Source organism: Argopecten irradians, chromosome 12 (assembly GCF_041381155.1).
Source record: "Argopecten irradians isolate NY chromosome 12, Ai_NY, whole genome shotgun sequence".
NCBI lineage: Eukaryota > Metazoa > Mollusca > Bivalvia > Pectinida > Pectinidae > Argopecten > Argopecten irradians.
This window is the reverse complement of record NC_091145.1, coordinates 1,532,822-1,636,779: the sequence shown is the minus strand read 5'-3', so window position 1 is coordinate 1,636,779 and position 103,958 is coordinate 1,532,822. Positions and strand designations below refer to the sequence as shown.

Genomic DNA, 103,958 nt, shown 5'->3' with positions numbered 1-103,958 from the left:
TTTCAAATTATTTCCTAAATATCATTGAAATTCAATTTAGAGGCTCTGGAGGCAGCTCTCAAAAGGTTATCCGAACGTGACCCCTAGTGGGAATGTCGCTGGTAAGGATCTTGGTGTACCAGACATCTAGCTGTCATAATATCTAAGTCTGGTGTCGGGGCCACAGTATCTATCCGTCATAATATCTAAGTCTGGTGGTGGGGCCAGAGTATCTATCTGTCATAATATCTAAGTCTGGTGTCGGGGCCAGAGTATCTATCTGTCATAATATCTAAGTCTGGTGTCGGAGCCACAGTATCTATCTGTCATAATATCTAAGTCTGGTGTCGGGACCACAATATCTATCTGTCATAATATCTAAGTCTGGTGTCGGGGCCAGAGTATCTATCTGTCATAATGTCTAAGTCTGGTGTCAGAGCCACAGTATCTATCTGTCATAATATCTAAGTCTGGTGTCGGGGCCACAGTATCTATCCGTCTTAATATCTAAGTCTGGTATCGGGACCACAGTGTCTATCTGTCATAATATCTAAGTCTGGTGTCGGGACCACAGTATCTATCTGTTATAATATCTAAGTCTGGTGTCGGGACCACAGTATCTATCTGTCATAATATCTAAGTCTGGTGTCGGAGCCACAGTATCTATCTGTCATAATATCTAAGTCTGGTGTCGGGGCCACAGTATCTATCTGTCATAATATCTAAGTCTGGTGTCGGGGCCAGAGTATCTATCTGTCATAATATCTAAGTCTGGTGTCGGAGCCACAGTATCTATCTGTTATAATATCTAAGTCTGGTGTCGGAGCCACAGTATCTAGCTGTTATAATATCTAAGTGTGGTGTCGGAGCCACAGTATCTATCCGTCATAATATCTAAGTCTGGTGTCGGAGCCACAGTATCTATCTGTCATAATATCTAAGTCTGGTGTCGGGGCCACAGTATCTATCCGTCATAATATCTAAGTCTGGTGGTGGGGCCAGAGTATCTATCTGTCATGATATCTAAGTCTGGTGTCGGGACCACAGTATCTATCTGTTATAATATCTAAGTCTGGTGTCGGGGCCAGAGTATCTATCTGTCATAATATCTAAGTCTGGTGTCGGGGCCAGAGTATCTATCTGTCATAATATCTAAGTCTGGTGTCGGGGCCAGAGTATCTATCTGTCATAATATCTAAGTCAGGTGTCGGAGCCACAGTATCTAGCTGTTATAATATCTAAGTCTGGTGTCGGAGCCACAGTATCTATCTGTCATAATATCTAAGTCTGGTATCGGGACCACAGTATCTATCTGTCATAATATCTAAGTCTGGTGTCGGGGCCAGAGTATCTATCTGTCATAATTTCTAAGTCTGGTGTCGGGGCCAGAGTATCTATCTGTCATAATATCTAAGTCTGGTGTCGGGGCCAGAGTATCTATCTGTCATAATATCTAAGTCTGGTGTCGGGGCCAGAGTATCTATCTGTCATAATATCTAAGTCTGGTGTCGGGACCACAGTATCTATCTGTCATAATATCTAAGTCTGGTGTCGGGGCCACAGTATCTATCTGTCATAATATTTAAGTCTGGTGTCGGGACCACAGTATCTATCTGTCATAATTTCTAAGTCTGGTGTCGGGACCACAATATCTATCTGTTATAATATCTAAGTGTGGTGTCGGGACCACAGTATCTATCTGTTATAATCAGTATCTATCTGTCATAATTTCTAAGTCTGGTGTCGGGACCACAATATCTATCTGTTATAATATCTAAGTGTGGTGTCGGGACCACAGTATCTATCTGTTATAATATCTAAGTCTGGTGTCGGGACCACAGTATCTATCTGTTATAATATCTAAGTGTGGTGTCGGGACCACAGTATCTATCTGTCATAATATCTAAGTCTGGTGTCGGGACCACAGTATCTATCTGTCATGATATCTAAGTCTGGTGTCGGGACCACAGTATCTATCTGTCATGATATCTAAGTGTGGTGTCGGGACCACAGTATCTATCTGTCATAATATCTAAGTCTGGTGTCGGGACCACAGTATCTATCTGTCATGATATCTAAGTCTGGTGTCGGGACCACAGTATCTATCTGTCATGATATCTAAGTCTGGTGTCGGGACCACAGTATCTATCTGTCATAATATCTAAGTCTGGTGTCGGGGCCACAGTATCTATCCGTCATAATATCTAAGTCTGGTGGTGGGGCCAGAGTATCTATCTGTCATAATATCTAAGTCTGGTGTCGGGGCCAGAGTATCTATCTATCATAATATCTAAGTGTGGTGTCGGGGCCAGAGTATCTATCTATCATAATATCTAAGTGTGGTGTCGGGGCCAGAGTATCTATCTATCATAATATCTAAGTGTGGTGTCGGGGCCAGAGTATCTATCTATCATAATATCTAAGTCTGGTGTCGGGGCCAGAGTATCTATCTGTCATAATATCTAAGTCTGGTGTCGGGACCACAGTATCTATCTGTCATAATATCTAAGTCTGGTGTCGGGGCCAGAGTATCTATCTGTCATAATATCTAAGTCTGGTGGTGGGGCCAGAGTATCTATCTGTCATAATATCTAAGTCTGGTGTCGGGGCCAGAGTATCTATCTGTCATAATATCTAAGTGTGGTGTCGGAGCCACAGTATCTATCTGTTATAATATCTAAGTCTGGTGTCGGGACCACAGTATCTATCTGTCATGATATCTAAGTCTGGTGTCGGGACCACAGTGTCTATCTGTCATAATATCTAAGTCTGGTGTCGGGGCCACAGTATCTATCTGTCATAATATCTAAGTCTGGTGTCGGGACCACAATATCTATCTGTCATAATATCTAAGTCTGGTGTCGGGGCCAGAGTATCTATCTGTCATAATATCTAAGTCTGGTGTCGGGACCACAGTATCTATCTGTCATGATATCTAAGTCTGGTGTCGGGACCACAGTGTCTATCTGTCATAATATCTAAGTCTGGTGTCGGGGCCACAGTATCTATCTGTCATAATATCTAAGTCTGGTGTCGGGGCCACAGTATCTATCTGTCATAATATCTAAGTCTGGTGTCGGAGCCACAGTATCTATCTGTCATAATATCTAAGTCTGGTGTCGGGGCCAGAGTATCTATCTGTCATAATATCTAAGTCTGGTGTCGGGGCCAGAGTATCTATCTGTCATAATATCTAAGTCTGGTGTCGGGGCCAGAGTATCTATCTGTCATAATATCTAAGTCTGGTGTCGAGGCCAGAGTATCTATCTGTCATAATATCTAAGTCTGGTGTCGGGGCCACAGTATCTATCTGTTATAATATCTAAGTCTGGTGTTGGAGCCACAGTATCTATCTGTCATAATATCTAAGTCTGGTATCGGAGCCACCGTATCTATCTGTCATAATTTCTAAGTCCGGTGTCGGAGCCACAGTATCTATCTGTCATAATGTCTAAGTCTGGTGTCGGGGCCACAGTATCTATCTGTCATAATGTCTAAGTCTGGTGTCGGGGCCAGAGTATCTTGGGCTTTTTAAAAGGATATGCATTTTAATCAGATCGCTGTTTGTATTATGTTTGTCTTGATAAAGAGACAGACTGCTTTGGAACAATATTTTTTCCACACTGCCCTTCCCCTTTGTGAAGCTACATAACCTCAATCAAATTAAAATCACACTGAAAATATGAAAACTAGGTTTTTTTATTTGATTTCTTTTACAAATTAGTGTTTTATGGCTTACTATTTGCAATAATTTTATGAAAGGCTAATCCAAATTTGGTTCTATATATTTAAATGCCCATTTTTGGGGTTTTTTGTTTGTTTTTATGCGGCCTAAGTACTTATTGGGTTGAATGTCAGTACAACTCAGCCAATTTAGCCTTTGTATAGTAATAAGTCATCAGACAGAAAATTCTTATCAAAACAAGTTTTATTTTTATTTTTTATCCAATGTAAAAAAAAAGTCAAAATAAATTACAAACATTTACTGACAGTAAATGCAGTGTTTTTGAATTTGTGATATATTTCCCTATATCCAAATATATTGAAATGTTCCATGTCACGTTTCCAAAATAGATAGAAAATATTGTAGGCTGACTTAGGTACGCGTAAGCCAAAACTATACAAGTGCAGTCAGTTTTATGGGAAATTATCCATAATTGTAATTCTGTTTAAGACGCTCCACCGTTGACAAATGGTATTTTTTCACTATAAAAAACAGGAGCAGACGATTTGTATTTTTCTCCAGTTACAAAAGTTACGTACTTTACACCATTACCACCATTGAAAAGATTGAGCTTCTAATTTCACTTCAAGTTAAAAATATGAAAAATAATTAATTGCATCCCGAAAAAATTCCGTGACACTACTGATTGCGCATGCACAAAAGGCGAATTAAATTATTTTACATTATTTTTTTCTGTTAATTAGGCATATATATACACGATTAAACACCAATTATTGTTCAAATGATTACCAGGTAACATCATTTATGCTGTCGGCGGTGGGGCATCTTTAACTATTTGTGACATTTTTGGTACACAAAGTTACAGGTTACCTACCTTTACACATAAAAACTGTTCCGTGGTAACTATTGGTCCAATGTAAAAAAAATAAATATAAAAATCATAAACTTTTTATATAATAGAATCTATTCAGACATTGGTTGTAGATTGTCTATAATCTATACAGACACTGGTTATGTTTATGATCTATACAGACATTGGTTGTATCAAGGATTTATAAGTGAGAAGGATTCGTGACTGTCTCTTTACATTACTAAACACCACGCGAGATGCCTATGAACCGGGAATAAAAACCGTTTTTCTCAACAAATACTTGTCTTATCGAGTCAAACGAAACACCATTGTAAAGGTTATTAAATTTCACGACGTATATTACTTGCTTTAAAGACGGAATATTTAGAGGATATGTCTTAATTTTTTGTTAAAAAAGATCGACAGCTCATGAAATGACAGCCCCGCTTCAGAAAGTAAGACGGTAACCATCGCACCCGCAAGCTACATCAAAGGCTGCGCCGGCGGATATCAAAGGAAAATCAGTCGTCGCCCAACGTCACGGTCAGTGCACTAACACAAAAGCGCCTGCCTTGGACTTCCCCAAAACGCAGTGTGACTTATCCTTCTCATATACGTCCTTGGTTGTATATTGTCTATAATCTATACAGACATTGATTGTAGATTGTCTATAATCTATACAGACATTGCTAGTAGATTGTCTATAATCTATACAGACATTGGTTGTAGATTGTTAATGATCTATACAGACATTGGCTGTAGATTGTCTATAATTTATACAGACGTTGATTGTAGATCGTTTATGATCTATACAGACACTGGTTATAGATTGTCTATAATCTATACAGACATTGGTTGTAGATTGTCTATATTCTATACAGACATTGGTTGTAGATTGTCTATAATCTATACAGACATTGGTTATAGATTGTCTATAATGTATACAGACATTGGTTGTAGATCGTCTATAATCTATACAGACATTGGTTGTAAATTGTCTATAATCTATACAGACATTGGTAGTAAATTGTCTATAATCTATACAGACATTGGCTGTAGATTGTCTATAATGTATACAGACATTGGTTGCAGATTGTCTATAATCTATACAGACATTGTAGATTGTCTATAATCTATACAGACATTGGTTGCAGATTGTCTATAATCTATACAGACATTGGTTGTAGATTGTCTATAATCTATACAGACATTGGTTATAGATTGTCTATAATGTATACAGACATTGGTTGTAGATTGTCTATAATCTATACAGACATTGGTTGTAGATTGTCTATAATCTATACAGACATTGGTTGTAGATTGTCTATAATCTATACAGACATTGGTTGTAGATTGTCTATAATCTATACAGACATTGGTTATAGATTGTCTATAATGTATACAGACATTGGTTGTAGATCGTCTATAATCTATACAGACATTGGTTGTAAATTGTCTATAATCTATACAGACATTGGTTGTAGATTGTCTATAATCTATACAGACATTGGTTGTAGATTGTCTATAATCTATACAGACATTGGTTGTAGATTGTTTATGATCTATACAGACATTAGTTGTAGATTGTCTATAATATATACAAACATTGGTTGTAGATTGTCTATAATCTATACAGACGTTGGGTGTAGATTGTCTATAATTTATACAGACATTGGTTGTAGATTGTCTATAATCTATACAGACATTGGTTGTAGATTGTCTATAATCTATACAGACATTGGCTGTAGATTGTCTATAATTTATACAGACATTGGTTGTAGATTGTTTATGATCAATACAGACATTGGTTGTAAGATTGTCTATAATCTATACAGACATTGGTTGTAGATTGTCTATAATCTATACAGACATTGGTTATAGATTGTCTATAATGTATACAGACATTGGTTGTAGATCGTCTATAATCTATACAGACATTGGTTATAGATTGTCTATAATCTATACAGACATTGGTAGTAGATTGTCTATATTGTGTATAATCTATACAGACATTGGTTGTAGATTGTCTATAATGTATACAGACATTGGTTGTAGATCGTCTATAATCTATACAGACATTGGTTGTAAATTGTCTATAATCTATACAGACATTGGTAGTAAATTGTCTATAATCTATACAGACATTGGCTGTAGATTGTCTATAATGTATACAGACATTGGTTGCAGATTGTCTATAATCTATACAGACATTGTAGATTGTCTATAATCTATACAGACATTGGTTGCAGATTGTCTATAATCTATACAGACATTGGTTGCAGATTGTCTATAATTTATACAGACATTGGTAGTAGATTGTCTATAATCTATACAGACATTGGTAGTAGATTGTCTATAATATATACAAACATTGGCTGTAGATTGTCTATAATTTATACAGACATTGGTTGTAGATTGTCTATAATCTATACAGATATTGGTTGTAGATTGTCTATAATCTATACAGACATTAGTTGTAGATTGTCTATAATATATACAAACATTGGCTGTAGATTGTCTATAATTTATACAGACATTAGTAGTAGATTGTCTATAATTTATACAGACATTGGTTGTAGATTGTTTATGATCAATACAGACATTGGTTGTAAGATTGTCTATAATCTATACAGACATTGGTTGTAGATTGTCTATAATCTACACAGACACTGGTGATGTTTATGATCTATACAGACATTGGTTGTAGATTGTCTATAATCTATTCAGACATTGGCTGTAGATTGTCTATAATGTATACAGACATTGGTTGTAGATTGTCTATAATCTATACAGATATTGGTTGTAGATTTTCTATAATCTATACAGACATTGGCTGTAGATTATCTATAATGTATACAGACATTGGTTGTAAATTGTCTATAATCTATACAGACATTGGTAGTAGATTGTCTATAATTTATAAAAACATTGGTTGTAGATTGTCTATAATCTATACAGACATTGGTAGTAGATTGTCTATAATCTATACAGACGTTGGGTGTAGATTGTCTATAATTTATACAGACATTGGTTGTAGATTGTCTATAATCTATACAGACATTGGTAGTAGATTGTCTATAATCTATACAGATGTTGGGTGTAGATTGTCTATAATTTATACAGACATTGGTTGTAGATTGTCTATAATCTATACAGACACTGGTAGTAGATTGTCTATAATCTATACAGACATTGGTTGTATATTGTCTATAATCTATACAGACATTGGTTGTAGATTGTCTATAATCTATACAGACATTAGTAGTAGATTGTCTATAATTTATAAAAACATTGGTTGTAGATTGCATGGATCATTTTACAGGGTAATAATAGTCAGAATAAGTCATATGCTGTACTATAGATAAGGTTAAAACTGTTTAATACTATACATGTACATAAGTATGTAATCGCTTTTAAAAGTATTTAAAGGTATTGATAAAAATAATACATTGATGCAACCATAAAATTAAATCACTAAATGAATAATAATTAATACACAACATCTATCTTAGACATACACACTAAATTGATTCCATCAATAAATGATCTTATATCACAATGAATGTGCTGAAGTACATAGGGTTAGGTAGTGAATTTCTGATATTCACATACATGTCCTGTAAACATGGAATTTTACATGAAGGTTGTTTGATCATGAAAATCGTAAAGAACAAAATTTTTGATGAAAGGACTCCATCTAATGAATAATGACCTTTGTATATATACCTTACGGATATCTCCTTTACCTGGTACTTATTTGGTAATAAAGGCACTTATATTATACACAATATTTAAATCAAAACACACACACATTTCAAACACTGGTCTATAATATCTCCCTGAGATTGGTTACTAATTATCTTGATAACTTGTCCTTAATAACAAAGACAAGAAGTAAGACTGAAGGCTCTGTATGCATCATCAGACAATCAGGTAGTTTGGCCCTTTGTACATCAGAAGTATCAAGTAATGGTATATTGTATGGCTTGGAAGTTGAGTGTCATTCTTTTATATAAATCGTCAAAGAAGTCTCTGCAAGCCTGTGATTGGTCTTTTATTTCTCCTGAACTGTCTTCAGTTTAACTATGACATAGTCCAGGGGTGGATATCACAACAGTGATAGTAACCCTTGTAATATCAAGGATGCTAAAACAGCAGAAAATACTGTACATTGTTTGTAGATTTTGTTGAACACCTTTAATATCACTAATGACGATGATTGAATGTTATCCTTGGTGAGATAATGTATGATCGATCAGCAGTAACATCAGCTCTGTTTGGTCCGGAGTTCGCCCCTGAATTTTAGAATGGCCTTGGTCTTAGATCCTGGTCTGTCCAGGTTGATGGCATGACCACAGCGAGAAATGATGTCTACAGATTGACAGTTTGGTAGCTTTTCCTGCAGCACCTTGGCTCCTGACACATCAATCACCTAAAATTACAAGGATTGTAGTTTAAATTACATGCTGTATCATTTTAGAGGTTTTTTTAAATGATCAATAATCACACATCAATCTCTGCCCTATTATCCTACAGGACCAAAACTGCCCATAATGTATTTTATCACATAATCTGCCTGATATCCAGTCATATGGCTTGTGTAATAGTTTTGCATATGTCACTAGTGTAATATGACCTGGAGCAATTCTCATGGGCTGAAAATTCACTGTGAAGTGAAGAAAGAAACAATGTCAGGAAAAATGATATGACCTCAGGATTTCAACGACAACAGGAGAACATGGTGGCCTCTGCTGGATTTTCGGAATACATTTTGACGTGAAATTCTTAGAAATGAAACTTGTTGTAATAATGTGATAAAAAGTATCTTGAATATGTGTTCATTTCATATGAGATTCTATGAAACTCTTGTGATTTTAATTATTGCTCCCCGTGGCTTGCAAAAATGAGAACTTCTTCATTTTCATAAATACTTACATGAAATGAACACTAACTTAAGATCCTTTAAGTTTGAAATCATAAAAAATATAACTTATCAAAACCGGATGTGACTGGGACCAGCATATATGGCCGTAATAGCCAGGTTTCTGAATTATAAAGGTTTTAATAACTATAAATTAATAAGGAAAATATCATAATACAAGATTTTGAGGTCCCAAAACGATGTGGGTAAAGTACAATTTACTGTAGATTCGTCCCACCTCAGGTGATTATGTCATCATGAAACTCACATCAAATGATGGCGTCACAATCACAGGAAGATGGGACTAATCGATAGTAAATTGTACTTTACCCACGCCGTTTTGGGATCTCGAAACCTTCGTATTATGCCGGAATACAAAGGGATCTGGACTGAGGGATCAGACAAGGGCCGGTTTGGACTGAGGGATCAGACAAGGGCCGGTTTGGACTGAGGGATCAGACACGGGCCTGTTTGGACTGAGGGATCAGACAAGCGCTGGTTTGGACTTAGGGATCAGACAAGGGCCGTTTTGGACTTAGGGATCAGACAAGGGCCGGTTTGGACTGAGGGATCAGACAAGGGCCGGTTTGGACTGAGGGATCAGACACGGGCCTGTTTGGACTGAGGGATCAGACAAGCGCTGGTTTGGACTTAGGGATCAGACAAGGGCCGTTTTGGACTTAGGGATCAGACAAGGGCCAGTTTGGATTGAGGGATCAGACAAGGGCTGGTTTGGACTTAGGGATCAGACAAGGGCTGGTTTGGACTTAGGGATCAGACAAGGGCCGGTTTGGACTTAGGGATCAGACAAGGGCCGGTTTGGATTGAGGGATCAGACAAGGGCCGGTTTGGACTGAGGGATCAGACAAGGGCCGGTTTGGACTTAGGGATCAGACAAGGGCCAGTTTGGACTTAGGGATCAGACAAGGGCCGGTTTGGACTTAGGGATCAGACAAGGGCCGTTTTGGACTTAGGGATCAGACAAGGGCCAGTTTGGATTGAGGGATCAGACAAGGGCCGGTTTGGACTGAGGGATCAGACAAGGGCCGGTTTGGACTTAGGGATCAGACACGGGCCTGTTTGGACTGAGGGATCAGACAAGCGCTGGTTTGGACTTAGGGATCAGACAAGGGCCGTTTTGGACTTAGGGATCAGACAAGGGCCAGTTTGGATTGAGGGATCAGACAAGGGCTGGTTTGGACTTAGGGATCAGACAAGGGCTGGTTTGGACTTAGGGATCAGACAAGGGCCGGTTTGGACTTAGGGATCAGACAAGGGCCGGTTTGGATTGAGGGATCAGACAAGGGCCGGTTTGGACTGAGGGATCAGACAAGGGCCGGTTTGGACTTAGGGATCAGACAAGGGCCAGTTTGGACTTAGGGATCAGACAAGGGCCGGTTTGGACTTAGGGATCAGACAAGGGCCGTTTTGGACTTAGGGATCAGACAAGGGCCAGTTTGGATTGAGGGATCAGACAAGGGCCGGTTTGGACTGAGGGATCAGACAAGGGCCGGTTTGGACTTAGGGATCAGACACGGGCCTGTTTGGACTGAGGGATCAGACAAGCGCTGGTTTGGACTTAGGGATCAGACAAGGGCCGTTTTGGACTTAGGGATCAGACAAGGGCCAGTTTGGATTGAGGGATCAGACAAGGGCTGGTTTGGACTTAGGGATCAGACAAGGGCTGGTTTGGACTTAGGGATCAGACAAGGGCCGGTTTGGACTTAGGGATCAGACAAGGGCCGGTTTGGATTGAGGGATCAGACAAGGGCCGGTTTGGACTGAGGGATCAGACAAGGGCCGGTTTGGACTTAGGGATCAGACAAGGGCCAGTTTGGACTTAGGGATCAGACAAGGGCCAGTTTGGATTGAGGGATCAGACAAGGGCTGGTTTGGACTTAGGGATCAGACAAGGGCCGGTTTGGACTTAGGGATCAGACAAGGGCCGGTTTGGACTTAGGGATCAGACAAGGGCTGGTTTGGATTGAGGGATCAGACAAGGGCCGGTTTGGACTTAGGGATCAGACAAGGGCCGGTTTGGACTGAGGGATCAGACAAGGGCCGGTTTGGACTTAGGGATCAGACAAGGGCCAGTTTGGACTTAGGGATCAGACAAGGGCCAGTTTGGATTGAGGGATCAGACAAGGGCTGGTTTGGACTTAGGGATCAGACAAGGGCCGGTTTGGACTTAGGGATCAGACAAGGGCCGGTTTGGACTTAGGGATCAGACAAGGGCTGGTTTGGATTGAGGGATCAGACAAGGGCTGGTTTGGACAGAGGGATCAGACAAGGGTCAGTTTGGACTGAGGGATCAGACAAGGGCCAGTTTGGATTGAGGGATCAGACAAGGGCCAGTTTGGACTGAGGGATCAGACAAGGGCCAGTTTGGATTGAGGGATCAGACAAGGGCCAGTTTGGACTGAGGGATCAGACAAGGGCCGAGAAAATGAAATATGTGGTATACCTGATCCTGTTCGCCCCATATAAGCTGACTAGGCACTGTGATCTTGTGGGCCATGTTCTCCAGTATAAAGGCATGCTCCCAGCTGGCAAGAGACTTAAATACTGTTGAACGATAAAGTTAAGGATGGCTATCATATCTCACTGCAACATTCAGAAACTTTCAGTATTTTTTCTCAATTTTTTAGTAAAAACTTGACTGAATAATTATGTGACTTTTTTGTGTATGCACCACAGTGGAACATATAGAATTATTATTATGAAATAATTAATGTAATCATAGATATCACATATTTCAAAACCAATGTTATTCTAGCGCTAATAATGAGATAACTTACAGCGAAAGAAGTACCTGTGGTACGGTTTCCTCATCTCAATAGCACCCTGTAGAATCTGTAAATACAAACCAAACATAAAAACAACGGATCCAGTTCCTTTGTTTTATAGTCAGTACATCAGTATAACATAAAAACAACAGATCCAGTTCTTTTATAGTCAGTACATCAGTATAACACAGAGAAATACATCAAAAGTGAAGTTATCCCTTATTTATATCTTAACTTCAGCATACCACAGACAAGCTAGGACAATCGGTGACCCCGATACAAAAAGCTCACCAAATGTTTAATCAAGTGGTCAAATGATCAATATAAAAATGTTCTCAGATAATGAATACATACAATATACAAACACATTGCATAATAGTCTTTAAAATGTAGCCTAACATTTGTCTGCTTACCAAATATCTACGATATATGCATGTTATTTGGCAAATGATGTAAAATCTGCTGAAAACTATATTTTTGGAAATATCTGGTTTTAATAAAGTTTAATCTGTTTTGTTGAAGTAAACAGTACATCTAAATCATTATAATAAACAATATGTATTGGAATTTCATAGCTGAATAGCATTTCTGATTCCTCACTACAATCCTACTTATAAAAAATAAGAGACATGTATTAATAGCAGACCTACCTGGTTTGTAAAAAAAAAATTTGGCTTGTAAAACTGAGCGAAGTTCAACATATTCATCATTTCCTCCGGGGTTTTGGGTATAAACAGACAGTTTTTGAGGATGGTTTCATCGTCACCGGTCTCCATGATTTCTCGAATCTTTATAGACACTTCACTATCCTTTGGTGTCTTCACTGTAGAAAAATAATTTGAGTTGTTTTGTTATTAATAAATTAGAAATGTCTTTTATATAATCAAATTAAGTGGAAAAACAAATATGGTAAATTATTACAGTACTCCGTCAAATGATCACCAGTCGATAATACAGCCAACTTAAACCTCAGTATGGGTATAGTCTGTCCTACAGGACAGCTGCTATAGGATTCCCTCACTAAGTCCTTGGTATTGTACCAAACCTGTCATAATGCTTCTTTAAAATTTGTACTTACAATATGTTATTAACATCATTTAAATGAAGATTACTGTTTTAATTAATATATATTTTAGTAATCTAACCAAGAATTACATTAATGAGCATGCTTTAAGTCCCAATATCCGTATATATATATGTCTATTTTTTTTCTTGATTTAGAAAAATTTTGAAAAAAAAGGAATTTCGACTGTTTTCACATGAAATTGCTTAAAATTGACGTCAAAAGCCTAAATAATCTGTCAATAACAAAAGTTTTTCTTGAAAGAAGCTATGACAAGTTTAAGACAAGGACATAGTCATTCAGATCCCCCGCCAATGGAGATATCAAAGCTGAAGTAAGTGTGATTGTGGAGACTTATGTGTATGAAAAAAAACAGGAAAAAGGAAGTTGAGCTGAAGAAAGATGGAGTATAATTCAAGTAGAGTGGGGCTGCAATTGTTGAATCAGGTATACAGCCTTGACATTTATATTAGACTATATACACAAAGATGGGTGGAGTTTTGCAAAGTAACATTTACCATTTACCATGATATTTTCAGCAATGTTTTAATGGTAACGGAAAAAGTGCAAAAAATGAAAACCTAAAATTAGCAAAAGTTACTACTAGACCATAAAAAGAATGTGTCTATGAAATTTTGTGGAAATATCTCTGCTGGTTTTAGAGTTATGCTCCAGAAATGAACCTGCTACAAAAATATGACATTTTCAGCAATGTTTCTATGGTTACAGAAAAAAGCACAAAAAGTGAAAATCTAAAAATAGCAAAAGGCACTACTAGACCATAAGAACAATGTGTCTATGAAGTTTCATGGAAATATCTCTGCTGGTTTTAGAGTTGTGCTCCGGAAACAATTCTTACACAAAAATCTGCCATTTTCAGTAATGTTTCCATGGTTACAGAAAAAAGTACAAAAAGTGAAAACCTTAAAATAGCAAAAGGCACTACTAGACCATAAGACTGATGTGCCTATGGAGTTCCGTGCATATATCTCAACCGGTTTTCCAGTTATGCTGCGGAAACGAACCTGGTACAAAAAAGTGTGATATTTTCAGCAATGTTTCCATGGTTACGGAAAAAGAGCAAAAAATGAAAACCTAAAAATAGCAAAAGGCACTACTAGACCATAAGAACAATGTGTCTATGAAGTTTCATGGAAATATCTCTGCTGGTTTTAGAGTTGTGCTCCGGAAACGATTCTTACACAAAAATCTGCCATTTTCAGCAATGTTTCCATGGTTACAGAAAAAAGTACCAAAAGTGAAAACCTTAAAATAGCAAAAGGCACTACTAGACCATAAGACCAATGTGTCTATGAAGTTTCGTGGAAATATCTCTTCAGGTTTTAGAGTTATGCTCCGGAAACGAACCTGGTACAAAAATATGATATTTTCAGCAATGTTTCCATGGTTACAGAAAAGATGCAAAAAATGAAAACCTAAAAATAGCAAAAGGCACTACTAGACCATAAGACCAATGTGTGTATGAAGTTTCGTGGAAATATCTCTACTGGTTTTAGAGTGATGCTCCGGAAACCATTCGTACGGAAGGACAGACAGACGGACGGACGTACGGATGGACGGAACCCATTTTGTATATCCCTTGCCAACTTCGTTGGGCGGGGGATAATAATGATTCAAGTAACAAAACAATTGTTTATGCCTTATCAGTCAACAGTGTTGGGACCAACCCTATAAACTATTTCCCAAGGCCAGGGGACTTACTCACTGGACAGATCATTGTGATTCTCTAGTATACGACTTACTCACTAGACATATCATTGTGATTCTCTATACGACTTACTCACTGGACAGATCATCATGATTCTCTACACGACTTACTCACTGGACAGATAATTGTGATTCTCTATACGACTTACTCACTGGACAGATCATTGTGATTCTCTATACGACTTACTCACTGGACAGATCATTGTGATTCTCTATATGACTTACTCACTGGACAGATAATTGTGATTCTCTATATGACTTACTCAATGGACAGATCATCGTGATTCTCTATACTACTTACTCACTAGACAGATCATTGTGATTCTCTATACGACTTACTCACTGGACAGATCATTGTGATTCTCTATACGACTTACTCACTGGACAGATCATTGTGATTCTCTATATGACTTACTCACTGGACAGATCATCGTGATTCTCTATACGACTTACTCACTAGACAGATCATTGTGATTCTCTATATATGACTTACTCGCTGGACAGATCATTGTGATTCTCTATACGACTTACTCACTGGACAGATCATTGTGATTCTCTATACTACTTACTCACTGGACAGATCATTGTGATTCTCTATACGACTTACTCACTAGACAGATCATTGTGATTCTCTATACGACTTACTCACTGGACAGATCATTGTGATTCTCTATACGACTTACTCACTGGACAGATCATTGTGATTCTCTATACGACTTACTCACTGGACAGATCATTGTGATTCTCTATATGACTTACTCACTGGACAGATCATTGTGATTCTCTATACGACTTACTCACTAGACAGATCATTGTGATTATCTATACGACTTACTCACTGGACAGATCATTGTGATTCTCTATATGACTTACTCACTAGACAGATCATTGTGATTCTCTATATGACTTACTCACTGGACAGATCATTGTGATTCTCTATATGACTTACTCACTAGACAGACCATTGTGATTCTCTATACGACTTACTCACTAGACAGATCATTGTGATTCTCTACACGACTTACTCACTGGACAGATCATTGTGATTCTCTATACGACTTACTCACTGGACAGATCATTGTGATTCTCTATACGACTTACTCACTAGACAGACCATTGTGATTCTCTACACAACTTACTCACTGGACAGATCATTGTGATTCTCTATACGACTTACTCACTGGACAGATCATTGTGATTCTCTATACGAATTACTCACTAGACAGACCATTGTGATTCTCTATACGACTTACTCACTGGACAGATCATTGTGATTCTCTATACGACTTACTCACTGGACAGATTATTGTGATTCTCTATACGACTTACTCACTAGACAGATCATTGTGATTCTCTATACGACTTACTCACTGGACAGATCATTGTGATTCTCTATATGACTTACTCACTAGACAGATCATTGTGATTCTCTATACGACTTACTCACTGGACAGATCATTGTGATTCTCTATATGACTTACTCACTGGACAGATCATTGTGATTCTCTATACGACTTACTCACTGGACAGATCATTGTGATTCTCTACACGACTTACTCACTAGACAGACCATTGTGATTTTCTATATGACTTACTCACTAGACAGATCATTGTGATTCTCTATACGACTTACTCACTGGACAGATCATTGTGATTCTCTATACGACTTACTCACTGGACAGATCATTGTGATTCTCTATACGACTTACTCACTGGACAGATCATTGTGATTCTCTATATGACTTACTCACTAGACAGATCATTGTGTTTCTCTATATGACTTACTCACTGGACAGATCATTGTGATTCTCTATACGACTTACTCACTGGACAGATCATTGTGATTCTCTATACGACTTACTCACTGGACAGATCATTGTGTTTCTCTATATGACTTACTCACTAGACAGATCATTGTGATTCTCTATATGACTTACTCACTGGACAGATCATTGTGATTCTCTATACTACTTACTCACTGGACAGATCATTGTGATTCTCTATATGACTTACTCACTGGACAGATCATTGTGATTCTCTATACGACTTACTCACTAGACAGATCATTGTGATTCTCTATATGACTTACTCACTGGACAGATCATTGTGATTCTCTATACTACTTACTCACTAGACAGATCATTGTGATTCTCTATATGACTTACTCACTGGACAGATCATTGTGATTCTCTATACGACTTACTCACTAGACAGATCATTGTGATTCTCTATATGACTTACTCACTGGACAGATCATTGTGATTCTCTATATGACTTATTCACTGGACAGATCATTGTGATTCTCTATACGACTTACTCACTGGACAGATCATTGTGATTCTCTATACGACTTACTCACTGGACAGATCATTGTGATTCTCTATACTACTTACTCACTGGACAGATCATTGTGATTCTCTATACGACTTACTCACTGGACAGATCATTGTGATTCTCTATACGACTTACTCACTAGACAGATCATTGTGATTCTCTATACTACTTACTCACTGGACAGATCATTGTGATTCTCTATACGACTTACTCACTAGACAGATCATTGTGATTCTCTATATGACTTACTCACTGGACAGATCATTGTGATTCTCTATACGACTTACTCACTGGACAGATCATTGTGATTCTCTATACTACTTACTCACTGGACAGATCATTTTGATTCTCTATACGACTTACTCACTGGACAGATCATTGCGATTCTCTATACTACTTACTCACTGGACAGATCATTGTGATTCTCTATACGACTTACTCACTGGACAGATCATTGTGATTCTCTATATGACTTACTCACTGGACAGATCATTGTGATTCTCTATACGACTTACTCACTGGACAGATCATTGTGATTCTCTATATGACTTACTCACTGGACAGATCATTGTGATTCTCTATACGACTTACTCACTGGACAGATCATTGTGATTCTCTATATGACTTACTCACTGGACAGATCATTGTGATTCTCTATGTGACTTACTCACTGGACAGATCATTGTGATTCTCTATACGACTTACTCACTGGACAGATCATTGTGATTCTCTATACGACTTACTCACTGGACAGATCATTGTGATTCTCTATACGACTTACTCACTGGACAGATTATTGTGATTCTCTATACGACTTACTCGCTGGACAGATCATTGTGATTCTCTATACGACTTACTCACTGGACAGATCATTGTGATTCTCTATACGACTTACTCACTGGATAGATCATTGTGATTCTCTCACTGGACAGATCATTGTGATTCTCTATACGACTTACTCACTGAACAGATCATTGTGATTCTCTATATGACTTACTCACTGGACAGATCATTGTGATTCTCTATACGACTTACTCACTAGACAGATCATTGTGATTCTCTATACGACTTACTCGCTGGACAGATCATTGTGATTCTCTATACGACTTACTCACTGGACAGATCATTGTGATTCTCTATACTACTTACTCACTGGACAGATCATTGTGATTCTCTATATGACTTACTCACTGGACAGATCATTGTGATTCTCTATACTACTTACTCACTGGACAGATCATTGTGATTCTCTATACGACTTACTCACTGGACAGATCATTGTGATTCTCTATACTACTTACTCACTGGACAGATCATCGTGATTCTCTATACTACTTACTCACTGGACAGATCATTGTGATTCTCTCACTGGACAGATCATTGTGATTCTCTATATGACTTACTCGCTGGACAGATCATTGTGATTCTCTATATATATATATGACTTACTCACTGGAAAGATCATTGTGATTCTCTATACTACTTACTCACTGGACAGATCATCGTGATTCTCTATATGACTTACTCACTGGACAGATCATTGTGATTCTCTATACGACTTACTCACTAGACAGATCATTGTGATTCTCTATATGACTTACTCACTAGACAGATCATTGTGTTTCTCTATATGACTTACTCACTGGACAGATCATTGTGTTTCTCTATATGACTTACTCACTGGACAGATCCTTGTGATTCTCTATACTACTTACTCACTAGACAGATCATTGTGATTCTCTATAAGACTTACTCACTGGACAGATCATTGTGATTCTCTATACGACTTACTCACTGGACAGATCATCGTGATTCTCTATATGACTTACTCACTGGACAGATCATTGTGATTCTCTATACTACTTACTCACTGGACAGATCATTGTGATTCTCTATACGACTTACTCACTAGACAGATCATTGTGATTCTCTATACGACTTACTCACTGGACAGATCATTGTGATTCTCTATACGACTTACTCACTGGACAGATCATTGTGATTCTCTATACGACTTACTCACTGGACAGATCATTGTGATTCTCTATATGACTTACTCACTGGACAGATCATTGTGATTCTCTATATGACTTACTCACTGGACAGATCATCGTGATTCTCTATAGGACTTACTCACTGGACAGATCATTGTGATTCTCTATACGACTTACTCACTGGACAGATCATTGTGATTCTCTATACTACTTACTCACTGGACAGATCATTGTGATTCTCTATATGACTTACTCACTGGACAGATCATTGTGATTCTCTATACGACTTACTCGCTGGACAGATCATTGTGATTCTCTATACTACTTACTCACTGGACAGATCATTGTGATTCTCTACACGACTTACTCACTGGACAGATCATCGGATTCTCTATATGACTTACTCTCTGGACAGATCATTGTGATTCTCTATATGACTTACTCACTAGACAGATCATCGTGATTCTCTATATGACTTACTCACTGGACAGATCATTGTGATTCTCTATATGACTTACTGGCTGGACAGATCATTGTGATTCTCTATATGACTTACTCACTGGACAGATCATTGTGATTCTCTATACGACTTACTCGCTGGACAGATCATTGTGATTCTCTATATGACTTACTCACTGGACAGATCATTGTGATTCTCTATAAGACTTACTCACTAGACAGATCATTGTGATTCTCTATACGACTTACTCACTGGACAGATCATTGTGATTCTCTATACGACTTACTCACTGGACAGATCATTGTGATTCTCTATACGACTTACTCACTAGACAGATCATTGTGATTCTCTATACGACTTACTCACTAGACAGATCATTGTGATTCTCTATATGACTTACTCACTAGACAGATCATTGTGATTCTCTATACGACTTACTCACTGGACAGATCATTGTGATTCTCTATATGACTTACTCACTGGACAGATTATTGTGATTCTCTATACGACTTACTCACTGGACAGATCATTGTGATTCTCTATACGACTTACTCGCTGGACAGATCATTGTGATTCTCTATACGACTTACTCACTGGACAGATCATTGTGATTCTCTATACGACTTACTCACTGGACAGATCATTGTGATTCTCTATACAACTTACTCACTGGACAGATCATTGTGATTCTCTATACGACTTATTCGCTGGACAGATCATTGTGATTCTCTATAAGACTTACTCACTAGACAGATCATTGTGATTCTCTATACGACTTACTCACTAGACAGATCATTGTGATTCTCTATATGACTTACTCACTGGACAGATCATTGTGATTCTCTATAAGACTTACTCACTAGACAGATCATTGTGATTCTCTATACGACTTACTCACTGGACAGATCATTGTGATTCTCTATACGACTTACTCACTGGACAGATCATTGTGATTCTCTATACGACTTACTCACTAGACAGATCATTGTGATTCTCTATACGACTTACTCACTAGACAGATCATTGTGATTCTCTATATGACTTACTCACTGGACAGATCATTGTGATTCTCTATACGACTTACTCACTGGACAGATCATCGTGATTCTCTATACGACTTACTCACTGGACAGATCATTGTGATTCTCTATATGACTTACTCACTGGACAGATCATTGTGATTCTCTATACGACTTACTCACTGGACAGATCATCGTGATTCTCTATACGACTTACTCACTAGACAGATTATTGAGATTCTCTATATGACTTACTCACTAGACAGATCATTGTGATTCTCTATACGACTTACTCACTGGACAGATCATTGTGATTCTCTATACTACTTACTCACTGGACAGATCATTGTGATTCTCTATATGACTTACTCACTGGACAGATCATTGTGATTCTCTATATGACTTACTCACTGGACAGATCATTGTGATTCTCTATACGACTTACTCACTAGACAGATCATTGTGATTCTCTATATGACTTACTCACTGGACAGATCATTGTGATTCTCTATATGACTTACTCACTGGACAGATCATTGTGATTCTCTATATGACTTACTCACTAGACAGATCATTGTGATTCTCTATACGACTTACTGGCTGGACAGATCATTGTGATTCTCTATATGACTTACTCACTGGACAGATCATTGTGATTCTCTATATGACTTTCTCACTGGACAGATCATTGTGATTCTCTATATGACTTACTCCCTGACAGATCATTGTGATTCTCTATATGACTTACTCAATGGACAGATCATTGTGATTCTCTATATGACTTACTCACTGGACAGATCATTGTGATTCTCTATAAGACTTACTCACTAGACAGATCATTGTGATTCTATCTATTACTTACTCACTGGACAGATCATTGTGATTCTCTATAAGACTTACTCACTAGACAGATCATTGTGATTCTCTATAAGACTTACTCACTAGACAGATCATTGTGATTCTCTATATGACTTACTGGCTGGACAGATCATTGTGATTCTCTATATGACTTACACACTGGACAGATCATTGTGATTCTCTATATGACTTTCTCACTGGACAGATCATTGTGATTCTCTATACGACTTACTCGCTGGACAGATCATTATGATTCTCTATACGACTTACTCATTGGACAGATCATTGTGATTCTCTATATGACTTACTCACTGGACAGATAATTGTGATTCTCTATATGACTTACTCACTGGACAGATCATTGTGATTCTCTATAAGACTTACTCACTAGACAGATCATTGTGATTCTCTATATGACTTACTGGCTGGACAGATCATTGTGATTCTCTATACGACTTACTCGCTGGACAGATCATTGTGATTCTCTATATGACTTACTCACTGGACAGATCATTGTGATTCTCTATATGAAATACTCCCTTGACAGATCATTGTGATTCTATCTATTACTTACTTGCTGGACAGATCATTGTGATTCTCTCGATCTCCTCTGGGTACTGAGCAGCATAAAGACCAGCTATCGATCCACCCATAGACAACCCCACCAAGTGGAATGGCTCTTTGTTCAGTCCAATGGCCTCTACAAACTTGAAATATAAACATTATCTCCTGTTAAACTGTAGTATTTAATCATCACCACAACAAGTGGCACCTCTCAATTTCTCTAACTGAAAAACTTAATATCAGAAGTAAGCAGAAGATGGTTCCAACATGGGTGCAGGGAAATTAGTTACAAACAAGGAATTCTCGATCAGGCATGCTGTATCATTTTCGGTCTGGAGATATCTCTCTAGTTCATGGTATTTAATTATACTGACTGATATAATGAACCTACTGACAATGGAGATTGTCCAGTATTAATTCTCTGTAACATTGTATTCTGTATGGTACCCTAGTACATTGATATTCTGTATGGTACCCTAGTACATTGATATTCTGTATGGTACCCTAGTACATTGATATTCTGTATGGTACCCTAGTACATTGATATTCTGTATGGTACCCTAGTACATTGATATTCTGTATGGTACCCTAGTACATTGATATTCTGTATGGTACCCTAGTACATTGTATTCTGTATGGTACCCTAGTACATTGTATTCTGTATGGTACCCTAGTACATTGATATTCTGTATGGTACCCTAGTACATTGTATTCTGTATGGTACCCTAGTACATTGATATTCTGTATGGTACCCTAGTACATTGATATTCTGTATGGTACCCTAGTACATTGATATTCTGTATGGTACCCTAGTACATTGATATTCTGTATGGTACCCTAGTACATTGATATTCTGTATGGTACCCTAGTACATTGTATTCTGTATGGTACCCTAGTACATTGATATTCTGTATGGTACCCTAGTACATTGATATTCTGCATGGTACCCTAGTACATTGATATTCTGTATGGTACCCTAGTACATTGATATTCTGTATGGTACCCTAGTACATTGATATTCTGTATGGTACCCTAGTACATTGATATTCTGTATGGTACCCTAGTACATTGTATTCTGTATGGTACCCTAGTATATTGTATTCTGTATGGTACCCTAGTACATTGATATTCTGTATGGTACCCTAGTACATTGATATTCTGCATGGTACCCTAGTACATTGATATTCTGTATGGTACCCTAGTACATTGATATTCTGTATGGTACCCTAGTACATTGATATTCTGTATGGTACCCTAGTACATTGATATTCTGTATGGTACCCTAGTACATTGATATTCTGTATGGTACCCTAGTACATTGATTCTGTATGGTACCCTAGTACATTGATATTCTGCATAGAAGTACCTAGTAAACTCAGGGCTGTGGAAAATCTTTGAGATGCACTCATCTGTCGGACAAGTGCTCCTCTAAAATCTACTAGTCCAAATGGCATTTTCACTTGCCCTCAATATTTTCCAGATGATTAAGCACATGTGACTATGTATTCAGTTGATTGTCACCTTTACAATGAGCAATAAACGAGACGTACATTGTATAATATAATTTAAGGTCCAGGTCGTAATCAGTGTCAGAGTTTTTTACTTGTCCGATGGACAAGTGTGCTGTCAACATCCAGTTGTCTAACGGCCAATTGCAAATTCCACTTGTATGGGCGACTGGATGAGTACATTTCCAATACCCTGGAACCAGGACCACTTGTCCAGTAAATACCCTAGTATATTATTATTTTGTATCAACGTACTTGATGAACAAGGACCCCTTGTCCAGTAAATACCCTAGTATATTATTATTTTGTATCGACGTACTTGATGAACAAGGACCCCTTGTCCAGTAAATACCCTAGAACATTATTATTTTGTATAGACGTACCAGATGAACCATGACCACTTGTCCAGTAAATAACCTAGAACATTATCATTTTGTATAGACGTACCTGATGAACCATAACCACTTGTCCAGTAAATAACCTAGAACATTATTATTTTGTATAGACATACCTGATGAACCATGACCACTTGTCCAGTAAATACCCTAGTACACATTATTTTTCTGTATGTAAGTACCTGATGAACCATGACCACTTGTCCAGTAAATACCCTAGTACACATTATTTTTCTGTATGTAAGTACCTGATGAACCATGACCACTTGTCCAGTAAATACCCTAGTACACATTATTTTTCTGTATGTATGTACCTGATGAACCATGACCACTTGTCCAGTAAATACCCTAGTACACATTATTTTTCTGTATGTATGTACCTGATGAACCATGACCACTTGTCCAGTAAATACCCTAGTACACATTATTTTTCTGTATGTAAGTACCTGATGAACCATGACCACTTGTCCAGTAAATACCCTAGTACACATTATTTTTCTGTATGTATGTACCTGATGAACCATGACCACTTGTCCAGTAAATACCCTAGTACACATTATTTTTCTGTATGTATGTACCTGATGAACCATGACCACTTGTCCAGTAAATACCCTAGTACACATTATTTTTCTGTATGTACCTGATGAACCATGACCACTTGTCCAGTAAATACCCTAGTACACATTATTTTTCTGTATGTATGTACCTGATGAACCATGACCACTTGTCCAGTAAATACCCTAGTACACATTATTTTTCTGTATGTAAGTACCTGATGAACCATGACCACTTGTCCAGTAAATACCCTAGTACACATTATTTTTCTGTATGTATGTACCTGATGAACCATGACCACTTGTCCAGTAAATACCATAGCACACATTATTTTTCTGTATGTATGTACCTGATGAACCATGACCACTTGTCCAGTAAATACCCTAGTACACATTATTTTTCTGTATGTATGTACCTGATGAACCATGACCACTTGTCCAGTAAATACCCTAGTACACATTATTTTTCTGTATGTAAGTACCTGATGAACCATGACCACTTGTCCAGTAAATACCCTAGTACACATTATTTTTCTGTATGTATGTACCTGATGAACCATGACCACTTGTCCAGTAAATACCCTAGTACACACATTATTTTTCTGTATGTAAGTACCTGATGAACCATGACCACTTGTCCAGTAAATACCCTAGTACACATTATTTTTCTGTATGTAAGTACCTGATGAACCATGACCACTTGTCCAGTAAATACCCTAGTACACATTATTTTTCTGTATGTAAGTACCTGATGAACCATGACCACTTGTCCAGTAAATACCCTAGTACACATTATTTTTCTGTATGTAAGTACCTGATGAACCATGACCACTTGTCCAGTAAATACCCTAGTACACATTATTTTTCTGTATGTATGTACCTGATGAACCATGACCACTTGTCCAGTAAATACCCTAGTACACATTATTTTTCTGTATGTATGTACCTGATGAACCATGACCACTTGTCCAGTAAATACCCTAGTACACATTATTTTTCTGTATGTAAGTACCTGATGAACCATGACCACTTGTCCAGTAAATACCCTAGTACACATTATTTTTCTGTATGTAAGTACCTGATGAACCATGACCACTTGTCCAGTAAATACCCTAGTACACATTATTTTTCTGTATGTAAGTACCTGATGAACCATGACCACTTGTCCAGTAAATACCCTAGTACACATTATTTTTCTGTATGTATGTACCTGATGAACCATGACCACTTGTCCAGTAAATACCCTAGTACACATTATTTTTTTGTATGTATGTACCTGATGAACCATGACCACTTGTCCAGTAAATACCCTAGCACACATTATTTTTCTGTATGTATGTACCTGATGAACCATGACCACTTGTCCAGTAAATACCCTAGCACACATTATTTTTCTGTATGTATGTACCTGATGAACCATGACCACTTGTCCAGTAAATACCATAGCACACATTATTTTTCTGTATGTAAGTACCTGATGAACCATGACCACTTGTCCAGTAAATACCCTAGTACACATTATTTTTCTGTATGTAAGTACCTGATGAACCATGACCACTTGTCCAGTAAATACCCTAGTACACATTATTTTTCTGTATGTAAGTACCTGATGAACCATGACCACTTGTCCAGTAAATACCCTAGTACACATTATTTTTCTGTATGTAAGTACCTGATGAACCATGACCACTTGTCCAGTAAATACCCTAGTACACATTATTTTTCTGTATGTATGTACCTGATGAACCATGACCACTTGTCCAGTAAATACCCTAGCACACATTATTTTTCTGTATGTACCTGATGAACCATGACCACTTGTCCAGTAAATACCCTAGTACACATTATTTTTCTGTATGTATGTACCTGATGAACCATGACCACTTGTCCAGTAAATACCCTAGTACACATTATTTTTCTGTATGTAAGTACCTGATGAACCATGACCACTTGTCCAGTAAATACCCTAGTACACATTATTTTTCTGTATGTATGTACCTGATGAACCATGACCACTTGTCCAGTAAATACCCTAGTACACATTATTTTTCTGTATGTATGTACCTGATGAACCATGACCACTTGTCCAGTAAATACCCTAGTACACATTATTTTTCTGTATGTATGTACCTGATGAACCATGACCACTTGTCCAGTAAACGAGATATCTTCATCTTCTTTGGGAGTACTACTATCCCCATGTCCAGGTAGGTCTAAGGCAATCACATGGTAGTCTGAGAGATTCTAGTCGTAAAAAATAAAAATTATAATACAATTACAAAATAAAGATAGGTATTCAGCATTACATATAAATACCTATTTTTAGTGTCATACTATCTTTCCAGAAATAGGGGTTAAATTCAGTAACTTATATATAGTGTGAATCAGTCTTGCACTCTCTGGAAAAACAAGAGGTCCAGAGGGCCTATATGGCTCATCTAGTTTGTTATACAAAAAAATGTTCTGCATACAGGTTCAGTATTTATTTCCTCAATGATTTTACAGATTTACCTCTAACTTCCCTATTGCGCCACATATCCCTCCTGTTCCAAATTTATATAAACTGTTCCCTATTCTCCAAGAAAGTTTCTGGTCAATTTTATTATACAGTCCCATCCTCAATACTCCATGAGTTACTATTACTGGCGTTTATTCACCCCTGATACCATATGGTCAGAAACATGTTTTTAAGCCAAAACAAAATTGGAAATATTTACATTTTCACTTTGTTTGAGTATATGATATTACGATGACAATATCTCAGAAGTAAAACAATGAAAAATAGCTGAAAGTAAATATCTTTTGTTGCATTTATTGCTGAACCAATTAATTGATTATGAAATTTTTTAATTGATTGTTTAAAAATGACGTATTAATACCAGTAAAAGCAGATACAGTCCACTAAACCTGCCAATATTATTATTATTATATAGTTAAAAAAAAACTAATAATATAAGCAGCTTCAGCAGACAAATGCAGATACTAGTGTTGGGAATCAGTTGCAATTTTATTATCGATCATCAGTTTTGTGTAACCAATCGATGAACGATTAAAAATATTTTTCTTTTGGTCCACTGAAGACTGGGTACGTTTTCCAGGAAAATCGTACAAACTTTATTCTCCACATGTTGCCATGTTCTCAGGTCATTTATGTTTACACAAATAAAATCATACTCCTCTAAACATTTACATTACTACGTATGCGCTCTTCAATTCGTTTAGAAGTTGATATTTGAAATGCTATGAGCAATTGTTTAGACAAGTTTTCTACAACATTTCTTGCATGTTTTACTGATCGGTTAATTATACACTTTTGTTTATCATGATGTCCGACAATTCTGATGAAACTCGATTACATATTTCTTACTCGATTAATTGGTCAATCACCCCAAACCAACGATACTTGACGAACACGATTAATAGGAACACCACTAGCAGATACTGCTAACTGTACATGCTGGGACAGACAGGATACATACCTTCACTAGGGGCACCCACATAAACTTGTCAGCCGAGAAGCCATGCAGCAGAAGGATAGAGGACTTGTCTGACCGCCTCCTGCCCCTTTCTCCATAACATAGGGAGTGGTCACCAAGCTTTACATACTGAATTTTCATCCCACTAAGCAGTACTGCTAGTCTGAAAGAGACAGAAAATACTAGAGAAACTGGCAATGATTGTGACAAATCAAGTCCATTACGCTAGTAATCTTTGGTTTGTATCATTATTGTCAAAATGACTGAGAAATCATGAGACAGGTGCTATCAATTTATCTCCTAATGTATCATTTTAAGGAATTTACCTAATTTATTTATTCCACGACATTGATCGCTAGGACAATATAATAAAGTTTGGTGGTATAGCTGTATATATTTTAAAAATGCTAACCGGATTAAAATCTTCAATATGCTTATTTAAATTAAATTTAATTTATCAAAAAGTGTAAGAATAATGAAGATACGGATTTTGATCAGATTACAAAAAGTAAACTATATTATTGTAAAGTGAAACATGGCTACATATTTATAATGAACATCTGGAGATCAACGAAATTCCTAGATACATATATACAAAGAAGCATAGTTTATTATACACATACTGATATTACCATATAGGAACCTGGACAGGTAATGGAAAATACTGTGATGGTAATTCATAATTTGTTGTATGCATACATGTACAGATGTTTTACCAACTGTATTCATAATATCAAATAACAAATAAATTTGTAACTATCTAAAAGCAGCCAGTACTACTACTAAATATTATACAAACTTTACCTCATGTACATCTGTACAACAAGAACCGGTCGGCTAAGGTAGAGAATGAGAGAGGCTGCAGTGACTGTTACCGTGGTGACCAGTACAGGGAACAGCATTGTTGTTGTCATGACATCCAGGACTGGGACAGACATGACTCAGTATATAATTAGCTTATATATCTGTAAAAACAACACATAACAATCTTTAGTTAAGGCTTAAATCATTCTCTAAATTATGAAACAATTTCTTAAAAAGGCATAATTGTATACATTACAGACTCACTATAGCTACAGTACAAATGTGAATTAATAATAATCAATGTTTAAATATATACCATGTGTTAAATCCATAAAACATGACAATCATTTGTGTTTTGAAATATAAATACATGTAATACACACATAATGATAATGTTTTTGTGTACTTTATACAAGAATCTTTTAAACTCCAGTGTCAGCAGCCTTCTAGCCTATACTGATATCTCAAGATCTTAGGTTACTGGGTTACTGTGTAAATTGGTCTATAGGCACATAGTGCTATTATTGTTATCAAACTGATACTAAGATAATATATAGACTTTATATCGGTCAATGGTGCGGAACAGATAAGATAACCATCTATTTAATATTATATGTCAATTATTTGTTTTTTATATTGCATCACAAACATAAATACATGTAGATCAATGTAATATACCTATATATTTCTTTTAGATTAATTTGTAATTCCTATAGCGCTCTAGCTCTGTATATTATACTCACTACACATTGCATTAGTAGAAATCAGACAAAATTGTCACTGCTCTTTTCTATAAGGGAAAATAAATGTCTTTTAAATTTATACATGTAAAGTTTAATGCAACAAACCAATTTAAGCTACAAGAATGAGATCCATAGTCACTTTGATATGACAGGTGATTGACACATCCTTTTTTGTCAATAAAATGCTAATTATTATATCTTTAGCCCAAGGGTTTGTTCCCTATATATTGGCGTAACTTTTCATTCCATGAATCAAAATGACTTTTGTATGTTTAATAATGATGAATTTGACCTTGATAACCTTAGGACATAATATTTACATTTTCACAGCAGTCTCACTATGTAACCTTACCAAGCGCAGTTGGCATTCATATTATAGACTATTGAAAGACATTTAATGCTTGAATATAATTAACATACCCAGTTTGGATGATAATAAAACAAAACAACACTTTAAGAATTATTAGTATAATATTAATAAATACAATTATTTATGGAAGACAGATCATGGGTGGTTTTCATTTACTTCATTAATTACTTTAATGAATAGCCTGGAGCAGTCAGCCACATGTTTAAATTATTGTAGAACAATCAATATTCAATATGTTTAAATATTTTATAATAATTAATGTAAAATTTGTACATTTGATACTATGTACAATTATGTAAATTAAATACTATCAAACATCTGTTTTTGACATAAAATAAGTAATTTAAAGTGAACAGTCGGGCATGGATGGCTAAAGTCGGTAAAAATGGTGTGAATGTATCCAGTATAATTTCTTATGAAATGGAAAAATAAAATCTCTCGTCAAAATCTGTCTGCGTACGAAGAAATTAATTTAAAGTATGGAAATTCTAAAACGTCCTCCCGGCTCACTATGTCCGTGGTTACATTTCCACGCAGCCTCGCTTTCAATGCTTTCAACTTTTCTTTACTTTAATGGTTAGAACTGGGAAACTAAGCAGAACTTGACAGTCGTATTAATATGTGAGAACTTTTGGAAGGCCAATGAACGCATTTAGACTGGTTTTCTTTGCCCGACTATTCACTTTAATAGTATGTAATTACTGGTATTAACAGAGAAATATTTTAATTAATTTATATTTAATTATGAACCACAAGTTTACTATAATCCAATAATAGCATAAACATATTTTTAAAGTGTATTTCAAGAGTATTTTTCATTTTAAAATAAAAAGGGTGATGCTACAAATTATTGACAAAACATAAAACTCCTATATGATAAAGTAAAACTATTAAAACAATATAAATCTTCAATACATAAGTAAAGATATACACTCTCAATTGTGTATATTCATAGAAAACACGCACCATACATAGATAAGTACCAGTATAAACTCCATTGTGTATACCAGTAAGTAAACAAATGAGACATAAACATTAGATCATATTCAGACAAACCTAGGACAAGACTTACATATGTAATTAATTTAATTAGTACATGTATATTCTACCTTGGCTTTAGAAAATTGTTCCTTTCAGGAAAACAATTATACAAAAATATAAGAAACCAATAGACTTTATTCAACCTTATATAAACAATGAATTGGATTCCCATGGGATTATTGGTGTCATAAAATTTGTACCAAAATTCCTGATTTTGTGCAAAACCAAACAAAATTTAGGTTGTTATTTGTTTGCTTGAGGACAAAACTGATAAACAGTTTTTGAGTAGGCACTGATTTTATAGGTTCGGTCGGGTTACCGGAAACACAAATATTTGTTTGAATGGCCTTAGCCATATGCAGGGTTGTGTCCAACCTGATTAATTTAGTGTTATTTATAAAAATAAAAATAAAATATCCGAAAACTGTTACACAATCTATTACGTTATCATTGATTGTTTTGTGAAAATACAGATAAAGGTAGCATGTTACTCAGTCATAAACAAATCAATATATCGATCAGAAGATCAATCGAGTGTCCGATTTCCTTTACCACATTTCTTGTCTTCTGTTGTTGTGTATCATACACACTTTTCATATTTGTTTTTTCAATGGAAATAATACAGGAATCAATTTAACTTACAAATATATCCAATATCCAACAAGTTGGCTACTTCGTAGATTGAAAATTACTGGTTAAGGATGTCGAAACATCGATTGTTTCCTTTCCTGTGTTTATCCTGTTACGTGAAATTACAGCATTGTCAACTTCCTTCCAACCGGATATTGATTTCTGAACTCTAATATTGCCATCGGTACTGTTAATATTCCGGATTTTTTTTAGTAAAGTTTACAATCTATTTAGGGACACGTGCTTTTGTTTGAAATGGCACTCTTTTTTATTTTTATTTTATTTTGAAAAAAGAGTTATCTACAAACGGCAAAACAACATATTTTTATCGGGAATCACAATAATTTATGTTATTCATAAAATTCCGGAACTTATAGGTACTTACCTCAAATATTATACACATCATTTATATTTCCGCTTCAGGAGAAAAAGGTTTGTGAAGGTTTGTTATGTGCGTTTTTATGATTTTTTACAGTATGGAAGGCGATACACGAAATATCAGTCGTACAGAAACTACTTTGAAAAAATGTAGATCGTTTTGACTGGCAGTGATGTGCTGAAGTTTTAGGTCGTTTCGCCCTAAATTGGATTCGTTCGCACCAAGGGATGATCCTAATCGACCCAATTTTTCGCTCAATATTTTAACTAGAAAGGGTACAAACTTTACAAAGGCTTCATATTTGCTTTAATTAGACTTATCAAAATTTCTCAATAAATGATTAGCTTCAATATTAGCTTCGACAACTACGCCGCCTTTGGAAACCAAATAAGTAAACATTGTGATGAGGTTTTTTGTACAAAATCAAGTGCCTATCATAAAATACAATATTGCACTGTAATATACTGGAGTGATCCTACAGGGAATATGCGATTATCTATGGATGTCTGACAGAATAAGTGTGGATGTGGCAAAATACACATATAGTAACCTGAATAAGTAGGTTTTGTGTGGGGATCTTCAATTTTAATTAAAATACACATACATATAACGGTTAATTAATATTGAGTATTTTTAATAAGCAATGTGAAAAAAAAAATATCTTGCATACATTTTGAAATGAAAGAACAAGTCAAGTGCAGTTAAAAAAAACCAACATAGGTTTGATTATTATTTTTGATTGATTTAAATCCAACCCTTTGCATTATTATGGAATGAGGTACACTGGTAGACTATACTGTACAAATTAAGTTACAGAGGCTGTCACAGCATGTTATCAATTGAATTGAATGCTAGAAATGGACCCCCTGGGGTTAAGTGAGGAGAATAGGTAAGCTTCATGTTGTGACGCCTGACCGATCACCAGGGAGTTAGGTGTCACCATTCACCTCACACTTGATAATGGGGCCCCAGGGGCTCGGAGAGAGTACAAAAAAGGAGCCTGAACGGTGGTCATGACGATAGATCTAGACATGTCATATATAAGTTTGCCTAGAGTATACACTGTATTTTTAGCTCACCTGGTCCAAAGGATCAATGGTAGTATCCTTATGGGCTACTAACTGAAAATTGTACAAATGATGGGGCTGACCCCCCGAGGGCCTGAGGGGCGGGACCAAAAGGGGTCAATTTGGCTATTTCCATATAAACGACTTCTTCTCTGAAACCAAGCATGGGATAGCACCCATAATGCAATGGTAGCATCCTTATAGGGTGGGGATTCAAAATTGTACAAATGATGGGGCTGACCCCCCGGGGACCTGAGGGGCGGGGTCAAATGGGGTCAATTTGGCTATTTCCATATAAACGACTTCTTCTCTGCAACTAAGCATGAGATAGCACTCATAATGCAATTGTAGTATCGTTATAGGGTGGAGATTCAAAATTGTACAAATGATGGGGCTGACTCCCGGGGGGGCTGAGGGGCGGGGTCAAAAGGGGTCAATTTGGCTATTTCCATATAAACAACTTCTTCTCTGAAACTAAGTATGGTATAGCACCCATAATGCAATGGTAGCATCCTTATAGGGTGGGGATTCAAAATTGTGCAAATGATAGGGCTGACCCCCCGGGGGCCTGAGGGGCGGGGTCAAAAGGGGTCAATTTGGCTATTTCCATATAAATGACTTCTTCTCTGCAACTAAGCATGGTATAGCACCCATAATGCAATGGTAGCATCCTTGTAGGCTGGGGATTCCAAATTGAGCAAATGATAGAGCTGACCCCCGGGGGCCTGAGGGGCGGGGTCAAAAGTGGTCAATTTCCATATAAATGACTTTTTCTCTGCAACTTAACATGGGATTGCGCTCATAATGCAATGGTTACATCCTTATAGGGTTTGGATTCAAAATTTTGCAAATGATGGGGCTGACCCCCCCGGGAGCCTGAAGGGTGGGGTCAAAAGGGGTCAATTTAGCTATTTCCATATAAACGACTTCTTCTCTGCAACTAAGAATGGAAGAGCACTTATAATGCAATGGTAGCATCCTTATAGGGTTGGGATTTGAAATTGTACAAATGATAGGGCTGACCCCCGAGGCCTTAAACGGCAATAGATGCGAGGTCAAAAAGGTCAATTAGGCTACTATTTTCATATAAATTACTATGTATTGGATAGCATATTTGTATGGTATCAATAGCATCATTGTATGGTTGTGATTCAAAATTAAACTTTGGGAGTCAATTTTGCATATTTTTCTAATTGTCAGATTCTTGTAAAAGCCAAGTGAGCGATACAGGCCCTCTGGGCCTCTTGTAAATTTAAGGTTACTGTTCATTATGTGCATGTACCTGTAAAGGGGTTCTTGTACATGTGGTCACACCTGACTGGACGTAGTTTAAACGTAGTGCACTTCTATATTGCAGTAGGATGTAAGTTTACCTTGTACTCAACTGTATGTGTAAGTTTTGGTCAGATTTAAAATTAGTTAGAATAACGGGGATAGTTCTTTTATGCTTATTGCTTCTATAGTTAATACTTATACACAATTTCATGAAAACATGCATGCATATATATATACATACATCAATTCAACTACATATCTCATATGCAAATGCAACATAATATTATTGTCACAGAGTTGAGTAGTTATTTATAACCCAGTTTAATCCACGTTTTTGTAATATTTTTCGTATCAACTATTCTATATCATATCGAAGTCGATTATAAATTACCATCTTGAAAAACTGTATACCTGATTGATGAGGCAATACATTTTTAGCTCACCTGGTCCGAAGGACCAAGGTGAGCTTATGCCATACCGTGGCGTCCGGCGTCCGTCGTCCGTCGTCCGTCGTCCGTCGTCCGTCGTCCGTCCGTCCGTCCGTCCGTCCGTCAACAATCGACTTCTTCTCCATAACCGCTGGTCGGATTTCAACAAAATTTGGCTGGTAGCATCCTTATGGGCTACTAACTGAAAATTGTACAAATGATGGGGCTGACCCCCCAGGGGCCTGAGGGGCGGGGCCAAAAGGGGTCAATTTGGCTATTTCCATATAAACGACTTCTTCTCTGAAACCAAGCATGGGATAGCACCCATAATGCAATAGTAGCATCCTTATAGGGTGGGGATTCAAAATTGTACAAATGATGGGGCTGACCCCCAGAGGGCCTGAGGGGCGGGGTCAAATGGGGTCCATTTGGCTATTTCCATATAAACGACTTCTTCTCTAAAACTAAGCATGAGATAGCACTCATAATGCAATGGTAGTATCGTTATAGGGTAGGGATTAAAAATTGTACAAATGATGTGGCTGACCCCCCGGGGGCCTGAGGGGCGGGGTCAAAAGGGGTCAATTTGGCCATTTCCATATAAACGACTTCTTCTCTGAAATCAAGCATGGGATAGCACCCATAATGCAATGGTAGCATCCTTATAGGGTGGGGATTCAAAATTGTACAAATGATGGGGCTGACCCCCCGGGGGCCTGAGGGGCGGGGTCAAATGGGGTCAATTTGGCTATTTCCATATAAACGACTTCTTCTCTGAAACTAAGCATGAGATAGCACTCATAATGCAATGGTAGTATCTTTATAGGTTGGGGATTCAAAATTGTACAAATGATGTGGCTGACCCCCGGGGGACCTGAGGGGTGGGGTCAAAATGGGCCAATTTGGCTATTTCCATATAAACGACTTCTTCTCTGAAACTAAGCATGGTATAGCACCCATAATGCAATGGTAGCATCTTTATAGGGTGGGGATTCAAAATTGTGCAAATGATGGGGCTGACCCCCAGGGGGCCTGAGGGGCGGGGTCGAAAGTGGCCAATTTGGCTATTTCCATATAAACGACTTCTTCTCTGAAACTAAGCACGGTATAGCACCCATAATACAATGGTAGTATCCTTATAGTGTGGGAATTCAAAATTGTGCAAATGATAGGGCTGACCCCCCGGGGGCCTGAGGGGCGGGGTCAAAAGTGGTCAATTTCCATATAAATGACTTTTTCTCTGCAACTTAACATGGGATTACGCTCATAATGCAATGGTTACATCCTTATAGGGTTTGGATTCAAAATTTTGCAAATGATGGGGCTGACCCCCCGGGGGCCTGAAGGGTGGGGTCAAAAGGGGTCAATTTAGCTATTTCCATATAAACGACTTCTTCTCTGCAACTAAGAATGGAAGAGCACTTATAATGCAATGGTAGCATCCTTATAGGGTTGGGATTTGAAATTGTACAAATGATAGGGCTGACCCCCGGGGCCTTAGACGGCAATAGATGCGAGGTCAAAAGGTCAATTAGGCTACTATTTTCATATAAATTACTTTGTCTCTGAACCTATGTATTGGATAGCATATTTGTATGGTATCAATAGCATCATTGTATGGTTGTGATTCAAAATTAAACTTTGGGAGTCAATTTTGCTTATTTTTCTAATTGTCTGAGTCTTGTGATAATTACTAACAAAAAACCAGGTGAGCGATACAGGCCCTCTGGGCCTCTTGTTATTTCATTTCATTATCAATGTGACAACTATATGGATACATATGAATTTAAATACTTATATATTACTAGTCTGCTTATGTTTGGACAGGGCGGTGTTCAGTCTCATCATGTCTCTGTATGATGGATTAGATATTGACAACGACAAGGGTGGAAGTGAAACAAAATCTGATGTTGGTAAGTTGCTAAGCAGCCTTCGCTCAAATGATCATTAGATAATAATAAGAAAGACATGTTGTATAAGAAGCAAGTATATAGATCGCCTTGAAAATTTGACAATTTTTTTTGTCCATAGGTTGGAATTACTTCTTTGTCCCATAATATATTTATATGCATTTTAAGATTCAATATTACACATTCAGTGTTTCAGAACCAAGAATTTTCTTTGTTTTTCAGTATATTAAGTATATATATATATTATATGTTTTTAGATACTGTACAATATGTATCATGATCATTCAAACATTAATGTTGTTTATAATGATTTCATAAAGTTTAGTCTAAATATATTTTAATGTATCTTATGGAATAGGTTTTAGTCTAAATATATGTCAATTAACTTTATGGTGGTTGTTTTCAGCTGCATGGTCTTCCAGTTATAAGCTGCTGATGTCTCAGCTGCAGGCAAAGAAAGTGTCACTTGTGCAAACTAAGGTATGGCTCCATAGCTCAAATACTTCATTAGAATGCAAAAAGAAAAATCTGAAAAAACATCAAAGAATGACAAATGCCATTGCCATGAAATAGGATGCATCACATCATATCCTATACAATAGCTTCAGAACTTTAAAGTTATATATGTGCTGTATATGTAACTGGGGAAAATTTTTTACATTCTAGTTTTTCTTCAGTAATCTATTATAAACTACCGTATAAGTTTTGATGAATTAAGTTGTGAAATCATTCAAAGGCACAGAGAAACCTGTATGATACTTTGTGACATTTGCACCAACACAGAATTTATGCACTGTAATAGTTCTTGTTTTTAAGCTTTATGTATGTTAAATGAAAACATATGGGCAATTAAACATGTATATCTGAAGAAGTCACTTTATAATTTACTTATATCATTGTCATAATATGAAATGAATTGGTAGACTACAACCCAACTTCATGGTTTAACCGTGTGCATTCTTTTTACTATACCATAGATGTAAATGTAATACTGCCAAAATTCATTTTGAGCTCTTATTTGACTTTCTAAAGTCAAAACCTATACATTGTAAGTATTGCAATTCTCAAAATGTTGGTACATTTTGGAGGTGAATAAGATATTGGAAGCTCATGATCATCTTGATTTGTGAGTATGAAAATTATGGCACATATAACTTTAAGTATGGACCAAGATCTAAAAATATGCTTTTTTTAAAATGAATATTAAATATTCCAGATAGTGAACTACAAACCAGCTCATTGAGATTATTACCATTAATATACATGTATCATGATATGGACAAAAACCTTTTTACAGATTTACTGAACAATACATCTGACACAAAATTATATATTAAAACAACAACTTTAGCTTCCATTATTTATCAATGATATATGTTTGATTTTACTTGACAGCGTCAACGTCAGAACACCACCTTGGCACCAGTTGTAGACCTAAAGAGAAATGCTGATTCCTCTGAACTCCACTTTAATCTTCAGACCGGCAGGGTATATTGCTATTGATAAGTTTTGTATAATTGTATTTTCTTTAGCAGCACATGTAAGTGATAACAGCACATGTAAGTGATAACAGCACATGTAAGTGATAACAGCACATGTAAGTGATAACAGCACATGTAAGTGATAACAGCACATGTAAGTGATAACAGCACATGTAAGTGATAACAGCACGTTTAAGTGATAACAGCACGTTTAAGTGATAACAGCACATGTAAGTGATAACAGCACATGTAAGTGATAACAGCACATGTAAGTGATAACAGCACATGTAAGTGATAACAGCACGTTTAAGTGATAACAGCACATGTAAGTGATAACAGCACATGTAAGTGATAACAGCACATGTAAGTGATAACAGCACATGTAAGTGATAACAGCACATGTAAGTGATAACAGCACATGTAAGTGATAACAGCACATGTAAGTGATAACAGCACATGTAAGTGATAACAGCACATGTAAGTGATAACAGCACATGTACGTGATAACAGCACATGTAAGTGATGACAGCACATGTAAGTGATAACAGCACATGTAAGTGATAACAGCACATGTAAGTGATAACAGCACATGTAAGTGATAACAGCACATGTAAGTGATGACAGCACATGTAAGTGATGACAGCACATGTAAGTGATAACAGCACATGTACGTGATAACAGCACATGTAAGTGATAACAGCAGCACATGTAAGTGATAACAGCACATGTAAGTGATAACAGCACATGTAAGTGACAGCACATGTAAGTGATAACAGCACATGTAAGTGATAACAGCACATGTAAGTGATGACAGCACATGTAAGTGATGACAGCACATGTAAGTGATGACAGCACATGTAAGTGATAACAGCACATGTAAGTGATAACAGCACATGTACGTGATAACAGCACATGTAAGTGATAACAGCACATGTAAGTGATAACAGCACATGTAAGTGATGACAGCACATGTAAGTGATAACAGCACATGTAAGTGATAACAGCACGTTTAAGTGATAACAGCACGTTTAAGTGATAACAGCACATGTAAGTGATAACAGCACATGTAAGTGATGACAGCACATGTAAGTGATGACAGCACATGTAAGTTATGGATGTGATATGTTTAACAGCATAATGGTACACATATATGACAGAAAATATTAATAATCTCCATTTATTATTATTTTAAATGTACCCAGATAATTATACAGCGTAAAGGGAATATAATGATACTGGTAATGGTACATCCTCAATACTCCAGGGGTTACAATCACTTATGATCTCTACACCCCTGGACTATCTCATAGTAAAACTGAAGGCAGCTCAGGAGAATAAATCTGAACCAATCACAGGCCTGCAAAAAAATTCTTTGAAGACTACAGAGAGAGCAAAGCTCAATTAAAAGCCACACAGTCAACCGCAGTGTAATTGTTATACGGCTCTTTTGATGTAAATCAAAGGAATAAATTACCTGTTCTGTTGTTTCCAGTAACAGTTTTACTATGAAATAGTCCAGGGGTGTAGAGATCGTAAGTGATTGGAACTCCTGGAGTATCGAGGATGGTAATGTAATGCCAGTGAACATTTTAGATGTGACTTTTTGATGACTCATCAGACAAATTACCAGCAAACATAAGTACAAAAATGATATAAAAAGTGTACAGGTTGTCTTTGAAATGAAAGTGGATGATTCACGCTGATCATTATATTGCTTAGAGATCCTCCACCGCTGACAAATGGTATTTTTTCTCTATCCAAAACAAGAGCAGACAAATTAGTATTTTTCTTCAATTACAAAAGTTATTAACTTTACACAAGTACATTAAAAAGTTTGAGCTTATTTTATATTTTCGTGTTAATTAGACGCATATTATTAGTTATATAGTCAGTTACTGACCCCCTATAAAGGCATAGAGGGTCAGTAAGAATTATAGGGGGGAGGGCGTAGCCCGAGCCTCCTATACTTCTTACTGACCCTCTATGCCTTTATAGGGGGTCAGTAACTGACTATATAACGAATTTATCCCATCGTGGACCTTTGGTTTGTTTCATAAGTTCTTTGTATCATATTTGTTTTGTCAAGAATCTGTGTTTTGTCAAGAATCTGAAATCAAACTTGAATTATGCTAGCGAAGGATACAAACAATCGCCGATTTTAAAATAATTCAGAAGTGGCCTAGGCCTACATATTTATTTATGTATTTCTTTGCGAATTACATACTGCATATGGAACCTGCAGTATACGTACTGAATATCCTTAAAACAACAATATAATTTCGACATTCCTAGTGCACAATAAGTTAGGTCTACCTCAATACGACACCAAACTGGCTGTATATTGAAAGCATCACAAACAAAAGTGACATAAACATCCATCCAACATTTAAAGCGCAATCTCCTTGATCATCTGTGCATTCTCGCTGAGGTATTCACTTAAAAGTTATGCCGATAAATTGATCGTAGAGTGATGATTGATCTGTAGGTACGAACCCATCCATTTGTTTATAATCACAGTCTAGAAAACACTTGAATTGTTATGTTTGACTTTCGCCGCGTCTTTAACTTTCAAACTGGCATAGGGGAAGCAACTCGTATTTTTAAAAAGATGCATTTCATTTAATTTAAAGCATTAAAACGATTAAAGTTATTTTTACACAAAAATTAACAAGTAATATATAGTTTTATGGTAATGAAATGGTATATTTAGTTGGAGAGAATGTGTTTAAATTTTGAAGCGAGGGCGAGAGCCGCCATATTGCACCATAATAGAATTTACTGACCCCCTATAAAGTATTTGGGGGTCACCACGTGATGGCTCTCCGCCAATCATTTGGGGACATTTCTGTCCGAGGTGCGATAAAAACACGATTATACATCAGTTATTGTTCAAATGATGGGTATTGTTTATGCTCTGTTGGCGGTGGAGCATCTTTAATGTTGATTTCGGTACTTGTGAGTATACACCAAAATAAGGTGATCATTTGTGAGTATACAGCACAATGATACACATACCATGAAAACATTATACACGGCATCTATATTACATGGTAGTGATCTTATCAAAATTGGATGCAAAAACTACATGTAGCTGGTATGAATGGTTTTTAAATCAATTTTTCAGATTAAGTCTTATCTAATTTTATATAATCATTTTACCTAACTAATTCATTTGAAGATTATTTGGTATCTGTGTTTGATTGAAGCTTGAGAGCAGATCTGGAGGGGACAGTGGAGGAAGTAGTGGTCCATCTATAGCCATGGGAGGATCACCATTCCTACCTACTGACCCTGTACCCTCACTAACGGGGGTCAGTGATGAGTACAACCCTCTCAGACCCAACGATTACGAGGAATTCATAAAGAAGAGGAAAGAACAAAGGCAAAAGGAAAGAGAAGAAGAAAGGAGAAAAGATGGTGGTGATGAACAGGATAGAATTCCTCCAGAACCTAGATCAAGCAGGTAAGTTTATGTGGATAAAGATATGTTTGATAGGAGCTTCTAAGGCTGGTAGATTCTAAGTGGATCTCACAGGTAGACAAGGAGTTTGTGGGTTATTGTGGATCACACAGGTAGACAAGGAGTTTGTGGGTTATTGTGGATCACACAGGTAAACTAGGAGTTTGTGGGTTATTGTGGATCACACAGGTAGACAAGGAGTTTGTGGGTTATTGTGGATCACACAGGTAGACAAGGAGTTTGTGGGTTATTGTGGATCACACAGGTAAACTAGGAGTTTGTGGGTTATTGTGGATCACACAGGTAGACTAGGAGTTTGTGGGTTTTTTGTGGATCACACAGGTAAACTAGGAGTTTGTGGGTTAGTATGGATCACACAGGTAAACTAGGAGTTTGTGGGTTATTGTGGATCACACAGGTAAACAAGGAGTTTGTGGGTTATTGTGGATCACACAGGTAAACAAGGAGTTTGTGGGTTATTGTGGATCACACAGGTAGACAAGGAGTTTGTGGGTTATTGTGGATCACACAGGTAGACAAGGAGTTTGTGGGTTATTGTGGATCACACAGGTAGACAAGGAGTTTGTGGTTTATTGTGGATCACACAGGTAGACAAGGAGTTTGTGGGTTATTGTGGATCACACAGGTAGACAAGGAGGTTGTAGGTTATTGTGGATCACACAGGTAGACTAGGAGTTTGTGGGTTATTGTGGATCACACAGGTAAACTAGGAGTTTGTGGGTTATTGTGGATCACACAGGTAAACTAGGAGTTTGTAGGTTATTGTGGATCACACAGGTAAACTAGGAGTTTGTGGGTTATTGTGGATCACACAGGTAGACAAAGAGTTTGTAGGTTATTGTGGATCACACATGTAGAAAAGGAGTTTATGGGTTATTGTGGATCACACAGGTAAAAAGGAGTTTGTGGGTTATTGTGGATCACACAGGTAAACTAGGAGTTTGTGGGTTATTGTGAATCACACAGGTAAACTAGGAGTTTGTAGGTTATTGTGGATCACACAGGTAAACTAGGAGTTTGTGGGTTATTGTGGATCACACAGGTAGACAAGGAGTTTGTGGGTTATTGTGGATCACACAGGTAGACAAGGAGTTTGTGGATTATTGTGGATCACACAGGTAGACATGGAGTTTGTGGGTTATTGTGGATCACACAGGTAGTCAAGGAGGTTGTAGGTTATTGTGGATCACACAGGTAGACAAGGAGTTTGTGGGTTATTGTGGATCACACAGGTAGACAAGGAGTTTATTAGTTATTGTGGATCACACAGGTAGACAAGGAGTTTGTAGGTTATTGTGGATCACACAGGTAGACAAGGAGGTTGTAGGTTATTGTGGATCACACAGGTAGACTAGGAGTTTGTGGGTTATTGTGGATCACACAGGTAAACTAGGAGTTTGTGGGTTATTGTGGATCACACAGGTAAACTAGGAGTTTGTAGGTTATTGTGGATCACACAGGTAAACTAGGAGTTTGTGGGTTATTGTGGATCACACAGGTAGACAAAGAGTTTGTAGGTTATTGTGGATCACACAGGTAGACAAGGAGTTTGTGGGTTATTGTGGATCACACAGGTAAACTAGGAGTTTGTGGGTTATTGTGGATCACACAGGTAAACTAGGAGTTTGTAGGTTATTGTGGATCACACAGGTAAACTAGGAGTTTGTGGGTTATTGTGGATCACACAGGTAAACTAGGAGTTTGTGGGTTATTGTGGATCACACAGGTAGACTAGGAGTTTGTGGGTTATTGTGAATCACACAGGTAAACTAGGAGTTTGTGGGTTATTGTGGATCACGCAGGTAAACTAGGAGTTTGTAGGTTATTGTGGATCACACTGGTAAACTAGGAGTTTGTGGGTTATTGTGGATCACACAGGTAAACTAGGAGTTTGTGGGTTATTGTGGATCACACAGGTAAACTAGGAGTTTGTGGGTTATTGTGGATCACACAGGTAAACTAGGAGTTTGTGGGTTATTGTGGATCACACCAGGTAAACTAGGAGTTTGTGGGTTATTGTGGATCACACCAGTGGACTAGGAGTTTGTGGGTTATTGTAGATCACACAGGTAGACTAGGAGTTTGTGGTTTATTGTAGATCACACAGGTAAACAAGGAGTTTGTGGGTTAGTATGGATCACACAGGTAAACTAGGAGTTTGTGGGTTATTGTGGATCACACAGGTAGACTAGGAGTTTGTGGGTTATTGTGGATCACACAGGTAAACTAGGAGTTCGTGGGTTATTGTGGATCACACAGGTAGACTAGGAGTTGGGGGGTTATTGTGGATCACACAGGTAGACTAGGAGTTTGTGGGCTATTGTGGATCACACAGGTAAACTAGGAGTTTGTGGGTTATTGTGGATCACACAGTTAAACAAGGAGTTTGTGGGTTATTGTGGATCACACAGGTAGACAAGGAGTTTGTAGGTTATTGTGGATCACACAGTTAATCAAGGAGTTTGTGGGTTATCGTGGATCACACAGGTAAACTAGGAGTTTGTGGGTTATTTTGGATCACACAGTTAAACAAGGAGTTTGTGGGTTATTGTGGATCACACAGGTAGACAAGGAGTTTGTAGGTTATTGTGGATCACACAGATAAATAAACTAGGAGTTTGTGGGTTATTGTGGATCACACAGGTAAACTAGGAGTTTGTGGGTTATTGTAGATCACACAGGTAGACAAGGAGTTTGTGGGTTATTGTGGATCACACAGGTAGACAAGGAGTTTGTGGGTTATTGTGGATCACACAGTTAAACAAGGAGTTTGTGGGTTATTGTGGATCACACAGGTAGACAAGGAGTTTGTGGGTTATTGTGGATCACACAGGTAGACAAGGAGTTTGTGGGTTATCGTGGATCACACAGGTAGACAAGGAGTTTATTAGTTATTGTGGATCACACAGGTAGACAAGGAGTTTGTGGGTTATTGTGGATCACACATGTAGAAAAGGAGTTTATGGGTTTAATATTGTGGATCACACAGGTAGACAAGGAGTTTGTGGGTTATTGTGGATCACACAGGTAAACTAGGAGTTTGTGGGTTATTGTGGATCACACAGGTAAACTAGGAGTTTGTAGGTTATTGTGGATCACACAGGTAAACTAGGAGTTTGTAGGTTATTGTGGATCACACAGGTAAACTAGGAGTTTGTGGGTTATTGTGGATCACACAGGTAGACTAGGAGTTTGTGGGTTATTGTGGATCACACAGGTAAACTAGGAGTTTGTGGGTTATTGTGGATCACACCAGTTGACTAGGAGTTTGTGGGTTATTGTGGATCACACAGGTAAACTTGGAGTTTGTGGGTTATTGTGGATCACACAGGTAGACTAGGAGTTTGTAGGTTATTGTGGATCACACAGGTAAACTAGGAGTTTGTGGGTTATTGTGGATCACACAGGTAGACTAGGAGTTTGTAGGTTACTGTGGATCACACAGGTAAACTAGGAGTTTGTGGGTTATTGTGGATCACACAGGTAAACTTGGAGTTTGTGGGTTAGTATGGATCACACAGGTAAACTAGGAGTTTGTGGGTTATTGTGGATCACACAGTTAAACAAGGAGTTTGTGGGTTATTGTGGATCACACAGGTAGACAAGGAGTTTGTGGGTTATTGTGGATCACACAGGTAAACTAGGAGTTTGTGGGTTATTGTGGATCACACAGGTAAACTTGGAGTTTGTGGGTTAGTATGGATCACACAGGTAAACTAGGAGTTTGTGGGTTATTGTGGATCACACAGGTAGACTAGGAGTTTGTGGGTTATTGTGGATCACACAGGTAAACTAGGAGTTTGTGGGTTATTGTGGATCACACAGGTAAACTAGGAGTTTGTGGGTAATCGTGGATCACACAGGTAGACAAGGAGTTTGTGGGTTATTGTGGATCACACAGGTAGACTAGGAGTTTGTGGGTCATTGTGGATCACACAGGTAGACAAGGAGTTTGTGGGTTATTGTGGATCACACAGGTAGACTAGAAGTTTGTGGATTATTGTGGATCACACAGGTAGACAAGGAGGTTGCAGGTTATTGTGGATCACACAGGTAGACAAGGAGTTTGTGGGTTATTGTGGATCACACAGGTAAACTAGGAGTTTGTGGGTTATTGTGGATCACACAGGTAGACAAGGAGTTTGTGGGTTATTGTGGATCACACAGGTAATCTAGAAGTTTGTGGATTATTGTGGATCACACAGGTAGACTAGGAGTTTGTAGGTTATTGTGGATCACACAGGTAAACAAGGAGTTTGTGGGTTATTGTGGATCACACAGGTAGACAAGGAGTTTGTGGGTTATTGTGGATCACACAGGTAGACAAGGAGTTTGTGGGTTATTGTGGATCACACAGGTAGACTAGAAGTTTGTGGGTTATTGTGGATCACACAGGTAGACAAGGAGTTTGTGGGTTATTGTGGATCACAAGGTAGACAAGGAGTTTGTGGGTTATTGTGGATCACACAGGTAGACTAGGAGGTTGTAGGTTATTGTGGATCACACAGGTAATCTAGGAGTTTGTGGGTTATTGTGGATCACACAGGTAGACTAGGGGTTTGTTGGTTATTGTGGATCACACAGGTAGACAAGGAGTTTGTGGGTTATTGTGGATCACACAGGTAGACAAGGAGTTTGTGGGTTATTGTGGATCACACAGGCAGACGAGGAGTTTGTGGGTTATTGTGGATCACACAGGTAGACAAGGAGTTTGTGGGTTATTGTGGATCACACAGGTAGACAAGGAGTTTGTGGGTTATTGTGGATCACACAGGTAAACTAGGAGTTTGTAGGTTATTGTGGATCACACAGGTAAACTAGGAGTTTGTGGGTTATTGTGGATCACACAGGTAGACAAGGAGTTTGTGGGTTATTGTGGATCACACAGGTAGACAAGGAGTTGGTTATTGTGACGTAACAGTAATGTCAAGCTTGGCTGGTAGCTGATCTAGTAGGCTGGTAACTGATGCAGTAGACCAGATTTTAGGTGGCATGTAACGAAGGCACTGATTGGCTGAAGCATCAGCAGCCCGACTGATTGCCTCCTGACTGACAAGATTGCCGACAACATTGAGAAGTAGGCGGAGCCAGCGGATCTTCGATGTTCATACCTTATATTCGACTCTGTTGTACAATGTGTTTGATCACGTTGTGAACTATTTAATTTTTTTTCAATGTATACATTCAATCACTGTATTAAAAATTCGTAAATGTTTTGTTTCACTTATTAAGCGAATGTTTTGAGGATGTTTTGTTCTAAATTATTGGCCATTTCTCTCGACTTCGGGGAGTAGTCATAATGTAGCGTAACGTTATGTATCTACCATATGGTTGTACATTGTACCGATTTGGTTTCACACACCTTGCGGTAAAGTTATAATTAGTCAGAGGCAGGTGATTTCTTTTCCGTACAATTTCTGACAGACTTTTCCGCTACAACAGTAGCTCTTTCCCTACGTACTTCACTGATTAGCGCTGATTTAGAGTCTATACATGAGGTAATTAAAATGTATTTGTGTAACCTTTTTAAATTATGAAGCTCATGATGCCAATCATTTTATGTAGTAATCGACGACAGACATTTCCAACTTAGCTCTGCCCCTACATTGAAGCGACATCCAATGAGAGCCGTGCTTACACAGCTTTTTGAATGTCGTTGGCAAACTGACTAGCTACCATACAACCTGTCTAGCTACCAATCAAGCGAACCACCTACTAGACTGACCGTCACACGTACGCTTATTGTAACGGCGCTGTAAATGGGTAATCCCTACAGAGACTTGAGTTTGTGGTTTACAATGATCATAAGGCCAACAAGAAGCTTACCAGTCAAAGGGCTTTTTATACTGATTTTACAGACCTATATTTCTACCAGTCAAAGGGCTTTTTATACTGATTTTACAGAACTATATTTCTACCAGTCAAAGGGCTTTTTATACTGATTTGACAGACCTATATTTCTACCAGTCAAAGGGCTTTTTATACTGATTTTACAGAACTATATTTCTACCAGTCAAAGAGCTTTTTATACTGATTTGACAGACCTATATTTCTACCAGTCAAAGAGCTTTTTTATACTGATTTTACAAACCTATATTTCTACCAGTCAAAGAGCCTTTTTATACTGATTTTACAGAACTATATTTCTACCAGTCAAAGGGCTTTTTATACTGATTTGACATACCTATATTTCTACCAGTCAAAGGGCTTTTTATACTGATTTTACAGACCTATATTTCTACCAGTCAAAGGGCTTTTTATACTGATTTGACAGACCTATATTTCTACCAGTCAAAGAGCTTTTTGGCGAGGATCACCTCGCCATTGTGATCGTGGTTGCAAAATTCTCTTTCAGTCAATTTCCTCAATATGATTGGCTTAGAACTTGCTCGCAGATACTAGCGCTCCTAACGGCAGTGTATTCAACAACTTTGATTTTACCGGGAATTTTAAATAGCAAATTTTGAATATGAAAGTTACTGAAATAAGCGTATCTGTAATGTTGAAATAGAAGTAGATAACTGCTTTCATATCCTTACCATATACACTATCCAAATGATCTTAGGTTGGAAAATTTTCACTTGAATTGTTTACAATGTATCTAGACTTTCCGTCCCGAAAATGTTGTTAACAATGCATGAAGACGTTTCGTCCCGAAAATGCTTCGCTTCGCCCCACGCGTTTTGTCCCTACTAGTGACAATTATCCCGCAACGGAAAAAATGAAATCAATGTTTCACTTCAAACATCAAAATTTTTACAATAATGATTTTTGTAATTTGAATCATATTAGTTCGGGAGCAAATAAATCTCGGGACGAAATGGAGATTTGTTTATCACGGCTGCGTTATGCCACATGTACGTGTAAATCCACAATGGAAGAAAGACAACTCTAAGAAAATTTAGGATAAACTTTGTAAACTGATCAAATAGCGCGTGAGAGACGATGAACATTTTCTAAATGTCCAAGCTGGCGTAATCTTCCAACTTACGGCAGTTAATAAGGTATGAATATTTACCACATCCATAATTATCGATAATTTTATAAGCACATGTATACATTATCAGATTATATATACATATTAAAGCACGTATAGAGGTTGTCACTAAAAACATTTTAGCCACTTTCATCACATGTAGGCCTACAGGAGCTTGACGTTCTGATAATATATATAACGTATTCAGTAAACTACGTAATTAACGAAGTATTTTTGGTCCGAATGACAAAAACCATACATAAAATGTTCGTATAACTCGAAGTGAGATTTTTTTTGACTACTTCATTTGTAGATCGATGAAAATGCCGATTTCTTTTTCATAATTCTTCCGTAGAACGGCACTTAAAAAGCTGTTTCAATCTACAACAAACGTGGAGAAAACGGTTAAATGTTTAGCAATTATCCTGAGTTATACTTTATCAACAATCATCAGAGATTAGTAATTAAAACTTACATCAACATACTCCCGATTCTCACTTGCATTGTGTGATCACTCGAGCGGAACTAATCTCTACCACCTGGCACAGTCTTACAAAGGGGTGTTCTCTTAACGCCAACATATTTATCAACCACAGGTAGGTGTTGTTTTAGGAAACAATAGGAAGGCAATTATATACTGTTTCATATAAGCTGTCTTTATTTTCACCTGTAAAGTCACTTGAGATTTACCTGTATTTCAATCAGTATCATAGGTAACATTGGTGGGTTTTGGATAAAAATTCCTTCAATATATTCCGTATTATATACAACGTAAATTATTAATCAAAGATAATCAGTGCTTTAATATGCTAAGAATTAATATGGAGCTACATGTGGATTATTAAGAACGATGCATTTTGAGTTCCAGGTGAAATATTTTTTTACAAATCATATCTCAATTTTATCAGAAAAACAGGTTTCTTGATCAGTGTATATTCGAATGTAACAGTATTCTGTTTTGACATAGGAGTTCCAGTAGGGCTACATTCTTAGCCAACTTTCATTTCTTGTGACCGTGCATAGTTGCGCATGATTTCTCTTATCGCATAGACGTACACCGTGAAGTATTTGGTTAGAAAATGAGTGGAGAAAAACAATATCACAAAAGTTTAAATTAATATTGTCGGAAATTTTGACCTGTTGATTATAGTTTAAGTTGGTAATCTATTGAAGCCGACACAAACACACATTATGATGTTTTATAAACATTGGTAATAATATATAATTGGGGTTTAATGTTCTATATGTATTTTTGATACAAAATATTTTTAGAAGTCACTTAATAATGTAAAAATACTAAATGAAATGAGATTGAAGACTGTTACTTAGGGTCTAAACCATATTCATTTTAATACACATTATAGATGTTAATGTTGCAATACTGGCAAAATTATTTCAAGTCCATATGTTGAAGGTCTTGTAATTCTCAAAATGTTGCAAACTTTTAGTGCTCAGAATACCAAATTAACAGTTTTCTATTTTTTCTGTTTAAAGATTATAGTACATATACCAATTTGTATCTAGTAACAATGTTTGACCGAAATTCAACCATAGGAAAGAAATTTATATGTTATTTCTAACATGCACAAAAATATATAATTTTACTGCGCTGTTAACGGACAACAGTTTAATTATTGGATGCTCTTTTGCTATAATGATATACAAATGTACATGTACATTTACATTATAATGTAACATCACGCTGATCTAGAAATACCATCTTAGGATAAGAAAGCAGGAAAATTATATAATTATGATAAATGATGCATCCTAATGCAACTTTCAAAATATATTGTATGTTCTGTTAACTTAAAAAGGTCAGTCAAGTACAAGTAAAATTTGGAAATCATATTTGACATAAATTCACTTACTCTTTGGTAGGTTATTAACGCTCTTTGGTAGGTTATTAACGCAGATGTTACATGTACATGTACTATATATGTATATAAGGTCACTTAAAAGACATATATGGAAGATCTTGTGGAAATATATCACTTTTCAGCAGGCAAAAGGCTTATATTATTTCAAACTTTTAATCAAATTAGTGTTACACTAAGTTGAAACTGGATAATTCCTTTTTGGATTTTTTCTTTGATATTTCTGAATGGTAAAGTTACTTCCATGAGAAATAAGTTTCAAAGAACTTTTGCTTGATTTTAGTATCAATCTATTGAAAATATAATGAGATTTATACCAGAGATTTTAGATATATGAAGGAAATCTTTAAAATTCTTGAAATAAAATCATTGTGAATTTAATTTAATTTCATCCATAGATTCTATTGTTATATTTTCATAGATATTAACAGAAACATATATTATGTATATATGTATCTGATATTAAATATGAACACTTATTGAAATGAAAATTAATCATTATACACTTAGATAAGTATCAACACAGGTAACTTTTACAGGTAAATTTACCTGTGGCATTGGGTCTGCCTTTAGGAAAAAGACTATAACCACTGTCACAACAAACAACTCTACAGCTAAATCCAAAATGTTGGCGTTCAGAGATACACCCCTTACAAATGCAATCACACAAAAGCCTACACGATCACTGTTTTTAGTGCGATTACATCTTTGAGTATGAACAATACTAGTTCTTTGAACATTTTACTCGGCAAAATGAACTTATCACTGTGCCCATGCACACATGCATATGCATATACTTATACTTCTGTGTGCACATTATCAGATACATTATATGACAACTGCTGTATTACAATCAATTTATGAAGGACAAAACTCCAAAGAACAGGAGGACTAAAGAACAACAGAAAATAAATTTCAATAATATTTACTCTAAACTGGTATTGTTATTTATAAAAAAAAGTGTTTAATTATATGATATTAGCCTTTTCGGTAATTACTCTGTTAATACATTTATTGTTTTCTTATGTTTTACAGAATGTCTACATGCAAGTATCATTTCAATTGGAACCAGTCCAGGAGAAAAAATGTGTGAACAAAATGAAAGAAATCATTTTCAACTGTGGTAGCTTAATACTGTAATAGTTTTTGATATGAAAATAATTACTATCATCATACTCAAATTCCATATATATAAATACATTTAATGTTGTAAACATTTATGATCCAAATAATTACCATCATCATCTTCATTCCATATATACAATACACATAAGTGTTGTGATTTGTGAATTTTACTTTAATATGCATATACTTGGTATTTGTTTATTTTCTATGACATCTACATGCTTGAAATAAAAAGAATAAATAAAACATTAAATTTATAACACAATATGACATTAGTTGTTAATATTTTTAGCCCACCATCATCAGATGGTGGGCTATTCAAATCGCCTTTCGTCCGTGGTCCTTCGTCCGTCCGTCCGTCCGTCCGTTAACAATTCTTGTTACCGATATTTTTCTCAAAAAGTACAGAAGGGATCTTTCTCAAATTTCATATTTAGGTTCCTCTAGGACCCTAGTTGTGCATATTGCATTTTGGGACCGATCGGTGAACAAGATGGCTGACAGGCGGCCATCTTGGTTTTTGATAGTTAAAGTTTGTTACCGCTATTTCTCAAATTGTGAAGAAGGGATCTTTCTCAAATTTCATATACAGGTTCCCCTAGGACCCTAGTTGTGCATATTGTATTTTGAGACTGATCGGTCAACAAGATGGCCGAAAGGCAGCCATCTTGGATTTTGATAGTTAAAGTTTGTTACCGCTATTTCTCAAAAAGTGCTGAAGAGATCTTTCTCAAATGTCTTCTACAGGTTCCCCTAGGACCCTAGTTGTGTATATTGTATTTGCGGACCGATCGGTCAACAAGATGGCCGACAGGCGGCCATCTTGGATTTTGATAGTTAAAGTTTGTTACCGCTATTTCTCAAAAAGTGATGAAGGGATCTTTCTCAAATTTCATATACAGGTTCCCCTAGGACCCTAGTTGTGCATATTGCATTTTGGGACCGATCGGTGAACAAGATTGCTGACAGGCGGCCATCTTGGATTTTGATAGTTAAAATTTGTTACCGCTATTTCTCAAAAAGTACTGAAGGAATCTTTCTCAAATTTCATATATAGGTTCCCCTAGGGCCCTAGTTGTGCATGTTGCATTTTGGGACCGATCGGTCAACAAGATGGCCGACAGGCGGCCATCTTGGATTTTGATAGTTAAAGTTTGTTACCGCTATTTCTCAAAAAGTGATGAAGGGATCTTTCTCAAATTTCATATACAGGTTCCCCTAGGACCCTAGTTGTGCATATTGCATTTTGGGACCGATCGGTGAACAAGATTGCTGACAGGCGGCCATCTTGGATTTTGATAGTTAAAATTTGTTACCGCTATTTCTCAAAAAGTACTGAAGGAATCTTTCTCAAATTTCATATATAGGTTCCCCTAGGGCCCTAGTTGTGCATGTTGCATTTTGGGACCGATCGGTCAACAAGATGGCCGGCAGGTGGCCATCTTGGATTTTGATAGTTAAAGTTTGTTATCACTTTTTCTCAAAAAGTGCTAAAGGGATCGTCTCAAATTTCATATACAGGTTCCCCTAGGACCCTAGTTGTGCATATTGTATTTTTGGACCGATCGGTATACAAGATGACCGACCGATGGCCATCTTGGATTATGATAGTTAAAGTTTGTTATCGCTATTTCTCAGCGAGTACTGAAGGGATCTTTCTCAAATTCCATGCATAGTTTCCCCTTGTACCCTTGTTGTGCATAGTACCTTTTAGGACTAATCCATAATGCCTTTCGGGACTGATCGGTAAACAAGATGGCCAACCGGCCGCCACCTTAGATTTCATTGTTGTAGTTTGTTACCACTATTTCTTAGAAAGTACTATAGCGATCTGTCTCAAATTTTATATGTAGTGTGTTTGAAAAAGTTTGAAAAGCCGGGAAAAGATCCCTCTTTCCATTGTCAGTCATAGATCATTCTTTGGTGGGCGCCAAGATCCCTCTGGGATCTCTTGTTAGAAAACATATTAAGATTATTGTTAATAATACACTAATCATCATCTTCGGCATACTTTATTCAAAATAAATTAGATAAATAATTTGCATAACACAGGTTGTCTTATGTTTTCCCTCCTTGACTATCAATCTTCTCTGATCACTCTGAAAATGGTGATTTTACCTTTTTCGGTCGCCACATGAACTGCCTTAAATCAATTATATCCAATGCAATGAGACAACTGCATTTATTATAACGCTGTAAGGCAATTCTGCAAGATCAGCTTACATTGTTAATTTACATTGAACATATACATGCACAGTATGGTACCTTATTTATATCTCCTTTCCTATTTTTAATCTACATTGATGACTTGGAATCTTATCTGGCGGAAAAAAGAATGTTAATTGTCTGACAATTATTGACAAATTATTTACAGATATATTGAAATGTATCACAAACTTTTATCATTTTATATGCCGATGACACTGTTCTACAACAAATGTTAAACGGATTTGAATAATATTGCATTACATTATTGCATTACATGGAAATTATTATCTAATATATCAGAAAGATAAAAGTTGTAATATTCTCAAAACGTAAATTGGCCCAACAACACCAGTTTACGTTATGGGATATAGAATTATTTTGATAAGAAGGGTATACATATCTATGTATATTTTTTAACATTAATGGTAGCGTTTTTAAAGAAAAGGAAAAAAACTGCTGAACAAACAATAAAATCAGTGTCTACTATTTTTAAGAAACAAAGGAATGTATCCCTTCCTGTTGATTTTAAACTGAAAATATTTTAGTCACTTGTAATGCCAGTTTTATTATACTCATCAGAAGTATGGGGATTTGAAAATACAAATATTGTAGAAAAAATCATTTGTAATTTCCTCAAGTTAAAAAAGTGTATAAAACAATTCATGGTTTATGGCGAGCTAACAAGATACCCAATTGATATTGGAATAAAATGTAGAATGATTACTTTTTGGCATAATGTATACTTAACATGAAAATAGACCATACGTTTTTAGCTCGCCTATTCGAAGAATAGGGGGAGCTAATGTTGTCACCCCGGCGTCGGCGTCGGCGTCGGCGTCAGCGTTGGCGTCCCATTTCACGGTAAAGTTTTTGAGCAAGCTTCTGTTTCGTCAATTGTTTAAGCTTAAGTCATCATAAATGTTTATGATTTTATTTTCCTAATGTGTATGGATGCTGAACGTGATAATACAACCAATTTGGGGCCCTTTAGGTTTTTTTTAGTCTGTTAATTTGTCATACTTCCATGTTTAAATAGTAAATACTTGAACAACAACTTCTTCTGAATAGGCCAGCTTTACCGTTCTCCGACAGCTCTTGTTTAAATGGCTGTAAGATGTTTAAGATATTTTATCATAGCTAGTTTAAATCATGTTTGGATATATCAATCAACTTGCTGTTTTACAAAAGACTAATTACAAAAACTTGTTAAAAGTAGACCAATTGACCAGTTTATTCAGAAATGGTATGACTATATTGATAAGTCTTCTTGAGGACTGACATATTCTATATTTAAGACATTTTGGCATAGAAAAATATGCCTCTTGTCTGTCTCTGCTGCAAAACAATACTTGTTAACTGATACTTTGGTCCCAGGAACTTAATGAGAATAGCAATTCAGAATGGATATTTTAATTGACATCAAATTAACAAGGAAAAGGTTAAAGATGCTATAAAGTCATTTGACATATAACACCATAGGAAATATTAGAATGGGCTCCTAAGAGTATAGTATATGTTTCTTATTTAACACCTTGGTGTCCAAGGAATCCTCAAAAGTCCAAACTGGAAGGAACACTAGCAAACTTTATTTCTTATTGTCCAAAAAAATGTTGACTTTAGAAATATATCCTCCAATCATTGAGACCGAGCCATTTAGTACTTTCAGTACTTTGATTTATACTGATTTTACAGACCTATATTTCTACCAGTCAAAGGGCTTTTTATACTGATTTTACAGAACTATATTTCTACCAGTCAAAGGGCTTTTTATACTGATTTTACAGACCTATATTTCTACCAGTCAAAGGGCTTTTTATACTGATTTTACAGACCTATATTTCTACCAGTCAAAGGGCTTTTTATACTGATTTTACAGACCTATATTTCTACCAGTCAAAGGGCTTTTTATACTGATTTTACAGACCTATATTTCTACCAGTCAAAGGGCTTTTTATACTGATTTTACAGAACTATATTTCTACCAGTCAAAGGGCTTTTGTATACTGATTTTACATAACCATATTTATACCAGTCAAAGGGCTTTTCTACTATCACAATGTTCTATTTCATACTAGAATTAATCTTGATTTGAAATGGGATGTTGAGTCAAGTTTTGTATTTCAGAAAGAGACGTGACCGTGACCGAGACAGTGGACCAGACCACTTTGGTCTTAATGAGATGGAGAGAGCAAGGAGGAGGAAGGAAGAGGAGGAAGAAGAGGAGTATGAACACAAACCACGCAACAAAAGTATTCTATATTTATACTCTCACCACAATTGGGAATCAATAGGGGAGGGGGGGGGGGGGTGGTGTGCTCAGGAAATTCAGGAAAGTATATATAACAAATGTCTAGTGAGAAACATTATTTCTTTACTATGTACTTTTTACTATACTTTTCTATTATACTACATGTATATACATGTACACAATGGAGAGTGTACGCTTCTGTATGTATGTGATAACTTTATAATTCTTTGTTACGTTTATGTATTTTTAAATAGATGCTTGCATGTTATGTAATGGTGATATCAATAAAATTTGATTCATTAATTCAAATATGCCGGCTCTATTGTAATTACTACTAAATTTGCTCAATATCTCAAAACAAACTTAAGTCATAAATTTTCATATCAGTAAATATGGAGAAAAACTTAGTTTTGACTAAAGTTTTGTTTTGAAAAATTGGGAAAGTTTTAATTTGGCATTGTTCTGTAATCAATCATTTGTTTTTTGCAGGTCAAGGAGCTGCCATTGCTCCACCTTCTTCTCTTATAAATGAAGATATGATCATCAAAGAGGGTGAGTACAGATACATAGTGACAATCAAAGAGGGTGAGTACAGATACATAGTGACAATCAAAGAGGGTGAGTACAGATATATGTACATAGTGACAACCAAAGAGGGTGAGTACAGATATATAGTGACAATCAAAGAGGGTGAGTACAGATATATAGTGACAATCAAAGAGGGTGAGTACAGATATATAGTGACAATCAAAGAGGGTGAGTACAGATACATAGTGACAATCAAAGAGGGTGAGTACAGATACATAGTGACAATCAAAGAGGGTGAGTACACAATCAAAGAGGGTGAGTACAGATATATAGTGACAATCAAAGAGGGTGAGTACAGATACATAGTGACAACCAAAGAGGGTGAGTACAGACACATAGTGACAATCAAAGAGGGTGAGTACACAGTGATAGAGAGGGTGAACGTCTCGTAGTCCCATTACAGTGATAGAGAGGGTGAACGTCTCATAGTCCCATTACAGTGATAGAGAGAGTGAACGTCTTATAGTCCCAGTACAGTGATAGAGAGGGTGAACGTCTCGTAGTCCCATTACAGTGATAGAGAGAGTGGACGTCTCATAGTCTCATTACAGTGATAGAGAGGGTGAACGTCTCGTAGTCCCATTACAGTGAAAGAGAGGGTGAACGTCTCGTAGTCCCATTACAGTGATAGAGAGAGTGAACGTCTCTTAGTCCCATTACAGTGATAGAGAGGGTGAATGTCTCGTAGTCCCATTACAGTGATAGAGAGAGTGAACGTCTCGTAGACCCATTACAGTGATAGAGAGGGTGAACGTCTCGTAGTCCCATTACTGTGATAGAGAGGGTGAACGTCTTGTAGTCCCATTACAGTGATAGAGAGGGTGAACGTCTCGTAATCCCATTACAGTAATAGAGAGAGTGAACGTCTCGTAGTCCCATTACAGTGATAGGGAGGGTGAACATCTCGTAGTCCCTTGACTTTCCATCCTTTTGTTATCGCTGATTCGTCGACAATTTGATAAAAGTAACTTTGTATGTTAAATCATCTCACTTCTGACTTATCTGTGTCTGGTTAAGAACAACTGATTTGCGGTAATTTATATCGCTGCTAAGAAATCATTATTAAAATTAGTAAATGAAAGATGGTTGATGTCGTTATATTAAAACAATTAAAGATTTTGACCATTCTGGAATAGGCAATTGATAAAATGTTGACTGCACCAATATAAGGTATTTTATAGTACTATTTGCTCCTTTAAAGCCATTTCATATTATAGCATGTTCCTTTTGAAATGGAATTTCTATTTTCTGTTATACAGAACCAATGCCTGTCATGCCAGACAGATCTCGGTCACCACCAATGGGCTATACTATAGGACTGGGGTAGGTAACCTTATATATAATCATATACTACTATAGTCATTTACCCTTTAACCTGTTTTGCGGTCATCTGACCCAAAGGTTTTACAGTCATCTGACCTAAAGGTTTTACAGTCATCTGACCCAAAGGTTTTACAGTCATCTGACCCAAAGTTTTTACAGTCATCTGACCCAAAGGTTTTAGGTCATCTGACCCAAAGGTTTTAGGTCATCTGACCCAAAGGTTTTACAGTCATCTGACCTAAAGGTTTTACAGTCATCTGACTTAAGGTTTTACAGTCATCTGACCCAAAGGTTTTACAGTCATCTGATCTTACCCAAAGGTTTTACAGTCATCTGACCTAAAGGTTTTACAGTCATCCGACTCAAAGGTTTTACAGTCATCTGACCCAAAGGTTTTACAGTCATCTGATCTGACCGAAAGGTTTTACAGTCATCTGACCCAAAGGTTTTACAGTCATCTGATCTGACCCAAAGGTTTTACAGTCATCTGACCCAAAGGTTTTACAGTCATCTGATCTGACCCAAAGGTTTTACAGTCACCTGACCCAAAGGTTTTACAGTCATCTGATCTGACCCAAAGGTTTTACAGTCATCTGATCTGACCCAAAGGTTTTACAGTCATCTGATCTGACCCAAAGGTTTTACAGTCATCTGACCCAAAGGTTTTACAGTCATCTGATCTTACCCAAAGGTTTTACAGTCATCTGATCTGACCCAAAGGTTTTACAGTCATCTGATCTGACCCAAAGGTTTTACAGTCATCTGATCTGACCCAAAGGTTTTACAGTCATCTGATCTGACCCAAAGGTTTTACAGTCATCTGACCCAAAGGTTTTACAGTCATCTGATCTTACCCAAAGGTTTTACAGTCATCTGATCTGACCCAAAGGTTTTACAGTCATCTGATCTGACCCAAAGGTTTTACAGTCATCTGATCTGACCCAAAGGTTTTACAGTCATCTGATCTGACCCAAAGGTTTTACAGTCATCTGATCTGACCCAAAGGTTTTACAGTCATCTGACCCAAAGGTTTTACAGTCATCTGACCCAAAGGTTTTACAGTCATCTGACCCAAAGGTTTTACAGTCACCTGACCCAAAGGTTTTACAGTCATCTGACCCAAAGGTTTTACAGTCATCTGACCTAAAGGTTTTACAGTCACCTGACCCAAAGGTTTTACAGTCATCTGACCCAAAGGTTTTACAGTCATCTGATCTGACCCAAAGGTTTTACAGTCATCTGACCTAAAGGTTTTACAGTCATCTGACCCAAAGGTTTTACAGTCATCCGACCCAAAGGTTTTACAGTCATCTGATCTGACCCAAAGGTTTTACAGTCACCTGTCATGAGTTGTCCATAAACTTTTCACTTATCAAACTTCAGTTAGTGAAATGAAGCTGAAACATGTCAGGAATGATACTGTCAAAGTTTTGTTAATATTTCGGAGTTGATCTAAAGGCGTGACTGACACAATCACCAACTAGAAGAAGTCATTTTAAGCTTCTCTTCTAGTTCCACTAGTGTGGTTGTAGTAATCTCTCTTTGTATATTACAGATAGTGTGTAGGCATTGATTGTTATGTCTATAGTTTGTTTAAAAAATATGTCTTTTTCTCTGAAAAATATGATATTACTCTTACAAACTGTCGTCATAGCCACCAGCAAGATCAGATAAGTCTGTAATATGATATTACTCTTACAAACTGTCGTCATAACCACCAGCAAGATCAGATAAGTCTGTAATATGATATTACTCTTACAAACTGTCGTCATAGCCACCAGCAAGATCAGATAAGTCTGTAATATGATATTACTCTTACAAACTGTCGTCATAACCACCAGCAAGATCAGATAAGTCTGTAATATGATATTACTCTTACAAACTGTCGTCATAACCACGAGCAAGATCAGATAAGTCTGTAATATGATATTACTCTTACAAACTGTCGTCATAACCACCAGCAAGATCAGATAAGTCTGTAATATGATATTACTCTTACAAACTGTCGTCATAACCACCAGCAAGATCAGATAAGTCTGTAATATGATATTACTCTTACAAACTGTCGTCATAACCACCAGCAAGATCAGATAAGTTTGTAACATGTAAAGACAGAGAAGCTGAAATGTGGAAAACCTAGGAGCTATGCAACATGATTGTGTAATCACAGTTTTTCAAAAACCAGACCTGTACTTTTTCAGTTCTACCAGCAGGATTGAGCTTGAACATTCCTGGAATGTTCTTATTTTAGGTCAGTCCAAAAGCCAAGTTGGTCGACACAGCTGCCATCTTGAAAATATATTTATCGGGTAACACTTTGCTTATTCAAACTGGTGCCAAGGTTGTCAGATGACCATTTAGGCCCTAAGGCCTATTGTTTACAATCATACATTTGTATTTACCCAAAACTAAATAACATGTAATGGATATATTCTGTGAAAAAAAATATTTATTACTAGCGGGTATATATTTACATTTTCACTGCAGCCCCACTTTGTAACCCTACAAAGAGCAGTTGGCATTCATCATATGAACTGCCATCCACTTATTATGACATCATTATCATTGAGATGTCACAGTTGTCGTGAAATTGAACTGCCATCCACTTATTATGACGTCATTATCATTGAGATGTCACAGTTGTCGTGAAATTGAACTGCCATCCACTTATTATGACGTCATTATCATTGAGATGTCACAGTTGTCGTGAAATTGAACTGCCATCCACTTATTATGACGTCATTATCATTGAGATGTCACAGTTGTCGTGAAATTGAACTGCCATCCACTTATTATGACGTCATTATCATTGAGATGTCACATTTGTCGTGAAATTGAACTGCCATCCACTTATTATGACATCATTATCATTGGGATGTCACAGTTGTCGTGAAATTGAACTGCCATCCACTTATTATGACGTCATTATCATTGAGATGTCACAGTTGTCGTGAAATTGAACTGCCATCCACTTATTATGACGTCATTATCATTGAGATGTCACAGTTGTTGTGAAATTGAACTGCCATCCACTAATTATGACGTCATTATCATTGGGATGTCACAGTTGTCAGAGAGCGATCACAGAAGATGGTTCAAATGGCTGTTCTGTCTTTGATGATAATGATTTCTTTATTCATTGTAGATGCATGATCATCTCCTGAGATTTCATCATAAAATTGTTATAAAATATAAATATAAGCATTGAACTGCATTCAGTTGGCATTTATGGGAGTATGAATGCAAATTGGACAGCGAAAAAAACGTGAGTGCGCTTATTAGATTTGCTGATATCCAAAAATTACCAACTGAATGCAGTTCATTGATTAAAAAAAATCTTTTTTTTTTATCAAGTTAAAAAAGAACTGCATACCATCACTTTATCTAAGTGGATTTGCAGCAGGAATTGTCGTTGAGTTATGGAGGCTGCCTACAACCCATATAGAGGAGAACTACTATAAGTAAACATGTAAACAAGTAAACATGTAAACAAATGTATTTGGTTAGATTCTGGAATATGTTATCTTGACTCTCTGCAGTGGTTCTGTGGCTTCAAAGATCATGGCTAAGTATGGGTACAAAGAAGGACAAGGACTGGGAAAGTCGGAACAGGGTATGAGTACGGCACTCCAGGTAGAGAAAACCAGCAAACGTGGCGGCAAGATCATACACGAGAAGGATATTCCTAAAGGTGAGTCGTCATAGCTAATATAATACTGCTGAAAATGATTTCCTCACTTCTCTGTGGAGTTAAAAACTTACTCATTTGCATTTTAGATTTTAAAGTTCATACTATTTAAAATCAAAATTGGAAGAGAAACCTTAAGACGCAAATGTATTTACCATTTTATTAAAATAACTTATTATCTCCCGATGTAAGGGAAAAAAATGTGATATGTCATAAATATGTTATGGTTACATAATAAGAAGACCAATTTCTATAAAACCCCATACTTACATGTACATTTCTACACAATGTACAATATACCATAACTATATAGTGTTCTGCTTCAAGCAAAACCAAGTATCTGTAAATAACTGGCAATTTGCTTTCATTTTGAATGTCATCTTTATGCAAATAGTTGCAGGATGAACAGAGTACACAGTTAGTATCTTACAATACAAGGTCTATATTGGAGCTCGACACAGAAAGCCAAGATGACTCTGCAAAGCCTCGTCATCTCGGCTTTCTGAATTATCACACCAAAATAAACCTCGTATTGTAAGATACTAACTGTGTATACACAAAATACCATACCTACAGATATCTTCCAGGGCTTTCGTTAAAAGCCGGTTGCCGGCAAAAACAGCCGTGTATTTCCTTGTTTACAACCGGCTATTTTTGTCAGAAAAAAGTATTGGCCCCATGGGGGCTTGTGGCCCTCAACCACCTATTATAAATTTTCAACCATCTATTCAAAAATTTAGTGAGAACCCTGTCTTCTGTTGTTATGTAAAAGTCTACTTTCAACATTTAGATAAATTTGTTAAACCTAATGAGACTAATTCACGTACCACGCGATACCCGTGATAACGTTTGTGCAGGACTAGTATCGCCAATGGTGATGGAGTGAACTATTTGTAATCTTGCTGATGAAATGACATTAGCATGGGAATTATTCCCATTAAGATGAGTATTTTATCTTGGTGCTTACATTTAGAATCCTCAGTTGTTGTTCCAGAATCACCCCGAGAACCAACTCCCAATACCAACTTGTTGAAGAATCCCTCCAAAGTCATTCTGTTACGGGTATATATACTAATTCACTGTTTTTTTCTCACTATTAATAAGTTTATACATTACGAAAACAAAATGTACATGGTTTCCTTTACAATTTTGTATTTATAAAACTTTGTGTAACATGTAAGTGCTCCGGCCTTCCTTGCTTTAATATTGAAATTAATCAATTCTTTCTGTAAGTTGTTTTCTAGTGTCTTAAGATTATCCAATATGAAGGTCATGGCTATTTTTCCAGAACATGGTCGCTCCAGGTGATGTTGATGAAGAATTAGAACAAGAAACATCTGAAGAATGTTCCAAATATGGTCGTGTCATCAAATGTGTCATATTTGAGGTAAGTCATGGCGCCATTGTCGTGAAATTAATCTATAATTGTCTTCATTTTAGAGGTTACTTACATTACCGTGTATATAAACTTGACTTTTGTGAGGATTTCAGTGAAAGAGGAGGAGAAGAAAATCTGCTCTAATACTCTTTTAAAATGGGGAGATGATTTGCTACTTTAATGTCTCTTCATAAAGAAATTGATAATATACTTAATTTTCTACAACTCCCATAAATTTTCTATAACTCCCATAAAAATTTTACTTGGAAAGGTAAGCAGCTTACTTTGGTGAATCAACAGCAACAAACACAGTTTGATTAACTGATATTATTAAAAATAAGTGAACAAATATTAGATGCTATTTAAGTAACCCCACCACATGTTTTCACTTCAGATCCCCGGTGGTGTAGAAGAAGAGGCTGTACGTATATTCCTGGAGTTTGAGAGAGTAGACGCTGCCATTAAAGGTTGGTTCTTCTCAAGTATCCTAATTACTATCATAAAACATGACCAGAACAATCTACTGTAAAAATCAATCTACTGTAAAAATCAAATGCCTTAATTTCTGTTCTTTATAAATGTATCTAAATTGTAACGAAATCCTCTCTTTTGCTCTGCTCTGATAGAAACATGTGTTCAGATGAATGTAGCATCAAATATTTTTGGTTCCAGCAGTTTTTCCACAAAAATAAGTGATAATTTTTGTTAAATTCATCAACTTTCATCACTTAATTCTTGAAGAATTTTTATTAATCTGGATATATCCACATAGTATTTATGTGTTAAGATTATAGTTTTTACTTAACAGGAAAAACAAGTTTCCTATTTTGGTTTCATTTCGAGATCGTTAAACCATTTGAAACTGGGTGAAGGAAAATAGTTTTAATAATTTATATGAAGCTGTTAATTTAATGTAAGGATATTTCCTCTTGCAGCTGTCATTGATTTAAATGGAAGATTTTTCGGAGGCCGCATTGTGAAAGCCTGCTTCTACAATTTAGATAAGTTCCGAAGACTAGATTTAGCTGACGAAGTGGAATGACAAGGACTTATTGTGCAGAACGTTGTACGAGTGTGGGTAGGACGACAGTACATTTGTATAAACATCTGTGTGAAAGAGGTATGAGTATCAGAATGAGATTATATGATATAGATGTATCATTTTAAGCAGATTAGGTATGTACTTTGTGTAAGCTTTGATGAATAACGGGTTTTAATTTGATGACCATTTGCACATATGAATATCTTCATATTACATCATATATTGTAACCCAGGTAATTATTTTCACCTGATAAGTGTAAATGCATCATCTTATTAAAGTCTTATAAATACCAAATATTTGTCTGTCTAGTTTGTCCTGGGCTGTATGGAGTTTCCTAAAACCTGCTGCTAGTACTGATTTGTGCATTAGATTTGCAGGGTCAATATTTAGCTGTTTACTATATGGCTTTATAGGGCATATTCACGGAGGTTAAATTTTAAGTTCAGTTTCACATATTGGTGTTCTTACTAGAATCATTTAATGAATTTTGGATGATTTCACTTGTATTTAGAATTTGCAACTCGAATATAGTGAAAATAAACCTCCCATGAAAAACAACCACTACATAATGTATACAGTTCATTGGCCTAATGACATAATTTTCTTCATTAGTCATAAATTCGTCAAAATCTTCACTACAGTCAATAACAGAAGACTGTAGTAATACATATATACGTTTGTTACTGCTATTTCTCAGAAAGTACTGAAGGCATTCTTTTCAAATTTCACATGTGGAGTCTCTCCATGCACGAGTCCTAGTAGTGCATATTGGGACCAATTTGACTTATCTGTCATCAAGATGGCCGACATGCAGCCATTTTTGATAATTGAGATTTAACATGTAGTCTCCCCATAAGTCTTGCTTGTTGCATATTGCATTTTGGGACTGATCTGTTGACAAGATGGCCAACAGGCAGCCATCTTGGATATTGATAGGTGAAGATTTTACTATTCTCAGAAAGCAATAAGGAATCTCTCTGAAATTTAATAGATTGATTTTTCTTTGTCCCCGATTGATAAGCATGCAGCCATTTTAGATTGTGTCACTTTCTCAGAAAGTATCGATTCAGAAACGGTCTTGTTTGTTCAAATTAAACGTGTTGGGTCTTCTTGGTCCCCCAGATCTGCATATCTATTTTAGAGGAACAAATCCAAGTACAACATGTCAGACGGTGGCCATATTAAATTTGACAACTGAAGTGATGAAAGTGACTTTGCTAAGCAGCCCTGTATATAAATATGAATTTCCCTACATGTATTCTATATATTTCAAAATGTAGAGCAAAGGATTATTCTTTCCGTTGTCCGACATAGATCTGGACATTCTTAGATTCCTATGGAATCTCTTGTTAAGTATATGGCTTTTAAAATACAATCTACATCCTTATACAAATGTACTGTGAAATAAGATTTGTGGTCACTGCTATGTGGATAGAAATATTGGAGCAATAGTGACCAATAAAATTTGTAAAAACAAAAATCAGTGTTTTTTATAACTATAGTATCAGCAACCACTCAAAAAATCGGACATTTTCTACACAACAAAAGTTTTATGTTATACAGTAACCCTGGCTGTTTATACAAAGTAAACACAAACCCAGTTGTCCTTTTGTTTATTAGTTTTACGTCCTATTAACAGCCAGGGTCATGTAAGGACGTACCAGGTTTGTTGGTGGAGGAAAGCTGGAGTACCCGGAGAAAAACCACCGACCAGTACCTGGCAACTGCCCCATGTGGGATTTGAACTTGCGACCCTTGTGGTAATATGTCGAGACATCATAACCACTTGGCTACCGCGGACCTGCCAGTTGAGCGGTTTTCTTTACTGTTGATTGATATATAATACAAGGTCTGTATAAAAGTTATGACATCATTTATTATGGAAATGGAAGCATATATACAATATGTACTTGTATATAGCCTTTATATCACAAATCGAACAATGATAATGCAGCTATTGTGGGGACTTCAGTTGGTTACCATTAAAGATAAATAACTTCATGTATATGAAATTTTATCCATACACAATTATTTACATATGAAAAAGAAAAGAACATAAATAAACTTTACCAGGCATTTGACAATTAATGCAGTTTAGAATATTATAGTATTATAATATAGATTCACATTTACATCGAAAAATTAGACTCTGTGATATCAACAAATTTTAACATTAAATAATAGGATGTACATTAATTAAGATAATCTGAAGGTCCCCATGTTAAATCACAAGTTTATTAGTCCAGATCAGACTTTTTTAATGCCGATTTAACATGAGAAACTTTCGGATTAGAATGAAGGGTAAAATATTTGCACCCATTTGACACGAAATATGATCAACAAAAACATAATTACATGAAGATGATAGTGTTACAATAGCATTACATTATGGTTCAGTTGACCTTCCATACTGATTTTTATCTCCACAACTGTATCACATACACTTACATGTAACACTCAAAAACGCTACACTTACATCATACACATTCATAAAATTTCTTTCACAACTTTCATAATTTCCGCATACCATGAATACATTTTCCACCATTCTTCTCTCGCTTTTTCTTCTTCTTTTTCCCCCCTTTTCTAAATGTGAAAATGTAGATCCGTCTACACAATCTTATTACATTTCCTATACCAATGAAACAACATAAAAATGGTCTCTATATGGCAATCAAGTGAAATAGAATAAAATGGTTAAAAGATTTGTTTTAGCAACAAATAAACGAATATAATTCAACAGTGCATTAGCTACAAAACTTCAGAAAATCTCTACTTCTATTGAAGTTTACAAGATTAACGTCATACTGCTGTATCTAACAACTTTGTAGACTTGGCACTTACCACATCAAATTACACTGAGTAAAGCAGATTAATGTTATTGGTATCTGTGGTCCTGATAGGAATTCTATCTATGTACTGGATATAGGAGTAGTTAATGAGAATACAAGCTTAAAGTAGTCTTCATCATTCAGGTCATGATTCAGGTTTCTGTGTCTGGTCATGATTCAGATTTCTGTATCTACTCTATGTAATTTGATGTCTGAATCAACACTCGGCCTGGATTTGAGATTCAACAGAGCCGAGTGTTTACCTTCCTCATCCTCCTCCGCCCATGGGTGGTGCACTGGGGCCTCCTATAACATACAGTGTAACATAATGTTCCTATTAGCCAACATAAAGTCGACAATACTTAACGATTTACTTACAAATAATAATAAGTTTATTTATACTGCATCATCTTTGTGTACATTTAGATTTTTTTTCTTCAAAATTTGAATTGAATTTATATATACCTGGTAGTAGTTCAAGTTAATCATGTATCTACCCGGTACCTATATATATGTGTACATACAAACCACAAAATGATTTTGTCCATTAGCTTACCTCCACCGCCTCTAAATCCTCCCATTCTTCTCCTTGGTGGGGGTGGAGGACTGTAACAACAATGAAAAGGCTTAACAGTTATACGGCAAATATCTACAATTAACAGGGTAAAGGCTTAAAAGTTATACGGCAAATATCTACAATTAACAGGGTAAAGGCTTAAAAGTTATACGGCAAATATCTACAATTAACAGGGTAAAGGCTTAAAAGTTATACAGTAAATATCTACAATTGACTGGGTAAAAGCTTAAAAGTTATAAGACAAATATCTTCAATCAACAAGTTAAAGGCTTAAATGTTATACGGCAAATATCTACAACTCACAGGATTTTGGGAGGTAATATTTAAATGAGAAATATGTTACACTTGTGACTTGTATAATTAATGGTAGATCAGCCACTTACCCCTGTCCAGATCTGTAGTCTGTCGTGTAAGAGTTACCCTTCTTTGTCATACTGGGCTGTAAACGATAATATGAAATAATCTGAAACTGGCCATTACATCATATATTCTCACGGAGAATTAAGCAGTTTACATAAGTATAGTATCATATTTCTTCCAAACTACTATCTACTGATATATATTTACATGGGATAAATTAAGATGTAGCCCAACAATGTGGATAAATATATTGTCAATTTTTGAAATGTTTGAGGCTTCTCACCTGTTTTGTCCACTCATGACACTGTTGGGAGTACATGTACATCCTTACCCTTGGATGTTTACTGCTTCATTCAATTTGTATCCTACAGACATATGTCTGTAAATATCCAGTGTTACCTTTGACCAATCTGTACTAACTATACTTAATGCTATGTTATACAGTTAAACATTACTAAGTTACCTTCTGTCTTTGTATAAAGACTACCTACTTAACAAATGACCAATTTCAACACATTTAAATGATTTTACCTGTGTACAAAGGCCACCTGGCTAAAATGTCCAACCTGCCTAATAAGACCGCTTTATTTGAGTTCCAAATGACCATTTTAAACACATTTAAATGATTTTACAAAACCACCTGGCTAAAATGTCCAACCTGCCTAATAAGACCGCTTTATTTGAGTTCCAAATGACCATTTTAAACACATTTAAATGATTTTACAAAACCACCTGGCTAAAATGTCCAACCTGCCTAATAAGACCGCTTTATTTGAGTTCCAAATGACCATTTTAAACACATTTAAATGATTTTACAAAACCACCTGGCTAAAATGTCCAACCTGCCTAATAAGACCGCTTTATTTGAGTCCCAAATGACCAATTTCAACACATTTTGATATGTATGTAAACAAAGAATATTTTGCCAAAATAAAAGACAAATATGCTTATATCATTAAAAGACACGGAGTACGGACACAGACAAGGTCAGGACTTTGGTATATGGGGGTGGGCATTTCAAAATGTAAAATAGACAACACATTATATTGGGGATGTGAATGTGGCGCAGTGGTAGAAGGCGCAGGTATGTTTGGCTAGGCGATTGGGTGCCGTAGATCGTGAGTTCAAGGCCCGGATAGGGCATGAGTCAATAAATTGTCATGCTTTGTTAAATTGTGGAGCAGGACTGGACATGAAATACATTAATATGACGTCAATAATTACGCTATTGGAGCGTTACACAGGACAAATTAGACATCAAAACACAAAGGCAGATATTACTGAAGTCCAAATGGTAATATATATCTCAACACATTGATCTACATATTGTGAACAAATTACAGATCATTTGACTAAAATATTTTCTATACTTGTATAGTCTTCATAGACTGATCTGTTAGAGCTATACTACTAACCCATACTGTCCTAATGGTTCATAAAAGCTAAATTAAGCTACTTACTGATACCAAAGTCTGGAAGCTGAAAAAAAAATCAAATTTTAGAATTAGATAATTAAAGTTAACTCTATGATATACACTCTACTAGCATGGACCTTAACTGTTCTTACCATAACGATAGAAACTATAGTTTTTACAATAATAATAGTAATACAGCCATCAATTGTCATGTATATACATTAATTGCAATATGGTAATTAATTTCACACAAAGTGACGCATTAAAGCTATAATGTGACATTGAATTTAATTCATAACAATATAACAGTGAAAAGCTGTTTTTACTTACAACAGAACAATGAAGTTGATCATTCCCCAAAACATTTCTGGAATGTAGGAAAGTCTCCATGGTGACTGTGATTCCATCACATTACCTGTAAAATTTTAATTTGGTAAGAAAATCTTATATCAGTGATCTCCCATACAAACGTTCTCGATATTCCAGGGTTACTGTCCACTGTGGTTACATCCACCCCTGGTTGTGATTTTTTTTGGTACATTTTGGGTCGAATAATTATGTAAAAATGCCCCTTCCCCTAGAGAAATCTTGCTGTATTTTCCCAATTTTATGTAAACATTTTCCTAAATAAAGAAAAACTCTGAAATATACATGTTTCAAGAAATATGAAATGTAGGCCTACTGTAGTTTTTCCTAGTTCAAAAGGTGTACTCCCATAGCATAAAAATCGACTGGTCAGGCGTTTTTTTATTGGACGTTATTTTGCTGATGTTAGACACGATGTGATGTTTCAAAAGTGTCTCGTTGCGCTATACCTCTAACATTCGAGTAAGGCCCCTGAAATTATTGCGTAAAAAAATCACTGCCTAGACCAAAGGCAGAGTAGGTGGCTGTATTACTAAATAGCATAGTATTGTATAGCTTTTCATACGTTAATACTCTCTTTAATTTTCTCCATTATTAACAGATGAAGATTGCACCAGAAACTGTCATATATACATACAGAGACCGGACAGAAGTATTCGGACAAACGCGTCATGATATATACCGCTAAATTTCGTGCGGTGCATAAAAATGTGAATAAATGCGGTTTGCGTCATCGTATACGTCATCGGAAAGATGACGTCATGCGTAATGTTGTGGCGGTACAAATAAATTACGTCGTCTGCTGACGGAATTGCAGGAATTCATGGAAATAACATGGGTCGTCGTGGTAAAGAAGTGACAACAGGCTTAAGAAAAGCGGTCGTAGCGATGATAAAAGGTGGGATAATACAAACAATTGTTGCAGATAGGTTAGGTATACCAAATCTGCAATTTCTGGTATTTGGATGCAATATGTGAGACGAGAAAACATTGAAAATATACATCAATGTGGAAGGACGCCATATTTGACAGATCGCGACCAGAGAAGGCTCTTAAAAGTTGTGCGCTAAAATACCCGGTAGGAGAAAAACGTTGGATGAAGTAACAGCCGAATTAAATGACTACAGGAACACTGTAAATGATGTACAGGTTAGTAGTAAAATGATTGACCAGAATTTTAAAAATCAGGGATACAGTAGAAGGGTAGTGAAGAAAACCATGGATGTGCGTGAAATCAATTTGAGGAAACGTGTGAAATTTTGCTTTGATAAAAAAAATCTGACTGTAGAAAACTATTGGAAAGATGTTATTTTTTCTGATGAAAGTCAAATTGTGATCGGTAACGACAACAGAATTTTTATATGGAGGCGAAAAGACGAGGCATACCAGCCAGCTTGCATCTATCCGCGGTCACACCGGAAACTTTCCGTGATGATTTGGGGGTGTATTACCCATCATGGAGTTGTTACTGTTTGCAGTGTAAATGGAATCAATTCACTAAAATATATTGAAATTTTGGAAGAGACTTTGTGGCCAGTTTTAGCGAGACACTTTGCAAACCAAAACTACATTTTTCAACAGGACAATGCTCCAATTCACAAAGCTCGTGTTGTGTCTGAATATTTTACAAACCATGGCATTCCCATTTTAGAATGGCCCCCACAAAGTCCTGATTTAAATATCATAAAAAATGTGTGGTTAAAACTTAAAATACGACTAAAAACAGTGGTCAACAACATCACTAATCAAACTGAACTTTTTGATGCAATACAAACCATCTGGCAAGGCATTGATGTAGAATACATCCAAGGTTTATACTAAACGATTCCCGATCGTCTGAAGGAAGTACGAAAGTCCAAGGGTTAGCCGAGATACTCTGGCCCTGACACCAGACTTAGACATTATGACAGATATATGTCTGGTTTAGGGCCAGAGCGCAGTAGTACTCAAAAACCTGGAATAAGCCGACACCGTTTAGTATCGGGCCAGGTGCTCTCCCATTCAGACTACTTACAAAATAATACCACCACGAATCGCCACTTACCTTGGTCTTTTCAACAAATGAATAATTTATCTACTCATAGCCATCCATTTCATCACGCATGCACGTTCTATTGTGTCAACACAGTAGGCCTAGTTTCTTTTCCGCAACTTTAAATTTCCCTCGTCGTCGTCGCCATTTTCTCGTAGTATGCAAATCATCTTTAATCTCGACGGATTGCTATATTTGGGTAGATATGATATTCATTTGTTGAATAGACTTAGGTTAGTGGTGCTTAGGCTTCGCGATGGTCAGTCTGAATAGAAGAGACTTCTGAGTACCTGGCCTGATACTAAACGGTGTCGGCTTATTCCAGGTTTTCGAGTATTACTGCGCTCTGGCCCTAAACCAGACATCTATCTGTCATAATGCCTAAGTCTGGTGTCAGGGCCAGAGTTATTATCTCGGGCTATCCAAGGGTCAGATCACCAAATATTAGGTCAATATCACAACACGTATATTTTTATAAAGAGTTTTATTTTCCTCGAGAAATGTTCACATGACGTTACGGCGGCAATTTTGTCCGAATACTTCCGTCCGGTCTCTGTATATGTTTCTGATTGCACATAATAATGTGTGATATCATGACTACTGAAGTAAATTTAGCTGCCTTCACCCTGTCATCTGTGGATAGGCATACATCACATTTACCGTTATATTTACGAACTAGTGTGGATCAAAGATGTTTCAGCATGCCATGTGACAACATTGTTACCTATCATCAGACAAAACCCAAGCATTTTCCAGTATATCGGTAAATATCATTGATATTTTGTAAAATTTACTTACCCTGTGACACGTAAACCATCTTGTTTATTTTCGTCTTGTCACATGTCCTGGTTAATCAGACGCTTTGACTGTAAAGATACATTATTAAAACATCTTTACGACCCCGATCAAATAACATCAGTTAGGCAGAACATAGTTCGGCTAATATATGTATAGGCCCCTATATATCCTAATGAATTACTGTACGTAACATCTGTATCACGCGTAATATTAGTGCCCCATACCGTCACAAGCAATTTTGTCACTTATGATTAAATCATCACATTAAACTGTTTCAATTATTTAGCATACAAATACAGTACGTTGTATATGTTTCAGTGGCGTAGGAAGATGAAACGTAATGGGGGGGCAAAGGTCCTCAATATTTTGTAACCCCCCCCCCCCCCCCCCCCCGTCGCACCTTCAGGAGGAGATTAACTCCCAACCTATATGCTTTATGTACATTTTTCATATATCATTAAATTTAATCCTTGTACACATTTATAGACAGTGGGGTCGCTAAAAGGAAATTAACGAATAATTAACAAAGATTTTGGTGTTTTAGGGGTCTGAGGGTGACCCCCGGGAAAAATATTGTAATTTAGAATGGCTGAGATGAGTTTTACAATGTATTTTGATGATTTTGCGAGCGCCCGAAAGTGCGAGATTTTGGTGGATTCTTTTTATTTATTTTTTTTTTTTTGGGGGGGGGGGGGGGCCGGGGGTCTCCCCCGGAAAAAAATTACGATTTAGAATGGCTTAGATGAGGTTTTATTTACGATGCATTTTGATGAATTTGTGAGCGCCCAAAGGCGCGAGAATTTGGTGTTAGGGGGGTCCGGGGGTCTCCCCCGGGAAAAAAATTACGATTTAGAATGGCTGAGATGAGTTTTACGATGTATTTTAATGATTATAAAGCGTTCTTAACATGATAATTTTTCGATTTAAAGCTATCCGCATTTAGAAATGATAATTTTGTCGTTATAACATTATGCAACCCTACTCGATCTGAATATACCGGCTTCACACACCATCGGCACATTGTTGTGTAACATAAACAAATGAATTTATTGTCTCGCTAAGACATATAAATAAATTGATCTTTTAGAGACATTTTTTTTAAATAGTACATAGAATCCCTTGATGGACATTTTTAGTCTAGTTTGTGTGCATTGAATTTTTACTATTTAAAGATGCCCCACCGCTGACAAATGGTATTTTTTCATTATCAAAAACAGGAGTAGACGATTTAGTATTTTTCTTCAGTAACAAAAGTTACTTACTTTACACATTTATCACCATTGAAAAGTTTGAGCTTCTTATTTTACTTCAAGTTAAAAATATGAAAAATAATTAATTAGTTGTGGCGGTACAAATAAATTACGTCGTCTGCTGACGGAATTGCAGGAATTCACGGAAATAACATGGGTCGCCGTGGTAAAGAAGTGACAACAGGCTTAAGAAAAGCGGTCGTAGCGATGATAAAAGGTGGGATAATACAAACAATTGTTGCAGATAGGTTAGGTATACCAAATCTGCAATTTCTGGTATTTGGATGCGATATGTGAGACGAGAAAAACATTGAAAATATACATCAATGTGGAAGGGACGCCATATTTGACAGATCGCGACCAGAGAAGGCTCTTAAAAGTTGTGCGCTGAAATACCCGGTAGGAGAAAAACGTTGGATGAAGTAACAGCCGAATTAAATGACTACAGGAACACTGTAAATGATGTACAGGTTAGTAGTAAAATGATTGACCAGAATTTTAAAAATCAGGGATACAGTAGAAGGGTAGTGAAGAAAACCATGGATGTGCGTGAAATCAATTTGAGGAAACATGTGAAATTTTGCTTTGATATAAAAAAACTGACTGTAGAAAACTATTGGAAAGATGTTATTTTTTCTGATGAAAGTCAAATTGTGATCGGTAATGACAACAGAATTTTTATATGGAGGCGAAAAGACGAGGCATACCGGCCAGCTTGCATCTGTCCGCGGTCACACCGGAAACTTTCCGTGATGATTTGGGGGTGTATTACCCATCATGGAGTTGTTACTGTTTGCAGTGTAAATGGAATCAATTCACTAAAATATATTGAAATTTTGGAAGAGACTTTGTGGCCAGTTTTAGCGAGACACTTTGCAAACCAAAACTACATTTTTCAACAGGACAATGCTCCAATTCACAAAGCTCGTGTTGTGTCTGAATATTTTACAAACCATGGCATTCCCATTTTAGAATGGCCCCCACAAAGTCCTGATTTAAATATCATCGAAAATGTGTGGTTAAAACTTAAAATACGACTAAAAACAGTGGTCAACAACATCACTAATCAAACTGAACTTTTTGATGCAATACAAACCATCTGGCAAGGCATTGATGTAGAATACATCCAAGGTTTATACTAAACGATTCCCGATCGTCTGAAGGAAGTACGAAAGTCCAAGGGTTAGCCCGAGATACTCTGGCCCTGACACCAGACTTAGACATTATGACAGATATATGTCTGGTTTAGGGCCAGAGCGCAGTAGTACTCAAAAACCTGGAATAAGCCGACACCGTTTAGTATCGGGCCAGGTGCTCTCCCATTCAGACTACTTACAAAATAATACCACCACGAATCGCCACTTACCTTGGTCTTTTCAACAAATGAATAATTTATCTACTCATAGCCATCCATTTCATCACGCATGCACGTTCTATTGTGTCAACACAGTAGTTTCTTTTCCGCAACTTTAAATTTCCCTCGTCGTCGTCGCCATTTTCTCGTAGTATGCAAATCATCTTTAATCTCGACGGATTGCTATATTTGGGTAGATATGATATTCATTTGTTGAATAGACTTAGGTTAGTGGTGCTTAGGCTTCTCGATGGTCAGTCTGAATAGAAGAGTACCTGGCCCGATACTAAACGGTGTCGGCTTATTCCAGGTTTTCGAGTACTACTGCGCTCTGGCCCTAAACCAGACATCTATCTGTCATAATGCCTAAGTCTGGTGTCAGGGCCAGAGTTATTATCTCGGGCTATCCAAGGGTCAGATCACCAAATATTAGGTCAATATCACAACACGTATATTTTTATAAAGAGTTTTATTTTCCTCGAGAAATGTTCACATGACGTTACGGCGGCAATTTTGTCCGAATACTTCCGTCCGGTCTCTGTATATGTTTCTGATTACACATAATAATGTGTGATATCATGACTACTGAAGTAAATTTAGCTGCCTTCACCCTGTCATCTGTGGATAGGCATACATCACATTTACCGTTATATTTACGAACTAGTGTGGATCAAAGATGTTTCAGCATGCCATGTGACAACATTGTTACCTATCATCAGACAAAACCCAAGCATGTTCCAGTATATCGGTAAATATCATTGATATTTTGTAAAATTTACTTACCCTGTGACACGTAAACATCTTGTTTATTTTCGTCTTGTCACATGTCCTGGTTAATCAGACGCTTTGACTGTAAAGATACATTATTAAAACATCTTTACGACCCCGATCAAATAACATCAGTTAGGCAGAACATAGTTCGGCTAATATATGTATAGGCCCCTATATATCCTAATGAATTACTGTACGTAACATCTGTATCACGCGTAATATTAGTGCCCCATACCGTCACAAGCAATTTTGTCACTTATGATTAAATCATCACATTAAACTGTTTCAATTATTTAGCATACAAATACAGTACGTTGTATATGGATCAGTGGCGTAGGAAGATGAAACGTAATGGGGGGGCAAAGGTCCTCAATATTTTGTAAACCCCCCCCCCCACCCCACCCCACCCCCCGTCGCACCTTCAGGAGGAGATTAACTCCCAACCTATATGCTTTATGTACATTTTTCATATATCATTAAATTTAATCCTTGTACACATTTATAGACAGTGGGGTCGCTAAAAGGAAATTAACGAATAATTAACAAAGATTTTGGTATTTTTTTAGGGGTCTGAGGGTGACCCCCGGGAAAAATATTGTAATTTAGAATGGCTGAGATGAGTTTTACAATGTATTTTGATGATTTTGCGAGCGCCCGAAAGTGCGAGATTTTGGTGGATTCTTTTTATTTATTTTTTTTTTTTGGGGGGGGGGGGGGTCCGGGGGTCTCCCCCGGAAAAAAATTACGATTTAGAATGGCTTAGATGAGGTTTTATTTACGATGCATTTTGATGAATTTGTGAGCGCCCAAAGGCGCGAGAATTTGGTGTTAGGGGGGTCCGGGGGTCTCCCCCGGGAAAAAAATTACGATTTAGAATGGCTGAGATGAGTTTTACGATGTATTTTAATGATTATAAAGCGTTCTTAACATGGTAATTTTTCGATTTAAAGCTATCCGCATTTAGAAATGATAATTTTGTCGTTATAACATTATGCAACCCTACTCGATCTGAATATACCGGCTTCACACCATCGGCACATTGTTGTGTAACATAAACAAATGAATTTATTGTCTCGCTAAGACATATAAATAAATTGATCTTTTAGAGACATTTTTTTTAAATAGTACATAGAATCCCTTGATGGACATTTTTAGTCTAGTTTGTCTGCATTGAATTTTTACTATTTAAAGATGCCCCACCGCTGACAAATGGTATTTTTTCATTATCAAAAACAGGAGTAGACGATTTAGTATTTTTCTTCAGTAACAAAAGTTACTTACTTTACACATTTATCACCATTGAAAAGTTTGAGCTTCTTATTTTACTTCAAGTTAAAAAATATGAAAAATAATTAATTGCATCCCGAAAAAATTCCATGTCACTATATTCTATATGAAATGAAGTACTGATTGCGCATGCATCAATGGCGAAACAAATCATTTTATTTTTTGTGTGTGTGTTAATTAGGCATATATATATACGATTAAACACCAATTATTATTCAAATGATGAATATCATTTATACTCTGTCGGCGGTGGAGCATCTTTAAGGTTTGGCATCATGTGCTTGAACGTTTTAGGAAATGCGCCGCGCAGCGGAAAATTTTCTGGAATGAAGTACGAAAAATGTGCAGGAGGACCCTTTTTTTCTTTCAAATAAGCATTTTTTTAGAAAATTTCAGTCGGCGAAAATGGGGGGGCAAAAAGACATGTTTGCCCCCCCGTCCTGGGGAACGGGGGGACAGTTGCACCCCCCCCCTGCCCCCCCCCCCGCTTCCTACGGCTAATATATGTATAGGACGTTATATATGTCTGTAGGTCCTGGCTTCAGCCACCTCTTCCTTCGTTCCTGTCCTCCTATAGATCGGGGTGAAAGGCCACACCTTGGAAGCCGATAACCATATGCATATTTCCCAGGCGTAGAAAGCGGCAACACAGTACAAGTGGTTTGTGATGGGTTTTTTTTTATCCAGGATTTAGGCCTAGCTAGGCTATTATAAGTGAGAATTCTTGTTTTTTTATCCAGCTACTGAGTTCACCACAGTCCTTCTCCTTGGATAAGGCCAACTGTTTACCCTTTTAGACCTGAAGCGATGAAAAATAAAAAATCTAAGAGAATACAATAAAAGTGCTGACTTTTCTGTCATGTTCAGGCGGCTAACACTTATTTTGTAACGTATGCTTGAATCCAGATTTTGTTTCACAAATAGATGCCTTTAGTTTTAATTTCATGATTTCTTTACTAGTCAACAGTGCATTCAAATATATATATATTGAAATACAGAGCTTGCATTCCCGGTACAACCCTGTTTTTCAGCAGGTTCGAGTACCCAAAATGGCACACTTCCTAATGACTAGACATGAAAAAAAAAAGTGTTTTAAATCATTTAAGGAAAGTTCAAACATTTTTTAATTTATGCAAGTCGCATATCTGTCAAAAATTTCACATTTTTGATTTAAACATATTTTATTTGTACCAAATATATGCAATGGATCAGGCACACATTTATTAAACTTCACAACAGTATTCAAATAAAGGCAAAATGTATGATTTATAAATTTTATTAAGTGTTTTCCTGTCTAATATATATTTAAGTTTGCGAAAAACTCAAATTTGTCTGGATATGTTTTTACTTTATCAATGTGGTGGCTCCATTTACAATTTGAGTAAAGAATATCTCCATTATGCTTATGCCGTTATCAACAAATTCAACGCTAACGTCCAGTCCGTCTCGTTTAATTTCTTATTGAATAAGTTTGCCTCGTTATAACATCTAATTTTCCGTTTGTATGTCCTAGTTAGCCCGTTTTCTACAGTCAGTCAAATTTCAACGATAATTATAATTAAGATTATGATTTTTGTATATTTTGTACATTCAAAAAAATATTTTCGTTGTGTTTGTACGTCTGGATCGTTTAATCCCGTTCTATGAAGCAAAATTCTTTTTAATTCTCTTTTAACGTTCACGATACGTTAGTATACAAAACATGATTTCCCCAAAATACATTGCTTTACAAATATTTTTGTGCATTAAATACCTCAAAAAAATTCGAGTCGTGTATTCTGTAGAACATGCTCATTAACAAAACTAGAATATTGCGGATCAAACCATTTATTTTTAGCTCGTGATATAATACATGCAAATTAAAACCCAGCCGATTCTTGGTTTTCAGAAGTGCTTTATAGCTAAGTAACCCAAGGGTGGATGGTGGGGGAGATGTCACCAGAAATAAAATTAGTCGTTATTATGCCCAAATTGTATGTCACATTTAAATGAGCAATTTACATATATAAATGTATAGTGACCTTCATTTTCACTAATCGGTCACAATGATATTAAATAGCACCCATATCCAGTATATACATGTATGCCGTTGAAAAACGCTCCATACTGTCCTTGTATACATGTATATAACCTTGAGATAGACATAAAAATGAAGAAATTCATATGGATACTAACTGAAGAATTAATGACAAAAGTCTGGATTGGACATGCTGTTGATGGGCAATGTTTGATGAGCACATTAAGTAAAAAGATATGAATAGTATTTTATTGATAAATGCAGCAGGTTCAAACGCGGCTATCATTCTAAGTTTCCCGAATAAAAGAGGACGCTAATTAATTATCCTGCTTTGGTGTCAGACTTAACGGGACTCTTGAGTTGTTTTAAACTTAAACAAAAAAACTAAAATCTGTTTTCATGTAGCACAATGGAGGATCAACTTATAGCATGGCTCGTATTATTCAGTGTAACGAAATAGAACTAAATCCTGTTCTCAAAAAGCGGTCCTCTCAAGCTTTCGTACCGAAAAATGGTAATAAAACACGTGTTTGACATATTATTTTAATCCAATGTCCGCTAAAAAGACTATCGGTCATTGTCAGAACAAGTAGTAGTAGTGTGTCTGTGTAGCTCAGATAGTTGGGGTGTTGCCAACATGTGCTTAAGATACGGAGTTCGAATCCTCACCAGCACTGCTTTTTATTTAAACAAGCAATAGCAATCTCTTGTTTTGTCATGTCAAATAGATGATTTTTTTTAAATTACAGTGTGCATATGCCACATCACATACATATAACCAAAGGCAAGTGTAAGATAAAAAAATAACCGCATTCAAATCTCCTTATAATAAACGATAAAATCTAAATTGTAGACAATTAATGTGTCACGTCAACCATGGCAGGGAAAGAATCAGTGTGGATTAGTGATTCATTTTTTAATTTCAAAATATTTTATTGGTAATACAATAAAAATAAACATAATTGCAATAAAAATCACAAATATAATAAAGTACATTGTATTAGCAATTGGATTTGATAACAGGCAAAGTGACCCATATAAATGTACATTAATTTCACAGCGAAATAGGTATCTAATTAATGCTGATTACTGCTGAGTTTGCCGTTTATTATGCGAACAATGCAAGAAGTCATAGCAATCTATTTTGGAGATAGGAAATTCAAAATACGTCATATGACATTTTACCTCTAGTGTATTTTATTTTAGCTCGAGCAAAAGTTGTACGTGGCCTAGGCCGTGGCAGGCGGAAAGTGAAAAGTTGTGTTGTTTCACAATACACAATTTTATCAATTACATCATAAATTGTATCAGGTTTACCAGGATACTTTAGTTTTAAACAACATAAAACGTGATCACACTTTCATAGAACATTGTCTAGTTTACTAGATGTAGTTTTAATGAACCGTTATATCTAGTATATATCGCCGAACACTGGTCAGAATTCACAGTGGTGATATATTTAAGAGAGAAGTCAGTTTGGATATCGAAGAGGTCATTAAGGCGTGTAATGGGACAATAAGGTACTGGTTTGGGAGCTTTGTTTCGAATGACAACCTAGACTACGAATATCACTCTTAGTCTTAGTACAAATTTCAATCATCTGGCAATCGACGGCTTCGTTATATGTCGGATGAGTTGTGTGACCTGGTGGTTTAAGAAAGTATTGTTTTAAAGTAAACAATATAATAAATTTCAACGAAAATTATAATTAAGATTAGGATTTGTTTTGCATATTTTGTACATTTAAAGATATTTTCTGTGTTTGTAAGTCTGGATCGTTTAATCCCGTTCTAGGAAGCAAAATTCTTTTTAATTCTCTTTTAACGTTCACGATAAGTTAGTATACAAAACATGATTTCCACAAAATACATTGCTTTACAAATATTTTTGTGCATTAAATACCTCAAAAAAATTCGAGTCGTGTATTCTGTAGAACATGCTCATTAACAAAACTAGAATATTGCGGATCAAACCATTTATTTTTAGCTCGTGATATAATACATGCAAATTAAAACCCACCCGATTCTTGGTTTTCCGACTCATAATTGCTCCATAATTCAGAACTATTTCCAATATTGTAAATATTACCTTATTATGCCATGGGCTAGGAGGGTCCCACATGCACCCCTTCCCCCCCCCCCAAACCTCCGAACCAATTTTTTTCTGAACCCTTATGACCCACTGATCACAAATCAAAATGTTAAGTGTTCCCAACAGCAAACTATTATTTCTAATAAGTTTTTTGACCACTAAGCAACAAAAACAACAAAAACCAATGTTAACATCGTATAAATTCCGGTTATGACGTCATCAAAATGGCCACCATCTCGAATTTCACTGAAAAATGCAAAATAGTTATAACACTGATATTTTTCAACTGAAGTAGACAAATGCGGTATCAAAATGACCACAATAGAACAACAAATACATATCAGGGCCAAATCAAATAATCAATATATGTAGTGATTTGTACGCAAGAAATGAAAAAATAATATTTTAAGCTCAAAAATGGTGATTTTTCAGCAAATTTTTCATACTTGGCTTGACGCAGCAAAAATGTTTCCCAACAACAAATTATTACTCGTAATCAGTTATTTAAACTCCTTTAAATCAGTAAAAGCAACAACAACAAAAATATACAGGAATGCAAAAAAGAATTATTGTTATACCCTCAATACAATTGTGTAGATTAGCAGCGCCTCAAAAATAATTATTATAGCACAACGCCTAATGATAGCGTAACAAATGTAACCTAAGCTAAGCTTGTGTTTCCGTTAATATCATTAACAGTTTCCAAAACGTTTGTGTCTTTGAAAATGAGCAGATTTATTGTTTATTTTCTATGCATAGCATAAGCAAAATGAAGGATGGTTATTACAGTGTCACATATGTCTTTCACTGGTTCTCAATGATAACCATTATCATTGCGCGTGCGTTCTCGCCTCACTGCACTATCCACTGAAGAGACTCGGCATATCTGGTAGCTGGCACATGCAGTCCGAATCAGAGTAATCGAGATATCGGTATCCAATTCGTTGAAAGTCAGAGCGTCGTCTTCGATGTCGATGAGCTGATGTGACACTACTTTGCCAGTGTTGTTCTAGCCTGTCTTCTTTTATGACCCATCCATGGCAAGAGTTCATATCAGGAACAACAGGTTCAGAGATGTGGGATCTCTTTCAGATTCTAACATATCGTACATATGTGCTGTTTCAGACTTCTCCGGCATGATGGGAATTACACCAATCCACATTCATTTGTTCTCCTTTGCGCATAGCTCCATAATTCGTATGAAGTACTATTCACTGGTGAATATAAAACTCTGAATTTCCTCGTTTTTGGGTAGTTTTAAGCAACAACTCTGAGTTTTTCAGCGTGTCACGATTATATTCAGTGTGGTCAGGTTATATTCAGAATTGTAACCGAAAACTCAGCGTGTTACATTATATTCAGAGTGAAGACCGAAAACTCAAGAGTGTACTATTAAACTCAGCGTGTCAGATTAAACTCAGCATGTTCGGTTATATTCAGAGTGAAGACCGAAAACTCAGCATGTCCGATTATATTCAGCGTGTCAGATTAAACTCAGCATGTTCGGTTATATTCAGAGTGAAGACCGAAAACTCAGCATGTCCGATTATATTCAGCGTGTCAGATTAAACTCAGCATGTTCGGTTATATTCAGAGTGAAGACCGAAAACTCAGCGTGTCCGATTATATTCAGCGTGTTCTTTTAAATTCAGAGTTTAGTGTCAATCAAACTTGCGCAGAGCGGGGACCCCGCGTCAGTCCTACCTAGCCACGGGGGGCATCACACCTAGTGTGCTACTGCGTAGTTGAGCTGTCAATCACCGGCCCGGTACAGGCACTGTTCCTCAGAAAAGATAGCGTGAGGTCAAAGAATGTTTACAACCGGGTCCTCAAATGTATACGTACGAGATATAGCCGCTAAACAATTGATGATTCTTTAAGTTAATTTTATAGTGAATGTATAATTTTCAGCAACGGGATCTAATAATCAGTCTAATATTATAGAGACGGTCAAATGAAGAGACCGAGTCCGAGTCAAATATTGAAGGACCACGTGTAGACTCTATTACTAGATCTCGACGAGACGAACAACTATGTGTATGACAAATAATTCAATGGACTCCAAATTCCCTTATCCCGCCTTAAAGTTTCTCTACTAATTTGAATTTTGACACCATTTTCGAAAAACATCACTGATTATCCATGTTCAATCTTAAATATATTTGACGTCCGAATTATGCCGACCTTATCTAAACTTACCTGTCTAAAACTATAGCCAGGTCTAAATAAAATTGTCAGTGGTCAATAACTAATTTGTTATGACTTACGTATTCATAAAACCGGTCTTGAGTACGTATAGTGTTTGGTCTCTAATTTAGCTAATGACCGCTATATAGCTATACCAATATTTTTCCAGGAATTCATGTTTGAAAAAGGAACTAAATCGGTTTCTCAATATGAGTTTCATACTCATTGTCTAATAAAGATGGCCTTTATTTTAAGCTAAATGTATGCAAGCCTCATCCACAGACGACACTCTTCAGCCTCCCGCTGTGATAGACAGATTTACCTGTGTCCGGTCGGCTAACTGGTCATCGGAAGCAAGGACGAATAAATCCTTGTCGGAAGATAGTTCTGTGGACAGTTATATAGAATATTGTCCAGAAGCCGTCAGCAGGATCTGTATCTTGCGTTCTTCATATACGGAATTTTGTTTTCATTAATAAAATTCTCGCAATAGTACGGACGGATTTTATTTCGCCACGTGCAAATATACCCTCTACTGCTTCACATTGTCATAGCCACGGCTGTCCCCAGATCATAGCCGCGGGCGTTTACCTGTATACTTTTGTCAAAACATACGTGTGCAGTTAGTTTTAGTACATTGGTTTTCGATAGGATCAAACTTTAGAACGGTTATTGTAATACGCATTATCCAGATTATCGAGGTTGTACGACTGTACAGATAAACATTTATGCTTTCAATTTAGATACAGGTTTTGGTTCATTTAGCAATACAATTAAAATTTTGATGATGAGTGTTATATCGGTAAGACGTTGTATTTTTGTAAGTAATAATAGAACATCGTACATTATAGGTACATGTTCATATTATAGAATGAATTTTCGCACATATGTTTGCCGATGCAATTTTGTTAATTATCTTGTAGAATTGATTCGATATGTTATTCTGGTATGGACTATGATGTCTGGCGTGTAAGTTTTTTATATTTTCTCATCCGGAACACCATTTTAGGGACAGAATGTTCTTCTATGAATAAAATTAACGCAATATTCCGGACGAATATGTCGCCATAGACATGACGAAAATTAAAACTCTACGGTTTTTTTATATTTTTTTTCAATTCTTTATTACTTTAAACCATTTGGTTTCTCAGTACAGTGCATACATATATACAGTGCAGACAGGAAAACAATAGAATATGTACAGACACACAACACACTCGCAGCGTACACGTATATAGTGTAGAGAGAAATCTCACATTACGATACATTTACATTAGTCATATTTATTTTTAACTTTCATATCATAATTTCATCCATTATTGCATTTTAACATATACAATTAATATATTATTGTCACATTGTATATCTATGATACACAACACGTTTTAACACTACATTACTTACAGTAAAACTTTATTTTTTCTAGTATTGTTATGTTGTTATGTGAACAATTTATGTGCGTTGCGTAATGCATTATGTTATGAAGGTGCTTGGAATTCATAGGCCTAGTAACTTTTTATTAAAACAGAAACATATTCAAATGGATAGCTGTCTCTAAGATTCAGAGTCAAGCACAACTGAAACGCATACAAGGTGATCCCTTTAGACTATGTATTTTAGCCTTAGTTCAATTGCAATACTTCATAATATATTCATAAAACCATATCATCATTATAATTGAATATATATATACATGTCGTTGTAAATTATCATAGCCCCATATCAGAAATACTACACAATAAAACAGCTCACTGCCGGTGATGACGTCAGCGTGAGCGGCCGATTCCTTCATCGCATGAGTCGATATGCAGGTAGAAAGCGAGCAATAGTGAGGTTTCGACATCATTGTCAGGAAATTAAACAGAATTACATGTCAAAATATTATTTTCCGTTCCGTGTAGAACATAAGCGAGTCAACATGAGCGAGGCACTTCGACAGCGGTATCGTTACACAGGATGTGCATGAAGCAATGAGATTTTGTATGTGTACCTCAGAAAGGCACAGGGGGCCAACTCAATGAAAATGGATGTTGTCATACATTTTTTGTATTTGGAGGATGGACTGATGAGTATATATGACAGTCATATGATTTTTTTTCGAAAAATACGAGATTTGAAAAATTATTAAAAAATCGGGATATTTACTATAAAACAGAGAAAATAGCGCCGGTAATTTTGGATTAAAATATTGCGTTTGACTATATAGACATCGTTTATATGCTTTTGCATGGTTTGTGTGTGATTATGGATTATCGGAGGACTGATGCGTGATTATGACTCTAGGAAAAAAGGTATACTATTGTGAAAAAATTAACTTTAATCGAGGTGGGGGTAAAAAATCCAATATGGCGACTGTCGTCCCTTTCTCTGTTTTATAGTAAATATCCCGATTTTTTAATAATTTTTCAAATCTCGTATTTTTCGAAAAAAAATTATATGACTGTCATATATACTCATCAGTCCATCCTCCAAATACAAAAAATGTATGACAACATCCATTTTCATTGAGTTGGCCCCCTGTGGACCTCACAGCTGATTATTGTCATAGGTTTGCTGTTTTCTTATTTTATGTAAACAACACTTTCATTTCAGCTATCGAGTGTCAGAATGAGAACCAGAGAGACAGCGATGGTCGATATCTTCTAATTAACTTTATATTTGAAGCAAGGATTTATACACTTATAAAATCCTTGAGTTGAAATCTTCTGATCCATGTTACATGTTTTAGTGAATAAAAGAATAACTCTTATTTATTAATTTTGAATCAAAACATCTTTATTTTAAAGGAATTGTGCAGCCAAAACTTTTTTTTGATAATACGTCAGGTCCTTAGATGAATGAAAAAACAAGTCCCACCCAACAAATTTTAGCGCTATCGGTTGGTTTTGGTCGTGATTTACGGGTAGTGTCGACTACAGTTCAGAGATAATGAGCTAGCTATAGGCGGTCATGTGGTCTTGTGATGTCAGAGTAGTCCGCGGCTACACAAGGTAAGCCTAGTACTATACATGTATACAACTTTAGATTAGATAATCAGTCCAATTTGATAGATATATCAAAATTATGTTCGGATCAGTCTGGACTGAGATTTAGAAAGCATATTACGTAAATTTCTGTGTAATAAAAACAGTATAATGTAACACTATATTTTTACGAGTAAAATCACAAAAATAAGCATGAATATATCTAGAATGCGTGTTTTATTTCTAACTTCTGCCATAACGATGCAAACACGGCACAGTTTATAATTAAAATAAAATGTGGACGGTTGTTAGTTATATGTTATATTGGAGTAACAGTACCGAACTAAACCGAAAATAATATGTATATCTATATTGTTGCCTTTGAAACTTTATCCATAACGTTTACTAAAAAGCAGAAATACATCATTCAATGATATTTCTGATATATGTTTCTAAATTACAGTACATATGTATAAGTGTAGATTTAAATTCATTATTTCAAAATTATATTAAATCCTTAAAATAGTATATTCATTGTCGATCCTTTTGTATATCATACCGAGATTTAATAGTATGATATATGAACATTTATCGTATAATCCAAAAAGTAACCACATTTAGTGTTCAAATGAAAAATGAAATTACTTGTATACAGGCATTATAAATAGATATAATATCTTGTACCTTTTCAAAAATACACTTAGTGATATTTAAATAAGTGTATTTAGTGTGGTAATACTGTAACCCTTCTTGTATGATTAAACATGTAGATTCGAAACGGTGAAAATACATGCTTAGAATTTTTACTAATACCTTAGAAATTACGGGAGATTTCTAAATGCAACAATTCCGTAATTGTATACAGTTCTAGACTGGAATAATTTTTAAGGTTAAATCTTTAGTTGAAATAGTTCTTAGAATCATTTTTTTTTTAATAAGTCAACTTCCATTGTTGTTTCACCTGTGTACGACATATATATATATGTGATATATATATTCCTAGGTATGATCAGGGATATTTTATTTCCATTTGCTTTTACATTTTCAATTTAAAAAAATGGAGATGACAAAAAAAAACCTAGAGCATAGATGTACGGGGTTTCCATAATTCAAATCACAATCCAATTAACGGATGTCCTAACCTGATTGACAGTAAGACAATAGCAAATACCCGATATAGTCCACCGAATAGCAAATTGCCCGCGGCCAGGTGATTACAGGTGAGTTCGATGAATGGCGTTGTGTACAGGTAAACAACATCCTGGTCCAGGTATTACGTAACCATCAAACCAAAGGCATGGCTTAGTATATATCTATATCGGAGTATCTACTCGTATATATGTATACCAGTTTGTTTTGCTTAATATCTCAATATTTTGATCTTTTATAATATCAAAAATAAATTCTTTCTACCACATGTTGAAACGTTTTACGATATTGTAATAAATGTATCCCAATTTATTCGGTTAGCAACACACAACACAATGTTTGTAATGATCAATCATCGGTACTTTAATCAAGGATTTCTTAAATTGTTACATAAATTTCATTTTACAATCACAAGCTTTGTAATTCACAATGTATCAAAGATACAGACTATAGGAAAATATTATCTAATTAAAGCTTATTCGTTGCTGAACTCCTCGACAAAAAATCCGAAACTTTTATTTCTGTGTTGATTTCTTTCATAATTACACGAAGATACCTGCTATTTAAGCATAAATTAGAGTATTTGAAACATCGAATTTCACTCTTTTAGTTATTCACATTCGAGCCAAAGTTATTGTACGATTAACTTCACTCAAAAGTAATCATAAAAAATCGTTGATCGGCTTTTTCTGTGACAGTCGATGAAAGTGATAGCACATGAGTTATGGTACAGCTATAAGCCACGGACTATTGTGACTTTACACGGTTTAGAGCTAGAAAATATGCATAATCGGGCGGTCAGAATTTTGGACCTCGATATCGACGGCTTACAGGTTATTCTGGTCGCGCGCGACACGGAGTGGTTTCTACACGTGCCCACAAAGCCATTTCCAACAACTAAAATTATCATTTTTGACTGCACAAATCCTTTAAGCATAATTGATATGTTCATACGTTTCCTTTTAAATATTTCAATACAGGACGATACATATAATGAAATGACTCTGCATACTCCATTTTCCGTAGTTAGTTGTGTAACTTACGAAAATATAAATTGTGAAAATTACAACCTGTGAACAAATCCCAGTACATGGTAGATCGCCGTGTGACCAAGACAATGGGGTCATACCTCTCGTTAGCGCCGGGAAATACCTACCGTGATTGATTGATAGTCGTTCAAATAAGAAGTGAAATTATTGAACCTGGAATATTAAGCATGACATGATGGATGATTAAAAATATCTTTACGATAAATATTGTTGTTGATCACTAAAATGTTTGATTTCTTATTATCATGATAATGTATAACAATTTAAACAAGATAATTTAAATAAGTAAAGATAATCACATAAAAACACACACAAATGCACCAATAAATATATGCACCTTTTTCATTATAGTCCATACCAGAAATAAAAGAAATCGAAACAATTCTACAAAATATTACAGCCTCGATAATCTGGATAATGCGTATTACAATAACCGTTCTCAAGTTTGATCTATCGAAAACCAATGTACTAAAACCAGAGATTTGAAAATATTTAAATCTTTACTAAAACTGACTGCACACGTATATTTTGACAAAAAACTACAGGTAAACGCCCGCAGCTATGATCTGGGATGGCCGTCGCTATGACAACGTGAAGCAGTGGAAATCCGTCCGTATTATTGCGAGAATTTTATCAATGAAAACAAAATTCCGTATATAAAGAACGCCAGATACAGATCCTGCTGACGGCTTCTGGACAATATTCTATATAACTGTCCACAGAAGTATCTTCTGACAAGGATTTATTCGTCCTTGCTTCCGATGACCAGTTAGCCGACCGGCACAGGTAAATCTGTCTATCACAGCAGGAGGCTGAAGAGTGTCGTCTGTGGATGAGGCTTGCATATAAAGGCAATCTTCATTAGACAATGGGTATGAAACTCATATTGAGAAACCGATAAAGTTACTTTTTCAAACATGAATTCCTGGTAAAATATTGGTATAGCTATGTAGCGGTCGTAAGCTAAATTAGAGACGATACACTATACATGTACGTACACAAGACTGGTTTTATGAATACGTAAGTCATAACAAATTAGTTATTGACCACGGACAATTTTATTTAGACCTGGCTTTAGTTTTAGACAGGTAAGTTTAGATAAGGTCGTCATAATTCGGACGGTCAAATATATTTAAGACTGAACATGGATAATCAGTGATGTTTTTCGAAAATGGTGTCAAAATTCAAATTAGTAGAGAAACTTTAAGGCGCGGGATAAGGGAATTATGAGTCCATTGAATTATTTGTCATACACATAGTTGTTCGTCTCGTCGAGATCTAGTAATAGAGTCTACACGTGGTCCTTCAATATTTGACTCGGACTCGGTCTCTTTATTTGACCGTCTCTATAATATTAGACTGATTTATTAGATCCCGTTGCTGAAAATAATACATTCACTATAAAATTAACTTAAAGAATCATCACTTGTTTAGCAGCTATATCTCGTACGTATACATTTGAGGACCCGGTTGTAAACATTCTTTGACCTCACGCTATCTTTACTGAGGAACAGTACATACTAGTGCCTGTACCGGGCCGGTGATTGACAGCTCAACTACGCAGTAGCACACTAGGTGTGATGCCCCCCGTGGCTAGGTAGGACTGACCCGGGGTCCCCGCTCTGCGCAAGTTTGATTGACACTAAACTCTGAATTTAAAAGAACACGCTGAATATAATCGGACACGCTGAGTTTTCGGTCTTCACTCTGAATATAACCGAACATGCTGAGTTTAATATGACACGCTGAATTTAATCGGACATGCTGAGTTTTCGGTCTTCACTCTGAATATAACCGAACATGCTGAGTTTACTCTGACACGCTGAATATAATCGGACACGCTGAGTTTTCGGTCTTCACTCTGAATATAACCGAACATGCTGAGTTTAATCTGACACGCTGAATTTAATCTTCCTGCTGAGTTTTCGGTCTTCACTCTGAATATAACCGAACATGCCGAGTTTAATCTAACACGCTGAATATAATCTTCCAGTCTGAGTTTTCGGTCTTCACTCTGAATATAACCGAACATGCAGAGTTTAATCTGACACGCTGAGTTTAATAGTACACTCTTGAGTTTTCGGTCTTCACTCTGAATATAATGTAACACGCTGAGGTTTCGGTTACAATTCTGAATATAACCTGACCACACTGAATATAATCGTGACACGCTGAAAACTACCCAAAAAACGAGGAAATTCAGAGTTTTATATTCACCAGTGCTATTCATCAATCGTGTGGACCCTCGTGCAACCATAAATGGCACAGGTGATATCATCGAGGTCATTAATGAGGCCATAAATGTTAAATGCTTTTCATTGGTCTGACTTTTCCCACTCCCTTGAAGGTGCTGGTTTTGTCACATCTGGTGTATGCGTAAAGAGAACATTGAAGACTCTCAAGTAAAAAGTTCTCTACAGTGCTTTCCAGACTTGGCAAAGAGTGAAACTTCACTGCAGACCTCATCTATGACCTCAAAGAATCCACCTGTGCCACCTATGGTTACTGAGGTACACAAGAATGAGGAATTGTGCTTCATACGAATTAAGGAGAACCAACCCAACCCTCCGCAGAATGTGGATCTGGTGTCTTTTCCATAATGCCGGGGAAGTCTGGAACATCATATACGATATGTGAATCTAGGTGAAACAAGGTAGGAAAGAGGAAGAGCTCCAACATCCCTGAATCCGATGTTTCTGATGTTATATCATGGACGGTTGACAAGTTAGAACCACGATGGTAACCCGATAATGTAATGTCACATCAGGTCATCGAGGTCGAAGACGACACTCTGGCGAGAAAGCACGCACAACGAAAATGATTATCATTAAGAACTAGTAAGAACTAGTGAAAGAAATATGTGACACTGTAGTAACCATCTTATATTTCCTAACGTTATACACAGGAAGTAAATAATGGATGTGCTCATTCTAAAAGACACAACACGTTTCGAAAAGTGTCATGGTATTTGCGGAATTTTAATTTGATACCTATAGCTATTAGTTGGCGTTTTGCTGTAATAATTCAGTTTGAGAGGCTACTAGTCTACAATATTTCGAACATGAAAATGAATTATTTTGAAGTCCTACTTAGATATTCAGCCAACTTTAAATTCAAATTGTTAAGATATAAATCGTTAATAGCCAATGTTATATTCAGGAAATTCCAAGACACCAGGAAACTGTAGTGTCAGTGGTTTGGAAAAAAATAACAATCATATGCCGCATCCGGTGATGTTTTGTAACCAAATGATGGTATAACAACAATTCTCTTTTGCATTTCTATATATTTTTGTTGTTGTTGTTAGTGTTGTTGTTTTAACTGATTGATAAGAGGTCAAATAACTGATTACGAATAATAATTTGTTGTTGGGAAACAATATTGCTGCGTCAAGCCAAATATGAAAAAAAAAATGCTGAAAAATTATCATTTTTGAGCTTAAAATCGTATTTTTTCATTTCCTGCGTTCAAATCACTACATATATTGGATTATACGGTCCTGACATGTATTTGTTGTTCTATTGTGGTCATTTTGATACCTCATTTGTCTACTTCAGTCGAAAAATGTCAATGTTATGACTATTTTTCATTTTTCAGTGAATTTCGAGATGGTGGCCATTTTGATTTGATTTAAACATATTTTATTGTGTAATTTTTATATACAATGGGATTGGGCACAAGTTTTCCAACTTATATGAAGCCCTCTCCCTACAGAATTATAATCAATTTTATAACAAAGAATACAAAAATGGCAAAATATACATATTTACATATTTACAAGATTTTAGAGAGAGAGAGAGGGGGGGGGGGGGGAAGAGAGAGAGAAGAGAGAGAGAGAGAGAGAGAGAGAGAGAGAGAGAGAGAGAAGAGAGAGCTTATTTAAATAAATGTATATAATTACTTAATTTATTGAAGTGTATGTAATTTTGTGATCACTCCCGATGCAGACACCGACGTTGTTCTGATCGCTGTTCTTGTCTCGCTGCTTTGCTTAAAGTTCATCACATCCCGTGCCTTGGTATCTTTCTCCTGTCAATCTGTTGCTTTCTTAATTACGTTTCTCTTCGATCGTCAGCATCGGAAGGATATTAAGAAACATTTTTTTATTACATGTAGTTCATATTATAAATAGGAAACGTAAAGGAGGAGGGAGGGGGGTTAAAAACCTATTACATTCAGTTATATACTCTTGAGTGCTCTGACATATTGTTATGTTATCTTCAATAGTTAAATCTGGACTTCCATGTAGTAGTAGCTGCAGATCTAAAGGAATGAAGTTGTTTAATGTTCGAAATAATTGAATTCTCTGGTCAGCGTAATTATTACATGTAAAGAAGAAGTGATGGGCATCCTCAATGGGATGCCCACATTGGCATTGCTGGTAATCTATTAAATTAGAGCGGAATAAATCATTGTTAAGGGTACTACATCTATTTCTTAATCTGGCATGCAATATATTTGCTTTTCTATTTCCAATAGAATAATAAAATAGGTACTTTTGTAAGATTATTCAGAGACTTTTTAAAAATGTTATATGAAACACTATTTCTAATATTTATATCTAGCTGGTTCCAAAGTCGAATTTTGATGACGTCATATAATCGGATTTTATACGATTTTAACATTGGTTTTTGTTGTTTTCGTTGCTTAAACTGATAGATAAGTGGTCAAAAAAACTTATTAGAAATAATAGTTTGCTATTGGGAAACATTTTTGCTGCGTCAAGCCAAATATGAAAAAATTGCTGAAAAATCTCCATTTTTGAGATTAAAATCAGATTTTTTTCATTTCCTGCGTAGAAATCACTACATATATTGGATTTTTTGGTCCTGGTATGTATTTGTTGATCAAATATATGGTCATTTTGATACCTCATTTTGTCTACTTCGGTTGAAAAATGTCAATGTTATGACTATTTTTCAATTTTTAGTCAAATTCGAGATGACGGCCATCTTGATGACGTCATAACCGGAAGTTCATCCCAACTTATGCAATGTTAACATTTTGATTTGTGATCAGTGGGTTATAAGGGTTCAGGAAAATATTGGTTCGGAGGTTTGGGGGGGGGGGGGGTGCATGTGGGACCCTCCTAGCCCATGGCCTATATCTTATCGCTGTTTCAAACCTTGCTTTACAAGCTTCTATTTGATCGTGACAACCTTAAATCTTTGCTATTCACTTCTATTTTAGGAAGCAAACTAACACATTGTAGGAGGTTTGTTGTATAACTTAAAACTTAATGCTTATAATTATACCTTAACGCTTATAAGTATACTCAGATTTTAATTCTGACTTAATATGATAATATGATCAGTTTTCTTATGTATTTCTTTTGATTAATTATATTTAAAATCACTTAGTCTTCCACCGTTCATGTCCGTGTTTTCCCTAGCTTACATTGCCTTAGTTAGATGTAAATACTGTATATAAATATTTACGATACTAATCTTAAGTGCTTACGTTGAGAGTAAGTTGAAGTATGAAAGTTGTGTGTATGACTTAGTTAATAAGAATGTCTTTTATGAATGTGTGGCCTTATTCTCTATTTTATTACTTAGATTTTCATGTAAATCTAACATGTCAATTGTACTACTAAAATTATTACTAAGAGCAGGTGATATCCATACTAACCCTGGACCAACTACAGCATCTGATTATGATGATTTATCGGTATTAAATTTGAATGTTAGGTCTCTCAGGCATAAAAACTGACATTATTTCTTCTGAGTTATCTGAATATGATATTCTGTGTTTTACTGAAACTCATCTGAATCCTGATATTGCTAATAATGATATTGAAATCAGTACACATCCAAATATATATAGACAAGACAGACAGACACACTATGGTGGTGGTATCTGCATATATAAAAAAAATAACATAATAGTTACTCGTAGAAATGAGTTGGAAACTGAAAATATTGAAGTTATTGACACGAACTGCTTCCTCGTCTCTACTTGAGGGTTTCTCACTCAAGTCTAAAATACTGGGTTGTGATCACAGATCATCTGATTAAGCCAATTATTGGAAAGAATAACTCAACGCCTCAATACAAGTTCATACATATAATTCTGGTTCTGCAGATACAGAGTCACAGATGTGTAGAGTCACAGATCTCTATCACTCTAATAACTGTACAATTAGAGATTTATGCCAGAATATAGAAGTTATAAATGGGTAGCGAGTACAAATGTACAATAATTCTAAGTTGATAGTTAAAACTCCCTGTTATAATATATGACTTGTCTTTTTATAAAGAATACAACAAAGGCGATAAGCTAAGATGCAATAGCAACAATCGCGACAACAGAATAAAGATAATAGTTACTCAGTAGATTTAGTTAGTAGTTTTATAGACATTGATCAATATGCAATCAATTTCACTATTACAAGATTTCAACCCAAATATCTTGTAATAGATAGTATACAAGAGAACTCTAGTCTCTTGTATTTAACACATGTAATTATCTACAAATATTTATGGAAATTGAGCAATGCATCAATTTCCCTATTACAAGATTCACAATTCCAAACATATTGCAATAGAAATACTCAAGGCTTTTAAACCACTGTGTTTGTAATAAATACAACTATTTATAGAAATTGATCAAGTAACAATCAATTTCCCTATTTACAAGATTAACTATATCTTGTAATAGAAATACAAGAGTACACTAGACTCTTGTATTCATATCCTATACAAAATATTATAGAATTTAAGAATAGTTTATAGAAATTGATCAAGTAATAATCAATTTCACTATTACAAGATTAACTATATATCTTGCAATAGAAATACAAGAGTACACTAGACTCTTGTATTATCCTAGTACAAACTATTTATGGGAATTGATCAAAGTCATGGTGCTTCTCTAGATATCTTGCCTCAGTTGTACCCATCATCCTGTACGCGGTCAGGATTATCATTACACAGAAAGGATCTCTGAAAAAGGTACAGTAATAGCAATTGCCCGATCGCCAGGTGTAATATAGCCGCGCCTCGTGCTCACAAACGCACGTGTTTCTATTCAATGTCGGAGCAAACATCGTAGCACACACAATACAAAATACAAAGTCACATGCGGTTTGATTGACAGCTGGCGATCCGTCAATTATGGTGATGGTTAAGGTATTAGATTACCATGGAAAGTGGGAATACATTGCTGACTTCTAGATTTATAATTAGATTATTTGCAAGCAAGGTGACAGTTTAAGCTGATAATACAACGAAAAAAGCGTACATTTAAGGGTTTAAAAACATATAATAAGTAACAATTAATTCTAAACATCGTTTCAGAGACACCCCCCATATATGACAGTGTCGTATCTAAAAATGTGGAGTAGTCGTTGTTTTTCTCTTCTGTATATCATATAAGATTTTAGTCTGTATCACATTGGAACATGAGTCCTTGATTTTGATAACTCCTCATTGTATATATTTGGTAATTCGTTCTTAATGAAGGTCGACGGTCACTCACAGAATATAGAAAATAAGGTATTTCACACTCGTTTTACGATACTCTCGATCAGTTAATACACACTGAATTTGTAACATCTCAAGCGCACGACTTATTGCTTACATTCATTGTATAAAACAAAATTGCTGTTGGGCAGAACTCATATTCATTTGAATGTTACAAATGACTAAATGTGATTATTATCCTGTAAATTCTTATATAATTATATGATTATGTTTTTACCCAGAGTCTAAGGATCTCCATCAGTCCAACAACAGAATGGGGACCCGCATGCCGTGACGTCACCATACCACCGCTCAAAACTGACCGCAGTTTGTCTTTCCGAGAGTTAATCTTGTTCAACTTCTACGGAAATCGGGACAGTACTTCTTTACATATAGCAACTGAAAATGAATATAAGCTAAATGATGCACTGTGAATGATTTCCTGTTATCTAAAAAAGTGAAGTACATGATGCAAAGAAATGTAAAAGTATGCTTTGTATGATTGAAGTTTTGTTTAGTTTTGTTTTTTGTTTCTCTGTTTTCCTAAAGTTAAAGTTAGTTTGTTTTAGTAGGAGGTTTGAAAGATCAAATTTATATATCATTTTGTGATTATTAAAATTATCGGTGCCGTAATGTTCATAGTCACGAATCAAGAAGAGCTTTTAATAGTTTATATATGTTTGTTTGTCCATTTAAATGATTTTCACATTTTTTTTTTGATTTACAAAGTCAATATAGCATATCAAACTATTCGCCAAGTTAAGGCACATTTGATATATTAAAACATTGACATTTATTAAATTTCCGTCTTGTAATTTGAATTTCGTATATTATTAAAATAAAGTTATTATTAAAGTGAAAAAGGTTTGGTTTTCAACTGTGTCAAAAGTTTATACGATTTACCTCCCTTTCTATTCTTTCTTTCATAATGATAATATACCAGGTTAAGTCGAAGTAATATGCGCCGGTATGATATCAAGAGAGAAACTCTACTACTATATACAGGTAACCTTCTAACATAGAGCGAAATAACAGTTTTTGTTGTTTTGTGGGGGGCACACATGTTCATGTTGTTTCAGTTTTATAGGCGTTCTCGCATATCCAACATCATATGATGATCTTAACATAATGTTTTATTTACAAGGCGAAATTCAACACAATGAAATGCTTTAATCACACATGCTGACTGACATAAGTGGAAGCTGTTTACAAATCATTAATCTAAAATATCTTTGTAAAACACATGTGGTTTTTGAAAGCACGTGAGAGCTACATCTGTAAGGATAAGTATGCGAGTGCCATCCTCTATGACTGAAGATTGGTTAAGTCTCGGTGTTAAGTTGTCAGATAGCCAGTAAGGGATATTAATGAGGTGGTATATGTATTCACGGGCTTTCATTTCCTAAATACAGGCATAGTGCATAATACTAGTTCAATGTCGATACCTCTACCGGCTTTGTAATACTACACAATTTTAAAACGATGTTAAAACAAACAATATAAGATATGACAAGACAATTAATTTCAATCCATAATTAGTCTTTGATTGAATATCCTATAAAACAACTTTCTTTCACGTGCAATTTTATTTAGCGAATTTCGCGATTCCAGTAAATTCGCGAAAATGGGTCCACACGAATTAATATCTGCATCACTTATATTGATATGAACTTTCAGTCAATGTGTTAATTCTTGAATTTTATCTTCGTGAACTTCGTGTTTTGAAATGGAAATCGCTAAAATTAGGAGCCGCGAAAGGGAGATGGTTTACAGTATTTGAAACATATATAAGTAATACCATAATGTCATTATATGTCCTGACACATCATAAAAATAGGGAGAAAATCATTAAAGCATAAAATGTCATCATGTTGGTCATACCAATGTGATGCTATATTTCATAATTTATAAAAATGTTAAGTGTTTCACTTCTTTGAAATTACCGACGATTAATGATTCGCAACATGGTTTTTCGTGATATTACAGGACAAAAGAAATTGATTTTGTGAATTTAGATTTTTCTGTAAGAGAAACAGAGCTGATTTGATAATGTATTTTTTTAAAAATATTTCACATGATTTTCTCGTGACGTTTATTTACAATAATTTTGTGGGTTTTTTCAAGTACATGTATAAAGTAGTGATACAGTAGCTGATATGATAGTCTTTGTGCATCAATGCAAAGTAGATAGTAAAACGCGACCCATTACTAACCCCGTAAATGATTGGCTTAATTTCTCGTCACTTGTGATTTATTCTTACGCTGAATCTCTTGTAGCATGAACGTCATACAATAATCTAATTCTCTCTATTGTCATAATCTTTATGATATTTGTAAATATGTAATGTTTATTTATAACATTGAATTTAACCTATACTCAAACCAGGAAACTGTTACGTATGTAGGAGAGTACCTGTGAGATGGTCTTCCCTGTTTCCCATTACATCTCACGTTCTGTAGAAATTTGAAAATGCGAAAATGCAGGACCTTTCTTACAGATGCTCCACCGCCGACAGAGCATAAACGATACCCATCATTTGAATAATAACTGATCGTGTTGATATGTGTCTAATTTACACAAAAATGCATATAAATCAAATTATTTGGCTATTGGACTTTCCAATGGTGGGAATTGTGCATAGTAAGAAACTTTTGTAACTGAAGAAAAATAGTAAATAATTCGAATGCTCCTTTTTGATAGCGAATACATAGAGATTGAACAGTGTTTTGATTGCGTTAAAGGTGGTATGAACGCAATGGGATACAGACATATTCAATGTAGCGCGTTAGCGCTACATGTAGAATATGTCTTTATCCCATTGCGTTCATACCACCTTTAACGCAATCAAAACACTGTTCAATCTATATATTTACATAATTAAATCTACTTTTACGTACAATTTAAAACGGTGATGGTTGCTAATTTGGGTAACAACGGTAGTCAGGATGACCGAAGATATAGTTCCGATTGTTGAATTTTATAGCTGCAGTTTGGTTTGAAATACAACAATGACACTTTTCAATTATTTTCAACATATATTTTTTTTTTCAATTTGATAATATATATTAATAATGTCCATTTCGAATAAAAATTGAGATAACCAAGGCGGAACGACTACCGGTATGTATCGTTGTCAGGGTAGTGATGCGGTCCGAAGTGAAGCGAGCCGCCATGTTTGATTTTCAACCGATGAAAGTGACTGTGATAAAGCCTATTGATGGTATGACCGTTGAGCTGCTGAATGTTTGTCATGTATTTATCGGTCTAAGAACGCGATATACACTAAATTCTTCGCAGTCATGACTTTTATTTTATTGTACGGAGGATAGACAAGTGTTTGCGTGTGTTTAGGCCTATTTTGAATGCAAAGACAGGGCCATTTAAGCTGACGGTACTGTTTCGGACAGGCTACCTGCAATGTTTTTTTCTGGAAACCTGTATATGATCTGTTAACCTATTGTTCGCTTAGACGCTGCCAGAATTATGCTCCGACAATCAGATGTTCTGTATATTTAGGTGAGATGAGTGACCGTACACACATGTACATCTGACGTAACTAGGCCTATGGGATTCCCCGAACATTCCTGAGGAAAGCCCCCCCCCCCCGGCTGTAGCCCCGACCAGCGATTAATTTTGTAGTTTATAACCGTTCCAATGCTTGAACACATGTTTTGTTTTGATGTCAAATACATATTTAATTGGATCTAATAAAAACTCTTTATTGTTATTTTAAAATCCGTCAACTTATGACGCAAAATCTTATCGAAGCGTGAACTAGAAGTAGTCCGAACCTGCACTGCGTTTGTATTCATACGTCATTGCGTTTACGCTTATTTGAACGCAACTCTCCTCCCGTTGACTATATAGGGGCATATGTAAATATATACTATTTGTCAGCGGTGTAGCAGCTTTTAAAGAAATATTTGATACAACGTAGGTAAAGTTTTAAAAATAAATGAAAAAGCATTTAAACCTTTATTCCATAGTATCTAATGAACCTTTATTTCATAGTATCTAATGAACCTTTATTTCATAGTATCTAATGAACCTTTATTTCATAGTATCTAATGAACCTTTATTTCATAGTATCTAATGAACCTTTATTCCATAGTATCTAATGAACCTTTATTTCATAGTATCTAATGAACCTTTATTTCATAGTATCTAATAAGAACATTTCTATGATAGAAATGCTTCGATATGGGTCATATTTTTTTCAAATATCAAACAAGAATTATATCATTTATTCAGTAAATTAACTTATTTTGTGATATCACGCATGACCTTGTAAATATTAAAATGAGTTCAGAATATCACTGGTTAGACTGTTCTCTTCACGCCTTCTGAACACAATTCGATTAATGGAATTATGCTAATAAGCATACCCACTAGTGAATATAAAACTCTGAATTTCCTCGTTTTTGGGTAGTTTTAAGCAACAACTCTGAGTTTTTCAGCGTGTCACGATTATATTCATTGTGGTCAGGTTATATTCAGAATTGTAACCGAAAACTCAGCGTGTTACATTATATTCAGAGTGAAGACCGAAAACTCAAGAGTGTACTATTAAACTCAGCGTGTCAGATTAAACTCTGCATGTTCGGTTATATTCAGAGTGAAGACCGAAAACTCGGACTGGAAGATTATATTCAGCGTGTTAGATTAAACTCAGCATGTTCGGTTATATTCAGAGTGAAGACCGAAAAACTCAGCATGTCCGATTATATTCAGCGTGTCAGATTAAACTCAGCATGTTCGGTTATATTCAGAGTGAAGACCGAAAACTCAGCATGTCCGATTATATTCAGCGTGTCAGATTAAACTCAGCATGTTCGGTTATATTCAGAGTGAAAACCGAAAACTCAGCGTGTCCCGATTATATTCAGCGTGTCAGAGTAAACTCAGCATGTTCGGTTATATTCAGAGTGAAGACCGAAAACTCGGACTGGAAGATTATATTCAGCGTGTTAGATTAAACTCAGCATGTTCGGTTATTTTCAGAGTGAAGACCGAAAACTCAGCATGTCCGATTAAATTCAGCGTGTCATATTAAACTCAGCATGTTCGGTTATATTCAGAGTGAAGACCGAAAACTCAGCGTGCCCGATTATATTCAGCGTGTTCTTTTAAATTCAGAGTTTAGTGTCAATCAAACTTGCGCAGAGCGGGGACCCCGGGTCAGTCCTACCTAGCCACGGGGGGCATCACACCTCGTGTGTCTAACTGCGTAGTTGAGCTGTCAATCACCGGCCCGGTACAGGCACTGTTCCTCAGAAAAGATAGCGTGAGGTCAAAGAATGTTTACAACCGGGTCCTCAAATGTATACGTACTAGATATAGCCGCTAAACAATTGATGATTCTTTAATTTAATTTTATAGTGAATGTATAATTTTCAGCAACGGGATCTAGTAATCAGTCTAATATTATAGAGACGGCCAAATGAAGAAACCGAGTCCGAGTCAAATATTGAAGTACCACGTGTAGGACTCTATTACTAGATCTCGACGAGACGAACAACTATGTGTATGACAAATAATTCAATGGACTCATAATTCCCTTATCCCGCGGCTTAAAGTTTCTCTACTAATTTGAATTTTGACACCATTTTCGAAAAACATCACTGATTATCCATGTTCAGTCTTAAATATATTTGACCGTCCGAATTATGACGACCTTATCTAAACTTACCTGTCTAAAACTAAAGCCATGTCTAAATAAAATTGTCCGTGGTCAATACCTAATTTGTTATGACTTAATTAAGTATTCATAAACCCGGTCTTGAGTGCGTATAGTGTTTGGTCTCTAATTTAGCTAAGGACAGCTATATAGCTATACCAATATTTTCCCAGGAATTCATGTTTGAAAAAGGAACTTTATCGGTTTCTCAATATGAGTTTCATACTCATTGTATAATAAAGATGGCCTTTATTTTAATCTAAATGTATGCAAGCCTCATCCACAGACGACACTCTTCAGCCTCCCGCTGTGATATACAGATTTACTTGTGTCCGGTCGGCTAACTGGTCATCGGAAGCAAGGACGAATAAATCCTTGTCGGAAGATAGTTCTGTGGACAGTTATATAGAATATTGTCCAGAGAATATTGCCGTCAGCAGGATCTGTATCTGGCGTTCTTCATATACGGAATTTTGTTTTCATTAATAAAATTCTCGCAATAGTACGGACGGATTTTATTTCGCCACGTGCAAATATACCCTCTACTGCTTCACATTTTCATAGCGACGGCTGTCCCAGATCATAGCCGAGGGCGTTTACCTGTAGCCTTTTGTCAAAATATACGTGTGCAGTTAGTTTTTAGTACATTGGTTTTCGATAGGATCAAACTTTAGAACGGTTATTGTAATACGCATTATCCAGATTTATCGAGGTTTGTACGACTGTACAGATAAACACTTATGCTTTCAATTTAGATACAGGTTTTGGTTCATTTAGCAATACAATTAAAATTTTGATGATGATGGAGTGTTATATCGGTAAGACGTTGTATTTTGGTAAGTAATAATAGAACACCGTACATAATAGGTACATGTTCATATTATAGAATGAATTTTCGCACATATGTTTGCCGATGCAATTTTGTTAAATATCTTGTAGAAATGATTCGGTATGTTATTCTGGTATGGACTACGATGTCTGGCGTGTTAGTTTTTTATATTCCTCATCCGGAACTCCATTTTGAGGGACGGAATGTTCTTCTATGAATAAAATTAACGCAATATTCCGGACGATTATGTCGCCATGGACGTGCCGAAAAAATCCAATTGATACTTCTGTGATCATTACAATATACCCAATGACAATTACATTTTTATTTCTCATTGACTGAAGTTTACAGTGCAATGAATTATAACATATCAATTTTACAATGAAGTCAATACGTAGTGATTTCTTTTGCGCACGCATCTCTATATACAGTTACAGTATATATGTATTTTTACAGATAAGATACAAAATAGTAGAATAGATGGACATCAAATATTGTTACGTTTTCTGTTACATAATTTGAATAGAGTACCGCTTTATTTTTTAATATTGTTATTATTATTTTTGTTTCTTTTGACCTCTTGTCACATATGTACATATATGTCATGAGTGAATATTAAAATCTTGAAATCTGGAACCGCTTGACACAGTGTGTGTTGTCATAGCGACAGCTGCCCAGATCATATCCACCTGTAGAACTTGCCAAAATGTACATGCTTCTGTGGGCAGTTATCCTTACACTGTATTACGTTTTTGATGTGTGTTACTTAAGTTACGTAAAGTTCGCGTTTCAGATTAATAATTATTTAATAAAATTTTAAGACATATCTTCTAAATCTTCCGTCCTTAAAGCAAGTGATAAACGTTGTAAAATTTAATAAACTTTACAATGGTGTTTCGTTTGACTCGATAAGACAAGTATTTGTTGAGAAAAAACGGTTTTTATTCCCGGTTCATAGGCGTCTCGCGTGGTGTTTAGTAATGTAAAGAGACAGTCACGAATCCTTCTCACTTATAAATCCTTGATATAGTGTAGAGAGACATCTCACATTACGATACATTTACATCAGTCATATATATTTTTAACTTTCATATCATAATTTCATACATTATTGCATTGTAACATATACCATTAATATATTATTGTCACATTGTGTATCTATGATACACAACACGTTTTAACACTACATTACTTACAGTAAAACTTGATTTTTTTTAGTAAAAAATGTTGTTATGTGAACCTTACGTTATGCAT

At 36.0% G+C, this 103,958-nt stretch overlaps 3 protein-coding genes across 5 annotated transcripts; 1 reads left to right on the top strand and 2 right to left on the bottom strand.

The window, feature by feature from the left end:
• Positions 1 to 4,193: 4,193 nt before the first annotated feature.
• Positions 4,194 to 31,926, bottom strand: LOC138336150 (monoacylglycerol lipase abhd6-A-like). Its single transcript, XM_069285480.1, has 9 exons — positions 31,775 to 31,926; positions 28,979 to 29,139; positions 28,178 to 28,337; positions 26,829 to 26,942; positions 22,252 to 22,384; positions 12,872 to 13,044; positions 12,234 to 12,288; positions 11,900 to 12,000; positions 4,194 to 8,946 (listed from the first exon to the last, which is right to left on the bottom strand). Exons 2-9 carry the CDS (start codon positions 29,110 to 29,112, stop codon positions 8,782 to 8,784), a joined length of 1,035 nt encoding a protein of 344 aa, XP_069141581.1. The 5' UTR covers positions 29,113 to 29,139; positions 31,775 to 31,926; the 3' UTR covers positions 4,194 to 8,781.
• Positions 31,927 to 32,175: 249 nt separating this feature from the next.
• On the top strand, positions 32,176 to 65,717 carry LOC138335878 (splicing factor 45-like). 3 transcript variants are annotated; one of them, XM_069285054.1, is made up of 13 exons: positions 32,176 to 32,194; positions 36,739 to 36,824; positions 37,228 to 37,301; positions 38,217 to 38,309; positions 41,509 to 41,765; positions 56,094 to 56,218; positions 56,707 to 56,769; positions 58,065 to 58,128; positions 61,668 to 61,819; positions 62,799 to 62,878; positions 63,105 to 63,203; positions 63,589 to 63,661; positions 64,130 to 65,717. In XM_069285054.1, exons 2-13 carry the CDS (start codon positions 36,758 to 36,760, stop codon positions 64,234 to 64,236), a joined length of 1,254 nt encoding a protein of 417 aa, XP_069141155.1. In that variant the 5' UTR covers positions 32,176 to 32,194; positions 36,739 to 36,757; the 3' UTR covers positions 64,237 to 65,717. The 3 variants fall into 3 exon arrangements, with proteins under 3 accessions (XP_069141155.1, XP_069141156.1, XP_069141154.1); XM_069285055.1 differs by having other exon boundaries at positions 32,179 to 32,204; positions 62,811 to 62,878; XM_069285053.1 differs by having other exon boundaries at positions 32,179 to 32,204.
• Positions 65,718 to 66,093: 376 nt separating this feature from the next.
• Positions 66,094 to 72,710, bottom strand: LOC138336021 (selenoprotein K-like). Its single transcript, XM_069285281.1, has 6 exons — positions 72,617 to 72,710; positions 69,751 to 69,835; positions 69,466 to 69,484; positions 68,029 to 68,084; positions 67,625 to 67,674; positions 66,094 to 67,374 (listed from the first exon to the last, which is right to left on the bottom strand). The coding sequence occupies exons 1-6, from the start codon at positions 72,633 to 72,635 to the stop codon at positions 67,337 to 67,339; spliced, it is 267 nt and encodes an 88-aa protein (XP_069141382.1). The 5' UTR covers positions 72,636 to 72,710; the 3' UTR covers positions 66,094 to 67,336.
• Positions 72,711 to 103,958: the final 31,248 nt, after the last annotated feature.

Excerpts from the sequence above, each read along its gene's own strand:
- LOC138336150 (XM_069285480.1), bottom strand. The coding sequence starts at position 29,112 with ATGTCTGTCCCAGTCCTGGATGTCATGACAACAACAATGCTGTTCCCT. Across the intron at positions 26,943-28,177 it reads TGTGGGTGCCCCTAGTGAAG|AATCTCTCAGACTACCATGT; the intron begins GTATGTATCCTG and ends TTTTACGACTAG. Across the intron at positions 13,045-22,251 it reads CACAATGATCTGTCCAGCAA|TGAAGACACCAAAGGATAGT; the intron begins GTAAGTAATAGA and ends ATTTTTCTACAG.
- LOC138336021 (XM_069285281.1), bottom strand. Across the intron at positions 67,675-68,028 it reads GACTACAGATCTGGACAGGG|TCCTCCACCCCCACCAAGGA; the intron begins GTAAGTGGCTGA and ends TTGTTGTTACAG. Across the intron at positions 67,375-67,624 it reads AGGATTTAGAGGCGGTGGAG|GAGGCCCCAGTGCACCACCC; the intron begins GTAAGCTAATGG and ends TGTATGTTATAG.
- LOC138335878 (XM_069285054.1), top strand. The coding sequence starts at position 36,758 with ATGTCTCTGTATGATGGATTAGATATTGACAACGACAAGGGTGGAAGT. Across the intron at positions 36,825-37,227 it reads TGAAACAAAATCTGATGTTG|CTGCATGGTCTTCCAGTTAT; the intron begins GTAAGTTGCTAA and ends GGTTGTTTTCAG. Across the intron at positions 62,879-63,104 it reads CCAAAGTCATTCTGTTACGG|AACATGGTCGCTCCAGGTGA; the intron begins GTATATATACTA and ends CTATTTTTCCAG.